The sequence below is a fragment of the Numida meleagris genome, chromosome 2 (assembly GCF_002078875.1).
Source record: "Numida meleagris isolate 19003 breed g44 Domestic line chromosome 2, NumMel1.0, whole genome shotgun sequence".
In the NCBI taxonomy this organism is placed as follows: Eukaryota; Metazoa; Chordata; class Aves; order Galliformes; family Numididae; genus Numida; species Numida meleagris.
In genome coordinates, this window is record NC_034410.1 from 37,958,783 (window position 1) to 38,102,961 (window position 144,179).

The 144,179-nt window shown below is 39.5% G+C and overlaps 1 long non-coding RNA gene across 3 annotated transcripts; it reads left to right on the top strand.

The window, feature by feature from the left end:
* On the top strand, positions 18,983-79,279 carry LOC110395065. 3 transcript variants are annotated; one of them, XR_002436135.1, is made up of 6 exons: positions 18,983-19,170; positions 22,768-22,929; positions 32,120-32,195; positions 73,107-73,304; positions 74,263-74,404; positions 74,612-79,279. It is a non-coding gene; the product is annotated as an uncharacterized LOC110395065 (long non-coding RNA). The 3 variants fall into 3 exon arrangements; XR_002436136.1 differs by lacking the exons at positions 73,107-73,304; positions 74,263-74,404; positions 74,612-79,279 and adding an exon at positions 34,162-36,332 and having other exon boundaries at positions 19,005-19,170; XR_002436134.1 differs by lacking the exons at positions 73,107-73,304; positions 74,263-74,404; positions 74,612-79,279 and adding an exon at positions 38,476-42,665 and having other exon boundaries at positions 19,006-19,170.

The following is a 144,179-nucleotide window of genomic DNA, read 5'->3' on the forward strand; positions in this document are numbered from 1 at the left end:
AAGCAGTTTGAATATATGATAACTTCAACTTATTAGTGGCTTCAGTTGAACCTAAGACTTTTTAAAAACACTTTATATCTTGCAGTAATGAAACTGGACCTAAGACCTCCTGTGCAAAAGAAACGGAAATGAACCCATCCTCTGTATTACATTCACATTTCAAAGTCAGTGCAGGACTGCTGTTCGGTTACTAGGACACAGACTTACCAAACTTCAATTTATTTCCTTCAGAACTGATACTGTAGCATCTGAAACCATGATTCTATCATAAAATGTGTCCAGTTGGCTTCTGCGTCCATTCAAGGTGCAGTGATCACTACTGGATCTCTCACCTAATTCTTGCTTGCACATACAAGTGAGCTCTTTCTTTCTCTCTTACCGTGAAATGTTGCTGCTGCTGTTTCATTTGTAGTTTTCCTTGAAGCTGTTGTGAAATGATGTAAATGAAAGATAGAGTTGGTTGGAAAACTGTGAACAAACTATTTGCAAACATTTGCCCAAAATATATATGGCTTTTCCTAAGTGATGATACTGGTGGGTGTGCTCAGGAGGTGAAATCTCAAGGAAGGAAGAAAAAGAAGTTAGGGCACAGGTGTTTTTTTTATTTTTTATTTTTATTTTTCCTGTGGATGAGAATTTCATCCTAGAACATGTCAAAAGTAATTTATTTATGGTAAATTAAATAATAAAACGTTCTCTCTGATGAAAACTTGGATGAAAAAGTCTTTTATAGAGCATCATTCTAATGCTCTGCTGGAAGTGGGGTGGAGCCTTTTTGATGGCCTGGTATGGCTGCCTAATATGTTTACAACTAACACAGTTCTATTGCTTCCCACATGTGATGTCTTACATCATGACAAAACTTAACACTATTTTTTTCTTCTTATGCATATCTAAATAGCAAATTTTTTTAATAGCTGCAGTAAGAAACATGAGTGCACCAGTAAACTTCCCTACAGTTATGAGCTGGCTTTACAGCAAACACAGCTGACTGATGCCTCGAGGCTCCCCGATGCTCAAAAATGGAAAGATAAAGAAGTGTTTAAAGAGGGCAGTATGTGCATTCTGGGCTGCTGGAGGTACTACATGTTACATTAGTGTAATCAAAATGTTTGCCTGGGACACGGGTATCTTAGAAACTACCTTAGTGGGACAAATGTGAAAAGAAATTTCATTCCCATTGGGTAGAGAATGCATTACAGAGGTGATCCTGCTGCCTTCTAGCAGCAATCCTGGATGCCAGCTCTGCACATCACAGATATTGCACTCAAGTGTGATCAACTGAACAGATTCACATTTATGTACAACATGCGTGGAAGAGGTTTGGATGGTGTTGCAGTGGAATTGTCAGGTCACAGCCTGAACCACTGGTGGAGAACCAGGCCATTGTCTGTCATGGGTAAGGGATAAGCCAGTTTTCCTTTTCTACCTGCTGTTGCTCTGTAGGGTTTGTATCCCTCTAGAGGGCACTGTCATCACCTTTTGCCGTACAGGTGTTCACTATAAGGGTTGAGTTTTGCAGGCTGAGTTGCCATCTTAGGTAGAATGATGCTTACCTCTGTGTGAGATGAATGATCTCTGTTAAGTGCTGCTGCTGGGCTGCACTTGTCACCTTCAGCTGCTTGGCAAAGTGGATGCAGTGTTCATCTATATAGCTAACATTGCTTGGTTTTATTTATTTTCTACAGAGCAATAGGAATTTCTTTTAGAATTATTGGAGGCCACACTTATCCAGGACACTGCTTCAAGCTACGATGTATGACTTTTGTCTGTGTACTTTTTTTTAATTCACAAGACAAGAGTTACTTTTCTGTTGCAAAAATGTGTCATAAGGCAGCTTTGTAAAACCAGGTGTTATAATACTTACAAAGAAGGAATAAAGCTTGCTTTGATGTCATTCTAATCGATCATGCGATGTGTGTTGGACTATTCCATATGTGCATCAGATGTTTTCTGAGAATATGGAAAGAATTTTGTTCTGTATTTGTATCTAGCTAATGTATATCTTAGGAATATTTTTATTGAATTTAAATCTGGGTGTATAAGATACCAGTCTGAGTTTTCCATGTATGAAATATTCATACATAGAAAAACTGCCTCCTGGGCAGGGAAAGTAAGTAGTAATATGTATCTACAAATCATATAAATAAAATGAGTTTGAAGGGCTCTTAATGCACACTTCCTCTCTTCTCATTCCATTTCAGCTTCCAAACTTCTGGCTTTACAATAACAGGGGATGGAATTATTGTTACCGGGATGTGAGATGAATGCTAACAATCATTTTCCTCCTGAGATACTTAGTAACACACACAGACTGCAATAAGTAGCTTTGTAAATTTAAAATGAGTTTATTGATTTCATGGACTATTGCATAAATACAATACAGTCAAACATTCTTGCACCACGCAGGCTCACCTCCGCTTCTTAAATTTTTTCATAATCTTATTTTCCATGCTGTCCACAAACTCATTTGTCTTTGTTATTGTGAGCTAGAAATCTTACACTAGCAGCTAGTTTGACCCTGTATGCTGAACTCTGCGATTTTCTGTGGGAATATGTTTTGGAACAGATTCAGGAGCACCTTAAGATCGGCTGATCAAAAGGTGAAGCCACAGGCTAATTGGAAAGCCAGAAGACTTCAAATTTATTTTTTTCTTTTGTAGTGGGCTTGTTTATTTGTTTTTATTTTTAAATATGTGCATCTGAGGCTTTGGGTTTATGTACAAAAACTGAAAAAGGGTTAGGACTGCAGCTTGGATAACCATAGAGATAAGGGTGGTATGACTGTGCAGGGACAGATTCACCTACACACTCTAAGACTTATTCATTTTCCCTTAGACCTCAGTCAGTTTTGCGGAGAAAGCTTGGGGAAAAAACTTGACAAGACTAGAAAGTCAGTGCAAAAAAGCTTTCTGTGGGATATAAATTTTGCAGAGAGGAGGAGCATTTGCTGAAAGCATGCTCTGTTCTGCCCTGGCTCAGGTACTCTGCTGGGTTAGCTGCACACTACTGCACATGGAAAGAAGCTGCCAAGCTGGGATATGGGGTTACTTAGTCTTCTCAGTGCTGAGTACCATTGGCAGCTGTGGTTTCTCCTGAGGCCATGTACATCTCTACTCTCATAGAATCACAAAGATGGGAAGGGATGTCTGGGTGTTATCTAGTGCAACCTCACCCTGGTAAAGCAGATTCTCTCTGTAGCTGTGATGACAAACCAACACCTTCTGGATTAAGTGCAGGTGCCTGTGCAGGTGGTGGATTTCAGGAACAGTAATGTCTATAGTACGCCCAATCCTCCTGCTTTTCTAATTGAAAATTGCTCACAGGAGCAACCTCATTTATGTTCACATCTCAGGCTTACAACACTGGGAAAGTTGTATAAGGGAGAGGTTTGGGGCAGTTATCTTAAGACCCACAAGCTGGTCTCCTGAAGGCCTGATTTTTGCAGCACAGGGGCCAAAAGTTTTTTGGACTTTCGAAGTTAAGACTGCCTTTTCCAGTAAGACATTCTGCAGTGACATAGTCATTACAGGATAGAAGATGTGAATCCAGCGCTGAAATATGCTAAACCAAAGTGAGTGCTCTTGTTGAAGTAGAGGCCAAGCTGTAATGTCAGAAGGCTGGGATTTTATCAGACCCAGTAATTTGGTGTGAAGATGTCCCATATTAACTCCTCATGGTTGAATGCCTTGCCATTTATCTGAAAGCCCACGTATTGTGTACCATTTGGGCTCTATGTGGAAGCAAGAAAGAAGGAAGAGAATGGTGGAAAGTGTATTGAGAGGTTAGTTATCTACCCTGCCATTTTCATTTTTGGTATGAAATGGTGATTTGTAGTAGTATATTTTAATTTCCTTTTTTCTTTTGTGAAAAATAGACTTCTACATGTGTGGAAAAAACTCAAGATGTTTTGTTTGGACAGGCACAGCTGGGCTGAAACAAAATCCAGCTACCTGCAATGCCATCCTTGGTTTGCAAGGTTCATGGGAAGATGTGCTGTTGTCCGTTTGGGCAGAACATAAACAGGCTTAATTAGTACAGAATTGGCAAGAGACAATATTTCTTCTCAATGTGAGTTCTGTTTATGAGCAACTACCTGAGGGCTTCTTAAAAACTGTTTATTCATAAGAAAGCTTGGAGAGAATACAAGTGAACTTCCTGGAAACCTGAAGTTTGCTATGAGATTATTACTAAAGCTTTATTTCCTGGGCAGCTATTTCTCTTCTGTGGTAAGTAGGTGAGCAATGCTGCTCAGTGCAAAAAATACAGAGTGAAAACTGCTCTGTGTCCTGAGCTTTGGCTTTACTGACTCTTATGGGTGAGGTGGCAGAGTTCAGCTCTTGTCTTCCATCCCTGCTCTTCCTGTGAGTTGAAGGAATAAAGGATGGTGAAAATCCAACTTGTCAGAAAGTTCATTGGGCTGTAAATTAACTCTTTCACCCCAGGAAGGATCTAGACATTACTACTGAGAGCTCAGGATGTCAGTACAATAAATAAAGTGTTAGGAAGCCCATTGCATATGACACTGAGCAGTAAAGATGCATTCCCATGCTCTTAAAGGAATAATCAGAGTACTCAGATCTAGTCCAGACCTTGATGGCATTGGCCACTTCACCTCCACAGGAGGTTTAAGAATTGGAGCGTGTTCAGGAAATGATCCAAAGATTGGAGCAAAGAGGTCAAATTCTAACTTCAGTTTCAGTTGAGCTCAGTGGTCCTTTGTAGTCCAGGCATGTCTGTGTCTATTGTGAGCTTAAAGCTGTTTCCTTTCTAAAGAAAAGAAGGGTGGCTGTGATAATGGAGAAGAGGAAGACATCTATCCTCTCCCTATTATCATGAGACCAAAGGGATAACTGAAACTGGCAGAAGAGATTCAAAGTTAAGATACTCAAAAGCATTTTTTAGATTATTCCATTCAAATTACCAAGAAGCCACAAGGAGAGGGGACCAGACCACAAACAAGCACTAAAATGCTGTATCAAACAAATGAAGAGAGGTGATTTTTTCCCTCAGCAATACAGCATAACAGGTCTGTTCAAAAGGAAACATCCTGCACAACAAGTTGGTGTCATTCTTCATAAATAATTTGAAGATGGCTCTGCATTGGCTGCCAAGCTTGGGTAGCCACAATAGCTGTTACACTATTCTGCACGTTTTTAAGTTATATTCTAAAACTGGTTCTACCCTGCTCTCAAAAGCTTTTTTAGTGACCTGTAACTTGCCACCTGTAATTTGTATTTATACTATTACAGTCTCTGGTGCCTGTACTTTCAGTATTGCTCTGTCTTGTACTCTCAGGGGTCTCTGCCACCAGTCTCTGTTCTTTCTCACTGGCCTTTAAAATATAACTTCTGGGTAGCGTGGCTGTTGTTATGTTTGCTCAGCTTAGTCCCTCTACAAAAATAGTAGTTTGTCAGAGGATACAATTACTGCCAAGACTAAGAAAGGTTAAGAGAAGTCATACATGTATAAAGATTAAGGCTATTTAGAAATTTCATTAATAACCATAACTCTGTCAAGTAATGTGGTTGGACAAAACTAATTTCACTGGTTAAGCCAAAATCTACCAGAGGGTGGAATATGGCCTAATATTAGAATGGGAAGATTATCCCCTGATGGAAGCAACAAATACTAGCCCTTGGGAAGGCTCAGTCACACTTTCTGGATGTAATGGCTCAGGCTCCTGCTGTGTTCTGGGTAGCATCTGTGGGGCAGCTCATCTGGGGCCCTGCCAGATCACCTGTTGCTTGGAGGTGGGAGAGCAAGCAGGATAGAGACTGAGGAGGACACCTGGCTTCAAAAAAGGGAGAGCTACAAGGAAGCTTGACTTGTGTGTTAAGGAACTGTATGGGACATAAAGGCTTAGCAGTGGTCCCCAGTCTTGTAGAATGAATTACATAAAACCATCTGTCTGGATGGTGCTAGACAAAAACAGATCAAAGAAAAGGCAAAACATTCTAAAAATGATTGCAGACAGTCATTGGAACAGTTTGTGAAATGGTAGGTCCTCTGTCTTTGCACAGAGTTTCGAGGTTTTTTTGAAAAGATACTTTGATTCACTCATCCATTAATTGTGGGTCTTGATTTATCTAGTTGAGACCAAAGAATCCCCGTGGCTTCTCAGCAAAGCTAGAACAGATGGAATATCTATCTTTTCTGAGTTTCTTTTCGGTTTTCCTCACCTGGAAGCAGGTTCTGCTGACCTGTGGTGCTGGCCAGGCACAAAAGTCTTGGGAAGAGGAAAGCCTCAGACTGAACTTTCCTTCATGCTCTTGCAGGATTGGACCCTCTTCTTTTGCTCTTTCATTTGCTCATCCACAAAGAGAGAGCTTTAAGCCTACAGCTAATCCTGTTCATAGGGAACAGCTCAACACATTTATTACAGAAGTTACTACTGAAAGAAAGCCCACTGTAAATATTGCTTGGGAGACAGGGAGGAAGGTTTGGCTTGAGTAAAGGATTTACCCTTCTACTCTCCATCCAGACCAAAGGGCAGTTGCATGGGCTACGTGATATTGCAGTGATAGTTTTATTAGGCAAATGTGTTTGCTGCTGACTTCCGCTGTTCAGTGTCTGCTTTCATGCTGCACTGCAGGAGGGAGAAGGCAGCCTGCAGCACCTGGCAAAAATGAGATAGAGGGAAGTGGTGTCATCAAGGATCTGTGAAAGAAAACTAGATGTAGAAAAGAAACAGCATGTGAACATGGGAATATATAGATTGTACCTAGAACAAATGTTTTGCTTCCTTCTGTTTAGTGCTGGTGGATAGTTCTGTCAGACCACGTGGTGGCAATATTTAGACTCTATGTACAGAAGTTAGTCATTTAAGGGAAGCATAGTGTGTTCAGTATGCAGAGGAGATAGAAACAAAATGACTTCAGTTACTGTCCCAGTTACTACTTCATGTTCCTTACCATATTTCACACAAGGCTATCACTTCCTTCTGATGAAAACTGTAGTATTTCCAAGGGTGTAAGCGGTATCCTTTCTGGCCTTCTTTCTCACAAGTAAATGGTATCATATACAGTGTCTTCCCCTCCAAGAAAACTAGACACTTTAGGTGAAAATATCATAGTGTTTGTTCCTCTGGAGCAATGATGTTTGATAGCAGAGTCAAAATTTTCTGACAGAGTTAAAACCTCTGTGGCTTAAAAAAAACTGCTTTTTTTTTTTTTTAATGTGATAGCAGAATGATTAAAAAGATGTATATTTTTGCTAATGATGTCAAATAGATAGCCTCCTGTTAGGAGCAGGACAAGAAATCAAGTTCTGCTTTTTCTTAAATTAGATTTAAGAGTGCAGATCAAAACCTAAAATTCTCTTCAGTGTTAACCTTTGATTTTGGTGCATTAATTTCCATTGCTTAATTTTGTTTACGCAGAAAAATTGAGGATACAGTAGGTTTAAGTCCTATTTACATTTGCTTTCCAGCCTACATTGCATTAACCCAAGTGGAGGGAGTGTGCCAATAGCTGTAAGCACCCTGGCAGCTTTATTTCCATCTTGAAACCTGTTAATGTTTGCCTGTGCTGACATACCTAAGGGAAGAGCTTAGTGTTGCTTAATGAAGGCCAAAAGTTGTATTGGCTATTCAGGCTTCAAACAGTGTTTCATGCAGTGGAGAATAAAATAAATATTCTTCTGAGCTAAACAATGGAGAAGTTATTGTGTATGGTAACAGAGCTGAACCATGCTATAAAAAAGCAGTATATAAACAGAGGCTCGTATATCCTTCTTTATGTGCTTGCTCTTTGTTCCCTTAGTGAGAAACTTGCAACAGATCAAGGGTTTTGGATGAGCATGAAAGATCAGCTCTCAGCTGGCCGGCTCCTTCAGGCATCCCCACGTATTCCACATCCTATGAGAACTTAGCTCAGTTACTGAGTTGAAAAAATAGCCTGTTTTCTTTTCAAGCTATAGGGCTGTGTCTGAGATCTAGTGAGCTAGCCGTGTTTCATTGGAAATGTGCTGCCTAATTGCGATCATCCTTGTGGGGTGGATAATTGTTTTTTGTCTCCTTTGAGTTTCTATAAATTGCCTGCTGTTTTAGAGAAACATTGTATGTAATGAAGTAATAAAAGGTTTTGGTATTTATATAGAATAAGCTACTTTTTGAGGAATGCTGTTTTAAAACTGGAGGAATTGGAGCCATGGGACGTAAATGCAGTTCAGCATAATGGGGAAAGTATGTGCAAGTGAGGAGTTACTCTGGATCCCTCATGTCCCATAGAAGATGACCAGAACAGCATTTCTTCAGCGGCCGTTACAATGACAAGAACTAATATGCTGGATTTCCACTAGAATTTATTATATGGATTTACAAAAGAACAATTCTTGCCCTCTCTATGCAATTTAAGTCAGATTTTTACACTACCATGGTTTTACTGGCTCGCTACTGAACTAGCAGAGCAAGAATTTAATAACAGAGGCTTTCAGACTGAACTCTAAAGGTGCAATGAAAACTGAATTAAGCCTTGCAATAAGGACATTCATTAGCTAGGGTGTAAGGGCATCCAGCAGGTAATATTAACTTAATTTGCTCTAATAGGAGACTCTCTCTCAAGGTCCCTGTTATCTGGATAGCTACAGAGGACCTTGGGTGCATATTCCCAGTCTGGACTGTGCTGTGCTCTGGGAACGTGTTCTGGTTGTTCCACCAGAGGCACTGGTGCTGGAAGGGTGACCCTTGATCAAGGAGGACTCCTCTGGGTGGTAGACGGGTATACAAACGCTACCATGTCAGAGCTCTTGCTTTTAGCACAGGGAGCATCTTCATTTATCACTCCTACAGCATGAGCTGGAGTGTGGGCACAGAATAGATGCATGTGACCCATGTCAGCTCCAGTTAGGGAGTTGCTGCTCAAAGCACCCAGCAGTGGGGAGATCAAGTGGCTCCATCCAGGGAGAGATGAGGGAAGTGAAACTTATCACATTACTGTGACAGGCCCAGCTGTGCTTGTCACCTGCAAGCTCTTTCGTCTGGAAGCTTCTGACAGCGGCTGATTAAAGTGACTAAAAATGACTTCTTCAGAAGCAAGAAATTGTTATGCACCAGAGATACCTGATGTGCACAGGTGACAAGATGCGGATGTGAAGAGGAGCCAGATTACCTACGCACCCTTTGTGGGTTGGCCTGATGGAACATCTCCACAGATCCTCCTCCTTAAATCCCTGAGAGCAGCCCTGCGGAGAAGAACTTGGGGGTCCTGGTGGATGAGAAGCTGGACATGATCCAGGAGTCCAGAGCTTGCAGCCCAGAAGGCCAATTATATATCCTGGGCTGTATTTAAAAACGGGGTTGCCAGTAGGGAGAGGGAGGTGACTGTCCCCCTCTACTCAGCTCTTGTGAGGCCCCATCTGGAGTACCGTGTCCAGGCCTGGGGCCCCCAGCACAAGAAAGGTGTGGAGCTCTTGGAATGGGTCCAGAGGAGGGCCACTAAGATGATCAGAGGGCTGGAGCACCTCTCCTATGAAGAAAGGTTGAGGGAACTGGGCTTGTTTAGCTTGGAGAAGAGAAGGCTCTGGGGAGACCTCACTGTGGCCATCCAGTACTCCAAGGGAGTGTATAAACAGGAGGGGATATGACAGTTTACATGGGTGGATAGTGATAGGACAAGGGGGAATGGTTTTAAACTGAGACAGGGGATGTTTAGGTTTCATATTAGGAGGAAGTTTTTCACTGAGAGGGTGGTGATGCACTGGAACAGGTTGCCCAGAGAAGCTGTGGGTGCCCCATCCCTGGAGGCATTCAAGGCCAGGCTGGATGTGGCTCTGGGCAACCTGGCCTAGTGGTTGGTAACCCTGCACACAGCAGAGGGGTTGAAACTAGATGATCTTTGAGGTCCTTTTTGATGCAGGCCATTCTATGACTCTATGATCCTTCCTCTTTAATCCCAGCCTTTGCTGTATGCCTTGGTAATGCCCCCTCAGCTGAGTCACTGCAGTCTACTTGCCTGTTCTTCCCTCCTGCTGCATCTTGGCCAGCCTCTTCCAATTGATGACTCTCCCTCTCCTAGTCCCTGTATTCATTTTATCCTTTTGTCACCTTTATGTCATCTTTATCTTCTGTACTGTTGAGTCTGACCCTTCACAGTGCACTGTTGCATGGCTCCTAGCATACAGAAGTTCCCCATCAAACATCCCAGACTTTCTTGCATGTCTCCAGAAGTGTACCTCAGGTGTCTTATTTCTACTATTGTTTTATTTCCTGTTTGCAAGTAGATAAACTGCAGTGCTCAGTCTTCATAAAAGAACAGTACAGCCAGTTCTTTAACTCCCTGTATTGCTGCAGTCCTGTTCCACACTGATTTCCAGCTCAGTTCTGGTCCTGGGAGGCAGTGACTGAGCAGGGCAGCCTGCTCTAATTCATGTAGATAGACTTGCATGCACTATCTCTGGTACAGGAAGAATACAAAAGGGAGCTTCTAGCATACTGTTTTTATTACTGGTCCCAAGTCCTGCTGGATCTGTTGGTCAGGGGATTTGACAAGTGTCTTTTGCATTGTTACAATAAGAAGTAACTCCACATTTGTGTTGCAGAGCTGTAGGGTATCCCCTTGGATCCTACTTAGCAGGGGTATTCAGTTTCAATTTCCAACCCTCTTGTCAGTTTGTCACATTGGTTATAAGGAATCCAAAGTAATTTGTGTTTGAAGAGCACCCTGCATTTATTTACATTAAAAAAATTGCTAAAGTGAAAAATGCCTTAGACAGATCTGCAGCAACACTCAGATTCAGGCAGGTGGTCCACAAGGACACATGGCAGGACTGCCAGTTCCTTGATTCCCTCAGAGATGCCGAGCTTCCCAAAGGCTTTCTTTGCTGCTGAAGGAAGTGAGCTCTGGAGAAGTCAGTAGATCTGTAATTTACATTTAGGAAGAGAGAAAAATGGAATTAGGAAGTCAAGAGTTGTTCATGGAGTATTTTATTTTTCAACTTGCTGCTTGCCTGTAATCAAAACCATGGTGATATTGACGTGTTGTTCCAGGTTAGTCCCAGGCTGTTTCCATTGATCAAGGTAAAGATGCTAACATCTGTTGGAAAGCTGAACTCTTCAAGAAAGGAACAGTGTTATGTTTAGCTCCCATTACAGCTGGATTCTGAATTCCTGACCAGGATCCTAGTTAATATGTCTGACAACACGATGCAACTGCAAGCAACCACACCCTCTGAGCAAGGAACAGCCACGTTGCTGATGCAGCTGCCAATATCAGAGTTGTAACTGGTGGTTAGTGCAATCCTATATTTAGCTGAATCTCCATGACCAGTGCCAAGGAAAGGACTTCTGAGCAACTGTCCATGCTCTGCTTAGCGTGGCTGAGCAGGTCCCAAGCCCTTGCTGCTGTTCAAATGTGCATGCACCTTCTGTAACCTGCATATTTATTGATCTTCTGAAAAGGAAATGCTTCATTTAATCTGATATCTCATTAGTTAGGCAGCTCAGATCTCTCAGTACCAATTCCTTCCTCCATCAATGTTAATTTAAATTTCCACTTTTCCCTTTTGGTAACAGGCAACAACCAAGACTGGTTTCCCTCATATTCCTTTTCCTGCTGACACGGAGGCTGCACTTTGACTACCACAATTAAGTGCACTTTATGTGTTTTCAGTTCTCTTCTTCAGTTATGGAGACTGAAATTTTGTAGAATATGAGGTGAAAACTGATGTGCTATTTCAATAATAATTTAAGATTGAGATGGAAACCAGTTCAAAATCTTACCTCAGATTGTTTGTCTACTCTGGTTAGGTATAGAAAACAAAAATAATGACAAGCAGATGTGAGATGAAGGAACTCCAGGTTTCTACTCCTGTAGAAAGAGAGAAGGAGTTACTGAACTGAACAAAATGTGTGAATAACATGATCAAAAGCGTGGGGAATTTTTGATTTCTGAGTTTTTGGGGAGTTGAAGCCATATTTTTACTTTTTCATCACTAGTAGGTAACAAGTGGAGTTTGAAATGAATAATTAATCTTCTTATCAGTATTCTCTAGCTCTGTTTGCCACAGCTTTCAAACAATCCATAATGTTAATTGCTAGGAAGCTTCCTCTCACTAGAGGGAATATTGCTTTCACATTGGAGTTCTGCTGTCTATTTTTGTTGCTCCCTTTTTCTGTCTGGAGGAGAAGTGATAGTGATAAAATATCTGATGCAACTTTTGATGAGATCATTAAACCTTTTGTCATTACCATGAGTATTTAAAACCTGATTATGTTCTCTGTGAAAACAAGGGAGCATTCTGGAATTTGACTTGTTTTTTTAGAAGCTGGAAGCTGTGATGGGAACTTGTCATTGGTAGTAAAAATGTATTGAATTTAACATGCATTCTGAATAGAGCAGTGTCTGCAGATTACAGCAAATGCAAAGGTAACTGTATAATTCAGAACAGTAATATGTAATAACTGTCCTACCTTTCACATAGAATAATCACAATATCTGGAAATAACACATTTTAGAGACTAGGCAAACTTAACTTTGAATATAAAACAGCAGAAACTCTCCCTGTTCTAAAGTTGTTGGACTTGTATCAGCCAGGGACTTCAAAGAGCTTGGATCTTCTTTTATGGAGTTCCTCAGGGAACCCTTAGAGGTTAAAGTGAAACAGGTTTACAGGAATGTGTGCTGAAAAAAAAAAAAAAAGCAGAACATAAGGTGAGATCAAGATTCCATCCTTGAAGTGCTGTAGAAATTAGGTATGAATTACACTCCTCAGATACTCATTCCTTTGTATGTTCTCTAGATATAAAATGAAGATGCAACTTTTATTCATGATTGCTTATTTCTCTTTGCCTCCTCTAACTTTGAGAATTGTTAGATATTATATATAATATGCTATAATTTGCTATTATTATAAAAGTTACAAAGTCTGCTAAGGTCATATAAACGTACTAGCAATATTTCCATCTTACAGAAATAGTAGAAGGAAATCATGCATATTTGTAAATCAAAATATACTTCCTGTAGTACCAGAAAGATTCTACACTTTCCCCTAATGATAAGATATAGTCTGGCTCAAATGATGCTTGCATTTCGTTAAACATTGCTTCATAACTTCAAATTTCTTAGCTTGAATGAAGAGCTAACCTATATATTTTTTTTTTCTTCAGGGAAGAAGTGCAATAATAGCTAAGTCAACAGTTGTAGTAAAACTTCAGTGATGTACTTCAATTACTTTGTTGGCGAAGTCAGGAACGTTGCTGTCCATAAAAGAGCATAGATTACTTTTTCATATAATGGCCAAACCAGATAGCAATTCTCAGTCTTCATTTCAGTGCAGTACAGATACCAGAAAGAAATATTCTGCTACAAAACAGCTCATTAAAAAAAAAAAAAAAAAGTGCTTATGCAGTGCTTTTGGTATATACTCTTTCAATAACTTATCATACAGATTTTCTCAACATGACCATAGGAATGAATTAAATCTAGAAAACTAACAAATCGGCTGCCCTTATTAGCTACTTGTTAATTTAGTTACTTAAAACTAAAGGGGAAAAGTTCTCTAATGAAATATGCCATGTTGATAATTGAAGACTCTTTCTGTAGTTCCTCATCTTTTCACAGAAAAGGTGAACTTTGGAGATCATAATACTTTTTTTATGTCATGTCCGTTTCATATTGTACCCTACAAACTGCCTGTCCTTTTCAAACTGAGGCTCTACGATCATTAGTACCAGCTCTGGGGTCTGGGATGCAGCAGGATACATTTGACTCAATTGTGGGCACGTAACTGGGTTTCTTTTGAAGTAGCCAGTTTACATGACAGTTGATATTATCTTTCTGGTTTTTCATCTGCCTCATTGTGGCTGCTGGAACTATTCTCAGCCATAAAACATCCTGAAAAAAAGCCCTTGGCCAGTGGAAATCTTTGAATGCCTTTGAGCTGGGAGGATGTGGCCCACAAATCACTGCTTTGTCTTGTTGTAGCTGGTGTACTTCTAATTTTGCATGGGGAGTTCTGAAACCCAATTTACAGTTTGGTGAATCATGTTGCATCCCTGCCAGCAGATCCATTGATCAGCTGGGAAATGTTTGTTTTCAGGTAGTCCTCAGCCTCTCTTCTGCTACTGTCAGTGAAGCACATTGGTTGGTCTCTGTAATTTATCTGATGCCCATAAACCACTAAATCAAATTTACTCTGTGATGATGTTTATATCAATGCTTTTCAGTTTATTGAGAAAGTACTGAGAATTATGGAGATATACAACATTACCTTCTCCTGCTTGTGTCAGGAGAGTCTTCCTGTTATCTACTATAAGTTTTTGAAGCTTTCATTTGAAGAATGCAGTGCAAGGGGCTGAGTTAAATCCCAGCAGTCGTATGATCCTCTGTCTGCCTTTAAGCTAGCCGACTGCTGTTTTGTTACAGAACAACCCCTTAGTAATTTGAAACAACTGTATGAGCTATCAGATGTTATGACACAGAGAGAACTGAATATTTTCCAGTTTTATGAAAACCAAAAGTTAAGAATAACTTTTAATTTGTCAACTATTATTTACATACAGTCACATGTTATGCCAGTTAATGTGCATTTGCAAACAGTTCCACAAGTCAGATTCGTATTTGGTTTATTTGTCAAAATACGGTAACATTTTATATTCTCTGCTTAAACACTATTATTTTGCCTGCACAAAATCCAGAAGTCAGTCTTAGACTGACATCTACATCTGTCATCTACAGAAAAGAGCAAAAGGTATTTTTTTCCCCTTGAAGAAACTCACAAGGTATCTGCTGAAAAACGTGGAAAGATGGATGAAGAGATGAGTGATTCTTTTGTTGGCAAAATTTTGGAAAATACATGGCACTAATCTCTTACATGTGCCAGGGATAGATAGAGCTGAAAAATCAAAAGACAGATTAAAATACATTACTAGATATAAACATGCATTCATAAATACAGAATTAATCTAATGATTTCAGAGTTAGCTGTGACTTAAAGGCTATCCCAAAGTATATAAAAGCTAGGTACGGGATAAGAGACAATGTATGTCTACAAGGAAATAGAGGTAGAATTCAAAGAGATCTTCTATGAAATGCACGGTGGTTGTAGTCCTAGGAAATAATTTTCCAAAATCCAGGCAAGAGGTTGATCTTTAATATGACCTGATGAATGTAAGTGAAGAGGACTGAAATTTTTTTTAATTCTCATTTCAAATGCAGGTTTAGAAACAAGCATTATTTGTATTTAACTGTTCTTTGTTGAAGCTTTCATGTAAATGAATGCAGTTTGTATACAGGGACACGGAAAATCATATTAAGAACTTGAATGTAGTTGTCAAAATTTAGTTGTCTTTAGTGTTTATAGTGATTGTTTTATATTTATTGTATTGATTAATAGTTTGCTTATATTATTTATTTAAAAGAGAAAAATAACTTTTTTGCAATGCTTAAGGGATATAAATTCTGTTTGTTTAAAATGATAGTACCTATCTACCTATGCTCATCAATTAGATGCGTGGGATCAACTGAAGTTGGTGAAAAACACGGGGAGTGCCGCTTCCAAAACAAAGTTGGAATACAGTATTTGATACCAAATTCATAGAATGAAAGACTTTGCAGGTAGGTAAGTGGAATCACAGACATGGATTGCAGGGCCCAGTCTATGAATAATACCATTTGTTTGATGGATGAAGGGACTAATCAAGTAGGGAGCGCTCCTGTAGGAAAGTATCCACAGTGTAGGTGGATATTACAGATGACAAATGAGTATTTTGGAAGAAATAGGGGTAAATACTTGGTGTCAGCTAAAGGAAAAGGATGGTACTTGTTATGTGGGGACTGAGCTTGGAAGGTATTACCCCCATGGTGGACCAGAACCTATATACTAAGAATAGTAATGGTAAAGGTGACAGCAACAGATTCATTAGTGGAAAAGCTTAGTAGTTTTCACTCATTCATCAGATGGTTTATTCCCTCTCTAGAAGTTGCAGAACTAGAAAAGACTAAAGTAAATATCTCAGCAGTTATGGAGCACCTAGAAAATGAAACATTGGATAATGCATAGTAGTTATATGTATCCTTGCTTGTTGTATGATTCAATGTTGGGGATGTATCCCTAAACATAAAGGTCGAAGATAGCAAGGATTAAGGTATAAACGTAATCCTCAAAATAAAAGGAGGGTCTGATATAGGCTGGTTTGTTTTGCAATAGGGATCAGTATATTAGTTTAAGGACCAATATATTAGTTTAGCAAAAGGAATCATTGAGTGCTATTTCCAAAACTTTCCATTTCATCTCTGCGTGGTGTGTGAACAGCCTTGTTTTCTCTTAGTTCTGCTTCAGAAGAAGCACTGGAGTTGTAATAGACTACTTATCTTTGCATTTCACCAGGTGCAAGGATGTTGTCCTTGGATTTTCACATATATTGTTTTGGAAATTGCTCATTATGGCCTAACAAGCAATGGAAATTTGCCAAACTGGGGTAAAACAGCTAAAAGTCAGACAAAAGTCTCAGTGATGAAGCTGATGGTGGAAAAATGGGGATAAAGTAAGTGGGCATATGACCACCTGAGATGCTACTGCACAGACCCAGAGGGACATTAGCATATATTAATGAGTTATTGGAAGGGAATGAATTTGTATGCAAAATGTACTGCATATATATGTTTTTTCTGTTTAAATGTAGAACCTGAACTCTGTAAGCGCGTGCTTCCTTGTCATTGCCTGATACGTATTGTGAGAAATAAAGGAATGCCACTTTCTAACACCACATTGGTGTTAGAGAGTTTTCTCCCCACCTTTTAGATGACAGTATGGAACTTCCTGTGTTCAAGTTTTAGGTTATTGCTCCTTGTCCTATTGCTATGCACCACTGAGAAGAACCTGGTCTCATCCATTTGCCTCCCACCTTATATCCCTTTAGATATTTATAAACGTTAATCAGATTCCCCTCCCCAGGCTGAACAGACCCAGGTTACTCAGCCTTTCCTAGTATGGGAGATGCTCCAGGCCCTTTATCATCTTTGTAATCTCAGCCCTCTGCTGGACTCCTAGGAGATGTCTCTCTTTTTTGAACTTTGAGATTTGCTGCTTTGTTGCTCCATGCTCCTGACTGGGAATCCTTTTGAGAGAGCTGTGTTTAATTATTTGCTGTAGAGGCAGCTATAAAAAGCTTTTTTCCTTCTTCCCTGAAAACCCTCTCCTGTCTGACAGTGGAAGATATGTGTGTGCTGAGTCAGTTTTTCTGTATGCTCAAGGATTAGGTGGCTGATGTGGAGGATGGTTTACAGCTGGCTCCCAGTAACTCTTGCATGGCAGAGAGTGGTGATGTTTGCAGGGGAGCTGCAGCTGGCTCTGAACGAGGTGCCCAGTCATCTTTTCCTGTCAATATTGCATTATTCCTTATTTCATTGAACTGAACTACCTTCTCCCTGCCCTCACCTGCACCTAATGAATGCCTCCCTCACTCCAGAGGCAATGCCAAATGCAAAGCAGTAATTTCTGAGCTGACTTTGCCAATGCAGATCTGACAGTTTTTCTGCTGGATTTCTGCACCTTGCTCATAAAACATTTGAGCCTGCCTCCTTGGCTGGGAACCACTGCTACAAATGACTCATTTTTATTTGCTATTATGAAAAGAATCTGAAAGAGCATTCTTAATGAAAGACAGTATGAATATAACCCAGCTGATGTGTATGGACGGACAGTTGATAGCAGTCTGACTGCTTTTCAGCTGAGCCTCTCCTCCCAGCTGTGTTAAGTGGTACCTCTTCTGGCCCTGAGGATGGCTTAAGCCTCCAGAGCTCTAGGGTTAGGGAAACTTAGGGGACATCACTGGGAACAATTTTGTATGGGCATTTCTCATGACCCCTCAGCTGGGGATGTTTATTTGAAGACTGCATGGCAGTGCCTTGCTAAATGAGCAAGGAGACTGCTCCAGGAGTGCCATATTTGGTTGGCCATGGTAACTGAAGGCATAAGCCATCTTCAAGGCTCTCCTCACCAACCCTGGCCAGACAGAATGCATGTCTCCTAATGTTGAGTACAGGTCTCCTGATAAGGCAGAATTAACGGATGGGTTATGGCTAAATCCTGGGAAGCGTTCCCAGCAGGAAAAGTATTGTGGTTATCCTAATGCTTTTATGGCTCTTGCAGTATACACAGTAATGCTCAAATCCATCTTAACACCAGGCAAAAGGCACTCAATGGCAACTTGGAGCAATTTGTTTTTTTTGTATTCTCCCCTTTGCATTCACTGGCACACAGTAACAAAAGGCAGCTGATGGCTACCTTGCATTTCTAATCAGGTAGCTGATGACTGCATCACACAGCAGTGATTGAGTGCACTGTAGACTGCTCACTCTAACTGGCTTCATGATTAGATACTCCATTTTATTCAGGAGCCTTTTTTTTTATTTATTATTTTGTCTGTGTACAATCTAACTTAGTGATCGCTTAAGTTATATGAAACTCTAAAATGTACTTGAGTATTAACATATCCATTCTCAGAAATACCTTCGAGGGATGCTTCTTCAGATAAATTTCCCACACAGCTGTCTCTGCAATTTGTGGCTCTCTAAAGTCTATTAAGAGAATTTATTTTCCTGTTCCACAAATTCAGGAACTCAATGTTAGTCCCTCTCAGGACATGAGAAATGAGGGATGTGGAATAGGATTCTGATCTAGTAAATAGATTCAGATGTCTGAGCTGATATTTGGCCACTTGTATATCTCTAAATCCAGATCTCTTAAAAAAAATCCAGCTTGCTTGCCACTTGGACTCCACAAAGCTTTTCTCCCTGATGAGTTTCTGAACTTTACCTAAAACTTGTTTCCACAACCATATGCAGAGTGTTTTCCCGGTCTTGAAGGCCAGAGAGCTTGATATCCAGCCCAGAACTGGTTGGCAAATAGAGGTTTGTCTGGAGGTTCTTCTGGGGACATGAGCCGTTGGGTCACCTGCAGGGGTGACCAACTACTTCCATGTGGCTGTTAGGCGGTGTATGAGAACTGTTTGATCATGGCCTGAATCAGTGATTGAGAACCTTGTGAAGGGTGTAGCCCGCCAGCCCTGGAAACATAGGTGGAAGCAATTCATCTATGAGACTGGAAGGGATAGACCCTAGCTCCACCCATCTCTGACCTCAGTTAAGGGCTGCTAGCTGGAAGGGAAGCATCACTACTTGGAGGTTGCCTCCTTTGGAGTGTTTGGTGAGCCCTGATCCTGGGAAATGGGTAAGTGATTCCTTCTTTATTACTGGATTGTGATTGCTGTCTTTATTAGGTGTAAAGCAACTATATCTGCTGCTGCCTATCCTTATGGAGGGCTATGTTCCCCACACCAACCTCTCCCCGTTTGTCTCTTAAGACACTGCAGGGGGAGGACGTGGACAGTCAGACAGGGCAAGATACTGTTTCGTGCCTATGCCTTCCCCTTTGCGGGAAGTTGATTTGTGCACAAAACAGTAGAGCCTTCTGACCTGGATAGGAAGAGCAAGATGCTCCACTGAGGTGCCTCTTACCAGCAGGCCTCTCTGCGAGGGGCGCTGGTCTGAGGCTGCTCATGTATTTTTTATGATGGGATAAAAAAGAAAAAAGTTTTTGCTGCTATGATTGAACTCGACTCATTTATATGGTCTTTCAGAAGACTTTCTGTACTCATTTAAAAACCAGGCTGTGTTTTTCATGAGCAGCATTTACCGTTTCTCCCCTCCCACTCTATTTCAGAAAATACCTGTTTTAACCTGCATTGCTGCCAGGCAAATACCACTAATTGCTACAGGTTACAATGTTTCAAAAATAAATCAATACAAAAAGAAACAGTAGCTGAAATGAAAATAGAGGAGCCTTGACAACAAGTCTATTCTCAGCTAAAACCTTCTGGAAAAAGTAATTACTTCTTCTGTAGGAATGTTTTTTGTTACTCTTTGCTTTTATTTTTTCCTTGCTCACAGTAGCAAGAAAGGAGGGGATTACTGAGGCAGGATGAGCAGACAGCACTTCCACCTTGCTCAGCTCTGGAGTCCTCCAGATGTGGGTGGGATTGAAATGGTGTGGGTTCATGATGAGCATCTCCACCATGAGAGCAGCAGGAGAGCTGGTGTTGGTATTAATGAGAATGGCATGGGTTTGATTTAAAAAAAAAAAAAAAAAAAAAAAAAAAAGGGGGGGGGGGGGGTTGTTGTTGAGAAGAAGAGGGGAAAAACAATTTTACTTTTTGCTATCAGAGAACCTCTCTTCCCTGATCTTTGTTCTCTCCTGGTAGGACAGTTACTGAATGGCAACGTTTGTCTGCCTATCAATCAGTATTTATTTCTGCATGAAACACAATGAAGAAATATTCTGGATCCAGTTTTTTCTTCAAACACTCTACTTAATTCACTATAGCTTTTAACAACTTACAAGTTCCTTGATTTATAAAATTGTAGCTTGAATGTCTTTGGAAGTATATCAAGCAAGCTCTGAGAATAAAAGTACTCTAGAATGCTAGCTCGTATTTTAATTTGGACAGAAATTCTTATTTACACCAAATCTAATTTGGAAAAGACAACTAAAACAGAATATATATAGTCTTACAGTCATCTATCTACAAGATAGAGAATCTGATCAAAATACACTAATGTACTACAAAGCAGGGTGAAAAAAGCAATCTCAGTCCTTACATTTTAACAGCATTCATAACAAAAGTCCAGGAAAAATGTTTCTGTATCGCATGACTTGTGGTTCACTGCTTAAGCATTTGCATCTGAGATACTTGGCTGAGGCTGCTGCTGGCACCAACACAATAGATGTAACTGAATATTAGAAACAGGCTAGGTCTCAGCAACAGCCTGCAGTACTGTGGTAGAGAGTGACCCACCCAGGTAACCAGATCTCATGTTTTACTAGTGAAGGAGATGGACAAAATATTACCATTTCTCCTCCTTGAATGCAATTTCACTTGTAGTACCTAGAAGTGAGCAAAGTCTGCTGAGCTTCCACTGCTCTGGCAAGCCCCAGTAGCACTTGAGGCCTACCTGCAGCAGGCACAGCTAGGCTCTCCTCTGGTAGCACTGACCCTCATCTGCAGGAAACCTGTGCCTGAACATTGGCCAGGAGGTTCTTCATTTCAACAGAGATGAAAACCTTTCAACATAGAAAGTGCCACTGCTGTGTTTGTACCCTTATCAGGTTAAGGAAAAAACGTATGGACCTTCATTCTCTAGTCTTAGGAGTTAGACCAACCTTGTGAAATCTGTTTATATTCACTAAGAACCATATAAAGAAGATCCAATAATTTATTAAACACAAAACTGAGCTGAACAAATAAATATCCAGTGAACCCGAACTCCTTCTGTTTACAAGTTGTCTACATACAGATTACAAACCTGACACCCTCTCTACCTGAAATTAATTTCCAAGTAATTTGTATGAATAACATATATATATTTTTACTGTGTTCACACACATATATATGCCTGGCTTGTTGTTACTATAATGTATTTGAGAGTATCACATAAATACTCAGAAGTTCTGACTGGCTCTGTGCATCAGGCTACAGCTTCATGTCTGGAGGAAAATTCAGCTTTTGTGGAGATCTATGAGAATGCTAAATTAAAGACCTTTCAGAAAGAGAAAGTGAACATTGCTGTCAGTATTTAGTTAGAGATTTTATTGAATGTTTGGTTACATAGCGCAGTCTTATTTTAAATGAATTTAAAAAAGAAAAACTCCCAATGAACATTTTCCTGGTTCCTCTAGTATAGACCTTGTGTACTGTCTGCTGGCAATGGGAGCAAAATGTAAATCTCTTTGAAGTTTTTCATTACTGTGAATCTTGAGCATCATGAGTTGTATCCCCTCATAGCTAAGGAATCGAATTACGGTAATGCTTTAGAAAACAAGGAATTTTGGAATGCCTTTTTGACCTTTGATGGCACGTGGATGGTGTCTTCATGTTTTTCTCTGGGGTCTTGAGGACTAGAATTCTGTGATGAGTGCTGAGATTTCCATGTAATTGGATAATTCCACAAGTGCAGTTTAAAGACAGTAGATAGTCTCACACTGGAAATAAAATTACAAGAGCTGGCAATGTCAGTATGATGCAGGTGTTCAGGTTCTTGGGCAATCAGCTTGGCAGGAATATGTAGATAGGGCTTGATGTTCAGAGATGCCAGACACCTGCTGCTCCTGCTGATTTCTACATGGACTATTGGTGTTCCCTAAAATCTATCCCCCAGTGTTTTTCCTACGCTAAGGGAGGTGGGAGGAATGGAAATATAGGGGAAATTAAAATATTAGCAGTTTCATCTGAATATATAATGTTGTTTGATTGGTGGAAGAGAAAGAAGAACAAGTAAAACTGTGGTCTGAAATATGCCCATTTCCCCATGCTCATTATTAGAATTGATACAAAATGCTCTGCTAAAGCAGTGTAAAAAATGCTTTTTTTTTTTTTTTTTTTTTTTTTTTTTTTTTCAAGCGCAGAAGAAAAGAAAGGCTGAAATATGATGCAATACCCTGGTTGTGTTCAGGAGATCACAGCCACCCTGTGACTGTGTTTTGATTCTGTGTAGAGCTGAGGAAAACCTGGAATTTGTCTTTTAACTACTGCAGTGAACAAAGTCTAAAGCAAATAATCCAATGAAAAAGAAAATCAACTGCAGAGGAAAATAAAAGGAAGTTTCTAAAATAGGAAGATGAGACAAAATCCTTTTTAGGTTTATGCAAAATCTATAAAAGATGGATACCTAAAACTACGGTCAAATGTTGCTTTGATAAATCAGCCATGGGTGATCTGTGCATTCCATCTGTAAAGCTTTGTAAATAATGAAGCCTTCAATGTGTTTTTAGAAGTCTCTAAGGATGCTGCAGACCTATCAGCTGTCAAAACAGCATTCTCCAGCTTGTGCACAGCTTAAACAAACACACTTCCACCTGCCAAATTCAATTGCACAGAGGAACCACCAGCTGACCAGTATGAAAAGAAAGGAGGAAGCAGATGTGGAAAAACAGGTAAGTATGTCTGCTAGATACAGATTCACATGGTGTGGAAATGGGTAATGTAGCTTAAAAGAAGGCTTAAAAAAAATGACCTCTGCTAGGTAGAATCCTCTCCACTTCAGTGCATTTATTTGAACTGATGTTGTCTCCTGGTAGCATAGGAATTAAGAGGTTTAAATGCTGGATTTGTAGTGAGGGTCTGATTTGGCAAGGCTTGGCCTGGAAAAATTTCACACAGGATCCTTTTGTTTGCATTGTGTGATTATACCTGAATTTTTACTTGAGTGATACTAAAACACAAAGAGTACTTGTTTTTTGTGGAGAAGCTGGCTGCTCATGGTTTGGATGGGCATACACACTGCTGGGTGAAACACTGGCTGGATGGCCAGGCCCAAAGAGTTGTGGTCAATGGAGTTAAATCCGGTTGGTGGCCAGCCACGGGTGGTGTCCCCCAGGGCTCAGTACTGGAGTTGCTCCTATTCAACATCCTTATCAATGATCTTGATGAGGGGATTGAGTGCACCCTCAGTAAGTTTGCGGATGATGCTGATCTGTGAGACGGTAGAAAGGCACTACAGAGGGACTTGGATAGACTGGATTGATGGGCCAAGGTAAACTGTGTCAGTTTCAATAGGACCAAGTGTTGGGTCCTGCATTTTGGTCACAGCAACCTCAGGCAACCCTACAGGCTTGGGGGGGGAAAGTGGCTGGAAGGCTGCCTGACAGAAAGGGATCTTGGTGTACTGATGGACAGTTGGCTGAATATGAGCCAGCAGTGTGCCCAGGTGGCCAAGAAGGCCGATGGCATCCTGGCTTGTATCAGGAATGGTGTGGTGAGCAGAACTAGGGAAGTAATTCTGCCCCTGTACTTGGCACTGGTGAGGCCCCACCTCGAGTACTGTATCGAGGTGCCCAAAACTGAACACAGAAGGGACACTGAGGTACTGGAGCAGGTCCAAAGAAGGGCAACAAGGCTTGTGAAGGGCTTGGACAATATGCCCTATGAGGAACAACTAAAGGAACTGGGTCTGTCTAGTCTGGGGAAGAGAAGGCTGAGGGGAGACCTCATTGCTCTCTTCAAATACCTGGAAGGTGATTGCAGTGAGAGCGGGGCTGGTCTCTTCTCACTGGTGACAGGTGACAGGACGAGGGGAAATGGCCTCAAGTTGCACCGGGGGGGTTTAGGTTGGATATCAGGAAAAACTTCTTTACAGAAAGGGTTGTTAAGCACTGGAACAGGCTCCCCAGGGAGGTGGTTGGGTCACCATCCCTGAATGTGTTTAAAAACCGTTTGGATGTGGTGCTCAGGGACATGATTGAGCATTGAGTTGTTAGAGTTAGGGTAGTATGGTTAGGTTGTGGTTGAATTTGATGATCTTGAAGGTCTTTTCCAACTTGAGCAATTCTATGATTCTGTGATTCAAAAGTATTCTTGCATGACTCACCTTTTCCAAGGCTGCTGCTAGATCAATCTGATTTTGGCAGGGATCTTGAGAACTACTGATCATGTGTGTCTGGTTTGAGGTATTCATGCTTTCTTGGACCTACTGAAGATGAAAATTGTCAACATAGGCTGCTTGCAGAGCAGGGATTGCTTGGTCTTTGAAGTCAGGGATTGGAGCTGAAGGGCCCAGAGGGCTGCTAGTTGTAACACTTGAGTGTGCTGAGCTGTATTACCTTTGAGTTGACCAATTATGGTTTAAAGCTACTCAATTTTTCTGTCTACTAAATCTTCTCTTTCATAAGAATCAACCTGGATTCCTATCCCTAAATAAGTATGCTGTGCTCTGTCCCAGAGAAACCAGGTACAAATGCTTGATGGGGGCAGACGTGAGGCAAGAGATCTTAGCTTGAAAAAGACCTGTGTAAGCTAATATTCCATAGAAGGTAAAGTAGTGCAGAAAAGTAGCAGTGTAGTTGGTAAGGGTGTGTTAAAAGCCAGTGAAAAAGAGATCAAATACGAACAGAAGACCAGATGCTGCACTTACTTGTGCCTTGATAAAGTACAATTAATCATTCATACTTTACATAGCAGTGACATAAAAAGGCTTATTGTATTCTTACAATCTTAGTCCTGAACTGGTTGTACTCTAGAGCTGGAAATTTTCACTCAGGTGACAGTAATTCAGGGAAAAGAAACAAGTTTTTACCACTTAGTTTATATTACTGCAGAACCTTGGCATTAGAATTCTGTTGTGCAAGGTGTGAGGAAGGCTCAGAAAATGAGACCAGATCTGTTGGAATTATCTGACCTTCAGAGAAGAGGAAATGAGGAAAGTGGGGACCTGAAGAGGCAGACCGGCACAATCAATGTCAGTGGCCAACAGTAGTGAAATCCACGGTCTGCAGAGATCCAGTCCAGAATACTTTCTTTAGGACCACACAATACATGTAAAGGAGGACTTGGTGCATCGCTCATATATTGTTAATCCAAATGAATTCACTCTAGAAAGGCAGAAATACTACAATACTGCTTTTTATATTTATTTTTAAATACAACTCAGGAAATGCCCCACTGAATCTGTAATTGTGGTGTTTTGTATATTTTTTTAAGATTCTGTTGTTGATTGGTGGCATACCAAAATATTTAAAACAATGTGTTAAAGACTTATTTAATTTTGTATAAGAATATATATTTCAGGATAATTCTGCTGGCTACCAAGCAATAGGCTTAGAAATGTCTTGTAAGCTACATATTCATTAGATGTTCATTTGTCTGACAATTTATCAAGTTCCTTTCAGTAGTACTTCCTTCACACGGCAGGTGAGCCTTCCAAACTGCTGAAATGTAGCTCAGTCTATGTATCTGCCAGCCTACAGCAAGCCTGAAGCAACTCCCTTGCCTCCTGGCTTTACTGATACTCAGTAGTAGCAACTTTGAAATAAAATCTTTGGATACTCAGGCTACAAGTAAATAATGGAAATGTACAGGCCCAGTAAAGGGAGAGGAAAAGTTATTTTTGTTATGTTCTGTTGAACATTATTTTAATATAGAGGACAGCATTATTCTGGAGTGTGTTGGCTGGGTTTGGGCAATTTGTATTTCATTCCACCTCTAAATATAATGAGTATAAATATGAATGAGCTGTTGCAGGCACCTAGCAGGCTATTAGTTTTGGGGATGTTAAAATAACTGAGCTTTTCAAGTTGCATTAAAACCACGTGTTGCTTATAATGTTTGAATAATTTGAATGAGCTGCCTTATGTGACATTCTGATCCATGATTTTTGGGGTGCCAAGTTGATTATAGTTGATTAATACAGTATAGGATGAAGTGCACGGCCTTGAACAGTAACCTTTACTTTCTGTATGTAAAACAATACTGTAATTCTGTTGTTTTTAAAAGCCGATTACAAGGTCCTTTGTTCTTTACTGTTGCCAGGAGTTTTTGGAGCATAAAATTGTGGAGGATGTTATTGTCTGATAACAGGACATATGAAAGGCAAACTTATTTCTAAACCTCCTCAGAGCATGGTAGAGATATATGAGCAAATACCTGTGGACTCTAATCACTTCTTGAAGTTCATCTCATCTATAGAATTTCATTGATATCTTGCCGTGTAAATATGCTGTCAAAACTAGAATGCATCTGACTGTACCTGGAAAATTGTACATAATAACAGTTTTGGGGTGGGGGTAGGTAGCATGCACTGTTTGAAAGCACTCACTGAACAGCACAGGCTCAAACATTTCCTGAAGGATGAGCATCTAATAGAAACTGTCCTCCCTTTCTTATCTGCTGAGCCTGTTTTCAGGGTACATTTAAGCAGCTTTGTCTGTGGGTTAGCACTGCCATCCTTTCAATGATATATGCGAGCTTAAAATAGCTGCTCCTAAGGTGCTTCTGAAATGAAATTTCTGAAAAGAAAATGAAAAGCTAAATACACTCTGTGAGACTCCAGAGAACAAGGCTTAAATAAGCAGCAGGAATGTGAAGATTTTCTTCTGTCCATTTATTGTATTAAAATTCTCAAAAAATACTTATTTTTAGAGGTCAACTGTGTGAAAATTATAGCATGTTTTTCCCTTCAGTCTTTGTCTGAGTCAGGAAGCTGAGTAACACTTTTTTTACTTCTTACGTTGATGAGTGAATGGTTAATACACCTGTGTGATTTTTCATCCTCTCAGAACTCCAGCAACACAAAAAAGTGAGCTACTAATCATTTGGATAAAGTGGATTCATAAACTTGAGTTATTCACTGTACATCTTCATTCACAAACTTTGTCTGCTACTAATCATAATTATTCCTCCTACAGTTTTAAATTGTGAGTGGCTGTTATTAAATTTATTTTCCTTTACAGGTTACATGGTAAAGATGCTGATACAAAATGAGATTGAACATGAATAAATGTAGACTTGTGAAAAGGAAAACTGCCACAGTCGATGAGGACTTGGAGAGAGAATTTGTGTTAGAAAGCTTTTAGTATTCTAATGGTTTCCAGTACCTTCCAGAACATACCTAATGAGTCATTGAAAAAAGGCAAAGTATAGAGCAATCCATACATGCAATTCTTTTTATGTACCTCATTTGCATTTGTAAAAAGTCTACAAAGCTGAAAATCATAATCTTCTGTAGCTGCAGTAACCTACCGTGATGAGGGCTGCCAGTAGAAGAACTGGTGTTAAGGGATTAATCATGTCTTGATGTTATATCACACCTACAGTATGCCAAGTCAAGAGTGGAGAAATCCAGATTCCATGGGCACTGAATCTCATTAACGCTACTGAGATGAGTCTTGTCTTCAAGAAAAGAAAATATGGCTGCTGCTACACTGATAGCTTTTGTTTGTTATTCCTGGACACTTTCTGTTCTCACCTTTTGGGGCCCATCATGTTTAATATCTTTATTGATGAACTGGATGAGGGAATTGAGTGCACCCTCAGTAAGTTTGCAGGTATCACCAAGCTGGGAAGAAGTGTAGGTCTGCCTGAACATAAGAAGGCCCTACATCCCCCAACAGGGGGATTTAGGCTGGATCAATGGACTGAGGCCAATTGTATGAGCTTCAACAAGACCAAGTGCCAGACCCTGGACTTCGGTCACAAAAACCCCGTGCATTGCTGCAGGCTTGGGGCTGAGTGGCTGGAAGGCTGTGCAAAGGAAAAGGACCTGTATGTGTTGGCTGATGCTCGGTTGAACATGAGACAGCAGTGTGCCCAGGTAGCCAAGAAGAACAGTGGCATCATGGCTTGTGTGCCAGCAGGAGCAGGAAGGTAATGATCCTCCTGTACTCCGCTCTGGTGAGGCTGTACCTCAACTATTGTGTACTATTTTGGGCCCCTCACTACAAGAAAGACATTGAGGCCCTGGAGTGTGTTCAGAGAAGGACAACGAAGCTGTGAGGGATCTGGAGCACAAGTATTAAGAGGAGAGGCTGAGGAAACTGGGATTGTTCAGTCTGGAGAAGAGGAGGCTCAGGGGACAGATTATTGCCCTCTACAACTCCCTAAAAGGAGGCTGTAGTGAGATGGTCATTGACTTCGTCTCCCAGCAATAGGATGAGAGAGGGAATGGCTTCAAGTTGTGCCAGGGAGTTTGGGGGTGGATATTAGGAAAAACTTATCAGAAAGAGTGGTCAAGCACTGGAATGGGTTGCCCAGGGAGGTGGTGGAGTCACTGTCCCTGGAGATGTTCAGGAATTGTGTAGATGTGGTACAAAGGGACATAGTTTAGTGGGCAACATTGGTGGTAGGTGAATGGTTGGACTAGGTGATCTTAGAGGTCTTTCCAACCTTAATGATTCTATGACTTTTCTCCATATTTCAATGAAGGTTTCTGAAGTAGTTTTTAATGCTCATTTATTCAACCTCATACGTACTGAAAATTATGGCTATGTAACACTGATAAGTTCAGCTCAATAAGTTAGAGACAAACAATTTTATAAGTCTGCTTCTACTGATGCATATAAATTGCTTTAAATTTCATGGTTTGTCTTGCATGTTTAAGATCTAGATTAACTGAGTAGTATTGAGAATAAAAAAAATCTAAGAACATGGAGGTTATGTTAACGTGGAAGTAGAAAAACTTGCACTTAACCACTGCTTCCAAAAGGGCTTTTCTCTGAAGTGTGCACTTGTGCTGGACACGCGAAGCAGTATTTTACCTAGATAGAATGACAGCCTACCCTGAAAGGTTGGAGAACAGAAACTACACACCAAATGGCTGGAGAGAGTAGCAGGAAGAAGAAAGTATAGAGACAGCAGATTAGCTGTTAGCAAAATGGGTGAGCTGGCATCATCCTTCTGGTAAATTGATGCTCTGAGGTGCAGACACTGTAGGAGGGACTGCCTAACGTCAAACTGATGTGAAAGAGAAATATGCATATGGTTTAATCAAGATGTGTTCTCTCAGTTTTACTTCTGTAATACGGTGGAGGTACAGACCTTCTGGAAGGCCAAAATAGGCTGCAGTTTGCCTTTGAAAGAAGATATTGCCATTTCCCACCTGTGATCAGTCCATAATAGCAAATCAAGTCAAGTGATCAATAAAGAATTAATGTAGAATGTGGGATGTGAAGATGACTATATCCTGATGAATGATGATCATGCATATAGGGTGGGACATAAACCTCACTGGGAACAGGTTAACACGCTGCTCAGATATCCTCTTGGGGCTTTTGTCCTTTGGACATAGGGAGGTAAAATGCCTGATGTTCCAAGGTGTACAGCCATCACAGTCCACTCCACCACCAAAGGTGTGCCAGAACTCTTGCAAGTCCGATATAAAAGACACACTCCAAACTCTTAATTGCTTTCTTCTTTCCCTGTTTTTTGTGTGCAAACCTGTGAGTCAAGTTCTGTAATTTCATCTGGGTCTTAAACCTCCATTTCACACTACACTTGATCTTAAATAAAAGGCAGAGAAGTGATGTGGAGCTGTTGAAGGGTCCGGAGGAGGGCCATGTAGATGATCAGAGGGCTGGAGCACCTCTCCTTGAAGAAAGGCTGAGGGAGTTGGGCTTGTTTAGCTTGGAGAAGAGAAAGCTTTGGGGAGACTTCACTGCAGCTTTCCAGTACTTGAAGGGAGCTTATAAAGAGGAGGGAGATCAACATTTTACATGGTCTGGTAGTAATAGAACAAGGGGGAATGTCTTTAAACTAAAAGAGGTGAAATTTAGGTTAGATGTTAGGAAGAAATCTTTACTTAGAAGGTGATGAGGCAGTGGCACTGCTGCCTAGAGAAGCTGTGGATGCCCAACCCCTGGAGGCACTCAGGGCCAGGCTTGATGGGTTCCTGAGAAGCCTGATCTGGTGGGTAGCAACAGTGCCCATAGCAGGGAGCTGGAACTAGATGGTCTTTAAGATCCCTTTCAACCTAAGCCATCCTATGGTTCTCTGATTATTTATTTATTTTTTCATAGTTGGGATCTAAAACTGATGTTATGTTGAATTTTTCTGGAAGTAACAAGTTCTTTTTAATATGAATTTTAAATACGTTAATTACATCTCAGTTTATAATAACCTTATTTTCTGTAATTTAGATGATGTTTTTATGTTACAAATTTTATAGGATTGTCAAATTATTAGCATGTAAAAACTTATAAATGGATTATGATTTTCTTAATAAATGATGAAGATCTTTCTGAGATGCATTATACACACACATATATACAGCATACTGTATTATGTGTTATAAAACAAAAAAAATTGTAGTCAGACAAGACTTGTACTTTCAGTCATGAGCAAGGAGAGCTAGTCAATTGCTATGCTATAAAACCACTATGAGGGATTACAAAAAGCTTTTGTTTAGCTATTAGGAATGGATAATTTCTGTTTAAGGCTAAATTTATTGGATAACTGTTCTGTCCTACTTGCAAACTATTCTAACATGTTATCAGTGATGACAGGGAAAAACCTGTCTAATTGGCAGTGTGACTTAGCTGCTGCGTTACCTCTAAGCGGTTATCTACAGTTCTTAACATTCAAGTCTTTGGGAGAGTAAATGACTTAATAATATTACTGACTAACAGCAAAAATGCATCAGAAAATGTCCAATGTAAAAATCAATTGTTTGCAATTCAGGTAATTGTCTGAATCGTTATTGTCCCTATCATTTCTCCTTCTTCTGGAAAAGGATGCTTTTAAGTCCATAGCTAAATATATATTAATGAAGCATGAGTGAAGTTCTCACAGTTTGACACTGTTCAGTTTTGAGAAAATGTATGTTAAGTTGCTTTAGCTCAAGCAAAACAGTGTATTGTATTTACTATTGGTGAAATGCTGCAATACAGAAGGTAATAGAAATAGTTTTATTCCCACTTGTTTCTTTTTCTGAAAAATGTTTCTGTGTTTTAGATTCTGTCTCTCATCTTGCCCTTATAAATAGATTTCAGAGCACATTTGGTATGAGTTTCTCTTTTCCGTAAATAACTAAGAGAAGTGTCAGAATAGGTTCAAGTTTTGGTGAATGCTTATAAATTATTACTCAGTTCCTGATAGTGAGCTGCTTTTATCTAATTACTCATTTTATTGACTCAGATGTTTTTAAAATAAAAGCAATCATGGTAAAAGGTGCAGATACTTTATAGTACGTAGGTTGCTCTGAAAGCAATGCCTCCTATTTATTTCCATGGGAACGACAACAGATACACAAAGCACAATAACACTATTTGATAGAGCAAATTCTCAGTTACAGAACACTGCTTCTCGGCATAGTCACTACCATTAGCCAATTTGCATGGATGAGCAGATCAAAATGCCCTTCGTTTTGTGGAGTGACAGCTGTGCATGTTCGCCCAGAATGTGGCTTGTCTTTCCCATTGCTGCCACTACTGAAACGCACCACCCACTGCCTCACTGAGGTAGTATCCACTGGTTGGTCTCCAGAAATGTTCAGCAAATGTAAGTGAATGTCAATGGGTGCTGTTTCTTTCTGCATGGAGGAATTTAGTTATACACCTTTGCTTCAGATACACTTCCATGTCAGACTGCCCCTCTGCTGCTATCTGTTGTATGGTGACAAAATGTAATGGATTATTGCTGGGAGGGTTCAACCTCTACTGCCATACCACCAGCATCTTCCTCTGATGTCGTGAGCCAGCATAGTAAAATAGGAGGCATTTTTTGGGGGGGAGCAGCTCTCATGTAAGAAAGATAAATCAGATTCTCCACATAGAAAAAAACTTTGTTGTGGTCTCTGAATTGGCAGCAATCCCCAGGGACTTTCTCAGCTGACTCTGTGCTGACATCTTTCTGTCACAGGTAGGTGGAAATGATACATCCAGAAAGACAGTGCCACCCCAGCCCTGCACAAGAAGCCCACATTGTGAGCATAGAGGTGAGTGTTCACTTGCAGTCACCACTAACATAGGGCACTTGGGCTGATTATGTAACTCAATATCCATATGAGGATGTGAGCTGAGACTGCCATTTTGTGGGTATGAAGGAAAACTTCTTAGCACTGCTACCCTGTTTTGTGTGCCTAAACTGCCATGAAAAGTTAATGGGACTGGATGAAGGAAGCATGGCAGCGGTGCAGGTTTTGGCTCTGTTTTAAGCACATCAAGTCCACAAGATGTAGAAAACACAAGTGTGTGGAGCCTGCAGCAGCAGGGCTGTGCCTGTCATTGATGCCTGGATGCTTGCTCTTGACTGTGGCTGAGAGCAGCAGCTGAGCAAGAAAGCCTGGATCTGTTCCCGCCTTACAGATTTTCATTGAGATGGGACCATACAAGAAAGGGGAAAAAATTGCCATCACTTTTTTTTTCCATCAGTTTTATTTTCTTCAAATACAAGCTTGCTGGAGGAGATTCTTCATGTAGTTTTGTGCAGTTTGAGGTGGGAGTGGACTGTTTGCTCATCTGTTGCAAACTCCATAAAGCTGTCTTTCTGATGCAAGAATGAAATGCAAACCTTGCTGATTAAAGCAGTGCTTGTAGATGGCCTGACCACCAGTGGGGATGCAGTGTGGGTAGGTGAATGTAAAGGCAGAAGTCCATTATCTCAATGTCACTTGGCAAAAAGTCCTTTTAGTAGCTTGAAACAACACCTATAAAGTGCATAAAAACCCAGAAGTTTATATCTCCCTAGTTCAGAGGGTATCTCAGAAAAGAAATGAAGTTCTTCCTGCATAGGAGAAGTTGTTTGCCTTTCTCTATTGAGGGATGAAAAGAGCTAATCTGTAAACTGTCCTATAAATATTGCCTTGCAAAATGAGCATCATTTGAAAAATCTTGTATTTTTGTCAAAGAAACTCATTTTCTATGAGGGGATTATATTACTCTGCGGCTTGGAACACTAGGCTTGAGGGTTACAGTACTTTCCTGCTGGAAGATTTCCTTAGCCTGCATACCTCTGAGCGTTATATACTTTTACAATGTTATTCCCAAAATGCATATTTGTCTTTCTTCTTAAATCTACTCCTTCAAGGTCATTTTTGATCTACAGACCTCTTGGTTTCAAACTAAAAGACTTAGACTTTAGATATTTAGAAAAAGTTTTTTACAATAGAGCGGTGAGGTAGTGGAACAGGTTGACCAGGGAAGTGTGGATGCCCCATCCTTGGAGACATTCAAGGTCAGGTTGGATGGGGCTCTGAGCAACCTGGTCTAGCTTCAGGTGTCCCTGTTCATTGCAGGGGGGAGTTGTACTAAATGACCTTTAAGGGTCCCTTCCATCTCAAATGATTCTGTGATAATATACATCAACCAGAAGGAATTAGAAATTTAGCTTTTCTAAAACTAATGTCCACGTTCTGTCCAGAGTTTTTTTTCCATTAGCTTGGTTACTGACAAAAGAAAGCAGTGCTGTGTCTGCCTGTTAGCATCTTTAGTTATTGCTCTGTCAGGGTGTGAATTCTTTCATTGTATATTTTATCCTAACTCATGCCTGATAATTTGGGTATGTGTTCAGCAATATTCATTTCAGCTTAGCCAGAGTTTACTTAATAATTGTGAGACTAAAACTGGAGTCCCCAAGCTCCAGACTGTGATGAGATTTTTATGATGGACTGTTGCACATGAATGCTTGATTTTGGACGTGTGAGTTTCAGATGATTTAATTAGGTTTGATTTTTTGATCTTCTTAAAATAACTGTCATGAGATTGAGCTTTTGTAGGTAACAGGGTGTCAACGGTTTACGGGCGTTTGGTCCGGTTCCATGACGAATGGAGAGGGAATTGTGTTTTCTAAACAGGTATCTCTTTGGGTACTTCTGAAACTTGCAAGGAGGTGTGGAAAACTCATGTTCCAATAGGTGCATTTGTTCTCCTGATTTTGTGATTCTCTTTCCTATTGGATTTCAGATCTCAGACTGTCCAGTTCCAAAATGCAATCTCAAATGCAGAAATAAGGAAAAAGCCATGGAATCAGTCACCACTAAGAAAGGAAAAAGAAAACTGTAGTCCAGTGATTCAGACCAGACTTTCATGATTGTCAAAGTCATCTGAAGGAGCACTTACGATATTTGGTGGATTTGATCATAAGTAGAAATGATAAAATATGAGGTAGTTCTGATGTACCCCTGTTACTGTAAACTCACAGCACAAGGATCTCTGGATACCATCAGTCCACAGCATCTCCAGAAGATCCCAGTAATATGTTAACATGATGGGATTGCAGAGGTCCTGGGACTTTATGAGCTTCATGGCATATGCATTAACCATGATGGAAGCCATCATTAAGAGTTATTCTGCAGCTGTAACAAACTCTTAGAATGGCCATTGAGAGTCTTTAGTAATCATACACAAATGCTCTTGTATTCATGACTTTGTCCCATTACTCCTTATGAAAATGTTTGAAACTGCCTCACAAGTTAACACCATGATTTAATGAAGCATGATTTAATGCTACTTGCCAAGAAAATGGCCTACAAACAGGTGCAATGAAAAATATAAAATGAGAGATAAAATAGCCATACAAAACTCAAAGAAATACTCACTTATACTCACTGAAATATTCATTTTGACAACACTTTTCAGAATGTTTTCAAATCAAAATGAACTATAAGTTATCACTAGACCTCTGAAACATTTTGTGCCATATGTCAACCTCTCCAAAAAAAATGTCTGTTGACTTTCTACATGCTAGCAATTCCATAATTTTTTAATAATTTTGCTTTTTTAAGACCCAAAATAAGATCTTCCAGCTGAGGTTTTCCACCAGTTTTTTTCTAGGAGAAGTTTCAAACTATAGTAAAGAAAACATCAACAAACAAGCAGAGCACTCGCAGTGGAATCTGTACAGGGACTGTAAGCATGCTAAAATTATCTAATGCAGGAGCTGATACCTGCCACAGAGCACTAAATGCCCCTGTCTGGGAAAAAAGATCAGTTTAGTACCCTGTTGCATTCCTGCTTCACTATAGTATAATTAAGCAAAAAAGCCATTACAGCCCTAATCAGATACTTGCAGCAAAGCCAGACATGGTCCTGCTTAGGGGAAATCCTGTTAGGAATACTTCTTGAATAAAGAGTGACACAAAAGAGATTTGGAAGAAGTTATTTGTATGGAAAAGAACAAGGTTCATAGGTCAATAGAATCCACACCCCCAAAAATATATATTTTGATCTGTCTCTACTGAAGGGCCCACACCCTGAGCTGATTGCAGCAAGGATGTGCTAGGTACCAGCCATCAGCTGTCAGTGTCACAGCTACACAGGTTTGGGAAACGTCTTGCACAGTAAAAGGCCTGGCTTCGATGCACTGCTGCAGTACAAATGGTATATGCTAATCTTCATTCTTCTAGCAAGGCAATTTTTTCCAAAGGCTTTTCATGACTGGCCATGAGTGTGAGTAAGCCTTTGCACCTCTGTGATTCTGAACACATTTGAGCAACAGCAGTAGCACAGGCAAGATGCAGTTGTGCTGGTGTTACCTTTGGGCTGGACCCCCCCTGCACTCTCAGCTGTGAACACAGTCCTTCCTTTCTGTGTGTAGCTTTCCTGTGAGGTACGGCATTGGTAATGTCATGACAAACCCTCAAGCAGCTGAGCCTTCCATGCTCCAGCATCAGCAAAGCAGGATGTTCAGAGAACACAACTGTTTCCTCCTGCTCACGGAGAAAATGGGCAAGCCCACACTCCAAAATACTTCACAGCCAATGGGTTGGTACATTTGCACAATGTACTTACCTGTTTTGTCCACTCAAATTTTCACTTCTCTGAGCTTAAGAAAGAAAACAGTATGAATTCTGGAGTGTTAGCCAAAGAGCTACAGCTTGGCAAATACATGACAGGAAATGTAACCTTGTACTAGTGTTTCTCACCTTGGCAAACCACAGTACCCTCTCCACTCATGCCATTGCCCAGCAGTATCCTCTGATATCTCTTTACGTTCTTATACACTTATTAGGATTCAGACAGATTAATTCAAGGATGTATTTTGTCATCTTCACTTTCAGCTATAAGCAGTTAAAATAATAATAATAACAACAACAATAACAACAATAAAGGTTACCATCCCATGCTCCACATTCCTTTCTAGCAGTCACCTGTAGATTCATAAAAACTCAACTGTTTGCCTCCCTCTCTCAGATCAAGTATATTTGCTAAGTTTCAGATGAAACAACACCACACAACAGGATTAGGAAGCGAAGATAAATGCCTGATATTGATCCATTTATCGGCCATTTAAGAACTGCGAGGGAACCCAGCAGAAATTTGATAAAATGCCTCTCTTACTAACAGGCTCATGGGCAGAAACCAACAAGTTAGTAAGCACTCCTTTGGGTGAAGAGCCTTCTGCATTTAGAGGAGGTACCTCAAATGCTGGCAGTTTTGCTCCTATTTCCAACAGTGAATAAAAATAAAATGTTCCTAGGGGAAGAGGGTTACCACAGGCCAAAGCCAAATTTATCAGCACAGAAAAGAGTGGGCACAGAGCTGTGCTTTCTGTCTCAGAGGAGTCCAGCTTCTTTAGCAAGCTGAACACCTGCAAGGGGCACGTTCACGTTTGCTAGGGCAACCAGGGTGCAGGAGCAAGAGAACAAGGAGAGGATACTGCAGGTTTCAAAGGACAGCTCTGCAGTGTTGGCTGTGTTCAGGAAGAAAATAGAGTAAGCAATGGGGTGAGAATCAGTCCTCAGTGTAGAAGAGCCATGGCAAGTGTAGGACAGCCGGGGGATCAGAACCAGCCAGCATAGGTTCATGAAAGGCAGGTCCTACCTGACCAATCTCATCTCCTTCTATGACTAGGTGACCCACCTAGTGGATGAGGGAAAGGCTGTTGACATAGTCTGCCTGGACTTCAGCAAAGCCTTTGATGTTGTCTTGTGCGCTATTCTCCTCAGAGAAGCTAGCAGCCTATGGATTGGATCAGTACACTCTTTGCTGGTAAAGAACTGGTTAGACAGCCAGACCCAGAGAGTAGTGGTAAATTGACTTAAATCCAGCTGGAGAAGAGCCATGAGTGGTGTTCCCCAGTGGCTGCTATCAGGGCCAGCCTCAGGTAATATTTTTATTGATGATTTGGTTGAGGGAATTGAGAGCACCCTCAGTAAGTTTGCAGATGACACCAAGTCATGGGGAGGTGTTCATTTGCCTGAAGGTAGGAAGGCCCTACAGAGGGATGTGGATAGACTGGATTAATGGGATGAGGCCAATGGGACAAAGTTCGACAAGACCAAGTGCTGGGTCCTGCACTTCGGTCACAACAACCCCATGCAATGCTATAGGCTTGGGACAAAATGTGTGGAAGACTGTATGGAAGAAAAGGATCTGGGAGTACTGGTCAACTCTTGGCTCAACATGAGCCACCAGCATGCCTAGGTGGCCAGGAAGGCCAATAGCTGCCTGGCTTGTATCAAAAAAGTGCAGCTAGCAGGACCAGGGAAGTGATCGTTACCCTGTACTCAGCTCTGGTGAGGCTGCATCTCGAGTATTGTGTTCAGTTTTGGGCCCCTCACTACAAGACAGACATTGAAGCCCTGGAGTGTGTTCAGAGAAGGGCAATGAAGCTGATAAGGGGGCTGGAGCACAAGTCTTAAGAGGAGAGGCTGAGGGAACTGGGATTGTTCAATCTAGAGAAAAGGAGGCTCAGAGGAGACCTTATTGCCCCTACAACTCCCTAAAAGGAGGTTGTGGTGAGGTGGGGTTGGTATCTTCTCCCAGGTATCAGTGATAGGGTGAGAGGGAATGGCCTCAAGTTGCGCCAGGGGAGGTTCAGGGAGGGTATTAGGAAAAACCTCTGTCATGGTTTTATGATTTTTGGTTATTGGTATTCCACATCATAACCTCATGTAGTGCACTGGGAGTTAAAGAGTTAATGCTCCAGTTGTGTGGATCGTGGATAGCTGCAGGTACGTGTACCAGAACAGAAGAAGAACTACATCTTCCAGAGGACTGTTCGCTGTTCTGTTGCTGTTTTTCCGTTGACAACCTCTTCTCCAAAGGAGTGGTCAGGCACTGGAAGGGGCTGCCCAGGAATGGCATGGACTCACTTTTCCTGGAGGTCTTCAAGAAACATGTAGATATGGTACATGAGGACGTAGTTTAATGAGCAATATTTGTGCATAGACAGTTGGACAAGATGATCTAAGAGAACTTTTTCAACCTTAATGGTTCTATAATTCCATGATTCTACAATCACATAGGGCCACTTCTCTCTCCCCATCCCACCAGATGAGTCACAGCCACTCCACCGAGGCAGCAGTGAGAAGAACACTTGCCTCCAGAGCCAGATGCAGGAGTGTGAACATCTCACCTGCTTTAAAAAAGAAATGAAGAGAGGAGGGTGCAAATCCATCAGGATTTAAGGATCATGCTGCAGGATGACACACTGCTGGCATCCAGGAGCTTGACAATTTCGGCAGCATCGCAATTGGACTTTACCATAGAATGATAAAGAGAAGGTAAAGCAGTCCCAGCAAAAAGCTTTCTCTCCTCTATAGAGGAGGATTTATGGTTGGGGGTCAACAGCTGGTAGCAATCTTTAAATATTTGTCAGCTACCCCTGTTGTCTCCTGGATTTGCAGTTGCAGCTGTTGTAACCAGCAGTGCCACCTGCCTCAGAGGTCCTGCCAGGAGCCTACCTGTTTTGTTGCCTTTTTGCCTGTAGCTTCTTTTCTCCCTGATTTTTCCTACCCATTCCTCTGGCACAGGCTCATGGCTCTTCTTCCTCTCCATGATAAGAGCAGCTTTGGCACCATCCAATCCTCAGGTAGGGACAGATTGGCTGCAGCCACTTGTCCTCCACAGCCTCTCATTTTAGTTCTGAAACCAAGCTGTTGCTTCACCCGTTGTGGTGGTTTTCCCTATGGCTCTCCTCCAGTGCATAACAAATTGAATTTGGAAGGTTTTTGAATTTGCTTTCTTTCTATCCAAGCGGTTCATGCCACTGAATTCATTATCCCATACAAAAAGATCACTGCCCCACATCCATTATAGGTTTCTGTAATCCCTTCCCTAGAGGCACTGAGCAGTTTCACAGCAGGATAAAGAAACAAAGGAATCTGGTCTCACCTGGCTGTAACGAAGGTTTCAGATAAGGTATTACCTTACAATTTCCAGGTGGAGGAAAGCATGCAGGGCCCTGAATGGGATAGCCAGGATATCCATTAAATGCCAACATTAAATCTTTCATTCAGAAGTCAAGTTAGCTGTAGGCAACAGAGATTTAATGGCCCCTGTGGCATAAGAATAATCACATTGATCCACAGAGCTGTGCAGGCATGAGTTTAATGGTTCTGAAAACCAAGTGTGACATGGCTCAGAACAAAATTATTTGTGCATCAAAGAAGTAGACGCATCCAGGGCAGCATAGCAGTGCGTGATTGGAGCTTTTGCTCTGACCTGCCCACATCTGCTGAAAGGTCACCAAAATAATCTGAGCTGCAAAACATCCGTCCCTTTGTCATGGTTTTATGATTTTCAGTTATTGGTATTCCACATCATAACATCATGTACTGTATGTACCTGGTTCTCAGAAGAGAAGGACTACTACATTCCCCAGGGTACTTTGCTCCTCTGTTACCATTTCCGGCCAGAGGGAAAAGATAAAAACTTGCAGTATAAAAACTTGCAGATCACGAGACCTCGTCCTGCTATTGTTAAAAAACAGCTGCTGCTGTAAGCACTCTGTGACGACTGATCCTCACGCCTGAGAGGAGGGGGCTGCTCTGCATGCAGCGACCTCCATGAACCTTAGGGTAGAAGTGCCATAGCAGCATGTCCTCTGCTGGGGAAGCATGGGTTGTGTATTCATAATCAGTGCAGGGACATGACCTGCCCAGTCTGGTACAGCTCCAGCTGCAAGTTTCCATTGCATTTACAATGTTCTCCCATGACTTTTAAAAAATGTCACATTGTTTTGTGGTGTGAAAATTCAGGCATTCAAACATGACAGCTTTACAAGACATTTCACAGCTTTCCTGTGCCGTGTCACTTCCATGGTTTAAGGCTAACTATTATACTGAAATCCTAGTTAACAAGGATATTGCTTAAAAAAGGTATTTCCTTTAGAATGAATGTTGCAATTATGGTCTTATATTAAATTTATTTACTTGGAATCACAGAATATCTTCAGTTGGAAGGGATCCACAAGGATCATTGTGTCCGACTCATGGTTCCACCCAGGACTACTCAAAACTCAGAGCCTGTGTCTGAGAGCTTTGCTCAATGCTCTTTAACCTCTGGCAGCCTGGGGCTGTGACCACTGCCCTTGGGAGCACGTTCCAGGGCCTGACCACCTTCTGGTTTGCTTATTAATTTTAAGACTCTCATCTAATCTACTCCATCGTAAATACTTTACTGAGCACCAAGAATAAATTATAAAGATTGTATTGTAAAGAAATATAATCCAATCTGTATTTTGGATGGGGCCTTTGAGCAACCTAGTCTAAGTGGGAGGTATCCCTGCATATAGCAGGGGAGTTGGAATGAGATGATCTTAAAGGTGCCTTCAAACCCAAACCATTCTATGTTTCTATGATGGAAATTCAACGTAACCATATTTAAGGGAAAGAATGTTGGCTACAGTAGGAATTAAACTGTCCTTACAGATGTCATAATTTCAACAGATTTTATTTCTAAAAATGTGGCTTTCAATTTGTATTCTAAATTAAATTTCAGCTGAGAAAATATCCCTAAACTTTTATTGTTATAATGAAAATTGCAATTTTTAAAGAGTTCAGTTTTTGAAAAAAGTTAGGTGATAGTTATAACTATGAAGTGTACAACAATTGTGAAATGTGAATGCAAATTTTGGACGATATTTATTTCAGAAAACAAAAATTTTATTTTGTTTTTACAAAGCTTCATTTTAAATTGCCTGACCTGGATACATACCAGCCAAATTTTTTATTAGAATCTAATATTTTAATTTAATCTAAATGTTTTATTTTCTGTTGTCAAAAAATAAGCTTGTTTTGGTAAAAGACTGCTTTTTGACATATGTCCTATTCATTTCTTTCTTAATTATCAGTGTATATAATGCTATAGTTTAAATACAAGTTACTTTTTCAAAGTTTTCAACTTGAAATGACTTTTCGCTTACATTTAAATGTAATGCACAGTGGAAAAAAACAAGCCAAAACATTTCAGTCTTTTTCAATTAAAGTGAAATAATTAAGAACTTTTCATAATGATCACTTTTATCAGCTAGACCAGATTTTTTTTGGTCCAATTCTTCTTTTTCTCCATTTTGAGCTAGCAAGAATGCTGATTCTCAAAAGAACAACCTGTCTTGATCAGCTCGAGTTGTTCTTCTGATCTTTTAAAATCCCCTAATGCTGAAGACCCCTAAGTAGTGCAGTAATATTTTTTAATATCTCACTGTAACCAGACATAATGATTTTCAATAATGTTGGGTGGGTTTTTTTTGGCTCTTTGAAGATTCCTTCTTGTTATGTACTTCAAAATATACAAGTGATAGGAGTTTCCACTTGCCAACAAATGAGTTTGCTGGTAAAAGCAATTGTCATTCTCCACAGATGTGCAAATGCCACTGTGCATTGAGAAAAAAAATTCTCTTTTTTAGGGCTCTGTTATCAGTACAGATCTCCACTGCCATAGATTCAACTGGAGCATCAATTTTTGGACACAGTGTAACTTCACAACTTCAGTTAAAAGTCTGGAAAACCCAATAAGCTTGATTCTGATAATATATGAATTCTTTACAAAAGATGTGTCTATATATCTACAAAAATAAGATGTATTTTTGGAATTTTTTAAGCTCGTCTCTTTATTGGTAAATTCTCTCCATTAATTTAGTGAACCTCAATTGTCTCTGCTTTCATTTGCCTTGCTGAAGTCACACCTGATGCTTACCTGCTTGACCTGCTGTAGAGAGCGGGCCTTAGCAGGGGTTTGGACTCAATGACATCTGGAGGTCCCTTCTAGCCCCTACAATTCTGTGATTCTGTGATCTTCCACTGTGGAATTTAACTGGATTGTGGCTTCTATATTTGGTGGCAAAAGGACAAGGGTTAAGCAGCCAACTGTTACAGCAAATTTTACCTGTAATAAAAGCATGGAGTCATTACTTCCTCTCATTCTTTCTCTCTGATTTTTTTTTAAATCATCAGTAATCTCAAACAGTGTTTCAAGTCCTTAATTGACCTGTAACCTCCAGGCTCAGGAACCACAATTGCTGTCATCTTCTCATCATACCAATCACCTTATTATGAAAGGAACAGATAATGATGAAACCTTAATTTCTTCTCTTTATGTATTTCCTTTATATTTGTTTCCTACAATGGCCTTCCAAGTCTCCCAGGACAAGAGGAAGTTTTATCTCTTGGTCAACCCTTGAAAATGGTATCCTTACAAGTAAGGCAGGTGTTTAAAAAATAAATAAATAAATAAAAAGCTTTTTTTCCCTCTTCTTCTTTACCATGCAGGTAATATCTGTAAAACAGCATTATTTTATTTGATCACTGTGAAAAGATGTTTTGAATCCAGTTCCCAAATGTACCTGAGTTACGGGCAGAATGAAAACACAAAACCAGACGGTACATTTTTATTATGTATTGTGTCAAGGAATAAGCCAGAGTTATTAATGGTATTTGTTCTGGTCATAGAATTAAATCCTATTTTAATCTAAGTGGGGAGAAGGAAAATTAATACTGTTTGTTCTGAAATATGGTACTGTTCTCAACGTAGCTGAGAACAGACTGAAGTTTTCTCCTTCTGAAAAATAGTTTTCTTACTACATATTACCAATATGAATTCAATTTGCAGAGTAGCTGTAGTCCCAGAACAGTACAATCTCAAAAATAATAGCTTTCTGCTTTCCCCTTGCCAATCTCCACTCCAGCTCGTGCTGGTGCATCACAATATGTGGTGCAGAGATGCCTCCTCCCTGAACCAGCACAAAGTGCTTTGTCTATAAATCACGAAGGAATAGGCTGTGCTATCTAATCTCCTCTTTGACCTGGGTATTGCTCTAAGCACAAGAGACCATAATTTACAGTCTCTCAAGCAAGTGTGAAAGAGGTGTGTGTGTCACCTCCAGGCTTAACCAACTTAAGCTCACTTGGATGAGTCCGTTGCGCAGACCTTCTCCATCGCTGTCCATTCCAAGACAAAGGTGATTACATGAGAGGGTCAGACACCAAGCCAGCCAGGGACCTTAGCTCAACTCCTACAACATAAACTCCTGCATCTTAAATGAATGAATGGTATTGTTTCTGCCTAATTGCTTTAATCACTGGTGCAAGTTTGGGGTGAGATATGTGACCAGCATCCTGGAAACCTCACTCACTTCTGAGGTGTGGTACACCACTTTGAATTAGTGGGCTGAGTTAGAGAAGGAGCCTCTCCTAACACATTTATCTACAGTGAAATCTGAATGTCACACAACTGAGGCAGCAGTCTTCTCCCTCTGCTCATGGACTTTCTTCTTCTTTTCCTGCACTGCCTGTCAAAATTACATTCAAAATTACAAACTAGTGCCAGGAAAACCTCTCCTAACATGGCTACTTTTTTCTTCAGGTCCTAGTACCCCTTTATGATTTCTGGGCCTTATTTACTCCTGTGCATTTCACATGTCAGTCAGTTTTGTTGGTCTTCTCTTCATTCTTCCTAATATATTTTCCTTCTCAGCTGCAGCTTCAATACCTTCTTTCTGAGTTGTTTGTTTTCCACTCCTTTTCAGTTTACCTCTTCCATATACACTTCATTCAGTTTTCTGTCCTCAAATACATCTTCACCTTATGCATTTATGGTATTACTTATGACATACTCAATTTGCTTACTTTACTGTCCATATTCTGTGCTCGGTTACAGTGATGTAAACCTGGAAGGACTGCTTTGTTTCTTACCCATAGGTATGCAGCTCAGAGACGGCTAACTTAGCACTGAAAGCCTCTTTGTCATTCTGTAGTAAAAATGTTTGTGTTGCTCATTGTCTAGCATGATTTTTATTTAAGTGACCTAAGAGATCAGTTAGGAGACCAACTATTTTCTTCTGTAATGTACCATTGCTGTCAGACCCACATGATGACCAAACATCTGCAGAGAGGGACCTGGGGGTCCTGGTGGATGACAGGTTGGCTGTGAGCCAGCAGTGTGCCCCAGTGGCCAAGAAGGCCAATGGCATCCTGGGGTGCGTTAAAAGGAGCATGGCCAGCAGGTTGAGGGAGGTGATCCTCCCCTTCTACTCTGCCCTGGTCAGGCCTCACCTGGAGTACTGTGTCCAGTTCTGGGCTCCCCGGTACAAAAAAGACAGGGATCTCCTAGAGAGAGTCCAGCGAAGGGATACAAAGATGATAAAGAGCCTGGAGCACCTCTCTTATAAGGAAAAGTTGAGCGACCTGGGTCTGTTCAGCCTTGAGAAAAGAAAACTCAGAGGGGATCTTATTAATGTTTATAAATATCTAAGGAGCAGGAGGCAAAGGGATGAGGCCAGATTCTTTTCAGTAGTGCATGGTGATAGGACAAGGGGAAACGGCCACAAACTGAAGCACAGGAAGTTCTACACAAATGCGCGCAAGAACTTCTTCACAGTGAGGGTGACAGAGCACTGGAACAGGCTGCCCAGTGGGGCTGTGGAGTCTCCTTCTCTGGAGATGTTTAAGACCCATCTAGACGCCTACTTGTGCAACCTGGTTTAGGGAGCCTGCTTTGGCAGGGGGTTTGGACTTGATGATCTCTAGAGGTCCCTCCCAGCCCCTACAATTTTGTGATTCTGTGTGATTCTGTGATCTATTTCCCTGACTCGGTGGTCTGACCAGGCTTGCCCCGAACCTGTGGATTTAAAGCATCCTTCAGTTGTGTTACTGTTACCATGTTCAGTGGTATAGGTTAGGTTAAACAAATTATGACTAAATTATTAATGTTGTTGGCCAAATCCAGCCCTAGTGGCACACCTAGTTTAAGCCAAGACTGAATTGAGTCCAATATCAATAACACCTTCACAGATGTCTTTTAATGAAATACCTTAACAAATGTATTCCTTTTCTTTCCTCGACAGCATAAGAAAAGTAATTATGCTTAGAAGCTAAATCAGTTGGCTGGCTAACATGTTGACAAGTTCAATGTTAATTATGCAGCTTAAGTATATCCAAAATGGAAAAGGGTTGTAAACTACATAAGTAAGTCTGAAAGTAATACCTCCTATTTATTTTCATGGAAACTACAACAGATACAAAGAGCACAAAAACACTTTTTGACAGAGAAAATTTTCAGCTACAAACTGCTGTTTTTCAACATAGTCACCACCATTAGCTATGCATTTTTCCCAGTGATGAACAAGAGCCCGTGTGCCATGCCAGCGAAGGTGGGATACAGCGATTGTCACCACTGCTGAAACACACCACCTACCACCTCATTGTGCTCACATCTACTGTTTGGTCTCTGTAAACATTCAGCAAGTGTTGATGAATATCAATGGGTGCCATTTTTCCTGCATGGAGGAATTCAGTTCCATACCTTTGCTTCATACGCTTTTCCATGTCAGATACCATTTTGTCAGACTGCTGCTATTCTGCCTCATGGCAACAAAATTTAATAGAATATTGGTGGGAAGGTTCAGCCTCTACTGTCATATCACCAACATCTGCCTTTGAACTCATGGGGCACCATAATAAAGTAGGAGGCATTATTTTTGGAGCAGCCATGGTATAAATTGAATCCTAATATTGACACTTTTAGTAAAGCTTCTATCTTCAGTCCTCGGTGCTCCCAATCCTGAAGTCCTAACAGTGTGCTTGTCCATCTCTCCTGTCTTTCACCATCTACAATTTGGTCAGCAGTGCTTGGCAGAGCAAATAGCTGTTTAGTGTTCTGTTGGGGACATTTAGTCTACTACATGGAGCAGTCTGCAGTGAATAACTTCCACTCGACCCATGTGCCACAGGTAGCAAAGCATTTCTTAGTCCTGGCACTTGTTGGGCATTGTGCACTGCTTGCACTTTTTGAAAGCTCTTTCAGAGTTACACCACTGAGAGAGTTTGAAACCTTCTCCTAATTTACAGTCTGATGTAGTCAGGCTTGTTTTATGTCCTTTAGTTCTTGGGCCAATATAGCCTTGCTGTTTCATTAGATGCATAATTGCTGATGTTTATTCATGCCTTATTCATCAAGATCTTGTATCTCTGCCCAGTCTTCCTTTTGCTGGTGTGTATGCCAAGTTCTTTCAGAGACTTCTTCTTATGGTCCTGCTAGCTTTTCACTGCACTTCTTACAGCTCAAGCTTATCTTTGCTGTAAAATCTTCTATTGCTATGTGAGGGATAAAGTAAAAAGTAATACAACTGCCAACAGCTATTCATATGCGTAGCCTTATGTGAGTAGTGTTTAGGACTATATTCATTGTCCTTATCTACTTTGCAAAGTAAAGAATGGTTTGAGAACAGGCTCTAACAAGGTTGAGCTATATTTCTGCTGGTTATTTCTAGATGTTAGGTCTACTGTTGCTTGGATTCTGAACAAGTGTGATGTGCACAGGCTTGGGATGTTTGCATTTGCATTGAATATTCGATCTTGCTGAGCTCATCCAAAACACACAGTAATTCTAATCACTAGGTGTTACTGGGACATCCTCAAATGTGGTCTAGAGGGTAGAATCATGCTTAAAATTATGTGCTAGATAAGTCTGGATTTGAAAACAAGCTTATGTTCAGGTTCAATGGGGCATGCACAGGCTCTAGAGGACTACTTGCAGTCAATGTTACTGCCTTTTGGTACTGCTTGGTACTCTTGCTGGTGAGTAAAGGCAGCAAAGCTTTCAAAAGTCCTTGAGGACTTGTGTGATGGAAAGCCAGGGTGAAGATTCAAAGCTGTTTCTCCCAGTGACTTGTAATGCACTGCCACATCCTGCTGTTTTGCAATCAGTTACACTAAAGACAGTAGAAATTAGTCTCTGCAGAGAACCATGCTGTGCATACTAGCTGCTCAAAGTCCTTTAATAGCATTTCAGGAGTGTTACTAACTCTCTGCAGTGGGATGACTTTCATCTCTTGCGCACTGAAATGTGGAGAAGGAGTTCAATCTGGAGAGTCTGGAGGCTGAGAAAGCAGCTGGGCTGAGCCCAAGTTCCAGAGGCCTGCCAGGCAGCTGTCCTCCAAGGTGCCTGCTGCAGTTCTCGTCACTGTGTACTTGCCCTTCCCTGCCCTACTGCTCTTCCTTGATCCCCCACAGACCCAGGTGAGGGTGACGCTGAGGCGGAAGAATGTCTGTCCATCTACTGCCGGTGCTGGGATTTAAAAGTTGTCTGAAAGCAATAGGGTAAATTTTTAGTAGAGTGCATTCAGAGAGTTTTAATGAACACTAAGGTCATAGGTGGGAATTGTGGGGCTCTCAGACTCCTGAGTCACAGCAGTCTCTTAGTTCATCTCTAAAGGCTTTTAAAATGTGAGGGTTGAAAAAAACAACTGGGTAGGACGTAATGATGGGTTTTTACAGATGCTTCATGTCTCTGAGGACTGCAGTAATGGTTAGGGAGGAGAAAACAGGCGAAAAATAATGAGGAGCATTAAGAAGAATTTGTTGTGTTTTCTTTTTTTTCCTTCAGAAGTCCTGTAAAATCTATTTCACAGAGCACAAATATTAATTCATCACATTTGCTTACTATACCATTGCTACCTGACCTGCTTGTCTTTGCTGATATATGTACTACAGATACAGATTTATTTCTGCAGATAAGTATTTTTGTATTTTGATAGTAAATTTTATTTAATGAGCGACTCCCCAGGACCTAGATCTTATGATCTGATTAATTTAAATGCTTGTATGAGACTCCACTTTTGCTGTCTGGCAAAACAGATAACATAAATTTGACTCTGGAGCCAAATAAATTGAAGAATTGCACTAAATTTTCCTAAAGAGGGAAGATGGATTGTGAAACAGTGAATAATGCATACTTAGGGTATAAGATGTAAAAGAAATGAAATACTTATGAACACAGAAAGCTTGTAGCCAACAGCAGAGTCCCACGTCTGAGAATTACACACTACATATACTGCCTCAGATATACCTCTGCCCCTTTGGCAGAAACTTTAAATCAATGTGTGTGTATGACCATATGTCCTTTTGCCAGAAGATTAACAGAGAAATATAACAAATGGAAAGTAGCTATTGGTGCTAAGTTACAGTCAGCAAGCAGTAGGTTTTAGCATCTAAGATGAAACATCCCAAGTCTGACACATTGGACCTGCAGGAAGTTTTAGAAAATTTGGCTACTGTATGTCAAATGTTGTTCTGAACAGGAGAGCTGCTGACGTTGTTGTGTTCTTAAGGCACAAATGGCTCTACAAGAACATCAAAGCAAATTGCTCAGTAGCATCTATGTTTGAACAAGCACTTCTGGTGAAAATTCTGTAATAAAGGGGTTTATTGATAGCAATGGAGATTGGGAAGGAAGGCAAATCTAAGGGATCTCAACTTTCTTGTTTGTTTTATGACTTTTTTTTTCATTCTGTGTTAGTTATGTAGGATATTCTTTTGAGTAGTCTTTTTCCTAGATCCTGTTTGTTACTGGAGAGTGTTCTTGGCTGCTGTCTGCATTTTTAGCTTCAATGTAATGGTAATAGAAACATTAGAACTCCGCTTTGCAGGCCAGGAGAGCTCTCTGAAGGTCTCAACTTCAACACTACAGACATATTAAAAGTTAAGTTTTAGCAAAACTTGTTTCTAGATAAATTAGTAAACCAAGCACTGCAAATTCTATGCCTTGCAAATGATATGAAACTGTTTCTAAAAGAACATTGTTGATATTGATCAGGAGGATGATAGTGCAGAAGAGCAAGAACATTTCTTCCTTTTCTTTCCTTTGCAATCAATGGCAAAATTCTCTGACCTTCAATGAGACAAGAACTAGCTCAAATATTGAAACAGTAGCGATACGAACATAACAAATGCATAAAAAAAATATAAATCCCGGTAGATTTTTTGATTCAGTTTCATGTCACTCCAGACATATTCCAGAGAAACAACTTTACTTTTTCTGCTTTAAGCCGAGGTAGTGCATCATTGGAGAAAAGCTAAACGAGAATAATTCTTAACAGTTCATTTTTATGGTAGAAACCCAAAACAAAGGCAGATGCTCTTCAGCAAATTTTCTACTTAAAAATAGATGGAGAGTAATGCAAAAATGTTTTTTTCTTTTCCTTAATTTCTAATCATTTTCCTCATTATTCTTGGGCTACTTTCTAATAGATGTGTGGTTGCATCAGGACTACCATCATTTTTGGCTGGAAACAGTGAAATACTTCAGTTCTGCAACATCTGTGTGCAGCAGGGATTTGAAAAGAGAGCCAAGGTCCTGAAGTCTGGTTGCTTTCTTTAGCAAGAACTGTAACACCCTTGAGCCCTTTCTTGGACATCCAAGTGAAGAGCCTCTGTAGAACATTTAATGAGAGCAGCCAAAACTGAGTGCATTGGACTGCGTTCATAACTCTTTCATACTGAGAGGTGGCTCCTTAGCAAGTAGGATGTGCAAAGGCTTATATCTGTGTCTGGGTCTGTTATTCAGACGCATTTCACTGACACTAGATGTGAGCTTACAATTCATCTTTGAATTAAGTGGCTTAATCAGATATGAGATGAAAGATGAGTACAAGCTGGAAGCAGAAATGGACTGTGAGCCAGTCCAAATGCAACATTTTCTTCTTTCAAAATGTGGATTGAAAAGGAAGTTAGGATAGCATATCTAATAAGTCTAGTTTTAAAAAGCCAGAAAACCAATTTATAAACAAATTTATAGTAGGTGTCTTTCAGTTTGCATCATACTTCTTGGTTTTCTCAGCATTAATACAACATCAGAAATACTTTACAGTGTCTCTTTCTGGTGCATGCTTATTGCATGAGTTGGATATAGTCTTGTGCCTGCTGTAAGGAAACAAATGACATGATCTTTAGTGCTTAGGTTAAAAGTCACTAAAGAAAACACAAAAACAGCTTTTTAATGTCATGAGCATGAGAGACAAGAGAAGGATCTACACTGTCCTGTAAAGGGTGATTCCATTCCTTTAGTTTGTGGATATGCTGGGTCAAACTTGTATCTTCTGATAACCACAAATGTCTCTTGTTTATCTGTAGGTCTACCTCTCCTCCCTAGTACCTGTAGGAGAAGTCTAGAGGGTGTCTGAAAGGAATTGTGGCTTCCTTGTATTTTATGATTTTTGTTATCTGTATTCCACATCATAACATCATGTAAAGCACTGGGAGTTAAAGAGTTAATGCTCTAGTTCTGCAGACTGTTGATTTTCCAGGTACCTGGTTCTCAGAAGAGAAGAACTACATACCCCAGAGGACTTTGTGTTCAGAGGGAAAGATAAAACTGCTCGCAAGTCACAAGACTGTCTCTTTTTCTGCTGGTCATCCTGGCATTGCGTGTTCCTCCGCCCTTTCACCTACAGTTTAGAGTAAGGCCTTCAGTTTCGGACACTCTCTCTCTCTCATTTTATTTTATTTATTAGCCTCAGCTCCAATTATATCGTATTATACTGTGTTATCTTGCATTCCGATATCGTATTTAGCAAATGAACTTTCCTCCCCAGTTCGTTGCTGCTGTTCTGTTTTTAGGCCCATCTCCCATCTCCCTACCTTTTCCCTTTTTCCCCTTTCCCCTTTTCCTGGGGCATGGGTTTGTGAGTCCCCTGCCCCATTAGTCACAGAACTGGGCCAAACTGGCCTGCAAACCATCAACACTCCCCTCCTTTTTTGGGTCGGTGGGCCTGTGGGCCTGCTGTCCCCCTATCATGGACACAGATAGATCTAGAGATAATGCCATGACACCTTGGAAAAGAGTGTGGAAGCTCAGGAAGATGCTTTCTGGTTGATGCTGACAAACTAAACAAGGGAAATAGTGTGGGAGGATGAAGATTTTAAAGAGGTTATACTTGGAAATCAGGAATGTAAAGACAAGGAGCAGGGTAAATATAGTGAGAAGACAGTTTGCACTGGAGTTCAAGGCTTTGTTCCCCTGCTGCTTTGCTGTTCTGGCTTGTCCCTGTGCTCTGGGCCATCTCACCTTCTGCCATCAGCAAAGGTTTGATCTGTAGTGTTGAAATAAAGGACCACAAATCCTTAGTTACCTGTCCTGTTTTGAGGATGATATTTGAGCATTTTTACATGGGAAGGGAAAGAAGCTGCTGAGCCTGATCCATGGGGGAGAGAGTGCTCTGTGAGATAGTTTGAGAGTTGTTGCTTTTGGCAACCAATATTAGACATGGCCAGTAATTACTTCAGTTGCTATAGAGGAGTGCAATTTGCTTTTAATTACTGTATTAGCAAATGTATCAGTAGGGAATCCAAAAGAAAAAAAAAGTAACTGAATTTCTTTCAGTCCTGTTCTTTTTGACTCTAGGAAGGCAAAAATATTTGGACAAAAAGAAATTACTCTATAATGAGCTCCAAACAGACAGGGATTGAGAGACTGTGGGGAAAATAGTTACTCTAGGTAACAGAGAGCTGCCTTCTAGAATGCTCCTACGAAGTGGAAATAATAGCCTCTTTCCATTGTAATTTTAAAATTGTACCTCAGTGCTGTTCCTCTGATGTTTTGTGATAGATGCCAAGACTGGAGACTGTTCTGCTCCAAGTGTGAGTCAGATAATAAAGCTGTAGCAGCACTGCACCTTTTCCTTTGTTTCCTCTGAGAGATACTGTAATGCTGCATTATCAAGATTCACCCTTGCAGCACAACATTTTATTTTTAAATCATCCTTCAAAATAATTTGTTAATCCTGAAGGGGTACATCTTATCATCATAGGCAAGCCTCCTCAAGAATCTGAAAAGTAAAATGTTGCGCACATTTTCTTACCTTGAATCTCAAACAAAGAAATTCAGTGGATTTCCTGACCTCTTAATCTTCTCACTGGGAAACTGTTCTGAACATTAATGAACATTAAATTGCTATTGCCCTGTTGGTGTGTAGCACTTCAGTCAGCATTCCTTCCAGAATCAATAGCGGCAGGCAATTGGCAGGCAATCTACTGTGGTTTCTCCAGTGTTTACTCTTAAAGATAATACCTCCAATGCTTGAAAAATGAAATAGTTCATTTCAAAGGTGGCAGAGCTGGAAAAGCTCTTGGAGAAGCTTTTACAGCATGTGAAATGCACAAAGCCATGTGAGTGTATTTCAGCTTCCCCGCTGCCCAGCTGGGCACCGAGCCATGGTGTGAGCATGGCTCTGGATGGCAGCCGGTGTCCCCGTGGCTTCCCCAGTGAGCGGAGCACAGAGGGCTGTGTAAGTACAGCTGTCAATAGAAATCACTGAAGGAGGAAACGAGGTGGCTGAAGTGAAGGCAGGCGGCAAATGATGATAAAATCCGAAGACCTTGTTTTAAAGTGAAATCCTTCATGCAGCTTGCTGTACTGCAGTAAACAAGATGGCCTGGCTGTTCATGCACCTCTAGCCTCTGCTTAAAGGAGAGCATTAAACCAGATAAAAAAAAGGCTTTTCCAAACAGATTTGCTGTGTGACTGACTTAAGATTTCATACACCTGTATAACTCTGGTGTTTCCTAATTTCTCAATACTTGGTTTGGAAGGCACAGCAGTTTCCACTCAACATCATTTTGGTGTATTTGTAGAACACATTTTCTATCAGTAGCATATTTGCTAGACTAGCAGTTCCAGCTGAAACCTCTACTACATCCCCCAAGGAATATCTTTTTTTTTTCTTTCCCCTATCTGACAAGTTTCAGCCAAAATGCTTTGGCTGATTCTGAGTTCAGGGGAAGATGTGTCATTCTATAATGTTAAAATTTGTGACAAGAAGATCTAACGCTTCACAGAATTTGGAATTGGAAACTAATGAGAACAGCATGGGTAGAGGGAACTGGGAGGCAGTGGCAGGGGTCCAGTGCTGGGGTAAGAGGCCCAAAAGGTTTGGTGCACTAGCGTGTATCACATAAGTCTATCTTTTCTTTTATAATTTTTTTCGCTACAGATGCCTCTGTCTTTCTATGTTGTTTATCTCCTTGCTCAAGTGATGCAGATAAAGAGAGGAAGCGTGTGGGCAAAAGAAAAACTATGGAGGCCAAGAACCTGTGTGGCACTGGGGAGGCCCAGAAAGTTGTGACCTTTATCTCTGTGCTTTCATTCTCCTGCTGGAAGGAAGATGCTGCCATTTTTCCTCATAGAAGTGTTGTGAAGATGCTTGTATTCGGAATTTGCAGAGCTCTAGGAATAAATGACAAAATTTCTTATTCAATTTGGGCGTGTAGTTTAAACAAGGCCTGCAAGCTGTGCACTGGATGCTGTGAGTAGAAAGAGGTCTTTGCTGAGCAAGGCCAGCGAAAGACATAGGAAAAGAGCATGTAGTTAAAAACCACATCCTAATGCACAAACAAAATGACCTGCTTTAAGACTTCTTATGCATCAGTTGTTCTTGCAAGTCTTAGTTTTGCAGTGCTTGATTTTGCACGTAAATATTTTAAAATTTCTTTCTCATGGACTAGATGGCTAGTAGACAGACACTGCTGAGCACCTTCTCCCTTACCTTGCAGAGATAAGGCCGTCACAATATGTGTGTTCCTGCTAAGAGAGCTGGGAAGGCAGCACAGGAGATGAATCCATTAAAAAAATACATCAACAAAACCCAAGAAAGTAAGAAGGAAAGTAAAGGCAGACAACCACTAATTGGGTACTAATTGCAGTCTATATTTCAGTTCTGCTCAATATTCAAGATGACAGAGTGGTGTCTTTTCCTTGATGTCTGTTCCTTCCAAATATCCCTGTGGGATATTTGTCATTGCTGCAGGGGCAAGGCAACATCCTACAGACTGTGAAGATACAGCAAGCATAAAGATGGGAAAGATTTAGCCTTCTGACTGAAATGGATAGCAGCTCTCAGCTGCAAGTGCCTGTGCAGATAAGGTTGCAAGCTGTGTTTGTGTGTAAATAGGTGGCTCAAACTGGTCATGTACACTTGTGTCTTATCTCCAAGATAGCCCCTTCCCTCCTGTTTACTAGGGACAGTGGCAATGGCAGCTCTCCAGAGTGTATCTCCAGCCAGCAGTGTCTCAGATTTCCCTGCCGCACTTAGCAGTCATAAAGCCACTTGTAAGAGGACACAGGAACTGGACTTCCATCTACGTGCCTTCCTGGGGCTACCCCATGTTCATGGGCACTGTTAGCCAGTGAGTCTTCTGCTAGGTCAGGTTGCCCAGAGCCTCATCCACCCTGACCTTGAATGTCCCCAGGGATGCCCCATCTGCCACCTCTCTGGGCAACCTGTTCCAGTGCCTCACCACCATTATTGTAAAAAACTTTTCTAAATCTCTGAAGTCTAAATCTCCCCTTGTTTAGTTTGAGACCATTTCTCCCTATCCTGTCGCATTAGACTCTGCTAAAGAGTCTGTCACCTTCTTCCTTACTGCCCCGCTTTAGATACTGACAGGCCACACTCAGCTCTTCCCAGAGCCTTCTCTTCTCCAGGCTGAACAGCCCCAGCTCTCTCAGCCTGTCCTCGTAGGGGAGGTGTTTCATCTTTGGGATCATTCTTGTGGCCCTCCTCTGGACACGCTCCATTAGGTCCATGTCTCTCCTGTACTGAGGACTCCACATCTGGATGCACTACTCCAGGTGAGATCTCACCAGCGCAGAGTAGAGGGGCAGGATCACCTCCCTTGACCTGCTGGCTATGCTTCTTTTGATGCAGCTCTGGATATGGCTGCCTTTCTGGGCTGTGAGGGCACACTGCTGACTCGTGTTCAGTTTACCATCCCCTAATATCCCCAAGTCCTTTCCAGCAGGGCCGTGCTCAATCCTTACATCCCCCAGCTTATATTGATAGTGGGGGATGCCTTTGGATGAAGCCAACTGTGTCTGCCACTTTCTCTCTGTTATTTGCCACACTGAAGTTTTGCTAGGAGTTATTAAAGAAATTACTTATTTAAAGCCAATATCTTGAAGTTTGGCCTTTAACTTTTTTATTTAGGTACCTCTTTAAATACCCTGATACATTTAACTGGAGCACATCTATACTGTACTTATCACAGTGGGGTGTAGTTTCTTTACAAAAAAACTGCTCTTGTTGCACAGACGAATTGTAATGGAGAATTAAATAACTGTAGACAATGGTTAGAGAGAAAACCCCTTCTCACTTACTGCTAGCAGAACAGAAATCATGTTGTGTTTCAGTAGCAGAAAATTTCAAAGATCTTTTGGAGCTTCACCTTGCAGCTGATTAGAACGGTGAAAAACTAAGTAACGTGCTGACTTAAAGGCCTCAGGATCACATTCTCAAAAAATCCATAATTGCAAATATTGATTGCTCATGGATAAGTATCTGGGAGAGAAATGAAAAATAATTTCCCTAAAACATTGCTGTGAGAAAGGAACAGTGAGAGGAGTCTCAAGATCTGGTACCTAAGAGTCTTTTTATCTGCTTGGGTATACCCATTACCGTTAAGTTGCCGTTCAGGTGATGATAAGTTTGTATTTTGATTATGCTGTTTCTTACATATGATAGGAAATTTTCCTCTAGGTATATCTGTAGTTTCCAGATCAAGACAAAAAAATTCTGGTGTTCTGGATAATTACACCACTTAGGAAGATGTAATGAAAAAAATGATAAACCAGTGAATAGTAAGAAACGTACTTAAGTGTTCTAGCTAATGTTAACAGGCTGAAAACAAATTTAACACTTAACATTTGAAAGAGAGAACGTTTGACATACCCGCCTCAGAAAGTTATTTAAGAGGAAAAAGAGGACCATTAAGTGGGAAAAATGTCACCTAAAAGACTCTCATCTCTCTCAGAGGTCTGCTGGTATTCACGACTGTTCAGGACAAGGGGAAATGGTTTTAAACCAAAGGGAGGGAAATTTGATTAGATGTCAGGGGGAAGTTTTTTACTGAGGGAGTGGTGAGGTGCTGGAACAGGTTGCCCAGAGAGGCTGTGGATGCTCTGTCCCTGGAGGTGTTCAAGGCCAGGTTGGATGGGGCCCTGAGCAGTCTGATCTGGCGGGTGCCAGCCGTGCCGACAGCAGGGGGATTGGAACTGGATGATCTTTGAGGTCCCTTCCAACCCAAGCCGTGCTATGGTTCTATGATGCTGTTGATTTCCCATCTTCTCATGTACACAAATGTATAAGGACTTCTGGATATCCCATATAAGAGACAATGTTGGCCAGAACCACTTCTTCCCCTGGAAATTTGTATACATATAACATTGGTTTACTATTATGCTCTTCTTGTAGCACTTATTAAACAGCAGGAATTTATTCTGTTCCTGAGGGCAATCTGTTAAATGGAATCATTCATTATGGGGTTTCACTGTGAACAATGCACCATGTTCAGGGCTTATTGTCAGTTTTGAATGAACATAAACTAAATCCAGTTTTGTGAAAGTCCGCTTACGTAGTGTAGACATATGATCTGTACAAGGCCCTTTGTCTTTAAAAAAATGAGATTAATCTTCAGTTTGAAAGCATCAAAAGTAATCATATACCCAGATGGACCTACTTGCTCTGCTGGATGATTTAATCTTTTTTTTTTTAATAGATCCATTTTATTTGTCCCTTTTATTGGTATGGTGAACAGAACTCCTTCTTGATGAGACAGTTATTCCCCTTGTGGTTTTGAGTGAATTCTTTAAAATTAACTTGCTTAGTACAGTAGCATTCCAACATTGTTTTATATTCAAGTCTGCCACTCTTATTTCAGATTGTGCTATTCATGCCTGTAGTTGCATTCTCAATTGACACAGTGCCTTTCCTAGCTTAAGAATACAAAAAGATCAATGTTTTTTAGCAGAAGTTTCTTTGTGGATTGAATGTCTCAGGCGCTGATCTAAGGTGTCACTCATTAATTCTGAATTCATGCTGCTGGTTAAGCATTTAAAGCTCCTCTGTACTGTATAGACTGCTGAGTATTTTAGAGGCACAAGAGGCAGGGGGTTTCTAATCAAAGTTTGTTTACTTCCCTAATTTTTGGTGGCAATGCTGATATAAATCTTGTGTTGCCATTTGATGGGATATTTTTATACATGCAAGAAGACACAAAGCATTAATTTCAATATTAAAATAAAAAATGCCATAGCCTTTCTGTCTGATTCAAATGATTTCATTTGATCAAGAAAACTTGATGCTGTCCAGGCCTATAATGACCATGTAATTACAATGAATAGAAGACAATTCCAAAAAATAGCTGGTTACTGTAGTTTCTTCACTAATCACTTGGAAAACTGATAACACATGTTTAAGTATTGTCCTCATTGCGAATTAATGGCATCATTAGGTTTTACTGGGAAAGCCCTATGCTAATTTTGTGTCTTATGCTCTGTGAGCTTAGGTATGGCTATGATTTTGAAAGTGATCTCTACATTTGTGTGTCTTAATTTTCATTGTTCAACTTTAGATGCGTGGGTTTTGGGTCTGAAAGGTGCAAAGTATCCAACATGCAGGAGTCATTGGACAGTGCCTCTGTAAATTAACCTCTTAATTTTGTGCGTGGCAAATTTTCTTTGTGTGATTAATTTTACCACCAAAAATGCAGTTTTAATTGACTTAAATCTGTTGATGTCCTTGGCCACTTAGTTTTTAGCAGAGCAGACAGAGGTTTGCACAGTTGCTTGGGCTGTGAGGGTCTGCTCTTCTGTCCAAGGAAATATGAACCTCAAATTCCAGGGCCAATGGCTTGGCCACCTGAGTAGTGATAGCAGAGGGAGGAGCAGAGCCATGAAGAAAGTGCTGATGAATGCTGGCACCATCAGGTTCAGTTCTGTCCTGCCTGTGGGACTCAGACTAGAAAACCTGGAAAAAACAGACAACACTCCCCAAGACACAGAATGGAAAAATGCTGTATTTTGTCTTGTTTTACATGTTTTACGTCAGTTCTTAGTGCTGCTTTTATCTGACAGATTGTGGCAATCGCTTATATAAAGCCCATTAAGTAGCTGTTATGTATTTTTAGAATCATTTAAAACATTTCCTTCATACAAGGAAAAATCTCTCTTTTCTTAGGCTTTCATTTTGCACTCTAAATGTGTAACAGAAGTTAAATAGGAAATGTGAGTCATTTTGTAAACAAGTAAATCGCAGGCAGTTCCATTTGCCTTTTTCTGCATAGTATTCACATCAAGTTTGCATTGTGTGCTGTATCAATTCACTAACAGTTTATACTAACAAACCATCATTCTAGCAATAATTAAAGAAAAGCAGAAAATAAATTTTGTGCTTTTGTGCTTTTAAACTAACTTCTGTTTTCTGATTTATTTCTCTGCCTTAATCTCACATAAATGCTGTTGTGGGATTTTTTGTTCTACCATGTGAAATGCTTTTTGAAACTCAAGCTCATTAAAAAAAATAATAGGTAGTGATAGCTGCCTTTCATTCTGTATTTTATAAGCCATTTTAAAATGAATGCAATATTTGAATTGCAAACTCAGCTCTCGCCTTCATCCATGGAACAATGACAGTGGCAGACACAGAACAATGATAATATTTCATCAAAGTGCTTTAACTCGAGCCCTTTCGGCTTATCTCCCAGATAACAAGGTAGGACAGTCCCTGTTATTAATTAGACAATATTTACAAAACTGAATGAAGATAAAAGGCTTTGGAGAACTGTACAGTGCTATGTATTATTAGAACTATGCAAAATGTTCTCTTTGCTGTATGCATTTGGTAACATTAGAAATCTCTGGTTCCTCCAAAACACAAACAGAAACATCTGGAGCAAGCCTACAAGTTCCTCTTGCTCACAAAGAATCAACATAATGAACAATTGTTACTGCCTGCAAAAAGATTTTAAATTTATCTTAGTCCTAAGAATGGAAACGTGAAGAGATGTTCACCAGTATGTCAGGAAAGGCATTTCTCCTGATCATTGCCTAACTTCTGTAGGAATTAGAACAGAATACAGAACTTATGAGGTGATAAACATCTTGGTCCTTTTCTCCTAATTAAGAACAATAAATAATAGAAAGTAATTTCTAACAACCTTCCAATGTCAAGAAGTTGGTAAGAACGTCAACATGTTTCTCTTAGAAAAACGAACCCCCAAATAAAAAACACCCCAATTAATTTTCACATTAAGTAATTTTTAACACTTTTGACCACATTTATTATGAAAATGCCTAACACAAGACATAACTTAGGTTGACTTAGGTCTGAAAAGCTGACTCCTGTCACAAAGCATCCTTGTCTATCCAGTGGGAGATGAGTAATGTGTTTAAAGTGGGTGGTTCTATCATGACCTGTGATGTTCTTTGATGCTCAAACCTGTATGACTGCAGGCTGTAGGCTATGGAAAAGAGTTTGGTAGACCTGGCTACTGGGCTACTGCAGTGGTATAACTTGCGCTCACACTACAACTCTCTGTTCAAGAACATTTGCCTCAGACATTTGTTTTCTTTCTGCATGCACAGATTTTGCATAGAAGGCATTGCATGCAGCAAGTATGCCAGCAGAAATATCTCTGATGCCAAAGCAAGATGTTGCTTATCTTGCCTGATGCTGGGTGGGGAAACTAAGGGGCAGCAGATTAATTTGTCTCATTCACAACTGCACTGCAGTATACTTCAAAATACAAAGTAAAGGACAAATTCTGAAGATTACTGAGCACGCTTGGTGCCCACTGAAGTCAGTGGGAACTGCAGCTGCTTTGAACCCTCTTAGAGCTGACCTGAATGAAGTACAAATGTCAAGCATATCAGCTGAAAGTCTTGAGGCCCTAACAGCATTACACACAAGTCTAATTGTGTTTATCAGCAGAGTGATGCTACATCTCTTTTGCTGTTGATTTAGGAAATCCAACTTTTCATTGACTCAACAACAGCTTCGAATGCCCCAAGCACTTAAATAAATCTAATCACAGGAAATCCTTCCTCTCCATCATTTCACTTTCATTAATCCTCCTTAAAGTACCATCTCATCAGCAGAGTCTGAGGCAAGTGTATCTTGCCTCTTGCCGGTAGCAGGGAGCAAATTACACACAGGGGAATGAGACATCCTTTCCATACTGCTTCTTTCGTGTGTACTTTATCTTCCTCACTGCAAGACGCTAACACTGATGAGCCCTCTGGGTCCTAAGGATTCGAACACAATGGCAGAATATGAAGATTAAGCCCAGAAAAAAAAATTGGATTTCACTTCCTTCAGCACTGAAAAGAACTGATTTTTCCACTAAAGAAAATTTTCCATTAGAGTGTTTTCCATTAAAGATTGCTTCCTGTGGAAAACTGGGTTTCTTATTAAAAGAACATTTTCACAGCAGGAATTTATTCTTTCAGGAAAACAATATGCTTTTCATTAAAAGCCCCAAGCACTGAGGTTTGAATACTGGGTAAAAACTCAAGGTTTAACTTCTTCTATCTTTTAGTGCAAAAATAACAGCTTTAACAGGAATTCTCTCCTCTGTTATTTTCCACACAAACATATCAGGGACCTAAAGGCATCCACAGGCTATGACTACCCTGAACAGTCTCAGCTGAGATCCTGGCCCACAGACCAGGACTTCATTTAAGCTCAGACCTGGCACCTGGCCTTGGCTTGAGCTCCATCAGAAGCTCATTTCTCCATCAGAAGCTCATTTCTGTCTGCTGCTCCTCTTGCTTATTGAGTGGTTTTCCCAGGTCACCTCCAAAGCAGTGCTGTTTCTGGCTTTGGTTCCAGCCCTTTTTCTGGCTATGCATCTAGGCTGGACCTTAGGCCTGCACTGGAACCCTGTTTCCTGCTTCTAACTGGAGTCTTTCATCACCTTGCCTCATCCAGAGAAGTCAACAGGACCTGCTGGCATCCTGGTACTGTTTAAGTCACGTAGTTTTATTATAAGAGATATCCCAGAGGATAAAGCGAGTGTTTCATGAACAGGAGTCTGCTTACTAATACACAGTTTATTCAGTAGCTGCAAAGAGGAAACCTGCTCCCTCCTCCACCAGCCTCTAATAATCACCTTTTGATAAGAGCTGCAACATATACAAACCTGTTTACCTCTATATTTGAGCACAATATATATTTGAACAATGCGTCTATACACGTATATTTAGCTGTCACAGTTTACAGTGCTAGCTTTTACATGCATATTAAATTGAAGCTGCAAAAAGTACTGTAGACTTAAGGATGCAAGATTAAAAAGTTGTCCTTCAAGGACTGTATGTAATAACAACTGCTTAGAATTCTAAGTTGTCACATTTTCTGCTTTATTATGTTTCTTGCTGTCCTTCCAGTGTTTTCAAATTCTCTTTAATCAATACATCCCTAGATCTTCTGTACAACCCGTTACTCCATCTAGGCAATACATTGGGGTTTCTGATGGTGATTAAATTCTGCATCCACTCAGGTGGTGATTTGTGCCAGCTTCATAAGCAGACAGAATTGTTAGAATTCTACCTATCACATTCACGACAGAAATCATTTCCATGGGTAAAAAAAGTTGTGCAATATGATGCAAAATTTATGAGAATAAAAATAGTAATGTCAGTAAGGTATTGCAATAGGCAGCAAGACACTGAGATAAAAAAGGAGAGGAAAAAAAATGAGTTATACGTAGTAGGCAAGATGAAGACTCCTGGTTGCTGAGTAATTAATCTATAATTAATAATTAAAGCAGGCTAAAGGACTGACACTATGGGATCACTCTAGTAAACAGTAAGTAATTTATTTTGCATTATTTATTGTTCTTGGAGGAGCAGGTCAATGACCTTTTCTGACAATATCTGGGCAAACTGCAACACTACACAGTCTGCTCTTTAAATTAAAAGAAATGTCTGTTTTAGCAATTTCCTCTGGCAGGAAAGCAAGCATATCTTCTTGTTCCATTCTTCTTATTGAAAGGGCACTATCAAGCTTAGAATCCCCATTTAAATTTTTAGCCTGGTTTCCTAAGGAAATGAAACATACGATAACACTGAATTTCTCTCTGCCTGTCAGATTCTCCTAAATAACTTTTATGACTGTTAAAAAATCTGTTTGGCCAAGTGCAGCTAGACTTGAAAGTGGATGGAAAAGTGTCAGCTAGATTTATGTTCTTAATCTTTGCCATAATCAGAATCTATGTAGAAGAGAGATGTGATTAGTGCTCACACTGAGGGAAAGCAGCAAAACTGGCAGCCAGTGAGCACCATCAGGCCCATAAGCACACATGTGGATTTCATCTCGTCTTCTGTGGGGTACTTCTCCAGCAAAGTGGATGAAACTGGAGTAATTCAGATAGGGAAGTGGAGAGAATGACGAAGGTGAGAAATCTGCAGGAAACCTCTCTTGATTTAATTCTCCTGGTCAGTGCTGCTGCTTGTGAAAATATTTGCTGATTCAGGGTATAAAATTAGGCTAAGGTGGCACATACACATCAGTGTGCACTTTCACTATTCAATTTGACAGATATATTCTATTCACCAATAATTTAAAAATGGAAGTGCAAATAAATAGGAGGATAAAATGTCATAGTACATAAATTTCAGTCCTAATTTTTGTTACCAAGAATGTCCAAAATCTACAGGTATATTTGAAGCAGCTGGGGATATGTTGCAAGTTCTCTGAATTAGTACAGTTGGAGATTAGCTTTTCCAATCTGATGAAAGTTATTGCTGTGTTAATTTCCACTGCAAGTGTTGATAAGTTCTACTTTGACTGTTGGACCTGGATGAATCATTTTGGTCTTCTATCCTGACCTGCCCTATAAATAAGGAAACTATCTTGAAATAATTCTTTTAGGAAGAAATGGGAAGAAATGTCAGTTATTGAACTAAGCATCACAACAATATACCACCACCCTTGATAAGATGTGATGACAAGTTACTTTTTCTGCTCTTTAACAAAAGCAAATGAACAACACAAAAAAATCCCGTCATTCTAATTTTGTATACATGAATCTTCTGTTTCTGGTCAGTAGATCATATGGTGCTTTTATCTATTACAGTTAGCAGTCTTTTGAATTGTTCTATTTGATTAGAGTTGGTATTTTCTGCAAGCATCTCCCAGAAATCCTTGTCTGAGATATCTGACTCAACATATGTTATTTGCTTGTGCCCCTGTGGCTGCGGTACATGTGGATTGCAGCTATTCAGTATCAGTGCTCTTTTCCCTGGTGAATATAATTTTTTTCCCCTTTGATATCATTTTATATTGTGTCTTTTCCTAGGCTATGAGTAGGCTTATATAAAGTGTCCAGACTAAGGAATAAATCCCTCTGGGGCCCTGTGAAAGACTGGTTGATTATTTCTCATTTACAATTACAAGACTAATTATCCAGTGGTCAATCCATCTAATGTTGCCATTCTATCTTCGGGGTGTTCTAATTTGATACTGCACTGTCTTGGTGCACCAAATCAACTATGCGGAAGTATTAATTATTACAACAGTGCTACTGCTTTCACCAGCCAACCTGGTAATCTGTGAAATTAGACTAAAGACATCCATTATCTAGAATGGTATTCCTTATGTTTTCCTCCATTTTTGCCTTAATAATCCAATCCCGTACGAACTTCTGTGGTACTTCTCACATGGTATGTAAAACTCTGAAATGCTGGACAGGAAAATAACAGAAATCCAAGTAAAATTCTTATTGTAATAAATATACTTTTATTAAATGTGTAATAACATGTTATATGCGTGTGTGTGTACATATGTATGTTTTAAGATCTAGTATCTAACTGCTAGTAATATTCCCTTTGAACATTCTCTGTTGTCTGTATGCTACTTATGGTAAACCAGAAGTTGAGTAACATGTTTTGAGGCATCCCCAATCCACTCAACCTTGTGGCATCTCTTAACCTTTGGCTGTGAAGAGCTAGTGGATAGAGAGGTGTGACAAGTGCGTAATATGCTCATGTTAAGCTAGTTAGTGAAATCTTTACTTCTGAAACTGTAAGTTTCTGAACAAAGCAGCTTTCTACCCTGTTTCCACATTCACAGTTATGTCTCTCCTCACCTGCATGAAGTGCACTGCATCAAGTAGCACTTAATCTAGTACTACTACCCAACTGCTATTTCTTATTTATTAAAGATATTTGAAGGAGGTTTTTAGATATGGCTCAGGGACCACAGGTAGTTGGAAAAGGTTTCTTTGTGTTTGGCTAGCTGAGTAATGAACAAATAATTGATGGTGAAATTCATGGTGCAAATCACTGAATTTATTTCAATACTACAGTTGTGCTGGGAAAACAAAAATCATGAATTTCAATGTGATATTTATTCTGGTGATTTAAGAACTAAGGCAGGAATGGTGCTTATGCTCTGAGGCAGAGTTTCATGAACAAAGTGATACTTAATGGCCTCTCCTGCCCTTCATAACCTTTTTGTACTCTTTACCCCATGTATGATTTAAATTGCCCCAATTAAACTCAAACATCATAATTTTTAAGTCAATTTTAGCGCACACACACACAAAAAGTTGCCTGAAATAGCTGGGCCTCACTGTAGCAGAGGATTTAGACACGCACAGTGATATTTAGCTAAAGGGCATTAAAGGACACAGACTTTTTTTCTCTTTTTTAAAAAAAAATTCCCTAAGAGATGAGATACCAAGCCTTTGAGAAGCACTGAATGAGAAAAGACAAGATGAAAAAATTAAATACAGCAGAATACTTCCAAATAGATAGCAAAAGATTACAGATGTTAATAAGCAGCATTTAAAATAATTTGACATATAAATGCTGTTATTGTGCATATTTTCTTACTGTGACTGTTTCCATTGTTATCTTTCCAGTGAATTTATCTATGTTTTCAAATATCATTAAGATTTTCATGGTAAATTAGCATCTGATTACGTTTATTCTGTTCAGGGGAGTAGAGGTTTAATTGCTAATAGACACAGCCTACATACTGAAAGAGTATTGGTTGTGTACTCCTTTTTTGCATAGGTAATATAAATAGCCAGAGTCATGTTAGCTATGAGGATCTGTAGAATGCTTTAGTTTTTGATAATAATGAGAAGCAAGAGTTATTATTTTAATTTTGATGCACTGATAGTGTTTTGTTAAGTATGGTCAGAGCTATTCATTCATAATCTACTAACATGCCTAAAACGTTGAAGTGTCTTTAATATAAATAGCAACTCATCTCCTAGCAAAGCAGAATTAAAGAACCCCCTGTAATTTGGTCATGGAAATATCTGAAATTTTTTGTTACAGAGTAGAAAAAGTAGGATACTGCTGGTATTTCGCTGTCCTGATCTTCCTAGATCTAAGATGTATCTTCTTTCTCAGCTGCATAAGATCTGAAAATGCTTTCCCTTTAAATCAGCACAACAAGGCTGGACTCCACTCTCTTGGAAGCTGAGAGGTTGCACCATACAAGGAGATTGTTTTAATTATTTTCTGCATTCCCATTGAATGTCCATATATCTTGAGCAGTAAATAGGATGCCAATAGGAAGAAAAATATTTCCCTGCAGTTTGCTGCATTAAAGTTCACTTTATCTTCTGGCACACTTAGATTAAATGTACCTTTTACTTATGAAAGGGACAGAAGAGCTCTTTATTTCAAAAGGTTTTAATGGCAACAAGGTTGATCAATTTGTTGTGAAGGCTGAGCCCTTCTCAGGATAATGTCCCTGCTTGGATATATGCATTCTATCCCGTCTCTTATGCCATGATGGCTAAAAATCTTCGCAGAGGAATTTGTTACATTGGACTAAAAACAGAGGCAGAAAAGGGACCAAACCAATCTTTAGATAATTAATTGAATTAAGTGGGCTATGTTTTCAAAGGCTATTCATTCTTCTTGTAAATGCTGCCTTGTTCTGCATGTTTGATACTTGAATCTCCCATCTTTCCTTTCCTGCACTACAAATGCTTACACGTGCATACACAGATGCTTTTAGTAAAATGGGCATATGACTTGCATGCTGAAATTTGTATGAGTACACAGATAGTGGTATGTCAAGCAATATGCAATTAAAGATTGTATTTATGAGTCTGTGGATTAGCTTTGATGAAATGCCCTTATGCATATGCAAAATCGAGTTCTTTAAATAGATTTTGTCATGCCCAACTCAAATAAGAATGAAAAGATGAAAAAAAAGACTTTCATAGCAAACATTTTGAAAGGTTTTCATAGGTTCAAGTAAGTTGAGCAGACCTCATTATTTCATACTGACTGTAGGGCCACAATTGGTGGCCCTTTAATCTGCAAATTGGATTTGTAGACTTCATTGTGACTTGTTAGTTTTCCCTGAGTAGCTGTTTTAAGTAGAAAGTCAGCCCTTCAATATGGGGAAAATTAGAGTGGCCTGTTTAAAATTCAGTACTATAGTCAGATGGAAGGAATGAGTTACTTTCAACAAGGTCGAGAGACTCATACATGTACTGCTCTCTCTACAAAGAAGATTTATTGCTGTTAAAAGTGGTGGCATCTACACTTTCTGTCAGTTAGATGCCTCCCTAATATAATAGATGTGATTGGAACTTTCTTGTTATTTCTTTCTGTGTGAGTTTGCTATCATTCATTTTCTCATGATGATTGGATTGGCAGTCATATCACCTTGGGAGCATGGAACCTCTGCTCAGTTGATTATTGTCAGAGTACTCTCATACAGGTTAAGCCAGCATCAGAAGACATGAAATAGAAGAATAGATAATTTCACTCTTTTGAGGTTCAACAAGAGCAAGTGTAGAGTCTTGCACCTCTGAAGGAATAACCTCATACATCAGTACAGGTTAGGGGATGATCTGCTGGAGAGCTCTGCAGAGATGGGTCCTTCCAAGTGTCTTGGTGGATAACACTCTGGCCATGAGCCAGCAGTGTGCGCTTGTGACCAAGGAGGCCAATGGCATCCTGGGGTGCATTAAAAAGAACGCAGCCAGCAGGTTGAGGGAGGCGATTCTCCCACTCTACTCTGCCCTTGTGAGGTCACACCTGTAGTACTGTGTCCAGTTCTGGGCTCCTCTGTTCAAAAAAGACAGGGAACTTCTGGAGAGATTCCAGTGGAAGATGACAAAGGTGATTAAGGGCCTGGAGTATCTCCTGTATGAGGAAAGGCTGAGAGACATGGGACTCTTAGTGTGGAGAAGACAAATCCGAGAGGGGACCTCATCACTGTTTATAAATATCTGAAGTATGAGAGTTGTGTCAGTGGGGGTGGAATCTTTTTGGTGGTGAGCAACAGCAGAGCAAGGGGCAACAGGCAGAATCTGGAACACAGAAAGTTCTTGTGTTAGTATGAAAAGAACTTCTTCATTTTTTCACACAGAGGGTGGTGACGCACTGGAACAGGTTGCCCAGGGAGGTTGTGGATGCCCTGTCCCTGGAGGCATTCAAGGCCAGACTGGACGTGGCTCTGGGCAGCCTGGTCTAGTGGTTGGTGACCCTGCACTTGGCAGGGGGGTTGAGACTCGATGATCTTTGAGGTCCTTTTCAACCCAAGCCATTCTATGATTCTATGATTGACAGTGACTGAGCACGGGAACAGGCTGCCCAGAGAGGTTGTGGAGTCTCCTTGAGACATTCATGACCTGTCTGGACACCTAACTGTGTGACCTGCTGTAGGGAACCTGCTTTAGCAGGGGGTTGAACTGAATGATCTCTAGAAGTCCCTTTCAACCCCTGAAATTCTGTGGTTCTGTGATTCTTTGTTTTCCAGTTTGTGTAAAATTAATAAGTTTTTTGAAACTGGTTCTGTACATACTAGCATATGTTGACTCAAGTGCTCTTCCAGAGCAATTGAATAAATATTGTCCTGTAAAGCAAGGCAGTGGATTGTCCTAAATAAATCTTCAGGTGGCAAAGTCAGATGTGGAAGAAACTGCCTATAGAAAATTTCTGTAGCGGATTACTTGAGGACACCACTGTTCATGGATAAAATAAGATGAGAAAAAAAACTCTGTCTAGAGTAGTATTAATAAGCAGATTTCAGTGTTTCTCCAATACTTCTACATTTGAATTATTAATTTTTTTGTTTATTTTTGTGTTGGTTTTTTTTTTGTGTGTGTGACTATTATAAACATATATATAATGGGTTCTTTACGGCTTAGAAGCATCCAGGAGCTTTGTGAAAACAAATCACGTTGATGGCTTAATTCATCTTATGACATGGGAAATTTTGTACCATGTGAACAGGGAATCATTTGACCACAAGGAAGATGTAACATTAGTATATATGTCCAGTCCTAGCCTTCAGATTCTTCCTAAGAAATGACTGGAATCATCTTTAAAGTATTAAATGGTGATAATGTTGGAGAATCAGTGCTGTTGAATCACTGGTGTCATCAATATGCGTGTTAAATACATTTTCAATGATGACTCCTGTAAACTTTTATCCCCCTGTCAAACATAATCTCTTTCACATATTTTGAAAATATATTTCTGCCTGAAAGGTTATACATTAACTGGATACTCAAGATTTTTTTTCTGTGCCTATGGATGTTATTGATGCACTCAAAAGATTATGACAATGAATTAGTTCTCTTTGTATTTGGGCTTATTGGAAAGTAAATTGTCTTTGTCAGATGCAGGAATTACAAGTGCACATTTAAAGCTACTTCTGCCATTATTTCCTACTGGGAAGTACAAGATTTATAGTGAGTAAGTAGGAAGATATAAATTAGCCCAAAGCACTATCTCTTCTAGAAAGGAAAGAGATTTCAGCAAAACACTGTTTACTCTTTCACTCAAATTGTGCGGTAAGAATTCACCCCTAACTAGAGAGCTTGAACAGACCCCAGGAAGATGTTGAGGGTGACCCCAAATAGCCTGGGTGTATCAGGGTAGCAGCATTGTACAGAGAACAAACAGGCTGCTACTACTGGTGCATTTCTGATCCCATCTGTCCTACCCCCACCTCAGTCATTGTACTGTTCTGCCTCACTAGCTGTGTGGGTGGGATACAAGCTCCCTGTGAACCTTTCTGGGATCACTGGGTTTCTCAGTTCCGTCCCTGCAAAGCAGTTTGAAGTACTGGGAATGGCTTCCTAGGAAGCTCTTCCCTTGCTGGTGTTTTGCTCCCACCCTGTGCTGTATGAAGGGAAACCTCAGGCTATAACTTCTTAAGACACCTTGATCACACTCTTGTTCTCAGACCAGCTAGCATAGAATAGCACTCTTTGTCTTCCAATTAGGATATCTACAGTCTCCCCACTGGAAACTGTCTCCCCACTTTGGTGGTGTTTCCTACTCCATGCCCAGTAATTGCTTGAAAGAACATGTCTTGGCAATGGCCAAAATCTTGCTCCAAATTGTTCTCCAGGTATAGACTGTTGGAGTAAGGGGTACAGAATAATTCATTGGCACTGTTCAGTTTACCAAGAAGCACGTAAGTTTGGAGATACCCCTGCAACATTTCCAGATCCTGGCAAAGTTTACACTGTCAAATAGAGCAGCAGTGAGGCATGTGCTTTTTGACTAAGAATTATGCAGATTAGTGGCTTTTCACTGTTCTCCATTTCTGTATTCATAGACTGCCTAAATGACTGTTTGAAGTGGAATCTGACTGGCTTATCATTCAAATATGACTCATAACTCAAGTAACGCAGATTTGTGGACATAAATCATAAAGACTTAGAAAACAAAACAAAAACAAAAATACCTGTCAGCTGGTGGGGAAGTAGAGAGGGCAGAATATGCAAATTTAAACACAAATTCAGGAATTCTAAAGCTATAACAGTCGGTAATGTTTTTGTATCATTATTGCAGACTGTTTCTCTAGGATGGAGTGTTGTCCTTGATCAAAACTTCACAACAAATTACAGTGGAGTTTGAGTGTTTTGATCAGAAATGCTTACAGCAATGAAAACTGACATTGAACATATTGTTCTTTCCTTTTCTTTCAATCTCTGTTTAGAGATGAAAAGTTTCCAAACACTGGTGATCTATAATACCTATAGTTAAAACGATTTCATACTCTGAAATTCTGAAATCTTGTAGAAAAGAAAACTGTCTTCCCCTCACACTCTCTCCCCCCCTCCACTGGGATTATTATTAAATGTGCACATTTGAACTCCTACATTAAGAGACACAAAGCTCTAACCTTGAGCTGGAAGAGATAAGTATAGCCAGCAACAAATACAAGTGAGTCCAGCTGATCCTCTACTGACATCGCTACTCAGTAGGACAGAATGTGAAAGGTGCTGCTTGACTCTGAGTGGATACATCTTGTCTAACGTTCATTACCCAGTAGCTGTCATGCCTAAGCTAACCTTTGAGGTTCTGTGTATAGTCAAACATATATCAAACACTTTCAGAGGATAACTGTTTTTACATGTCTTAGACTCCTACTTAGCATGAGATTAATTGCCCTTTAGAAGCTTCTAATGCATGCTGTTGGAGCAAAGTCTGGACAATTTGTGTAGGTTAGACGCTTAACTTTTATTTGGCTAAATTTGAGATGATTCCATTTCTAGTGTTTTCCTGCAAGTTTTCCCTTTTCTAGCCTTCCTGAAAGGACGGATAGTCTCCTGAGAGATAATCTGTATTATAGATATCCCATATCAATCATGATTGTTGTGGGTGGGTGGGTGAAATAACGTATTATAGTGAAGTTCCTTGTTCCTGAGGCTAAGTATCACTGTCAGACTTTGTTCATAAGACTTGACACTTTTCAATTCATCTACTGCTCCATATGGGAATTCTCACAAATGTGATTAGAGTTCCATTTTTTTTATGCCTATTATAATCCTATCTTATATCATTAGCATCACTGTATTTCCAATATTGGGACTGTAATGCTATTCAGTAAATATTCCCTGGTGTTCAAGTACAGTAGGAGATTTGCTTAGAAATAAAGGATGAGGGGGATATAAATAACCCAGATCAGAGAACAGTATAAAACCTTGTCTTCAAAGATAGTTCAAAGAATATGAAAGTGCTCAGGGAATAGGAGGATGATTAAACCATTAGTGCCACTGAGAAAATGAGCCATTTCCTATGCTGACGCTATGAATCGACCTTAGCCTCCAGTGGGTCTTAAATGTATAATGACAATCCAAACTTTCAACATCATTAAAATACCATGGGAGTAGAAGAGTTAACTGTTATTATGTATATAAAATCTAAGCAATGTATTATCAAGGCTAAGAAAACCAAATGGAAGAAGTTGAGCAATGCAAAATTGAAATTCCAACACTGAAAACAATCTAGACACTAATCCTGTTGACTATCCTTACTATCTCTCTTTGATTTTCCACTCTTCCTGAGAATTATTTAATGTATTTCTATGAAACCAATTGTCTGTCGTAAATCATGCAAGCTGATCAAAAGGAGAAATGTAATATCAGTGTTTGCCATGTTACCTCTTCAATTTCCAGACTTCACTCCACACAATGTGGAATTCAACTTCATAGAAGTTTACATTTTTATAAATTCAAGCAGAGTAAGCTGGTAATTGATAAAGACAGAAAGAAAGATAAGTGCAACATTTCATTCGTTTTGGTCTAGGAAAAAGGGCTAAGACTTTGGAAATTCTATAAAAACTCCCACTCTGTAAGTCACAGGCAAGCCTCTGCATGAAGAGATTTTTTTCCCTCATGTTCATTCATTGTGACCAGTCTCTTTCTGGAGAAGGATTTTCCTTTTACTGAAACAGAAATTGCTGACCAGGGTCAGAAGCAGAACACTTCACTGGCTCACAACAATTCCTGTGGTTCAGGACGCATTATAACCTCCAGTATACCACACAAGCTAGACATATTGGCAGGGTAAATTGTATCTCACACAGAGATCATCCATAAAGCCTGTGTTATGCAATACTTTCTTTTTTAATAGAAGATCAGAGATTTCCCCTCCTCCCCCCAGCCTCAACAAGAAGGTATTACATATGCTGTACAGGACAGACATTGCAAGTAAGCTCTACCAGTGTGTAGTCATGTGGTAGAGCTGTTGTCACGTGATTTTGTATGCATCAGGCATGGAAATACAGGTAAGACTAGCCAAACTTTTGTGGCAAAACAGCGTTACTGCTGTCTTTGTAGAGGATAACTCCTGTATGGACTATTGTAATATCTATTATATTTAGCATTTATATGTATGTGTATTAGGAGACATGAAATAAAAGAGAACAGGAGGAAGACTTTAGGTAAGTGGAGAAAGAGCATTTTTTTCTGGTATTTTTGATTGTTTTCCTATTACAGGCAGTTATTTTCACTTGTGAATATCCATTAGAAACCAGCTCTCAAGAGCTTTTGTGTATGTGTGTGTGTGTGTTCCACTAAATGGAGAAAGGCATCCTTTGAACTTTGCAAAATACACCAGGTCTGACCCCTTTATTTCCCAGTACAATAGTGGTTACAGACAAGTTGCCCCTTTGTAGCCCAGTCAACACTGCAAAAGAAAAGGCCAAAAAGAAGACACGGATAAGCTCCCTCTGCAGCACTCCTGAGCCCTGAAAGTCAATGAAAGAGCACAAAGAGAGAAGGAGAGAGACTTACACTATTTGCTCTGGCGATCCCTGGTGCACTGTACATTTATAAGTACTACCTGGTAGCCTGGAGTTTTGACGTGCCAGACAGGAAAATAGCCATGCTCAGCTTGCAAACCTCCAGATAGATAGGAAAATAATTCCTCTTCAGAGCCAGACAGGGGTGACAGGATATCTGTTACTGAAAACTAAAGTTGAGATAGTTTCAAATGGTAAATTTCCTTTTACCTGACTAAATTCTAATTGCTGTCATGTGTCATCCAGTGAGTGTTGGACAGAAACAGTTACACAATTGGCCCATCAACAAGATGAAAATATTTTCCCTTTGTTTATTATTATGTAAAGCAAATATTATTAGAGTTAATGGACTCAAACTCATTTAAAGACTGTTCCATGCGTGGTAGAAATTACTGCTCTCCTGACACAGTAATATTTTTTTTTCTGAAATTACAAGTGAGATAATTGTTACCCTGCTGGTGGGAAGGCTGTCTGAGCATTCTGAATTTTGCTTTTCTATGCTGAGGTCTAAAGACTTTTAAACACTAACCTTAATGATTTTTTGTTTCTGTCACAGAAACAGAATTTGCTCTATTGGTAGTGAGGAGTTGGCTTTAAGGCCACCTCTTGCTGCAACGTTTTTCTTCTGAGGCTCAGCTTCCACTTCCGTATGGTTTCTAGACCTAAGAGTTACTAATGAAAGAAAGCAATGTGCAGAACAATGCTGTCAGCTATGCAAAACCCCCAATGCTTCCACAGACGTTTAATTGAACAGGTGAGCTACTCACTTAAATTAAGGACTGAGTTAAATAAGAGTGTAATTGTTTCAAGCAATGAAACCGAAGCCAAAAGCACTGGGGAAGGGTTGAATTGCTCCATTCATCATCACAGGAGAGGTTGCTTCTAAAATTTAATAATGTTAATTTCTGTGCTGAATAATTCCAGTACTGATGGCTTAAGAGATGATGTAGTATGTGTAATTCCACAGATCAGAACTGCTTCCTATACTCATAAAAGTTGCAGTTCTCAGTTTCATACCAAAATTATTTCTCTCTTTCTCTGAAAAATTCTGTAATATGATGTAAAATTTTGGATTGCTCCAGAAACATTAAAATATAGGAGAAATATAAAATAATTGAAATAAATATTGAATTAAGTAACACAAGGGATAGTGTAGTGACTGTATTTTTATTAAATTCAATAACAGTCTTCACCTAAAAATTTATCTGAAGGGGCCTTTGAATTTTCACCACCAGAAAACCCAAAGTTGCCACTGAGAAACCCAGAGCCTTGGTTGTGATAGACGCAGAAAGTAGTTTAGATTTTCCTTGTTGACATTTGCTGTAATTATGTTTCTGGATGAAACAAGTATCAAAACATAAGATCTTTCAGCTTGGTAGGAGAACTGTAGGGCTACATTTGACACCAACCTTCTTCTGAACCTCCCTGGGGATATAGATGTGATGAACAAAATCCTGAAAAATTCACGTGGATATTACACTTGATGTAGGAAAACTGGGAAACCCTTGTGTCTTGCAATCATAGAAAGTAGGTTTCATTTTTATTTTTATTTTTCTAAATTTTAGTTCAGCATTAGTTTTCCACTTCTATTTTAGCCAGGCTTAAGGTCTGCAGAGAGTGTTAAAAGGACAGCATTGTGTCCTACATCCTGCTAAAACATTTGGCAATGCAGCTCCTCAACATTTGCTCTTGTCTATGTGCCTGCTCTCCAGGTTCTTGGGTCCAGCTTAGCACAGGATGCTGCTGCACGGGGAGAAGTGCTTGCCCCACCTCACTTCAGGATGCTTATCTGGATGATGGTGAGGGGAAGGCCGCTGACTGGGATGAACCACTCTCCTGTCCATTGATTTGGAGGTATCTGAAGTAGGCATTTTAAATTAAACCTTCTGAGGGAATCCTTCTCCATACTTCCATTCCCTGTAGAATAGCTTTTGACATTTATCCTGGTATTTCCAAAGATAAAGGGGAGCAGTTGTTGTGAGATTGCAGTGGATTTTATTTTACCTTTTCTGTCCTTGGGAACTGTATTTTAAAAGGAAAACATGCTTTGTCTGCCTTCAGTGTTTTGCAGCCTCTGGAATGGTGCATGGTGGAAGAGGATTGAGGCCATGTAGCCCATTCTTCTGCACTGAGATGAAAACAGCCACACTAATCTTTTTTGATGATTCCCAGTGAAGGAGATCCTACAAGCACCTTGGCAAGTGATTCCAGTGTATTCTTACCACTGTTATTTGCTTGTTTTTCCTCATATCCAAATATTTTTCGCGGAAATTTAAATGCCCTACTTTTGCCCTGCCTTGCCCTACCCTGCCCTGCCCATCATGGGGAACAAATTATGTCCATCCTCTGAAGGCTGAACATCTTCTCTCTGAATTCTTTGTAATATAGTCCATGAGCTTCTTGGTGTGCATTGCCCACAATTGAAAATACATCAGTTGTGACCTTATTGGTGTAGAGGGCAGCTCAGAATGTATTTTGGTTTATACACTGCAGTGTGGTATCTGCATTTGCACAACAGCATAGTCTCTTTTGCTTTGATTCTGCCTGACTTCCTAGCACTGCTCCTGGGGGGGCAGCCCCGTACTGCCCTCTCTGTGCTTATATACCTTCTTTCATGACAGTTATGACAGAAGCAAACATTAGTTTGAACCAGGACTTGCCTGTTGGTTTGTGTAGGTGGTTTGTTGCAGATGACAGGGGAGGCAGAATTTACAATCTGGATGAAAAGCAGTTTTCAAATGGAGTCTGAGGCCCAGCTGCCTGTTAGCACGTGGTCTACCCATTACAAGTCTGGACTGAGGAGAAGCAGTTGCTTCCTCCCTATCTTCGTATCTGCTCCTGCTTCTTGCTTCAGTCCATGGTTCTTACTGAGACTTCATCCTATGTGCTGTCACCAGAGAAGCTCCATGAAGCAGGCAAACTCAGCTTTCCCAAAGTGCTGCTGCCAGGAAAAGGAGACCTGTCCCAGTAGTGTGAAACTGCACTGGGAACTGCTGAAGTAGCGGCCTGTTGTTGGAAGGAGCTCTTTGGCACAAATCCTTCTTTCTTCCCCAGGATTCCTGTCACACTTTCAGTGCTGGTTCTGGTTCCATTCCAGGGAGGAACTTCAGAACAGGCTGAACCGGTGCTACAGAATGGTTTGGAAGAAATTCTCTTGAGGAAAGGAGGCTAGTGTTTCCATCTTCCAGGGAATGGGAGGAGACAACATAGGGATGTTCATCCAGAAGTCCTGGGGCACAAGAGAGGAATATTTATTTTTCCCAACAGATGTTGTGAGAGTGAGTATTTTCCTGTGTATACTGAGAACTCAATATTGCCCTCAGGAGCTACTAAATCCATGTGTGCTCCCAGAACAGAAATGAGAGAGAAAAGACAGAGAACTGCCTTTTCTTTGTAGTTAGATTTTAGCCATTTGGAGCAATTCTTTTTTCCTGCTATGGGTTTTAGTTCTTTGGGAGGATTCATATGTTAGCTGAAGGAGCTTTGCTAAAGCTGCTGAGGATATGAGGAAATCTGGGCAAACTTACTGTAGGACTACACGCTGACAATTAGGAAATGTCCATATAGCTATCAACAGGGTTTTTCAGGCCTATCTCATTCATTGCTGTTCTGCAAATGAGCAAGTGGAAACAGATGTGATAAAGAGATATTTGTGTATTGTATGTTGGCATATGGAGAACTAAACCTAGGAAGTTCTGCCAAAATTATTCTGAAGAAGTGTTTTATTCACCTTGTTGAGAGTGCTTATTTTTCCATCTTGCTTCATGTGAATTCTAAGATGATAATTTTAAGATATCAATCTTAAAATTTCTCTTTTTGGAATGAGGGAGCATAGAAATAAGTGGGGAAAAAAAAAGAAAAGAAAAAATAACTTAATAATGATTAAAAGATATATGAGGGTGACTGATTTTCTTTTTTTTTTCAAATTTTCCTGTATCTTTTTTGTACTCGTACCAAACTTGGCCTCAGATAAATGAAAGCAAATCTCAGACTTATGAGATGTTATGCAAAATGTGATGAAAAGATTATCCTAACCTTGTGACTTGCTGAAGGTCAGGTTTTCTCTTCATATAAGTTTTCCTTCTTAGCCAAATTCAGGACAATTGTGGATAGGATTCTCAGTTGGTGGAATTAAGCATATAAACTTATCACATACAAATCAATGGAGACTTAGATAACTTCTTAGGAGATGCAGCAATAGTATCTACCTCTTTCAGGGTTTCTTCCCCTCAATTCTTTGGAAATCCGCTCAAGGATGTAACTATTTGAAGGTGAATGGATCTGGTGGTGAACTCAGTGGGATCACTGCCATTCCAGGGCTATGGGCTGACCCTACCCATCTATTGCTTTCTCTTCACTGGGACTACAGGGCATTCAGCCCCATGGCCAAATATGTGCAGTGTCCTTCCTTGCAGCACCTGCAGGCAAACTAAGACTACTGCCTCATCCAAGCACTCTCTTTCTGAGTCTCAGCTGGGAAATGTTGGCCATACAGTGGGCAATGAGTAAGTGCTCTTTATTGTCCATGGTTCAGAACTGTTTCCCTCTTTTACCCCCATATTTTGCTGGTCAGCACTAGGGGATAGAGGTTTATAGCCCTGAAGAAAGTGTAGCGAGGTAAGCACTGATCATTGCCACATAGCAGATGTTCCCCGGCTGACAACAAAATTATTCTGAGTTTGATGGGAAAGGTAAGGCTTATCTGACTGATCTTTTGACCTAACTTTACAGTACAATGTTTATCAAACACCTTACTCTTATGTAGTGTATGTCCTGCAAGAATAATTTTATTTAGGACATATTTTCCACCAAATCATGTATATTCAAGCACAAAAGGAGAGAATTAGGAGTCTGTTTTTAAAAATCTGGCAGTTTTCTGAAATCGCACAGATACTGCTTTTCATAGCAAAAGCTGGAAAATATTTGAGGTATGTATTTGGGTTTGGCACGGTGATCTTAAACATCAGTTGCTCAGAATATTTTATTTGTGGAAAATCAGTGGGGAAGAAAGAGACCCCTCTCTCTAGACATTTGAAACTGACAGGAAATAAATCAATCAGCACGTGGATTGTTGTGGCTTTCTCTTAAAAATAACACATTTTCCCTGTGCCGGAGACAATAGTTTAGTGTGTTAAATTATGTGCTGCAATCTGGAAGGCAAAACTTTCCATAAAACTGTCAGTAGATCATAAGCCTGCTCACTGTAATAGCACATTTTTCTGCTTCTACAATATTCTTCTGGTACAACACGCACTACACACTGCCCGTAAGTGTTATCTGTGAATGATGCTTTGGTTGTGCATCCCCATATTACACTGTCCTTGAGAAACTTGTAGTCATTGCACCTCTGACAGTGTGGAAGGTGGCTGTCACTAAAAGCAGTGTAATTAATTGAAGGCAGATGAGCCTTGATGTGAAGATCTTTTATTCCACTTTCCCATTTGTGAGCACAATGGTAGCATGCATCATAAGTAAAAACAGTCATTTTCAGGGCATTGCTAGAGAGATATTTCTGAGGATAAACACAGGATTAATTTTCCATGAGAAAAATGGAGGACCAAATAAAATGTGTTAAGGGATGAAATATGTCCACCATTTCCCTAGCAAAATCAGTTATTCTGCAACCTGCATGTATACACTTGAAATAGATAAATAAGACACTTGTAAGAGAGAATGTCATCAGTATATTTTTTTTTTGTAAGACTTCACTGTTATAAAAAATACTGCAGATACAGAATACGGTGAGTGCTTTTCACCTTAAACTTTAAACTGGGAGTGAGTGCTGAAGTCAGATTTTCACCTTAGCAATCCTCACTTAAATATCTTAAGTCTTATTCAAGGAAAGTCAAATATTACATCTAAAGTGAAATAAGCTCTAAACAGACTTTTGGCTTTGAAGTTTTTAGAGATCTGTAATAATAAAATGTACACTTTCAGCCTTCTGAGCCTATTGACTCAGGATGAGAGAGAATTCTTATCATTGGTTTAAAAATAACAGGCTGTTAGTTTGGTACTGCAGATCTTTTCAGCTTAAGCTACTGAATCACAAAGTGATGGAGAGGTTGAAAAGATGAGGATTTTATGGATGTTCTCATTCTCAAAAATATTACAATTAATAAAAAGTATTTAGAAGTTGGGAGAAAAAAATCTCTGAATTATATAGGCTATTTCTAGAGAAAAATCTATCAGTTACAATAAAATTGCTGTCTGAAGTGAACATTCCAAAAGCAGAAGGCTATTATTTCATATAAATGTGAAGCTTAAAATAATGTTTAGAAAGCTGCATTTTTTTTTCTGCCTGCTCATAAATTAGAGTTCAGTTCCACTCCACTGAAGGACTAGCTGTGCTTTCAGAAGAAAAGCTTGGAGACTAAAATAATAATGAAGAAAGAGTTGAAATATCTTGTTTAAAATTTAAGTAAATACCTGTAAGTATATCCAGAAGAGCAAAATTTTGCATAAATGTTCTGATTCTTTTGCAATCTATTTAATTTAAATATAACATGATGCAGTTAAGAAAAATGCAATTCAGTCTCTCAGGTAAATGTTATTACTTACCTCCTATGGAAAGAACTTTTTGATAGGATGTGATCATTAAACCACACTGGAAACAGAGACCTTAGCAACATCATAGAATCATTCAAGTTTGAAGGGACCTTTAAAGGTCATTAATACAACCTTCCTGCAATGAACAGGGATACCTACAGCTAGATCAGGTTGCTCAGAACCCCGTCCAGCCTGACCTTGATTGTCTCCAGGGATGGGGCATCCATCACCTCTGTGGGGCAACATGTTCCAGGGCTTCACTACCTTCATCATAAAACACTTTTTTTCTCTATCCAATCTAAATCTCCCCACTTTTAGCTTGAAACAATTTTCCCTTGTCCTATCACAACAGACCCTGCTAAAGAGTCTGTCCCTTTCTGACCTCCAACAGCTCCATGTCTCTCCTGTACTGAAGACTCCACATCTGGATGCAGTACTGCAGGTGAGGGCTCAGCAGCACAGAGTAGAATGGCAGGATCACCTCCCTTGTCCTGCTGGCCACACTTCTTTTGGTGCAGCCCAGAATATGGTTGGCTTTCAGGGCTGAGGACACATTACTGGCTTATGTCCAGCTTGCTACCCACCAGTACCCCCAAGTCCTTTTTGGCAGGTCTGTGCTCAATTCGTACATCCCCCAGTTTGTACTGGTAGCAGGGGTTGCCATGACCCACGTGCAAGACCTTACACTTGGCTTTGTTGAACCTCATGAGGTTCTCCTGGATGCACTGCTCGAGCCTGTCTAGGTCCCTCTGGATAGCCTCTTATCTCTTGGGCATGTCAACTGTACCCCACAGGTTGGTGTTATCTGCAAACTTGCTGAAGGTGCACCTGTCCCCAGTGTCAATGTCACTGATGAAGATATTAGAGTATCAGTCACAGCACTGATCCCTGAGGGACAACACTCTTCATTGATCTCCATCCAGACATGGAGCCACTGACTACCACTCTCTGATTTCGATCCTGCAGCCAGTTCTTTGTCCATCAAATAGTTCACTCATGATCTTTTCTGGCTCACAAATAAGGCTAACAGGTTGGTAGCTCACTGGGTAATCCTTTCTACCCTTCTTAAAAATGGGTGCAACATTGCCTTTTTTCCAGTCGCCAGGGACCTCACCTGACCACCGTAACATTTTAAAAGTCAGTGAGAGTAAAAATTACGTGTTATTAACAACTCCACCCTCACAATTTAGGTATTCTTCTGCCTGCAACTGTAGCTAGGAGCCATGATTTAGAATTTTTTGAAGGTCAAACAATCTCCTGATTCTTAGAGCTGATCCTGCCACTTCAGCCTCCTTGCTTGTTTGAAGTGTATGGAGGTAAAACTTGCTCAGTAGCTACCCACATTGTTAAGTGTTCTGTGAAGAAAAATGGAGATTGCAGTTCTTGTCTCTGGATATCTTATGAGCTTCCTAAATTTAGATTTAAACTTTTAAAATGTGCCATTTTTGAGATGTCCATGTAGGATGTCTTGAAGGAAGCAGTTTTACAGAGATACATCTCTGAAAACTCATGTTGCCTTGAAGTATTAGAAGGTGCTAGTAATACTAGTACATTTTGAAAATATAGGTTTAATATTCTGTCAGAGATTTATTTGTTGTTGGGAATACATTTAGAGTATTTGTACAGCAAAGAATTATGTTACAGATGCACTCTGGATGACACAAACAACCCTTGGTTTAGTTTTTCAAAGTCTTTTAGAAAAATGTAGTTTTTTATAAAAATGGAGTTTTATTGCCTAAGAACAGCTTTTAGTTGCACATCTGTTGACTAAAACATATCTAGTTCTACTATAAAAATGTTGCTATTTTATGTCACTCATGACTTGTTGGCAATAACAAAAAATTTCTTGATCTTTCTAAAGGAACTGTCTTGTCTTGTTTCTTTCTAAGTTCTGTGTAAGGCCCTAACTTCATATCTGCCATGCCCTTCTGTGCTGTAGTTTCTTCCGATTTCAATAACATTAGGTGTACGGTTAATATGTTTAATAGGATCTTCCTTCAAAAGATAACGAGTCTTACAATTTTGTGTCTTTGAAGTATCATGTCCAATTGCTTTTGTGCCTTATTTATTTTTAACATACAATTTTCAAAATGCTAGCAAAATTATAACTGAAAAATAAAATGGTGCTTCTTCAGAGCTCTCCTTGGTTGGTTGATTAGGAATGTAATAATTGTATAAATTTCAGTGATTCCTTGAGAAAGCAGCTGTACTTTGGCTCGTGCACTAATGGCACAGTGGTGCACAGCTTGTTTCAGTGATTGTCTATAGCAGTATTTACATTGTGCCAGTGATTTGATGTGGTCTTCCAATGCATATCTATGAGGCATAGAACTTTAACTGAGCCATTAAATGCTCCTATAACTTCCTTTATGTATCAGAATGTCTTAGCCTAATTCTCCTAAGGAAGGACAGACAAGGGCAATGCACTTACTGGCTTGCCAATTTTCCTTTATGTTTGCACTCTCTTTCCCCAAGGATATAGTTAGGTATAAATGCCATTTTTAACAACTGAGTATAAAAATTTGGAGATATCCCCTTACAAAGGTCCACTCGTGAGTTTTGCAGCAGATAATTGAAATTTGCATTTTTATAGGTTTTTTTGTTTCTTATCCCTAATAAGCTAAAACTGGTCAGCACTTGATGTAGAAAAAGTCTCACACACTGAGATTTGATGTAGTGTGTAATGACCTTGCAAACAGAATCACATCTTTTTGTAGGCTAGGTAACAAGTGGGTTTGGGCTTATTCATTTATAAGTGCACAGGTTACAATGAAAGCAAATATGCAAAGTTTCCACCTTGGTGGCCTTGAGGATAATGGAGATGAGTAGCATGTGGATGTGGAGAAACATCCTTGCTTGTTAATGTTACTGAAGGCATCTGTGCTTTTTAACACGTTACGTCACTTCTGGAAGAGGAAATTATGATCTTATTGATGTCAGTTAGGTATTGATGTCAGAGAGGTTATTTGATGATATCATTGGGTCATGGTTCCTGAGCTCTGTGACAGACATTAATTGGGTTGTTTGATGGAACTCTGCGTAGCTGGAAAACGTGTTTCACTGAAATCAAACTATAATGGTTGGACTAGATGATCTTAGAGGTCTTTTCCAACCTTAACGATTCTATGATTCTATAAGCCAAATACTAAGTGCAGGAATCATGACAAATGTGTTTTATGTGTATTTTGCTTCTGCACTGCATTAATAATCAGTGTAACGCTGATTGGTAGCCAGCTAGTATCATCAGAAAAGAGAACCAAGTACAAGTATTTAGCTGCCACAACCCACATACAGCATGACAGCAGAAGCAGCATAGTGGAAAGCTTTTTAAGTCATAGTATGCACAACTGGGCGGCTGCAGGAGGTCCAGGAGGAACTATGACTGATTTGTTTGGGTTTTGTTTTCACCCCAGAAAGTAATACTATTTCTACCTGTGTAACAGTAGAAAAAGCCTATCATTCTCAACTTGTATTTGGATCTAAGAGAAACTTCTGTGATAATTTCAGGCCTCTGGCTGCTTTGATTGCAATGGCATGTCTTGTAGGTAATGCATCTAAAACATGAGTTGTTAAGCTGAAGCAACCTCAGTCCTTGATAATGAACACGGTATTGTTAAACAATGACTTATTACTAGTGTGACCTTACATCCTTCCATCTCTTCAATCAGATTTAGTAATTTTCATGTAATTTTTTTTTCTTGTAATTTCGGTGTAATTTTCTTGGCTAACCTTGAGGACACTGTTCATGTGATTCACATACAAGTGGGATCACATTTTGCAGTTACCTGGAAGTATCTGCTTTTGAAATCACTGCATTTCTTCAGTGAAAAGTGGACACTGGATTGTACTCCAGATTGTGTCAGAACACAAGGCGGGACAGGATACACGAGCCACTTCACAGACAGAGGCTTTTGATGGCAATGGAACTGTGATTGCAGTTTCAGGTCCATAATTATGAGAAAAATAAACATTCCAAATTTTCAAAAAGTATACAAAATTCTCACAAGGCTGATATTTTTAAATAAAACAAATAATTCTGAAAAATGTGTATAGTTAGGACTTTATAAAATACAGCTTTCACTTGGGTTTTTGAGCTTGAATACTCAGATATGGCATAGGTGCATGTGATCTGTTTCAAACAAAGGAGACTGACATTCTTTGTCAGTGACATATATTCATTAATTATGGAGAGAAGGAAAGGAGAAAGAGCTACTCAAATGAGGAAAAGTGGCAGAATGTGCTGATGTCCAGTAGCAAGGTGGATACCAGCTGTTTTCACAATTCCTATGTTACAGTGCGTCTGTGCATGTTTCAGTGTACAGATGGTGGCACTGGGGGAATTGCTTGCAGGAGCTCAGGGCAGTGCAGATTTTCTCCATGGAAACGTTGTCCATCTTTTAAAATTAAGCATGAAACGCCTGGCAAGATAATGTAACAGGGAGTTTTCTTACTTATCCCATGGAAAGGGTTATCAGAACATAAAAATCTGCTTGTGACGTGATTCCCCAAAATTTAGTGAGAGGTAAGGTAGGGCCTGTACCTCAACTTCATAGCAATACTTTATTCAGTTTACACTTCAAGGCAGGCTGTAAATGGAAAAACCTGACAAACACGATCACTCCAGACATGTCACTACCACTTCCCAAAAGATGCTATTCCTACAGCTGCACCACTGTGTTCTGGGGTGGCTAGAAGCCAGAGGAGGCAGCTTGAATTCTGTAGCAATAAAGGCACACAATGGAAAAATAACATGGACTAGGGAGAAAGAAACAATCTGTGAACCTCTGAAGGTCTTGGCTTCTCCGTGCCAAGTTGTAAGGAAGAACAGGCAGGTAAACTGAAAAGGGAGAGAACCTTAAAGAGGAGAAACTATCCAGCCCACCCATTCCACTGGGTATTGAACTGACCTCAGAAGCTAGCTGGGAGGCTAAAGCACATAAGGAAATTATTTTCTCTTCAAAACCTTTTTAATGCATTTGTTATTCTTTCTTTTGAGTACGTATTTAATCACAGCAGACTTAGATATTACTTTATCCTTAATTATTTTCCTAGTTGTAAAGCCAGGTCTTCTCAACCTGATGTAAGATAACCTTCCCTCTTTATGGGAGCAGCAGTCCTTAATTCAGGCTGTTGAAATGCTTTGTCTTTGATCAGTACTATAATCCACTTTCAGAGTGAGAAGAAGAATTTTTGCTCAATAGTGCAAGCTGGCCCTAGAGCTGCTTACACAAAGTCTGGGGAGGAAAAAGTATATTTTGGAGGCCAGTGTTAGTAGGCATGCAGGCAATACTGGGGAACAGCCGTGATCTCCAAGGGAGTTCTCACTGCAGTGCCAGGAATATCTGATGTTTCCGAGGGTTGGTAGAACTATAACAATTTAGTTGTGGGGTGCTCTGCCCAAAAATTCTTGTAATATATTAAACAAGTCTCTCAATCTCACTTACTTTTTCTATAAACATGTTGTTCTATTGCTAGGTTACTGAAAGGATTTCTTTACCTTGAGCAGTTGTGGTACATTATGGCTATTAAACTGAAAAGAAACTGAGCCCTTGGGAAGGTAACTAGTAAGTATGAAATAAGTCAACATGCAAAAATGGCTTGATTTTTATTTTTCATTTTTGCTGGGGAGTAAATTCAGAGCAGTCCAGTATTTTTTTACTATAGCTTTTGATTGTTGTGAGCCTGCAACAGAGACTCTGGGTAAACTAACTTCCCCATCAGTATCCCTAACAGGCTGTTAATTGGAGCACTCTGCATGTCTTCCCTGAATGTTATTTATGTGAAGAATACTTTCCTTATGATGGAACTCTATGTGTGCATGGGAAAATGTTACTTACACTTTGTCCTTGTTAGTCGGATTTTAAATGATACAAATATTTCACCTCTGGTTTTCTGTTCCAGAAAATAACTTGGGAGATTAATAAAAAATATCAGAGTTTTGTGTTGGGGCAAAATTTTGCCAGCTGCTGGTAAATAACTTTCAAAACTAATATGAGTCTGTCTATCCCACCTCCCAGAAAAAACCCAACTGAAGTTAAGGATGGTTTTTTTTACAGTATTATTTCTGCTATCATGACTAAAGCATGGTTCTCTCATTGGATGACTTAGTTTTCTGCCCTTTTTCTAGCTACAGAAATGAGTAATCCTCTACGCTGCCAAACAGCAGCAATTCTTTTTTCTGATTTTTTTTTGTTCAGATTAATTTTAGTGAAATTGAAAGGTTATGATGAGAGCAACAGCAATAAAAAGCTTAGGAAAATAATTCTAGCTCCAATTAATTAGCCTTAAGCAGTAAAAAGGCTTCAGTTTCACACCTGAAAGAGAACACCTGGGTCAGCTGCAGCATGTAACACTTATGTTCCAATCTACAATTCCTGCTGGAGGGTGCAGATTAGTTTAAGAACAGATAAAACAAAATCTGGCTTCTTTAAATCATGTAATTTTGGTGGAGTCATTGAGGCAAGCCTCTTGACTGCAATTGCTTTCTGTACAAATTTGGTGAATTGAGTCTGAGCCTAAATTTAAGCACTGGATGCTGAATTTCAGAGTGGTGAGAACTCCACAGGCAGGTTGCCTGAGCTCTGTGCAGTCATTTCTGCTGAGAGCAGCCTTGAGAGCACTTGGACTAGCTGCTGAGTAAGCAGGTCAATAATTAAGCTCCAGTTCTCTATGTTGTTTATGTTCACGCTCAAAATTAAAGACAGGCTAATTCTTTTGAACTTTGTTACAATAGGCTTAACCTGTCAGGCCAGAAAGGGAGCAGTGATTCCTGCTCCTGCTCCAGGAAGATGAATTTTTATGATTCGGCAGAGCTGAATCTTGGCAATGAACTTTAGGCTGATAAATGATGATTTATCTGATTCTGAATTAGTCTAATTACCAAATTCAGAGGAAGTCTTATGTTGTAATTACATGGAAAGCTGCGTGTTATGAGATATAAGACAGACTTCTTTAGTTGTAAGCCCTTATACAGTTTAGACAAGCTGAGTTTTCAGCAAGTTGTGAATGCAGATGTCATCATCCACATACCATGTGAATGACACATGGTAAGAGTTTCATATTGTTAGTATATATCCCCTTAGCAGCACATTAACATTCCTTGCCAAGCACAGCTCATGTACGTGTTCCAGCTTCTGAGTCTGTGGTTACACTTTAAAAATTACATATTTTTTGCATTTGTTTGCACTCTTTCGTTTTTTCTTGTCCATGAATATTCAAAGAATGAATCTACTGGCAGAAATGTACATGGAAACAGCAAATTGTAAACTTCTATTAGAAGATACTACTGTGATTTCAGAACCTGACTGCAGAAGTTACCTCTATTTGGGCTTAGAGGAGGGGGCAAGAATATTAAGAAATAGTCAAAAATTCAGTTTTTATTTTTTTTCACAATCATCCTTCAGGAAAAAAATCTGCTGCTTTCTGCAACACTGTATTGGGAAAAAGAAATTGAACGTGCCTGTCCATCAAAAATGTCTATTTCCAACAAACCCTTGCTGTTATAAATCTACCAATATCTGAGACTTATAATCACTGTGACAAATTTAATGCAGATATAGGAATAATGTGGAAGCAAATGCAATGCAGCAATAATATGACATCTCCAAGGCTGGTTTCCAAGGCTGGTTTCCAAGGCTGCTTCTTTGATGTGTTGTTGGGAAGAGCAATAGAAGTCTTAGTGTGCAGCAGGCAGGGAACTGATGAGAAGCAAACTCTTTTGCACTGCCATGATCTGGATGCAGAGTCAGGAATTGTTTTGCTCTCAGTGGGTCGTAGTCTGCAATATCCTGATAAAATAAGATGCTTTTATTTTATTTTATTTTGCTTAGGCTCTTTCCTACCCTTCTCAATCCCATCTTTTCATTTTCAAAGCCCATTTCCATGGGCTTGTACCAACGTGTTTGTACCAGACAAAATTAATTTTGCTTGATTTTTTTGTCTTTACTATTTTGACTCTCTTGTCGCTTCTCACTTTTCATTCTTCATGAAGCTGAATGTTATTGCTTAGTATCCTCTTCTTCTTACCAATCTGATTTCATAACTGTCCATCAGCAATAAACATTGTCATCTTTAAGCTTTTGAATGATCAAAACCATTCAATTTCTCTGCTGCATCTGCTTTCCTTTGCTACCCATCCTTTCATCATTTCCATCATTCTTGCAAGATGCAGCTGCCTTTTCAGCCCTTACCGTGTTTTTCATGCAACTCTGTTTTAAACTTTTTAGGCCATCTTTCTATTCATTTCGTAATTCCCACACCTCAGATTTTGTTATTAACCTTGACTATGAGACTTTGTCAAAAATGCTGTCTGAAGTGAAAACAACATCGTCATGTGAAAGGGAAATCTTCTGATACCTGTTAAAGCATATCATCTTTTTAATTTGAAGGTTGTTGTGTTCTGTTGAAGCACGTAGTCTTTTTTAATCTTAAAAGTCATTGTGTTCACTATCTGTAACCATCGGCTTTTTGGAGACAACTACAGCAGACAGAGGAAAAGTTGTTTGAAACTACAAACCTCAGAACTATGAGTGTCAAGTCCTTCTCCAGTCCCAAGAAATCAAGCATCTTTCTTGCCATTTTTTGAAATGAGAGCCATAGTATCAGTGGTCTTATCTCTTAAAGTTCTCTTGTTCCCTGCCATCAGGAACTAGTCCACCACATTTTATCCTGCTTACTGTCTTTGTGGATATCTGCAGAGGGTTTCCCTGGGACTGGGTAATCTCAGTTGTGCAGGGAATCAGCAGCTCTTATTCATCTGAGGTGAATTTTGAAGGGACATCCAAACCAATATTTGAGTCTCAGGTATGTCAAACTGAATATCACCATATCTTTCATGGTCTTCATGAAAGATCTTGGTCAATTCAGAGAAGAAAGTTTAGACCTTTAGTACTGCCACATGTTCTATGTTATTGCAGCCCATTTGCCCATGCTGCTGAGAGGCAAAGAGAGAGACTGAATGATTTTGTCCTTTGGCACTTACTCCAGACTGGCTAATTTATATGTTAGCCTTTAAGGCTGCAAAATACTATTTATTTTTCGTGTTTGCTTTTCATATGTAACTGTAACCTAGACAGCCTTGTCCAACTCTGCTTTATTTTGCGGTGCTGCCTGTCCAGGTATGTGTGAGCAGGTGTGAACTTCCAAACTGCTCTGCTCGAAGTTTCAGTATGCCTCTTAGCTGAAAGCAGTGCAGTAAAACCCAGAGTTCATAACAACCTCACTATATCGAAACACTAAAGTTTTATACTTGACTAATATATTTCTACTTGGACCTTAGAACTCTCATAAAGTATTTGCTCATGTCACCAATTTGCCCATTCTCCTCACGCAAAGGATCCTAGTTATTACTTTGTCTGACACTTTTGGGCAATGAATTTCATGGTAATTATTGTTCTCACACTTTGCTTTCTTCCCTCATATAACGTTGCCTGACACTTTCTATAATTAACCAGAAAAGCTGAAATATTATCCACGATCCACTGTTTTCTGCTAGAGCCAACCTTACTCTTCTTTCCATGTCTGACTGGTTAAGTTGCTTGGACTTACGTGGATGTTGTGACCTACACTTCTGTATTTCAAATTAATTAAACAAGTAGCCACATTTTTTATGGAAGATGATGAGGGATGAGAACCACTGCTACATTATTTATTTCCTGAGCACTGTAAAATCATATTTGAGGGTAAATACCTTGACCATCTGAGAATGAAGTTAACCCAAACCATTGCAGGCTGCCTTATGAGGACTGCAGGTCGAGGAAGGCGATCCTCTTCCTCTACTCTGCCCTGGTGAGGCCACAATTGGAATACTGTGTTCAGTTCTGAGCTCCTCAGTTCAAAAGACAGAGATCTCCTAGCAAAAGTCCAGTGGAGGGCAGCAAAGATGATGAAGGGCCTGAAGCATCTCTTGTACCAGGAAAGGCTAAGAGACCCGGAACTGTTCAGCCTAAGGAAGAGAAGACTGTGAGGGGATCTGATCAATATTTATAAATATTTAAAGTGTGGGAGGCAATTGGACGAAGCCAGGCTCTTGTCAGGGGTGTGTAATGTTAGGACAAGGAGCAGTGGCCAAAAACCTGAACTTAGGAAGTTCCACAGAAATACGTGGAAGAACTTCTTTACAGTAAGGATGACAGAGTACTGGAACGGGTTGCCCAGAGAAATTGAGGATCTCCTTCTATGGAGATGTTCAAGACCATTCTGGACATTTACCTGTGTGACTTGTAGTAGGGAACCTGCTCTAGCAGGGGGATTGGACTTGATGATCTCTTGAGGTCCCTTCCAACTCCTGCAGTTCTGTGATTCTGTAATATTAGAAGGCCATAATTTGGGGAACTCATTGCTATGAACATCCAAAGAGACTTTTTTTTAGTATTTACCTGAACGTGAAGTTAAAATAAAAATAAATATGAAAGCCTGGAAAACATCCTTATTTAGACAGAGAAGAAAACTAATTTAGAGCCTTGTTATGAATGATGTGCCTTTTCAGGAAACCATTTAAGCACATGCTTCACTCAGTATTGTGATGACATGCAGCTACCAGGAACGATGGGCTTGTGCATAAAATAAAAATATTTTCCAAATTTTATATAAATGAGCCAGATGTTACCAGATGTTGCCAACAAAAGTAGCTAATGCTGGCTACAGATTATAGTTAATAGGGATGGGTAGCCAAGGCTGGTACAATATGTACTTTTTTTCTTCATTTAGTCATCAGTGGCTGATGAACCTTGGCAAATCACCCAGCTTACAAAGCTCCTGAGATACTGATCATAAGAAGTCAAATGATACATCTAGGATGATCCAGTCTCTTCAGATTCAAAGAGAAGAGACCTTTGATTAAACATATCATGAACTTTATATTCATCAAGAAACAGGAAATTTGCTTTCTTAGTTATATGGCAAGGAAATAATACAAATGTAGCTTCTATACTGGGTGCATAATGCCTAGATTTTAAAATAATCAAGAAGGATGCTTTTTATTCAAAAGCAGATATTTTAATATAGATTTTTATCAAATTAATAGTATCTTCATTTGTGGATATATTCACTGTAAATAGCTTAATCATTTTTCTGATGCCAGAGTGCCTCTTATCTGATGACTTTTTATGAGCACATTAAAAAGAAGGTGGTATATTTGATAATTCTGTATGGCTTCCCTACGGAGGGGAGAAAAGTAAGGGCTGAGGGATTAGAAGTCTGATTAGTGCATAATGAGAAACTTTACTTTCAGAAATAAAATTAGAGTGATTATGAAATGACTTATTCACACATCAATGCAATGACTTTACTAAGGTTGCCATAGAGCTAGAGATCATAAATACATGGAACCACCATAAATTCTGACACTCTATTGGGTTTCAGGGTCTGAAACAAGCTTGTAGAGACTTTGTATCCTGAGCTCTGAGCAGTGGCTGAACCTGCTTCCTGACAAATGGATGTGGGAAGGGACACATTCAGTAACAGCAGTGTAAGCATCGCTGTTACCTTGAACGGGATTGTGTCCCAAGGCACTCCTGTTAGGCTAAATACACTTGCAAGGGGTGTAATTCTTTATTTTGCACTTGTTTTACTTCACTGTTGTTAAATTTTTATTTCTTTTGCTTCCTCTAGTCTGTCTCTGATTCTTCCCTACATTTCAATGTCTTTAACAATGTATGGACCAATGTTATCTCTTTGTTGGGCTGCAAATGACCCATTGATAAAACCACCGATATGGACACTTGACTTAGAAACTGCAACCAGAAAGTCATCTGGCCAAGGCTATGGGATGCCACCATGATAAGAATATTGAGACAACGCATTCTACACTAATGTTGACCCTGTCCCCTGGTCTGAATGGGGACTTCTCTTTTTTCCCTTTTTCCAAGAGGCACAGTTGCATCAAGATCAATGCATAAACCCAAGTCTCACTCACTTCACTCTTCATAAACAAAGACAGCAGGAATGATCAGCACTGCTGTCTACAGGAGGGTATGAACATGAGAAAATGAATTGCTAATCCTGTGTCCAGACAAATGACCTGTCTCTCTGCATAAAGTTCTTCTTTATCTTCTCTAAGATGGGTACAGAGTTTTTCCTTTTTCTTTTTTTTTTCTTTTACTAATATTTCATTGGTTAAAGCATTTAGGCATGTTCAGGATGAATACAGTAAAGTCTAATTCGAATTTTGTTATTTGGGTATTTTTTAACATCTCTTTAAATGGGACTGTATTTGATACAGCAGACTATTCAATTTTGTTTGGCATAGTATACATTTTCTGCATCCGTGTATTATTATGAACTTATTATGGCTCTGTAACTTTGAATTAGGACTTGGATTTACCATGGTCTTCATTAGGCAAACAAAGAGGGAATTTATGATCTTTTCATGCTGAGATTTCAGTTCATGCAACCCAACCCAGAAATACTTAGAAGAATCCTTTTGGAGAAGAGCAAAAACCTTTGTGTACATACACAATGCGCCATTAGAAAGGTAAAACACTAAGAGATAGTCAGCGTGTTTCAGGAGATTCTATCTTAGAAATAACTGAGAAACCAAATTGGTTTTAAGACATATGCATGCACAACAAGCTGCAGAAGACCACTGCAAATATGATTTTCCAGCTTTTGGGTGAGAAATACTAATATGAATAAAATTCTCTGCTGTTATTCAGACCTTAAATCCTCAGACCATTTTAATCTTCATGGCTATTATTTCCTGTTTCCAGCTCATCCCCTAGAAACAAAAGACTGAAGCAGGAGGTAGTGAATTATCTGACAGGATTCAGAACTGTATTTTTAAGGTGAAAGAAATGATAGTCTTGGGATATTCCGTGAAGGTCTGCTCCTTTCTGCACAGTTGTACTGTTCATAGTCCCCATGGAACCAGGAGCAATGTGGGGCTGGGAAACTCTCTCTCAGGCTGGTCTGCATCGTCAACATCGTGCTCCTAAAAAAGCAGGCTGGAGAGATCTTGGCCTTGCTTTCTTTTCCCCCTGAAATACCCAAGATCAGATAGATGATCAGCTTGGGCTATCTTTCCTTCACCCATTTCAGATACACATATGTTGTCTTCGAGCACAGACCCCCTTGTATTGTCACCTGAAATCTGGGAATAAAACTCTCTTAACTGCAATGTGGTGTTATGTCATGGTTTTATGATTTTTGCTTATTGGTATTCCACATCATAACATCATGTAGTGTATGTACCTGGTTCTCAGAAGAGAAGAAGTACTACATTCTCCAGAGGACTTTGCTGCCCTGTTACCATTTTCCAGTCAGAGGGAAAGATAAAAACTCGCATATCACGAGACCTGCCCTCTTCTTGTCCCATCTCTCGTCCCGGCAGCATCTTGCTCCCCAGCCATCTCACTGTTGGTATTAGAGAAAGGCCTACTTTAATTTTGGACACTCTCTCTCATTTGATTGGACTTATTTTCTTAATTTGTAATTATATTGTATTATATTATTTTGCATTCCAATATCTTATTTAGTAAATTAATTTGTTTCTCCTCAGATCATTGCTGCTATTTTGTTTTTAGGCCCATCTCCCTACCCTTTTTCCCTTTTCCCTTTCCCAGGGCGTGGGTCCGTGGGTCCCCCGCTCCATTTGTCACGGAACTGGGCTGAACCAGCCCGTAAACTGCTGACATGTTAGAAAGTCGACATTTCTTTATCCCTCATGATACATACTGGGTGATTCAATAAATCAAATGCTCACTCTCTGAGTTCAGGTTCTACATTTAAAAAGTTAAGACGTACATATGCAGTACATTAACATATATATTCATTCTTTTCCAAGAACTCATTAATATATGCTAATGTCCCTGTGGGTATGCATGGTTGTATCTAGGGTGGTTGTATGACCACATGCTTCCTCCCCTTTATTTCTCCTTCAGCTTCATCACAGTGACTTTTGGCCAACCTTTAGCTATTTTTCCACAGTATGACAAATTTCCATTGCTTGTTATGCCATAATGAACAATTTTCTGTCTTGGTGCACTGTAACTCAAAACAATTTATGTAGAACTCAAGAGAAAGCCCTTGTACCTGGTGGATGCAAAGATAAAAGTGGTCTTATTGTGGCTTCAGTGCTTCTGTGAAGCAGGATCATTGAGAAAAACAAGGCTGTTCACACATCAAGCAAAGCTGAAATGGAAAGTTTTAGAATTAGCACTCATTGATTCCTTTTACTAAATTAATATATTGGTCCTTAAGCTGGTGTATTGATTTATATTGCTAAGCCAGTCTATATCAGCATGCATTCAGTGTTTCTGCAGCTCACAGTCTGTCCCTGGATGGCTTTTGGGACAGCCTGCTTATCCTCTACATGGCACTTACAGCACAGCTACTCCCTCCTTCTGGGACAGGACTTACAGGTTTTGAGAGAGAGCTGACAAGACTTAACTAACTTCTGACCTAAGAAATAGGAGAACCAGGACAATTCATTCTGTTTTAACATATAATATTGTAATTATTTATTTATAATTTTGTAATTTGCAGTACCACCTCTACTTAAACAGCGGTACAATGCAAGAATTTTCCCTTCTAAAGACAGAGATTTGCCACAACTGCAATATAGAGTAACACTCAGATAAATATGTGATGAAATTTAGGTCTTATAAAATAGTTACAACCACAAAGAAACTGTAACTAATTTTCATAAAACAATATGCCTAGATACACAAAACTAATGCTTCAATGTATTACAGCATTCTCATGTGTTTTTATGTCTGTGTACAAAAGGAAGGTGCAACATGCCTCAAGCACTTCCCTGCAACCTTTTTTGCTTCTCTTTACAGTGTTAGAAAGCTGGTCTTTTTGGTGGTAGACCCCAAGCATTTGAGTTACATTCTGAATGTGCTTTACATAAAATCACCCCAAGTGTTCCTCTCTTCAGCTTCACCATCTCTGTAAGGAAACTATGATTTGCTGGGTCTGCCTGTGGCAGACCCCTTATATCACCTTAATTAGGGCTTGCATGCCTTCGTTCTGCTTAGTTGATGGAGGATGTCAGTTTGCAGAGAGCCATCTCTACTGTGAAGTGCTGCCCTGCCCTCTGGATGCTGCTGCTGAGCTGGGTAGGGAAGCTGCTGTATTTTTGTTATGTTTTCTTTTTCTTGTATTGCCTTTTGCAGGCAAGGTAGAGCTTGATAAGCAAATATAGAGAAACTAACAAGAGTTATCAAAGTTTTGGGGATTTCTTGGTCTTTTTTTTTTTTTTTTTTTTTTTTTTTTTTTTTGCCCCTTTCTCTCCAGTATCTTTCCATTTTCTTCAGTTAGAAGGGAGAGGAGAAAACAGGTGTTTTATTTTTGCTTAAAGTTTTTCCTGAAGACTGGCTGGCAAGACTGATCAGTCCTTAAGGCTGGACTGACTTGTCTGTATCTTTATTTGCCTTTGTTCTGTATGGAGGCTAAGATTTATGGTCAACCTCTTTATCTCCAGCTGTTTATTGGAATGAAAAAAAAAAATACTTGTAATTACAGTGTGTATTGCAGAAAAATGAAAGCGCTTCTTGTATTAATGCACACAGATCTTGTAAAAGTGGAGTGTGCTGATTCAAGCCCTAGATGTAGTGGTGGCTGAACCGTGGGCACAAGCTGAGGCACAAACCTGTGAGCCCTGTGGAACTAGCTCTGGTTACAGGAGGTTGTTCTGGAGGCCATTCAGTTAAACCCACTGCCACAGCGGGCTCCTCTAGGAAACTTCCCACTCACTGGCTTTGGGCCTACACTTGGCTCATCCCCTTCCCTCCTGTCTGAGGTACAGGCCTGGAAATGGAGTTCCCTCCTCTTCCCTAGCTGGAGAGGGCAGGAGGAGCAATAGCTGCGCTGGCCTCCTGAGTCCATCTCTTGGCTGGAAGATGAAGTGGGGAGGTGTATGTGAGGGCAGGTGGCACCGTGTGGCACTGGTGCAGGCAGCCCCTTCCATGCTGTCAGTGGGGTTGTGCCGGTGACAGGGTGAAAATAAAATACTGCCTCTTATTGTGATGTTGGTGTTAGTTTTGTTGGTTTTTTTTCCCCCTAGGGATATCTAGATTCACTTTTCAGCATCTGATACATGTTTATATGCTCAATGAGTTCTTTTAAAAACAAAGGAAATTTATTCTGAAGGAAACAGGATCATACTATGGCACAGATCTGCCTAATTAACGAGATTGTGAAGTAAATGGGAGTAAATTAGCTAAGACAATTAATTTACCCAGCATCAAAATGCACATTGCAATGCTGCAGAGTGAATGCATAATTTTCATCTCTGATTACTCGAAAGAACTTAAGGGATCTGATATTCAGATTCATTTCCCCTGATCCCTGAAAAGCATATGGAAGCTTCTGCTGATTTAAAATTTTAGTGCATGATGAGTGGAATTTACAGTATTTTTCCAGAGCTTTTGCTCTAAGAGTCTACAGTGTAATCGGTGTGAAGCAGTGCATCCATAACATTAGTTCCTCCTCTCCAAGGCTAAGACTTGAGAATACAGTGATGCATGAGAAAAGGAACAGGGCAACAGAGTTCTTTATGATCTTCTCTAGGAGATGGATTATTTTGGTGTAGAACATAGAGAAGGCTTGAAAGTCAAATGAAGGACTGTTTGAACTACGTCAGAGCAGGTGGTGCAGGAGCAAGAATTTGGATCTAATGGTTGATTTGAGCCCAGGCTCAGCTGCACCCTCCATACTTCAGCTGAGGCAGGATAGTGAAAATTTTGCACTCATCTGCATAACACAGAAAGGACATGTGATTATTGTGGTTAGGCTGTAAATTTAGAGTGTTTTACAGATTTAAAACACCGCTCTTTTGGCCTCATGTACCAGCTCTGTGCTACTAGAGGAGGCTCTTTTTGTTATAAGTGTAAGTTATGACATCACTGTAGAGTTTGTTGGTGGTATTTACTCAATTCTCCATCCAGGACTTAAAAATACCCTCCTGGAAGATTAACAAAGTACACTTTAAAAAGGTACACCATCGATTGCAGACCAACTTGTTCCCTATCCTATCTCACCTTATTTTTCATTCACAATTTAATAATGGAAATTTTCGCAACAGTTTCTCTCCTTATAATTCTCTGTGCTTAGAAGACACATCTTAAGGCCAACTCCAACCATCATAATGAGCAAACTTAAATCTGAAGTGGGTGTAAAAGGCTCATAAATATCCACCAGTAGTAAGTGTTTGAACAGTTTGGCTGGCTCTGGAGAAACATCTTCAAATTGATGGCTTGGCAGTTTTGTTTATTTGTGCATGAGCAAATAACTCAAGGTGCCAGCTGTTGTAATGATGGCTGGTGAGAGTAAAGCAAAACCCTATCCGTCAGTGGATTAAATGTTTGTTTTTGCAGTGAATGATGAAATAAGTGCATTGAGCTTGAGGACCTCTGTTACCATCTCCCCTAAATGCAGGTCTTTGCAGCTCATACTATAAATTATGTTAGGAAGAGCTTCTATATTGGTAGACGAATTATTTTCTGAGTGTGAATTTTGTTGATACGCGTTAAATGCTTTTGTAATTGGGGACATCATCTTTGGGCATGCCCTACTTACTATTTAAATGAGATGCTTCCGAGGAAGGAAATTAAGAAATGCCTGGTTTTCCTCATTTGAATATCTCTGCAGGAGATCTGAACACTGGAGTTACCACTCACACATTAATGAGAGGCTAGGACTTTAATTATACCAGACTAATGTGAAGTGATTGTGTATAGGTACTACAGGCAAGGAAAAAATGTTTGCTATGAATAAGCACTTATTCTTTTGCACTTCTAAACCGCTTTTTCACTTAGGCAGAGAAAGTATATCAACATAATGCATTGTTTAAAAATATTGAAAATATTAATTTTAGTTGCTTTAAAGTAAGTATCTACTTTTATCTTCTGAAATTAGCATTTTATTTACATTATAAAAAAGAAGTGAAAAAATATGCCACAGTATTTTCCTTCATATTACATTTTTGTAGTGTCTGATAATGTCTTAAGAAATCTCTTCTGGACATGATCCTTGCTATTCTTTATCAGTGCTTCATAGAATTTCAGATTAAGGGTTCCTAGAGATCTGTCACTAAGGCTTTGGCTTCGCCACTGAAAATTACACTTCTCACATTCTTCTCTATAACCTATCTATTTTATAGTAGGGGAAAAAAACAATAAAACTCACAGAGAAGATAACTGGGAGATTTTGTCTTCAGGTGAAATGTATATAAATATATTTTAGGTTTACACCATTAAACACAGTTTTTTTTCTTCTTCCCTTAAGAAGATGAAGAGAAAAGCGAGGAGGTAGACTCAATGACCTTTGTGGGTCTTTTCCAACTAGGAATATTCTATGATTATATACTGACTGTCATTATTTAATTGAATTGATGTTCTAATTCTTAAAGTATAAAAGATTTCATAAAGTTAATTTCAAGTATAGTTATTGAGTAAGCTTTAGCACTGGATGAACAAATTCAAGTGGAAAAGAGAAATTACTTCACCCAACTGCACAAGTGTATTCTTGAACTTAATGCAAGGCTTGACCTTCTTTCTTTATGCTATTCTCATTTTGCCATCTGTGCTCTGGCACAGAACAGAAGCAGAGGAACCATGATAGCTCTGGGAAATCCTGTTGAATATTTGATGTACATGTTTTAGGATGTGGATGTATGCATGTACACATGTTAATTCTGTATGCATTCTCCTGAATGAGAAAAAACTTCACTTTATCAAAATGAGTTGAAAACTTCCACAGAAAACTGTCAGCTGATGGGCAAACCGTGTAGGTTCAGACTTGTACTTGTGGTGTGATGGTTTGAAAAGTTGTCACCTCTGGTTTGTGTTTTATTGTGCCTTTCCTGGAGATTTCTGCAACTATCATCAAACTAGTCAGAGGGAACTTGTGATTTTTATTTGCAATTTTGGTGAACGTAAAAGGGGGAAATTCAGGCACTGAGCACTCCTCATCCTGCAGTGACCTGCAGCACAGGTGAGGTGGGAGCCAGCATGATGACAGTGGGATGCAGCATCTTGGTGCTGAGAAAGTCCTTCAGAGATCTTTGCTTGATGAGGCTGGAGCCTGGTTCCCCAAAGTGACCCACCACAACCTTGCTCCAGTCTTGGGTGAAGATGAGAAAATGCCTCAAAACGGGGTGCTGGAAATGAAACTTCTATGATCCTTTATTTTCGATTTTACTTTCTTTTCAATATCCCATATCAGATGGGAATTTGAGATCTACTAGGATACAATTACCAATCTTTTGCCCACCCATTTTTGGCTGGGAAAACAGTTAGACCTGGGATAAAAGGGTGGAAAAATAATTCATGTCCAGGAGGCAAAGAGTATGCAGTAGCCTTGCCAGGTAAAGCCTGCTTGAGAATGTGGAATGATTCCTAGGGAATTCATTTAGATTCGCCTAAGTCATCACTGTAGGTGAAGAAAGATATTGAAAGAAACAAAAATATCAATTTCTTATTGAATATTTCAGATAGAGCATCTCACACTCAAAGCTTCCTGAAAGGATCTTTTCACACAACCAGCTGAAGCCAAAATTGGTCTCAGCTTTAATAATCTGAAAGAGATAAAACTGGACAGTTACTTTTGGGTTTTAATCTTTTTGATGGCATGCCTGGGAGGAGGAAGATTTGTATCACATCAGAGCTTGTCAAGTATTTTTCAAGAGGTTTGAGAGGAAGGAAAAGGTAAGACACAAACCCTACTGAGAGTGTCCATCATTTCATTAGTGCTTTGATGACATCTGATTATTTAACTTATAAAGATATTCAAGTGGTTATAAGTAGTTCAGTAAGACATTTTGCACCATATCTGCGTAAACTGTTTAGTGGTGAAGAGTCAGCACAGCTTTTAGGAGCCATGAGCCTGTCCTCCTGCATCTGTTGGTGGTTCTATCTCAGTCATGCAAAGACATGTGTTGCTGAAATGAAGCACAGATTTCCCTTGCTTGTGCTAATAAACTTAGAAACAGAATGACAGGTGGTTTGGGGGAAGACTGGGTTATTTTACAGTGAGGCATAACTGAGCTGCTTCACTGGGTCAGAGAACTTCAGAAAACAGTTTTGGCAATTGATATTAATGTCAACTTCGCTGTCTCTTCCAAAAGTTCATTCTTCTTCTTCTCATTAGGTATTTATTAGAAGGCTCTGTCTAAATTCGGAGAACTGATTAATTGCTGGTTTCCTTCCAAATATACTTTTCTGATTCTGGTGTCTGTAGATAATGAAATGTCTGCTACTTCTATTAGTGGTGATTCCATTTATAATGCTCCTAGGGATCCAAATCAGACAACACAATGACTTGTCTGTCAGTCTTTCTTTCTGTCTTTTATTGGGAACATTTCCTTTGTGGTTTCATAATGTAGCTTGGGCCCATGCATTTCACCAGCAACACTGCTGTAATATGTGTGACTGAGTCACAAATCACTCTCAATGCATCTTTAAATTGCATTGTATCAGTGTATAAGCAGATACTTCCATTGCAGATGTATCATCGCCTGCTTTTTCTTGATTGTGCCTGAGCAACTGTTCTTGTACTAGAGTGGTCAACACCAAGAATAAAAACTTGCAAGGTTTTCACATGGTGAATTACTGAAATTCACCTGGTAATTTCTAGGGGGGAAAATGAAGAAGAACAAAAGAAACCACATTGCTATCCTTAGTCTTTACGGTGAAGAAGGAAAATCACAAACCTGGGAGAGGAAGACAGTAGGAAAGCAGTGCTGACACAGCGTCTCTCCAACCAAAAATGCCTCAGAAAAACTATAAATGTGCCAGTGAAACCCTTCTCCTAAATAGATCTGTACTTGAATACATCTGTTCTGGGATAAAGTTCCATTGGATGTCTAACAGGATGGTGGTGAAAACCCCTATTTAACTTAAATCTTTGTTTTAATTAAATAATAATAATAAAAAAGAATCCCCCATAATTTAAACAAATGTGGATTTTAGACATGTGAGTCTAAAATCATCTCAGTGATACACTCCAAGCACCCTCCCTGGTAAGTCAGCAAACCTGTACTGCAGTACTTGTAGATTCTGTGCATAGTTTAGACCATCCAAGAGCATGTCATGCATGCCAAAACTTTTGGACTTACTGTACAGAACACCTTATTTTACTGTCATCTTCTGTTGTGAGAATAGAAACAATGATACTTCCTTCCTTAATGGTTATTGTTCAGTAGCTATGAGGGTTCTTTGCTTGCCCATGGGCTTCAGTCATATAGTTAGGAAGAAGAAAACCCCTTTAGCTGAGGAACACCAATATCATATGTCAAACCACAGTTAGAAAGGAGTTTTGAACCACCAGTGGGCTGAATAGTTGTTTTCACAACCCTTTCTGATAACTACAGTTAAGGAATAGGTCAGTAAAGCCAGAAGATTGTGACTATTTATTTACTTCTTCCCCTCAAACGTGTGGAGATTAAAAAAAAAAAAAAAACAAAACAAAACAACAACAACAAAAAACCTGGTGTCATTTAGAAAGGACAACAGTAGAAGCTACGTGCAAATTAGTCATATAAAGCAAAAGTTTAAATCTGTCAGAGAGATACCAGTAAGTAAGCCATAATCAAAGTGATAAATCCTAAGGTGGGGGGTGAAATGGAGAGAAAAAGATCACTCAGTGCTCTTATTAGGCAGCAGTTTCTGAAAAGAATTCGCTACAGCTGTAGTTCAGCAAAGCACTTGTATATCCTTTTCATCTTCAATGACAAATCCACTGCTTATGTATGTACCTATGGGCTCTTGCATGCTTAACTGCTCTGCTAAATCAAAGCTTATATTATGAGGTCTTTCAAAACGATGTTTGTAGACTGACACACTATTTATCTGGATGGGAGAACACGAAGCAGTATTTATCAGCCTTTTGTAAAGCATAAATAGCTTCTAGAAGCAATCTTTGTTTTAAGAGTCTTTTGTGTGTATGTATATAAAACATTAATCTGAAGGCTTTTTTTGCTCTTGCACCCTTCTTTGTGTTTGGAGTCAACAGTTGCCCCAGCATTTGGCACATCTGTCTGCAACTTAGGGGAGAACTGCAGAGCAGAACTTTTGCTACCTCATGAGGAAGCACAGGAAGAATTGGCACTTTCTCTACTTGCTATTCATCAGCAAAGTAAACACGGTTCAGAGGATACAGCATTTGCGTACCATGGTGTTGTGGTTTTTTTTTCTCTCGTTTGGAAGCTCAGAGCTTAACAAAGCTGATTTTATATTCTCAGCATCACACAGAGGCCTTGCAACTCTATTCAAAACAACCTGTGCAAACATTATTGAGAGATGATATTGAATCTGAAGTGCACGAGGGAAATGCCCTCTGCTACTTATTCTTATGTGGATCCATTCTGCTAAAACGGTATTACATGGTGATATCAAACACTGCTTTTTTTTTCTTTCTTTTCCCCCCAAGCGCTGCAGTGTCTTCCTCCCCTGTATTTACTGATAAAATATTCAGGTTTACATTAGCTTAAAAACTAATTTTAGAATCTCTTTAGGATCATCTTCTGCTCAAATGCAGATTGCAGCATTCTGTAATATCAGGATTCTTTTAGATCTAGCAGCTGCCTTGGATAACATTGGCCATACGGCGTTGTTTATGTTTGTGCTCCCTACCAAGAGCAGATGGAGTCTCCTTCCAGCAGCTTTGCTGCTTCTTTGCGTGGGAGGCCCAGAGAGAAACTGTTGGTAACTATTCATCTGCCCCCAGTCCTCTTCAGTCTTCCCACTGCTCATCTATGAGTGCCAGTGTGGCTGTGGGTGAAATGCAGCTCTAGTGGAGACTTGCCACTGGAGTCAGCGTAGTGAGGACTTCTGTGCTGTGCAGTACCTTCAGCCTGCTGCTGCTGTTCCCAGGCTGTCTCTGTGCCACCAACATTTGCAGGGAAGAGGTTGATGGCTGAATCCAGATGTGGTTTGGAGTAAGTGCCTTTGCAAAGCAAGCTTGGGTATTGTTACATCGGTGCCTTGGCAAAGTGAGAGGAAATCTGCTGCAGTAGCCTGTGCTGTGCTCCCCGTTACCTCGTTAAGCACTTCCCATCTTCCTGGGTAGGTTTTGGGACTGCAGGGAGCTCAGGGCTGCCATGGCAACCCTGCTAGGAAGGCAGAACTATCTATTTCAGATGATTGGGGTTGAATGAAATAAGCAGAACAACTTTCTGGGAGGTTGCTGTAGGAATCCCCTGGGGAAAGTTTTGCTGTGGGAGTTGTTTTCCCGTTTAAGAGAATGTTATATTCAAGACTGTGCCTGGATGCACAGGTGATTTTTCCATATCCAGGAGTGCTTTATTTCTATTTAACACCAGTGAGGCAAGGATAACCCTTTCTTGGCACCGAAGTATTTGAAGGCAAAGATAGGCGCAGCACAAAACACATGCAGTGGTCAAATACCATTACTCTACTTTCCAAAAAAAGTAAATTATTCCTTGAGCTGATCCCTAGTTCGAATGTAGCTTGTGTATGGGATACTGCTTAGAGTGGCACATTGTAGTAAGGGAAAACAAAGAGGATTTATTTTTATTTTTCTTCTCCAATACTTTAAATCCATTTCAAACTGAAAGTCAAAACTTATCAGGAAACAATATTCATTATTGTATTTCTTTTTCTGCCAATTAAAGTCTTCTCTCAAAGCAGCAGGATAACACATTCCTACTGTGACTCTCCATGTTTTGTGTTTCATGCTTTTTTATCGTGTTTGGCATCCACGAAGGAAAGCAGCTCCTTGGAATCCAGCAGTGGCTGTTCACATGAGAATCATGTCCTTCTCTGTCCATGATTATTTATTGATTAAGATACAATGCGTTGAATTGCAAACTACTATCATTTGTTTATAGCATTTAAATATAGCAATAAATCTGTAACACAATGTTTGAATTGTATCTGCCTGTCCTCACCTAACATTTACAAATTTTAAAGCTGTTGTTTTTTGGTTATGGTAGACTATATATCTTTACAGTGCAAAACTTTTGTAACTAAAAGTAAACAGAACATTTAGACTGCATTCCAATTTTAATTTCTTTTTTTTTTTTTTGCTTTTTATCCTTTTCAGGAAACATTTTCAGTGACAGTTTGAAAGCAGGCAAGGGAAGCTTTCCTAATGTTCTCATAATCTATTCATGTCCCAACTAAAGGACTTTTTCCATATTGTTATCCAGGATTTATGTGAACCTCAATGACTTTCATTCTTACTATGCTTCTGATGTTTTAATTCAGATGCCTCTAGTGAATTAAATCTCTTTAAGATTCACTTGGAGCCCATTAGAAATAAAATATAAGTTACCATATAATGGATTCGAATATTTTAAAGCTTAAATGACATATATCCATTGGGCATACTTTAGTGCTAACAATCTTGTTTGTTTGTTTATTTTCCTCCTAGGGATCAGGAAATATGAGCTGAATGATTTAAAGGACCAGGAATAGTGGAATAGGCTTGGTGTGTGTAAACGTTTTTATGACTACTTGTGGTTTAGGAATTTATTGCAACTGCTTTCAACAACTTGATTTAAAAGTGCATGGAAGAGAATGTTGCTGAAACATTAACTAATGGTTTAATGGAGCACAAGTGCATCATTTTATCGTAATGACCTTTATTAACAAATGGATGATAAACATGTTTATATGGTGTTTGCCCTGGAGCATTAACAGTAAAGAAAATGATAAACGCGTGCAATGAATACAGCTCTTTTCAGAGGTTAAAAGAGACTGCTTACATAACATTCAAACTCTATTGAAAATTATTACTATTATTTTTTAAGCAAAATGTAGTTTTACTTCGATGCTAACATTCACCTACCTCAGATTTCACCCTGCTCTATCAACCTTAGAATGCAAGTGAAGAGCCTATGGCAGGCCGTTCTGCACCGGGTTTGGCGGCGCCACTCCTACAGTTTGGAGATGTTCTAGGAAATGTTTGTGTCATTTTCCTAACAGATCCAAGCTCCTTGGTGAGGGCCCATCCCCAGAATGACAGGTGCAGACTTGATAGAACTTTGGGCAGACTAGATCTTCCTGTGTTCTGGTTCAGGACACAGTGATAATGACACATTGACTAAAATCAGCCTGCTATACTTTAATTAAAAAACAAACAAACAAAAATACCAACAACATTTTGCTAAATTACAATTGTATTAATCCAGTGGTACAAATCTGGACTTGTAATACCATTAGCTAAATGTACTTGCCAATGTGGAAGTTTTCTTACTTTTATCTGCATTCCTTAATGTATGCAAAGAAGTCTTATTCTGTCTCACCTTGAAACTAAAAACGTCTATCTGTATCTTTCTTTTTGTTCAAATTATGTTTAAATAAGAAAACTTCAATTTTTTTTTTAAGTGTATGAGTAATAATACGATATAATGAAAATGAAATATCAGGTAATCATATAAATATTTCAAATATTCATAATATTTCTTCTTTTACTAAAGAAGGAAAAATGTTTGTTTTAAATTTTGCTGGGAGTAATAGAACAAAGGCAAATGATGGAAGAATTGTGATGTTCCCTGCAGAACAAAATCAGTTATAGAGACCCCGTGGGAGAATAATTTCACTGAAAGGCACTGTGTTGAAACAGAGATGCAGTACAAGAGAAAAATAATCATGATATTTCAGGACAGCCAGGTGCAGGAATAAAAATAACTTTATTTATACTTTTCTCTTTGAATATCTTTTTCATTGTGAAGATATCTGAATAATCTAAATCATGGGAAGACTGCTCAGTTCTACACTTTCCAAGGGATTTTTTTTCCACAATGCCTTTTCTAGACCCCTCTTGACAAAAAATAATTGTTTATGAGACTTCTAAACTCATCTGCACAGCTTTGCTGCCTTGAGCTTAAATAATAAATTTAACACTTCTTTCTTTCTTGAAAGTGTGCAAAAGAATTCAGAATTAATTGCTCCCCAGTTTTAATTATCTAAATTTGAATGAATATGTAATCAAGTGAGAAAATGTCTCTCCTTTTAAGTCCTTCCTCTTGAGGTCGGCCTGTACTGTAAAGAAAATTCACAATATTCTTAACAAAACTTAGGTAGGCAAGTTTCCACAGTAGAAAAAATCTGAAACAAAGCCTGCATAACAGCCTTTTTTTATTAATACCCTATCAGAAGTGTCCAAATAGTGGAAAAACAGATCTATTCTTCCACTTGGTGCTCATCCTTCCAGGCTTCAGGCATCTGTCTGCTGTATATACCACTCTGAGACCAATGAAGCGATTATGAGATACTAGAAATTGTCTGCTGATGATATTCTCCAACAAGGGCAGCAGATTTTAGGACTGAATTGCTTAGGGCTGCTGTTGGTGTATAACTACCATTGCTACTCTTGAATAAGTTCTGAACTGGTCATGTAATCTCTGTTGTCCTAGGTACTGTAAAAATGTACTTATGCAAAGGCCTTTTCCAGAAGTAAAAACCAGATACAACATGGGTTTCTGAGGTATTGAGGCTGAATTTCTGAAACTGAAAGGGACAAATCCCTAAGAAGCTTTCTTGATGATGTTTCAAAGCTACATTTAGCAACCATGCAAGAAAACTTTCAATTATTTAAATCCAGTTGAAGTAGTAAAAAAATGTCTTATTTTAACCAGTGTTTAGTATAAAGATATTGAGGCAGTTCTTATGTACAGTCTTGCGGAAGAAAAGCAGTCAATAAGGAGGTAAATGGGGTAGGTTTAGGAAAGTCTATGATCAACCACAGAGAAAAGAAAACCTGAAAAGCAAGATATCTCTAGCATTTTCATGATGGAAAACAAGTGTTACTCCCAGATATTGCAAAATACATTTTATTTATGTGTGCAAATTAAGGATGTTAGGTTATTGCAATCAGAGACAAGGATTTGAAAAAGTTTAGGTGCCAGATAGCCCTTTTTTTATGTTTGGCTTGAACAAGTCTTTCTCACAACTCTCTTCTTGCTACCTATTCATGACAAAGAAGCAGTATAGATTTCCAGATGGTTAAACTCCTTATGAACATCCATCTTTTCCAGAGGTGAACATAATTATCACCTCCCTTGACCTGCTGATCATGTTCTTTTTAATACACCCCAGGATACTCTCAACCTTCTTGGCCACAAGCAGTTTAAAGACATTGTAGCTTGTCCTTCTGCTATGCTCCCTGATAAAGAGTCTCTCTCCAGTGTTCCTTTTAAGCACTGGAATGCTGCTATAAGGACTTCCCAGAGCCTTCTCTTCCATAGGCGAAATAAGCCCAACTTTCTCAGCCTGTCTTTGTAGGAGAGGTGCTCCAGGTCTTTGTAGTTCCTTGTGGCCCTCCTCTGGACCCACTCCAACAGGTCCCTTATGCTGGGGCCCCAGAGCTGAATGCAGTATTGCTGGTGGGTCTCATGAGCATGAAGTAGAGGGAGGAGAGTCACCTCCCTCAATCTACTGGCCACACTTTTTTTGATGCAGTCCAAGTTATAGTTGGTTTTCTGGCTGTAAGCACACATTGCCAGCCCATGTTGAGTTTTTTCAAGTGCCAACACCCTGAAGTCCTTCTCCTTGGGACTGCTCAATTAATTACAGCTGACACTCACCTAAACTTTTCCTCCCTAGTAGTTTTGAGATCAAGAAAATGAGCCATACTCTGCCTATGTTAATCCTATATAAAACTGGAGGAGCTCTGCTCAGATCCATTGCAGGTTAAAAGCACTGTAGCTGATAGGATGTATCCCATGGCTCCCTTTTGTAATAATATTCTAAGCTGATCATGTAAATTTGCAGCTTTATGTGCTACAAGTAGGCATTTGTATGCAATGATCCTGTACTGACTTGACTTTTCTGGACAGAAAAAATAAAGATTTATTTATCCAGAAATACCTGGCAGAGAATGGTAAAAGTTTATATTGTCAAAGTTTGAAGAATTCATCATTGTTTTAGCTGGTTAAAGCTATTGGAAAAATCTCTTCAGTTGTTTTTGTTGTGGTTTTTTTTTTTTTTTTTTTTTAAGATCTGAGTGCTTTTTTGTTAGAGACTGTATAGGTAAATAAATAATATTTCAGCTCATTAGTATTGAAAGAGTGGGAATCATTTATTTATTGCCTACAGCTATTGTGCCAGTTCTGAGGAAAATAAGTAGAAGAGGAGAAATTTTAGTGAATATTCTGTGTTCTGGTTGTGACACAGTCCATCACAGTGTGTCACTGATATATTCTGAAGAAGATGTGTGTAGTGGTTGTCATAAAATATCACATTAGAAACAGGTCTTAGTGAGATAAAATCATATGCTCTGTATACGTGTGTGGGTTTACAATGTGTGTATGTATAAATAAAATTTTCCTTGGTCTTTGAGAATTTTAGCTTAATTGAGTAGAAATAGTTACAGTGAAGAAGGGTTTTTAGTCTCGGAATTCAAACTGATTCAGTGAGTTTTCTCATCTCTCTTCTGGATCACTAACCACATCTGCAGATGCAAATACAACTGTGGTAGGCTCTCATGGGGACACCTCCATCTTGAATCCTGCTTCTGAAGAGGATGAGCATGTAGGAGAGGAAGTAAATGGCCCCGAAGGAAAACAATACTTTTCTCCTTTTTTTCTTTTTTCTTTCTCCACATTGTCTTCCTCAGTTTACCTCATTTGGTTTGGTGTCGGTCAGCACACACCGTATTTGCCAACACTAGATTTCTGAAATGGATTAGCTAGCGCTTCATGAAGCCTCTTACATTTGGTTTGTCTGGATTAAGATTTCCCTTGCCCTTGCTAGTATCCTACTGTCTGCCAGCTCTTCTAGGACAACTTTGGAAATCCCTTCTTTGTCCTACAGATTTTCACAGAAACCAGACTGACAGATTAGCTTTCAACTTTCCTTTTTTTTCCTGAACCTCACATAAGCAGCACAGAGAGGATAAAAAGACATTTAATTTTCTTTTGAAGGGAAACTCTATTGTTGGACTTGTTTATTCAGGTCTGGCTTCATGTATAAAGACAGCTGATTTTTTTGTTTGATTTTTAGTTAGTTTCACTGTTAAGGAAATGACGTGGCGGGTTTTCCATAAAACCCTTCAAAGACTTTGTTTTAAATAAGCCATTATACTGCATCAGAAATACTGAAGTCTGAAGTGGTTCTTCCTGCCCTCTCCCATGTTCCAGTCTCCATTTGCTTGCTTGCCCTTCCCTTGTTACTGTTCTTTTCAGTTTATTCATTATTTATATTAATCATTTTGGAAATGCTAAGCAGAGGTAAACTGAAATTCAGACACTTCCATTCGTGGTTCTTAGGGCTGTTCTCAGTGCAGACAGACTGATGTTTAACAAGGAAAATTTACCTTTCCCTCTTACTAAGGAAAGATTTATTTTAGCAGCACAACATCATGCCCAGGAGAAAATCCCCTAGCTCAAAGGCATTTTAAAGAGCTGAATGTATGTGAAAGTGCATTCCTATTAACTGATTCCCTCTTGATACTAATGAACTAAGTGAAGCTTTATCCTGGCAGACAGTGCTTGACTGCCTGCTGCTCTTTGGAAATTGTTGCTCTGTCCTATGTTCTACAGCTGCCTTCAGGCTGTCTGCAAAAGTTCACATACAGTAATTGTTTGGGTCATATATTAGCTGTTTCTTTACAAAAGAGGATAAATAATCTGAGAAATTCCATGGCATGGCTGCTGACTTTAATAATCTATTAAGGATTTCAGGTAGTCTGTGCTTTACCTTAATGTTTCTGTACTAATAATAGGAAAAAGTCAATACTGTCATGAATTTGCAATGGAAATTGGCATGAATAATGTGTTGGCAAGGCAGAAGTCAGGACTGCTGGCAGAGAAAAATAACACCTAATTTTTGGAGGCAGTGTGCCTGAGTGACTAAAATGGTGCTCTGGGGTTAGGAAGGTTGGCTCTGGTCCTGTGAATATGCCCTTCAGTACCAACTATCCAAACCTCTGAAGGTGATGTCAGAAGCATCTTTCATTAGGCACTAAAAACCCTGGAGCTATTAAACATGCAGATCTTTTACCTCTCTGACTTAGAGTTTGTTTTGTGTATAGAATGTGGTTTATTACAGCTTCACATTTTTGTTAAAACATTCTAAGGAACAATGGATTAAGAACATTCTAGCATACGATTACTAGGTTTTTTCCAGGTCTGTTTTTGATTTTCACAGCAAGTGTCTTTTCATACTGCCTTCACTGGTTAGTAGAAGGACCTAGGGACATCAGAAGTTGACATGAGAATTAGATACCTCATGCTGATGATATAATCATGTTGATATTTTTAAGTAGGACTGGCCACACATTTACAACTGGAAACTGTCTATCCTGAGGAAAACAGCCAATGTGCTGGAAGCTTCCAAGCAGACTTCTCCTGCTAGCATTTAGCTTAATGATATTTTTACTGGGAACATATGATAGATAAACACCTGTTGCAAATGTGCTGGGAGATCAGGGTGCCTTGCTTGGGCTTTTCAGAGCTTGAGCTTTTGCCAACATCAACTATAATGAGCAAACGAAGTGTTGTTATGTAGTTGTATTGGGATTTTTTAGGCCAACTGAGATCAGCAGTGTATCATCTAAATTCCTGCTTAACAGGTTAATTTATGATTAAGAGAATGTACAAGGGAATCCACCTCTGCTATGTAAATATTAATTATTACTTGTGTTTTTACACTGGCTAGATTCTGCTCTCTCCTACTTCAGATATCTTCCTCCACTGTCTCATAACCTCCTCTTTGCTTCTCAGTGTTCACTTTTTGAGATCAGTGCAATATTCTTAACATTCTTAAAATTTCTGTGATTGTGAACTATTTTAATACTAGCTTACTGAAAATAGAAATTTAAATTATATAAAACATAGGTGGTGTGATCATTAAGGAGTGATACCTTAATGCATAAAAGTAAGCTTGATTTTAATATTTGAGATCAATAGGATATATTCTATGTTCTTGTAATGGAAGTTTTATCAACTAAAAATATTTTTCCCTTTTTTTCCTGGAAAGATTAACACTGAAGCTTCCCTCCATCTTTCCTTTTGTTCTAAGAAAGACTTGAACCAACCTGAACTTCATGAGAATGACTTGCTCCATGAAGATGATCTAGGTAGTAGATCTGTTTTGTCCACAAATGCAGGGACATATTTTCAGAATTACTCTACTGAGTTTCTTTAAGAAACTAGCCTCGGTTATTGGGCTGCCCAAAGATTAGCTGTAGCAGTGTAGGTAAATATATAACTCCAGAGTTTTCACATCAGACTGTAAAATGCTTTTTAAATGCAAAATTTATTCTGAAATCAACAGAAGCATCATCAGTCATCATGATAAATTCTAGACAACATGCTTTGAGAAGTTAATCTCTCTTATTAAAATGATAAATGTAGAAGAATATGGAACTTGTCATAGTGGGGTAGACTCACTTCTGCATTTGATTCAGTGTCCTGCATCAAAGCACGTCATTGGATACTACAAATCTGCTGTGCCTGAGCTCACCATGACAAACAAGTTTACTGAATGCCTTCAAGTGTGAAGGTGTCCCAAACGTGTTTGGAGCCCTCTGTGTCTTTGAAAGGACCAAAGAGTTCATTATACCGACTGCTTCCAGGCATTCATCCCGCTGAAATTCACCAATGATGTTCCTGTGAGTTATCTCCATATCTTAATGTAACCCCTACCCTTTGAGTGAGTCTTACCCACACAATGTATATGTATCGTGTCTGACAGGGACACATCTGGGATATATGTTGTCACCCGTGTTTTGGAATGGACGCTTCAGAAACATGGACCTTTTCCGGCATCTAATCTCTGTGTCACATAAGGCTGACATAGGGGGCAGCCTCAAACTTGTTAGAGAGTCCAGTGAGAGAATAGTTCCTACTGTGGGTCTTTTGGGTAACTGTGGCAAATTAAAAGCTCTCAGAGGTAAATATTAATGTCACCGACAGCATTGTCCTCTCCTAGAGTTAATTACGGCTCTGTCAGCATATGACAGTTGTACTCAGCCATGAACGCTGTCTAAAATGAAATATTACTCCCACAAGTTTATAATAATTCCTTATACAACTATAGACTGCTGTTTCCAAGCTTTTCTTTTTTCCTTTCTCTTTTTCACTGCTCAGCACTTCCATTTCATCGTAGCTGTGCAGAGGTGGGCTTGTGGCTGCTGGTGGTTCACATCAGAGCTGCTAAAATCCAGCATTGCTTCTTGCTACTCCAAGGTTGTGGCCCAGAGTTGGCATTCTTAAATGGTTCTCTTGGCACCTGCACTGCAAAAAACACTAGAGGCCAAGCAGAATCTGTTATAACAGGAACAGAAAACATAACTCCTCTCTCCCTGCCACCTTTATCTGAATGACTTTGCAATTAAAAACTGAACTTTGAGTTGAGATTGAACTTGTTTCTATTTCATGATTTCTTACTACTTTAGAAAGCATCAGATATTATTTAAAGGCAATGTGTGCTTAGGTCTGAGAAATGCAAAGTGTGATCCACAAACCCTTCTCAGGTTTTGAACAACAAAAACTTACCCTGGGAAGATGAGAGCTTCTGCTTCTTGCCACCTCTTCTGCTTGTCCTTTGCACCAGAAGCAAGTCTTACAATCAAATGAAACTATGTTTGTGAGATACGACGTGGATATTAATTTAGGGATGTGGGGGGAAAGTGGTTGCTTTTTATTGTTGTTTTTGTTGTGGTGTTGTTTTTGTCTTGTTTTTAATTTGTTAGTTCCCCTCAAAACTTTTGAAATGCATCAGTTTATGGGAATTGGAAAATTTAGGGCTATGATTGCTTTTTTTTTTTCTGCTGAGACTTTTTACCTTTCAATAATTTTATTTCCAGTAGTTAATTCTCCATTATTACTCAAGCCAATATGAAACAGCTAAACTCTCATATTATGTATGGAAATGAAAGCAATCCTGAAATATCTGCCGTAGACTTTTTAATCCTTATTAAAACTGAAGGAGGAAAGAGAATATGCACTCCATAGTCTTGACTTATTCCCCATTAAGTGAGAATTTTTCCATTTCAGAATGCCCCTGCTTAATTTTAAATCAGCCTTTCAGCCTTCATGGTGAGTGACAGGGCAAGAAGGAGTGTCTGTCAGTTTCTTGGGAGAATGTAATGTTGTTCTGAGCTTTGAAAGGGAATTTTCATTGTCAATATTGACCATGTGGCTGATCACAACACTAGTCAGGCCTGTCATCAGGAAGGAAATAATATATTTAGATGTGACAGGAGGAGAGAGAAAAAAATTACTTCACAGATAAATTTTACTTATTCTAGCTCTCCATGTCTACATGTATTCTAACTAGTTCTTGGCTAAAGTAAAAGAAAACTGAGAGAAACTCAAAGGAAGAGAAGTGATTCAAGATGCTCTTAAAGTTATTTCACTGAGTAAATGTGAGATGAGCCTGTGAGAAGGAGCTTGCAGGCCTGGGGAAAAGGAATGCAAAGCTCATTCCCAAACTATCCTCTTTTACATGCTGTGAAATTTCATCAGTTACTTTCAGGAGACCCAAGAGAACCTTTGATAAGTGTGACTCTCATGTTAAGGAGTTTGGGATCGGCAAAACATCCAAGGGCTTATCAGAGCTTATCAGAATTAGCTGACACACTTTGATCTGCCATTTGAGTCAGGAATCATTTCAAAACAGGTGTCCATGTGAGGTTTTCCATTGTATTATGATTCTGGTCAGCTTCAGTCTTTCACTGCAATTTTAATTTGATCTAAAAATACTTTTATCTGATGCGTGCTTTAAAACACTTAGTTGTAGGTGAGCTGGCACTGTCTTCCCTAATTGCAAGATTCAGTTATTTGTAACTTCAAAGGTCAAGAGGTACATCTCTGATAAAACAATTCGCCAATATATTTGAGAGCTTTTAACACAAATAGGTTTTCTGTAGAAGAAATAAAAGATGAAGGTATTTTCTGTACAAAGGAAACTTTTTCCTCTGAATCCTGAAGATTTTCTGGCCCTCTGTTGCCCTTTTCTTTTTCTTGTTGGAGAAAAGATAGCTACTGCTCCTACAACCAAAAGAGTATGGATATAGCAAATGTGAAGAGTCTATATTGGCTTCAGTAGAAGCTGAATCAACCTCTATCTGGCTTCAAAAATAGCTGAAACTTAAGTATGTTGAAGGGATGGCATAAGTGGATGGCCAGAATGTCAGAAGATCCTCTTAATTTGATGAGCTGTACAACTATCACAAAGGAGGCTGTAGCAAGGTGGGGATATGTCTCTTCTCCCAAAAAAAAGAAATAGAGAAAGAGGAGATGGCCTCAAGATGTACCAGAAAAAGTTTAGGCTAGCTATTAAGAAAAATTTCTTCACTGGATGGTTGTGAAACCTTGGAACACTGCCCTGAGAAGTAGTTGAGTCAACATCCCTGAAGTGTTTAAAAGAAATTCTGGTTCAAAGCGAGAATGGTCAGGCACTAGAGCAGGCTGCCCAGGGATGTACGGAAGTCACCATTCCTGGAGATGCTGAAGAAATGTGTAGATGTGGTATTTAGAAACATGGCTTAGTGGACAATATTGGTGGTAGGTGGCCAGTTGGACTAGTTGGATCTTAGAGGTCTTTTCCAACCTTAAAGATTCTATGATTTTATGTGTAGATGTAGCGCTTAGGGACATGGTTTACTGCCTCTTTGGATCCTGAGCTCAACCTACCACCTTGTCAGCATTAAGAGTATTCAGGACTAGGATTTAAATCAGATAACTAAATTAGAAATTACTAATAATTAGACTGTTAGGAAATCAAATGCATTTGTGTTTCATTTATCATTGATTTCAATCACGGACTACTTGTACTCTTATTTTACTACGCCACAGAATGTCCAAATGTTCCTGAGTATTTTAGAAAATTAGCAACAAAACCTGCTCTGAAGTTCTTAACTTTAATTTCATTGGCAAATCCATCATAAGAGGCTATTAAGGAAATTAAGCAGTGATACAGTGAGAAATAAATTTGTATGAGGCACTAGATAAATTCTGATGTGCAAAGTTATTTGAATGAATGGCTGTTTTTCAACCTGGATGAAAGTCTGTAGCTGCTATTCAAAGCCTCAAAATAATTATTAGAGCTGTGGAGTGTGGGTGAGCAATAATTAAAAATGTTAATTAGATTTAATTTGAAAAAACTAAATTTCATTAAAACATTTTGTTGGATTTTGCCTATCCAGGACACTATCAGTCCAGACTTTTATGTGTTATGCCTCCAAGACATGTTGAAAGGTGTATTTTCCAACAGATGAAGTTGCTGTTCCCTTTCGGGGGAAACAATGACACTTCAGGGATGAAATCTGAAAGAACTTAATTTTACACTTAAGGAATATAATGCCAGTTGCTCTGTGATTGAGCCTTTTATAGAGCACTTTCAACTAGTGGTATTTTTAGACCAAATTGAAACTGCAAAAAGAGGGAGAAAATTTGGATGAGGCCTAATTCTGAAGTGTTATTAATGATCTGAAAAATTGGCCTGAAAGGGAGGCTAAAATGTAGCACAAGTGAAGCCATAGTGTCTTAGTTTCAGCTGGGATGGAACTGTTTTCTTCAGAATGTCTGGTATGATGCCATGTTTTGGATCTAGGAGAAAAACAATGTTGATAACACACTAATGTTTATAGTTGCTGCTAAGCAGTGTTGTACAGAGCCACGGCCATTCTCAGCAAAGGGCCCAAGGAGCTGGGAGGGAACAGAATATACTGTATATTATATATTAATTATTAAATTATATATAATTATACATAAATTTATATAATAATTATATATAATAAAGATATATATAATTAATTCTATATATATAATATTATATATATAAAATATATTTATACACGGAGTCATAAATATTATCCTTTTATCTCAATCCATGAGTTCTACTTTGTTTTTTGTATTCTCTCCCTCATCCCACTGGGAAGGAGGGGAGTGAGTGAACGATTATGTGGTGCTGAGCCACCTGCTAGGTCAAAACACAACATTCTAGTAGCGGCATATGGCCTTGTAGAAATCTCAAACATTTCATGAAATCCAAGTTACTCACTTCCAAAGTACCTTCCTGCTCAGTAATACTCAGTTCAGGCCACATGGGAGCTGAATGTAGGATGCAATGATGTTAATCCACCAGAAAGTATGCTCTACTGTTTTTCATAATATTAAGGGCACACTTACCTGTTCACAGAGTGGAAAAGTTAAATTTTATTTCTTACACTGCCAACTTGGAAGTTTTTTTCATGAATATTAATGCATCATCTTTGCAGAGTTGATTTTTGTATTAAATGTGTAGTGCGCTATTGCAGGTCATGTGTTTGTCTGGTTGAAATGGCATTGTTGAGGACTTTGTAGGCAGGAGGATCAGTTCTTTCCAGGTCTGAAATTCTTATTTAATCTATACTGATGGAAAACATAGCTTTGAGAATCAGGACTTTGGACATCTTCATATGTTTTTCTTTACTGTTTTTAAATGTAACAATAAGATTTTAAATAGCATTTGTCTGGCATTTTTTTTCAGCCTAGTCTTCTGTTGTTTTATATAGTATAGTTCATCCAAATGCATCCTTTAATTAAAACAATTCTTATTTCAAAAACAAACAAACAAACAAAAACCTGCCAGTTGAAACCACAACAGGGGTATAATTCCTCTCTCATAACTTTAGTTGCCTAACCAGGTTACTTTGCTCCCTCTGTAGTAAAATGCCAGTGATAGAGCCTTTCAGAAGGAAAATCATCCACTCTATCTGAGGTACCCACCTTGGGACAGAATGACTTGCTTTTGACAGGAAAAAGAATGATTGGTTAAAATCTATTGTTTAAAACTGGGAAAGATAAATCCTACCCCAACTGTTCACAGACCGCGAGGAGTCATTTATGTCTTAAGCTATAATCAGCATCAACAGTCAACCATGACAGACAGTCTGTGACTGCAAGATAAAATAAAGTGAGGCAAAATGTGACCATGAGGTAAGAATGAAGAGACATATGAGCGAATTACAAACAAAGTTTTCTGCATCTAATTTTTTTAAAGGAAATATTGATTTCTGATGACTAATGTAATTAGTGGGGTGGGGAAAGGGGGGAAACTGGGTTTTTCTGCACTGATTTCTACTGTAGATTTAGGCTGGCTAGGGTTCGTCTTTTTTGGCATCCAAAAGCTAAATTACTCAAGAATAAAGAATCATGGGTAAAATGAAAATGTACTGAAGTAACATCCTTGCAGGCAGTGATGGCAATCAGATACCAACATGAGACCTCGCTTTGCCACCTGCTCTGATGGAGAACATGCTTACCCTGCTGACAGAAAAATCCGAATTATGACTGTGACAAGGCCTTTGACCACATCAATAGGTTGGGTTGCAATTGCTGTTCATTTTCCTTTCAGTAAGATAGCTTCTCACCAGCTTCTTGGCAGACAATCAAAACACTGTGTAAATGATGCTTCAAGGGACAGATCTGAGGCACCCAGGAGATTATGGGAGGAAAAAAAATAAAACCAACCAACTCATTTGTTCATCAATGGGGAAGGGAGAAACCCTCCTCTGCTGATCTGTATACATATCACAATTCTTTATATAGAGAAATTCTATTCCTATCTTTCATACTTCTTGTCCTTCATAAGACAAGTGTTTATGGGATAAGATTTCTACCAATTAGTTTCAGCCCTCAAGCTACTTGTTGTTGGGTTGTTGTTTTTAAGTTTGAGCCAAACAGTGCAAAATATTTTGTTGCCTAGATATTTTTTTTCCCTCTGAGAAGGAGCCAGACATAGCAGTTGGGGCCCTGCCCTGAAGGTCACTTAACATGAATTCTCCTCAGCAGTAAATTCTGATGGCTAACAGTAATGGTTTAGACTGACCAACAGTTACACAGTGTTTCCTCTGAGCTGCAAGCAATTTAGAATCCAGAAATACATGTAAGTTGTTTCAGTTATTTTTCCAGAAAAATTATTTGTAAACGCTTCCTTTCACTTGTTGCAGCTTGTCTTTTCACATAGCTGCAGAGATCTGGTTGCAAAACAGGAAAAAAAAAGCAAACAAAAGCAAAATGAGCAAGGAAAAGGGAATATTCTTGAGAAGGAAGTTTATCATTTGTACAGTTTTCAACAAAACTTGGACAAAATTTAAAACAGGGAAGCATTAGTCATTTCCATGTTCAACTTCATCACTTCTCTAGTTCTTCATGGCTAAGAGTCGTGGTTTAACCTGGCTTGTGGCTCAGCACCCCACAGTTGTTTATTCACTCTCTCCTTCCCAGTGGGATAGAGGAGAGAGTAAAAAACAACAATAAGTAGAACTTGTGGATTGAGATAAAACTATTTACTATGATAGAGAAAAGGAAAAGGATAATAGTTATGAGCATATATATAGGAATGTATATTACAAGTGATGAACAAGCAATTGCTCACCACGCCCTGACTGATGCCCCTCTAGGATATAAGTTATCTTCATGTGTGAAAAACAGGTGATTTCAGATTCAAATCCATGTACAGGCAATACTGAATGAGGAGGGAGCCTTCAGTTTTGATCTTCGTCTAGTTTTAATTAAAAGCACAGATTACGTACATCTAATGCTTGAGAGAATTGTCCTATATTCTTGTGGCCGGATTTGTAAAGGAAAGCAGCTCTTCATGATCTTCTCAGAGGAACAGTGTATTTCTTGGGAAAAGTCACTGTCTTCAATCTGCAACTGTAAATAGTCAATATGGAGCTCTGTAATTTGTAACTAAGTGATGTCTGACAAAACCAATGAGTCTGTTGCACTATACTGACAAAAAATCAGAGCTGCTGTTGTTAAGCCATGAATGGAAAACATCTCCAGAAAGCCCACTTAATCTTAAAGCAGATGATAACCTGTGTGCTTTCTCAAAGGTGAAATAAGTAACCATTTGCAGGTATATACACTTCTAAATAAGGAATGTATATATGTTTACATGTCAGGATTTGGTGACATTGATGTATCTTAATTGCTTGCTTTAGATTTTGACATTTAAATGGCTAGGTTTAAGGCATTTTATATATGTGTGTGCATGTATGTTTATAAATTAACACAACCACTGGAAGTAAAATGTCAGCACAAATATTCTCTCCTTGCTCTTTTTGAGTCATAGTACACAGTGCAATCATGATTCCATGGCGCAGTCAAGCATCGTGTAAGAAATCCCCAAGCTGCCTTCAAGCAGTCGGCTGTGTCAATATGGCAAAGTACAACGTCATGAAACAAAGCTACTGCAGGTCCCTGAAGCAGTGTATTCACATTACTTATTCTGCAGCCATCTCCTTCCAGCTTGAAGGAGCTCCGCTAGCACATGCATAGGGATCTTGGCATCATGCTTCATTGCTCACGGTAGTTATCCTTTTGTAGTTTGGGCAAGGCGAGGTGAGCCACACAGATCATAAGATGTTGCATATGTTCTTGGGTGACTAGTACAGCTAAAGGCATGGTCTGAATTACTGGGATAATAATTCACTACAAAATTCTATTCCAGAGCGTGTCGATTCATTAGTTACTGAGAATAGTAATAAAACTGGTTGCTGCACGAACGTATTACTGGGCCAGCTAAATATTAAAACATCATTAAACTTCTATTTATGGCTTCTGCTGGAATCTGCCTAGAGATAAGCTTTATCCTGAAGACATTCATCCCCCAAAAATCCGTTTTAAAATACAACGCAATCTGAGCATGTGATTTTTTTACACACTTTGCGTGTCTAAAAGGAGGTAGTTTTCACTGAATGCTGCTTGTGCTGCTGAAACAAGATGCAATCAGCACTGTCAAATCTGTGAAGAGACACATGGACCAAAAAAATGAAGATGCCAAAATTTCAGTCATATATTCAAATATTTATTTACTGCCCCTATTTGATTCAAACAACATTGAAATTGATTTTTTTTTAACATTTTATTTTAATAACGTAGGTATCTCTTTCATTCTTCAAGTGAAACTGGACAAGGGCTTCAGGAAACTGAAACCTTGCATTTTGAAAGGATGCTGTGTAAGAAAGGACATCTGAATTATTTCCACACCTTCATATTGTAGCTCAAAATTTACATTGCTGCTTTTTGTGCATCAGCATTGCAGCTATAAAGGAAGGCAAACATACAGTACACTTGGCACCTCCCACAAGAAATAATTCCTAAAAAATAAAAGTGTTCTGCAGTATGATCTTAATCAGCTTTTTTGAAGACAGAAAATTATTTATTCAGACCTCTTCTTCACTCAGCTGCTATGTGGTGTAGCAACAGCATCACAATGGAGAGTAGCCAGCTGATGCTGTGGGTTAATTTGGGTTGGGTGCTGAGGACTACGTTTGTAATTTGCGTGTGGGTGTAGTGCCTTTTTTTAAATATTTTGCCCACCTTTTGCACCAACAAGCTGTGTTTGCAGCTGGAGTCTGACAAGCAGGTGTTGTTCATATGTAGATATACAGTTAAATTGTACCTACAAATCCCCTGGGAAAAATCTTCTGACAAAAGTGCCTCGAGGAAATCACAGGCTGTGATGTAAGGTCTGTCAGGGGAAGAAGTTCAGTTGCAGGCTGACTGGAAAGGGCTGGATAGTGTCTTCCATATGAAGTCACATGTCATTCCACTTTCATTTTAGGATTCATCTCACATAAAACAATTTATCAGTAACTTCAGCATTAGAAAGACCTGAAAGCCCCCTTGATATGCGCCTTTCAGCAAAAGTTGATGACATATTCATATCTGTCCCGTGAAACTGAACTGAACTGGCCAAGCTCATTCTGCTTCTTCCCAGAGGAGGCAAATAAGGGAAGCAAACACAAGAAATACTTCATTTTTATGTTATACTCATGCATCTTCAGATCAATGGAGAGCATTTAGCTGACAAATTTAGTTAGCTCTGGCAATGGTATCTAGACTTTAAGGCATTTACTGTTCCCAGAGGAGGGCTCAGGGACTCACTGGAAGCTGTTTCAGAAAAGGATATTTTCTATGGTCTCAAGAGCTCCAAATAATCCCTAAAATTTCAAGAAGTTAATTTTGTTTCTATTGCAGAGGCCAGCAGATTCAAGTCATGTCAGGCAACGGGGAAGGGAAATTTCCAACCGGGAAGCCACAGTGAGCACAAGAACGTACAGGAGGATAAAGAAACTGGAGAGAGAGGAAGGATAGAGAAAGGGCAGAGTTCATTTTCTGCTTTCCCTCCCTTTAATGTCTGGAGTCCTTCAGTGCGGCCTCAGATGCCATCAGGGAACCACTCTAACACTTGACTGAGGGAGGCAAAGGATGACCCAGGGAGACATTTCATATAATAGCAACTGTAATGGGCACAAAACTTGAAAGGGAGTGATGCCACTTGTACTGTGTATTGCTTAGGCTGAAGGACTGGAGGCTTCACTGTTTCACTAGGTAGTGACCCAGGGAGTGACACAGTATTAGCCTCTGAGCCTTTCTTTCATGCTTTCCCAGGTGAGTTCTGCTCATTCTGCTCACAGCAGTTTGCTGTGCTTCTGTGTCACTGAGTCACTTGGTGCATTGCTCACCACAGCTACAGGGGAACTGTGCTGCTCTGTGCATCGGATTTAAGCTGTACAAGTGACAATAATGAGAGGTTTCCTCTTGAGAGGAAGCAAGGTTAAGTGTCTGAGTCATGGACTTTCAAAGGGAAGATTTCTCCATAGCAGTACGCTACAGGTGACAATACTGCATTGTTTTCTCTAGGGCTGACATCAACTTGAGCATCGTGTCTCTTTGCAAAAGGTCAGGCTGACCTGAAAAATACCAGCTAATGCACCTCTCAGTTAATTTGTGCATCAAGTTCATTACTTAATTCTGCTGGAGCCGTAACATATATAGAAAGACTTTGATTTACAAGAGGTGTGGTGAGAAAAGACAATGACAACATCTATTCCTGTCACTAAGTTGTGGCAAGAAAATATCTGGTTTTTGCTCTCTTCAGATATGCTAAAAACAGCAGGGAGGTCACTGGCTTGAATGAGAGTGCGTAACTTCCCTTGGATTGTGGGACTACAGAGCAATACTGAAAAGATGCAGCCTCACTTCAGAAAGGATTTTGGAGAAGTAGAAAGCATTCAAAGAGCTACAAGAATGCTTGTCCTCCTGACAAGTTACATACCAGGAAATTAGTCTCCAACTTTTTAATTTATCCAAATAAAGATATAAGTAGTTGATAACAAAGTACAGACTGCTGCTTTATTCAGCAAAAGGAAGCATAAGTTTTATAAGCTAAAACTGAACACATTCAATGAGAAATGAGGTGATTTTTTATTTGTTGGAATGAGGAAATAGCTGTGCATGAGCACAGCTTCCTATGGACTTACTCATAAAAGTTGACTAGCATCATTGTCTGCATCCTACCAGTCAGGCTGATGCTGATGCAGTTGGCTTTGCCTTGGAGCAGGAGAAAGCACAAAACGGCATTGTTCCACATTTATTTTCTATTGTTTCTTCCTTTTCTCCTTTTCTTCTATTATTCCTTTATTGAGAGAAGCATAGCCTTGTACCTTTGCAAAGCAAATCCCTATGCAAAGCAAGTCCCATTCAATGTAGGAGTTTTTCAATGTGTGTTCTGGCTCTCACGAGTCTACTCTGATGTAGCTGATCACCTTCTGAAATTGCCTCAGGTGTTCGTTCAAATATTTCACTGTAGCATCGTGGCTGTAGGGCAGGAACACTGCTTTTCTGAGTGGATTGGTCGAAAGCTTGCAGAACCATCCCTTTGAACTGAACTCAGATGTACTGCTCTAGCTTGTTCTGTTGACCCTCTCACTTTGATCCTCTGTTTTATACTTAGTGCAGCTACTGAAGTGATTAAAAACTTCAGCCTGAGAAATGGTTTGCATGGTAATAGTATCCTTCATTCAGAATATAAAGGTTCACGCTCTTGTATCTGACTTCTGAGGGGGAAAAAGAGAGTTAAAAGGAAAAAAATGAAAAGTATAATTTGAAAATGCAGTACTGCTAACTAAGTCCATAGGGATATCAGTGCTGTTGGCTAGAATTCCATGGGATTTGAAAGCAGTTGAAAAACAAGTAGTGTGTGTTGGTAAGAGGCCACTGTGGAATACAAGCAGACAGTGATACATCATTTTAAGGAATGAAAAATATTTAAGAATTGGAAGTTACTGTCATCTAATGTTTGTCATCCTCTTTCCGATGTGTGGTATGCATCAGTTGGTGTTAGCAGTGGGCATCTTGTTTCCACTGTTCGCTAGTGCTTTCATACACATGAAAGTCACTTTGTTATTTCCATCATTAGAAATATAATGGTTGTTGTTTATTTTTGTTTGTTTGTTTTAAAGGAACAGAGATCTAGCAAGTAGCAGATTTCAATTTTAGTAAACTTAAGATAGAACCATGTTTATATAGCTTTGATTCCTTTTCCACAAGCAGCTCTACAGAAACTAACAGAATCTGTATGCAGACAGCTTAGCTTGATTTGATGGCATTCTGATTTGGATTTTCACTAATTATCTGTACAGCTAGCCATCAAAATATTTAACAATGGATTCCAAAGATAAATGTTCAAGTTATTCTCTTGTGCTCCTGTTGTAGAAACTATTACAATTTCCTCTTATTCTCCACCATATTTCCTGCTCACAGTTTTGTCATGAACCTCGTCTCCTTATTTTTAATTTTTTTTTCACCTGCTTTCTGCTGTAACAAGCTGACTTTCTATTTCAATGTCAAATTTCTGATCTATTGCCTATGAATTTTTACTTTTTTTTTCACCACCATTTCCATTGGTAATATTATTTTGATTTCTGTAGGGGTTGACAGTAAGGTACAATCTGGAAAATGAACCAAGACTTTCCAAAAATTCTATCTATCCAGTCAACAATTCTTAATTCTTTGTTAAAAAATGACATTAAATACTTAAAGTATCCAAAGGGCTTGTTTGTCTGTCTTGTTGCCTTTGGATGCTGATGAAACCAGGGGAGACAGACAGATTAGGTGTCAATTGGCTACATCGCTAATAACCATCACCAGCATCTCTCTACAGATATGTACACGCTATTTTTACTCAGATGGAGTAATGCATATGAAACTGTATAGTATGCTGCTCATAATGGAATCTTTTTGTTCTTTCTTGCTTGAAATTGAAGGGGAGCATACATAGCCTCATGAGTTTCCACTGCATCTTGTTTCAGATGCAGAGATTAACAGAAATCCTAAATGATAAGAATTCATGTAAAATATGCAAGGTGAGGGGTAAAGTTTACAATAACCAGGTCAGTTCTCCAAATGTGTCTAGATCTAGGAATAGATCAGCCAGCAGCTGAAGCTGCTGCCTGGAAGGCAGTGATCATAATTCTTAACCAACAATAAATTTGTATAGAATAGTAAAATTAGTTTAAAGCAACAAAAGAAGGTTAGGATATCTGTCTCATCTTTGCTTGAGATTGTTAAAGGATATTTCACAAACCTGTTTCATTCAAAATTTAATAAAATGATGTATAATGTTCTTGGCAACTGCCAGCTCCCTTTGAGGACAAAACTGGATACCATGTGCATGTAAGCAATAGGAATGTTTGATCCAGAATTATAGTTCAGTAAACTTAGGAGCACTTCACATATATAATAATGGTAGGCTATTAATCTGGCTATCTTAATGAGTTAAGCTATTTTTCTCTAAGCTAGATGAGATGTATGCAGAAGCAGAAGAGACTGCTTTCAGAAACGTGTAATTTTTGAAGATAAAAGTTGAGGAAGATACTTTTTTTTGCTAATGTATTTTGCCAATATGTATATTTGAACTTCTGAAATATTTTTAAAAATCCATATGCGCATTTGCTGGAAATTTTTCTAGAAATAAGGATACAGATTCTTTCTTGGCACTCGCTGCTTATCTGTATTTTGTATTGTTAAAGGAGATGAATTACTCAAGTTCAGTAGCAGTATTGGAAAAGCAGCTGATGACATAAAACCTTGCAGGCTTAACTTTGGGACTTGAGGCTCCTCTTAGAAATCTGTACCCGAGTACTGAATGAAAACACGTTCACAACCTTAACCTTACATGCTAGATGATTCATTAAAAGGGTAAAAAACTTAGTCATCGCCTGTATTTTTGTTATCAGAACATGACTTTTGACCTTAGTCCTCTAGTCTCAAACCCATTGTGTTTGAGATGGAATGTGAAATGTTCATCTAAAGAATGTAATGAACACGCTTTTGCTTTGTACCAGAGGAGCAAATTCACTTGGTACCACTTCCTGTTGTCCAATTTGTCTTGATTTTAGAAATTTCAATGAAATGGAATAACTTCTGGGTGTAAAGACACAGGTACGGAACCTAGGTTTTTCCTGCAGTACAGTCCGGTGATCACGACGACTCTGATCCAGTTATCCAGGATATCTATAGGCCTAAAGGAAGATGACAATTTTTTAAACTTATGTTTATCTTGAGGATAAACTCATCTACTGTTGTGTGAATCTTCTGTGAAGGTGTTACTATGTGTCCAATTTCAAGTAAAATGATGTCAATTTCCACTATATTTGTTATTACACTGATTCTTTTCTGAGTTTCAAGAGAAAGGGTAAAAAGAAAACATGAAAATCCTCAAATATACAGGGAAGGAAAACGTTAGTAGTTAATCTCTAGCTCTATTCATCCACCTTCATGTGAACAGACGACTGATGAGGGTTGGAAGTATAGTTTCAGACAGGCAATATTTTAGGCTGATGGAAGCAGTTCTGCAACTCGATGTTCTGGGAACTAATGAGATTTTGGAAGTTTTGAGTGGGAGAAGGACCGATTTGCCCCCATCTTTCCCTACCAGCAGTACATCTTGACACTACCTTTATGATATTTTTTCCTTATGTAGCTTAGGCAAAGTAAATGCTTTTTTTTTTTTTCATCCTTCCTCTGCAGTAAGGCCTACCTCTTTGCCCACAGAGCAGCAAGACTCATTGTATCCATCTCCTTTTTCCGACTTGGGCTTCCAAACAATTTTACAAACTTTGAAAGGATGTAGTAAAATTAAGATATGTATCAAGCTGAAAAAAATTAAAATTACTTGGATAATAAGAGTTCAGATTTGGATTTTCAAAATGTAGAGGAGTAATCAAATACAGGCTGGAAGGTTATCTTTGAGGGAAATTTTCAGCTTTTGTACCTGGAAGGAATCCTCCCTGCTGAAGCCCACACCTCCATCACCCGTAACCTGGTGCCATGTTCTCCTTTTATATGTCTGTGGTGTTTTTGTAATGACTAGCTATGACAGCAGAATCGAACTATGCCCAGAACAATGTCCTATCTCTTCCTCATGTCTCCAGCATTTGCTAATCTTGAAACTCACAGTAACATCCATGACTTATTTGCCGTAATACTTACCTGACTGTGAAGTCTGTTTTGCTACAGAGCTATGTCAAGAGCAGCATGAGTACGTGGGGTCTATTCTTGTTCTTGGATACCATGTGCAGATTATCTACAAAGACCAAGTGAGCGAGGAAGATGCTGATCTCGGCTTGTGTTCCTGGAAACTTGTACCGCCAGGTGGGGGTGCTGTCCCTAGGAAAGGCTGCTCCTTTTCAGCAATGCCTTTTCCCTTTCACTAGAGTTTTAAGTTGATAAAATCTCAGACGTGCTCATTCCAAGCTTCACTTGCCCTAGAAATTTAATTTCATAAGATAACTCTATTGTAGAGCTAGTGGAAGTGTAAGCCAGTAATGTATCTCTGTCATCTATAGAGATGTTTGGGTCACTCAGATATGTCTGTTAACTGATAAGGTCTAATTAAAGGAGCTCTAGTGGTAGGGCCCGTGCTTAGGAAATAGAATGTCTCAGGGAAAGTAAGTTAGATGGGAAAATAACTAAATAGGCAATGTCAGATGGCGTACTAATATAATAATCCTTTAAGAAATTTTTGTATGATTTTCAGGAAACTCTACCAAGAAAAAAATAGAGCGTAAAAAGGGTATAAACAAAGGAGCTTAATACTCCAGTAACTCAGAAGTTGTGATGGGGCTGTTCATATGGTGAGCCCATGATAAGAACCAGAAAAACTCCCCAGCCAGCAGTACAGGAAAGTGAAAACTTCATTAAAGGGGACTCCAGAGACAGTGAATCTCTGAGATAGTTTGAGTACAAATCTGTAGGATGATTTTTTTTTTTTTTGGAAAAAAATGTAGAAAGCACAGATCGATCCCTAAGCACAGCACTTGCTCCACAGGTTCGAGGAAGGTGTGGTCTGGCATTAGCTCTTATGTGTCTCCCAGTGACACGCTGTGTTCTTCTGGTCCAAGATACTTGTGGGGAAAACATTGCTTCCTGCAGTACCAGTCTTGATAATTGATAAAAAAAATGACTACTATGTTATTTTCTTGTACTTGTATGTGTTATTTGAGCAATCTCCTATCTTGCCATTAGGATAAAATTACTTATTATCCTGGCAAGCAGAAGGCTTCTGTCAGGACTGTATTAAAGTGCTGCTCCACTCTGAGGCATTCCTGCATCACGTACATCTCCCTACTACTCCAGGAGTAAAACCAGATCACATTAGCAAATCCAGTCACCACTGTCACCCTCATCACCTCTATCTCCATAGTCCCACATGGAGCAAAGTGTTTAATAAGTGCTGCGCCTCTGAGACAATAGTCCTGTTTTCTCCTTTGTGACTCCTTACATGCTGAGAACTAAGCATGGGCTTTAGTGCGTTACTTAGCCTCCAGTCAGAAATCAAGAACACGAAGTAAATAGTTCTGCCTCATCTGGGAAGTAACTCTCCTAGTTCATTCTCTCAGTTTTGTAGGAAACTGAAGCTGGTTGCCCTAAACCAAGAGGGAGACACCTACTGAATTTATTGTCCTATTGAGCACACTTCTACAACAGTTTTCATATTAAGTTTGTCCCATTGTGACCTCCTTGAAAGAATGATTGCATCTTAGAGCAAATAAGGTTTGCAAAACAGTCCTCGAAGGCCATTTCATGTTATACTTTTATTTCCATCCTGATAATGGCTAGTCATCCTTATAAAGTTGTGATTTCTGTCTTTGATAAACAAAGTTCCTTAAAAGCCTTTAAACACTTTAATAACTTCTCTGACAGAAACTCCTATTTATGACACTAATCAAAACCCGTCAGGATCCCTGCAGACCAAATACCTAGGCTACTATCTCTATGGCCATCCTAGCAAGTCTGTTTATTCACAGCCAGGGTCTCCAAGGCGTCTTATAAACATATTCTTTATGAAGTTCTTTTCACTTTGTTGTATTTTGTTAAAGCTCATAGAAGACCTACCAATAAAGAAGTTGTTCCAGCTCACCTCTCGCATAAACATACTGATGCTTTAATTACTCTGCCAGATTTTGAACATTCCATTATTTATTTACTTCTGATTAGATGACAGGTTTTTTTTTAATTAAATTGTCTCTCCTTACAGTCTCCATTATACCAATTTTCCCATTGATGATGACAGTATAAATTTGCATGAGAAGAGGGTAGAATAATGAGTCTGCTGTACACTGGAAAACAGTAAGATTTTTCAGTCAGATTTTTCCTACATAAGAAAATCATCACACATTAGATATTGGATGTCCTTAGCTACTGTTTAAAATTAAAGCACCTCACCCAAGGGCATGCTGGATTCTTGAAGACATACAAATTATTTTCATTTTAAAGGTACCTTTCCATTGGCAACAACAAAATATAACTAATGCCAACATAATCCCAAAATCCAAATTGTTCAACCTCTAGTGACGCTTTCACAGCATTTTGACTGTTGAATTTTCTCCTTAAGATGTGGCTAGCAAGTTACTTCCTTTTCTCCATATAATCAGATGGTGTAATCAGAACTTGCATGACATATTTTTCTTTCTTTTGGTGTTTTATCATATTGCTCTGTTTTTTTCATCTAGAAACTACTACTCGCCCTTCTCTGTAAATGTATCTATCCATTCATTAGCCTGTCAGCATGTCTATAAATATTAGATTGTTTTGAGGAGGCAGTGCCTAATTTGTCAAATGAAAATATTTTTTTCTTGCTTTCTAGCACATAAACTATGATGAGTGCAATTGTGTTCTGAGATGCATTAAAGCCAGAAGTTACAGCCTTCTGGGTGGGTGCTTTGAAAGAGTGTTATACAAATTACCCAGCTGAAGAGAAGTGAAGCCACAGTGAAAATCCTGATACTATCTTCAGAAATATATAGACAGGGAAAAAAAAACAAAAAACTTTATGAAGCAGTTCAAGCCCATCCCCTTAAGGACTTTTTTCAGTCACCGGTACATATGAGCTCAGTCGATGCACAAAAGTACCCTGAATGATATTTCACTCCTTACATTTCATTGAAAATCTATTTTCTTTTTTCCCTTCATTGAAACCCCTCAGACTATCTGGTTACAGAATGTCTCAAAATATCCTCTGGCAGCCAAATGAAAGGTAGTAAAATGATTTTGTTTCTTTTACCTCTTTTCCAAAGAGCAAGTACTCTGAAATGCATCAGGCTGTGTAATAGTAATGTGTTGTACATACCTTGAAACAGAAGAGGTGTAAAATGATGTTGGCAATGAGAGTTATTACTAAGAGTGCCTGTCCTTTGTCAGATAGTTTTGGAAGAGGAGAGAGGCACTGCAGGGAATGATATTCACACCCACAACCACATGTCCATTTGTGCTCACACATGCGTTTTCAAAACACGACAGTATGCGCTGACAGCTTGTGAAGGATCAGCATCAAAAATTTCCTTTGAGTCATTTCTTAGCCTCCAGCAGTGGCTGGAAAAAGTGTTTGTGATCAAACTGAAATGTAAAACTGAGGTACTATAAATAGTAGCAAGTTCTTACTGGAAGAAGGAGAATATCCTTCCCCAATACTACACAGAATTCCTCCCGAAGAGGATGAAATTGGTGTAATAAACACATTCCTTCTGGTATCTTTTTTTGGTATTAAAAATGTAGATGTTTGATTACTGCAGTAAGTTTTGCTTGAGCTTAAGTACTGAAGATACCACAGGAAGAAAAGTTTATTTTCATTATTAGAGCATAAATCAATGTATAATTGATTGATTTTAATTCTGCTCTGATCTGTAGTGAGTCACATTGGGCTGCAGCCTTTGTTGACTTTAGTGGAAATACGATCTTGAGTCACAGGTACCAATGTTTTGTTGTCTGCCAGTTGATTTATTCCCTATTTTAGAGGCAAAATTCCCAACCTTCCTTGCCTCGTTATTTTTCTCGTTTGTAGGTTTCTCGTACCGTGCCTCAATCTTAGTATCAGTTTTTCCAGCTCATCCTTGTCCCAGTCCCTTCAAGATTGACTCTTGCAACATGAAAATAGAAATGAGGACCTTCTGATGATATCTGTGTGCAGTGCCTGAAAGGCTGCTTGAAGGCGTTTGATGTGACACTAGAGGTCCTGGGAGTGCCTTTTCTAAGTCATCTGTCCTATAGCAACCACAATCTTAACTTTTCTTCTTTTGAAGAAGAGTTCGAAGTCAATTAGACCACACTGTCTCCTGCTGATATTTGAAACTTCAATTCCTAAGCAGGGAATTCAGCTGTCTAATCACAGGTATCTGGCACTAGATACTTTGGGGCAACTGCATGTTGTTGTAGAGGCAGCTGGATGGCTGCTGGCATTCCTATGTGTGTCTATGATGGTACTAGACACCTGAGTCTATCAATAATGTCCAGAGCTTTTTATGGTTATGATATTTTACTCCTAAGATTTTCAGGGCTTAAAAGAGAAATATGCATATTAATGTTTTTTCAATCCACAGTTCACTTTTTCTTTACAAAGTTTGGACAGTGAATTATTTTCTAGATTATCAAGTTTTGCACTGACCTATTTCTTATTATTCCACACTGCTTTCTTATTGTAAGCACCCAAAATGGAAGAATTGAGAGTTCTGAAATTCACTGTATTCTATTCTTCCAAGAAAATGCCATGCACTGTGATGGCTTTATTATTGAGGAATTAGGGTTTTATAAAGCTCTTTTAGTGAGTAAGCCAGTTTTTTTTACTGTAAAAGGGTTATCAAGTACCTGCATAGTTCTATTGTGAAGATTTGCCTCGAGAAGATGGAGATGTGTTTTCCTCCCTGCCAGTCTCTGTGGCAATGATTCGAGGCAAGTAAGGATGTATCTCTGGAAGAAACAATTAGAATTACTAGCTATCATTCTTCAGAGTAATTTCTAATTTTGTATTATCAAAATTGCTCTTGCCCCTATTTATGAGTGCAAGGTCAGATGTGCACAGGAAAAATGAAATAGTTCTACATATGACCAACAGAGAAATGACCATTTTCAAGTGCAGATACATGCATTAATGGACTGGGTAGTAGGTGACTTGCTTGTTATTCGGCCTCTAAGATGCAGCTTGTGGCAAGCTATTAATAAAGGAGAGTAACAGATTGGTTTTTGTTGGGACAACAGGCTAGACTGTTTTACTGCTGCCTTGTTTACTATTAGAAGGGTAATGACTGATATCAGATGCCAGAAATGTCTTATTGTGAGTTTTATTTGCATCCATTTTCTCTTTAAATGAAAGGAAACAAAACCGTGGCTGTAGTAACGGTTGCAAATAGAAAAATATTGGGAACAGAAAAGAGAGCTATGTGCTACTCCTATCACACTCTTCTTGTTGTAGTGCTTTCCAAATATGTGATTTCAATTACTTTTTTCACATAATAAGCAGGCTCAGGAGATAAGCTTTTTTTTTTTTTTCTGATTCTGTAAAGATAAATTATTGGGTTAGTAGGAGATTGGGTTGCTCAGTGGTACTGGGAGGAGTCTAAATGGTGAGAAGTGGCTGTAGCTTCTACAGGCACATCCAAGCCAGCTTTCTGCCAATAACTTTGGGTAGCAGTGACAGAGTATTTGCAGAATCAAGGGTCTCACTGTGCATCCTGGGCATCTCATTGGACTTTTAAGGCAGGATTGTTTTAGTTTAAAGCATGACTGACTGTGTTTCTCAGAATCCTAGAATCACAGAATATCCCAAGTTGGAATGGACCCATCAGGACCATCAAGTTCAATTTCTGGCTCTACACAGGACCACCCAAAAATCAGACCATATGTCTGAGAGCATTGTTCAGACACTTTTTGAACTCAGGGCCCAACCATGAAGAACTTTTACCTGATAGCCCACCCGAACCTTCCCAGGAGTTGCAGTTACAACTTGAAAGTATAAACGTAAGTGATTGCATAAGTTAAAATGCAAAAAGAACTCTAGAAAACAAGCACTCTAACATTTTGGAAGCTAGTGAATGAAGCACCTATGGTGGGAATACAGGCTTAGGCTGCTGGGTTGCTTCAAGGTGGGAAGTATTCCCGAAGAAGGGCAGGGCAGAGTGAGAAAGAGATATGAGTTATGGTGATTGCCCTTTAGTGACCCTTTGAGGAAATTAGAAACAATATTTCTTGTAGTGATAACAATAAACTTTAGAATACAAAGCATTATCTTATTCCTGAAGATTTCCAGACAAGGTCTGTCTTTCTGTTCTACTTACAAACTGTTCAAACACATTCCTCTTGTGCGTGGACAATCAGGGCTGCTCTTAGATAGCCAATAAGCTACTTCAGCTAAAACCACATTTCTAAACATGCATCTGAAAATAATACCACAGACATTTTATTCAAGATTTGCAGCTTTGAAGAGAGACACATTAGTGATGTCCTTGCAATGGATGTGTTCACTTTGATACTGTTTGCAGCTGATTGTGATAAAATATACAATCTGATTTCCTGAGACAGTGTAACACCCTTAGAATATGATCAGACTAGGCTGTTCCTTGTTTTCCAGCTAGAGCTCAGGGCCTCAGTTTTAACACACAACATTTCAAGTAATCTACTTGAGAAACTCTGTCCTGCACACCTGAGCCATTTTATGTGATTTCTATTTTAAATGAGAAGAAGTAAACAGAAAGGTTTTCCCTGTAAGCTTTTCCTGGGATTGAATAATTGGTATTTCTGGGTTGGGAGGTTTACAGAGTGTTGAATGTTCATTATTTTCTCAATGATAAACACATTTAAAGAAAATATGTTGGCTTTTGCAATTTTCTTGTTACTACTCTAACAGTACAGTTTGAGTATCTGTAGCTATTCTAAAGGATGATTCCTAAAATGTATATGGTATAAATCTAAACTAATAGAGATGCATGATTGACATGCATATGATGTTTTAGTAAGAACTCAAGAGGCAGGCTGTTTATAAAGGAAACAGAATTCTGTTATCTTTCATAAATATCCTGCTGGGAATTCACACAGAACATGTGCATATGCAGCAGCACAATGGCAGTGCACATAGTGACGTGATTTTAGGAGATACAATTCTGTTTACTGTCTATAACATTTTTGATTGTTGGTTATTCTTGTCTGTGTGTGCCAAGAAAAAGTTCAGAAAATTGTCAGGAGTTAGTTCAAGATGATAGGTCTTAATGAGTATGACTATGATTCCTCTAGAGAGAAGAACACCACCTTTTTCTTTCCTTGCAGTTATTCTTTTTTTCTATAGCATTGAAAACAAATGATAATTTGTTTTGTATGAAAGCCAACTATTGATAGCAGAGCTCTCACTGATACAGAGACAAAAATGAACTTTTATTTAAGGCCCCGAATTCAATATACTTGGGCTCAATTCTAGTTCTGTCATGGATTTCCATTTTGCTTTTGACAAGTGCCTTAGTTTCCCTGAAGAAATTCCTCATCTGTGAAACTGATTAATGACATTAATTTCTTTAGCTAATCTATTTAGAGAATAAACTATTCAGAACATGGGCTATCTTCCTGTGTGAATACACAGAACCTAGAAGAGTGGGATTGGACCTACGTGAGGAGGAATGCTTGACTGCAGGCAGCATGTGATGAGAAGGCCCTACTCCAAAACCCTGCTGTGCCTTAGACTTCTGCCAGTAAGCATGGACAACAAGGTCTCCTGATCTTGAACACATGTGAGAAAGCCTGCTGAGTTAGTTAACTGTGCCCCTTTATGTAAAGTATATACTGGATTCATTAGGCACCAATAGCTGTGCATGAAAAACAGTTTAATTTCCTCATTCCTGCTGCCACTTAACTTTTTTTTCTTTGCACTGACAGCATTTCAGCCTTAATTAAATGTCCCTATGTTTCTACATACACAGTTTCAACAGCATGAAGCAATGTTTCTTTTTGGCAAAATATACGTCTGGGCTGTTGGTATTCCCTCTGTAGTCCTAGAGATCGCTTCCCGGGAGTGTATTCCTAAATATCTGCTTTAAACATCATTCTCTGACTTTCTCATTTGAGGAAGCACATGCTGGCTAGGACTGGCTAGACAAGCCCACTGTGCAGAACTGATTTTCTTGTTTCATAGGGTACTGATGACATCTGTGCTTTTGCTGTGAGATTTTTGCCTGTTGATACGCTTTCAGATCAGCAGTAAGCTGGTCTACATGAGAGCATCACCTCTGTTCTTCTCCATGTATTAACTTCGAGGCTGGAAAAATTCCATGTGGTTTCCTGAGAATATTAGACTGTAATTCAACTGTTTTTTGAAAGTGGGGAGGAACAACAAACAAACAAAAACTAAACCAAAACAACAACAACAAAAAAAAACAACAAAGAAACCCACCCTGCAAATACAGGGTACGCAGATGGTTGATTTAGGATTTTGCAGAAATTGTTTGTTCAGATTTCCCATTATCTATTACTACAGTGAAATTACTGCAAAGTAAATGTTCTCATGGAAACAGAGAAAAAAAGCATTTCAGGAATAGTGACAAAAAGGTAAAATGACCTTGGAGACCTGTGGAGTGATGTCACCAGTATTTTCCTTAACATGCAGTGAAAATGAATGTTTTCATCCTCTTCAAGCATACATCATAAGACTTTACTTTTCATAGCTTCATACTTGTCAAGGCATAGTGAGTAAAAGTCTGAGGCTGTAAAATGTTATAAATATCTCATCATGTGTCCATCCATCCATCCTTATTTAAGATCTACCTTACTTCTAGTAATCTTTTCTCTCATTTTTTTTATATATATTTTTTCTGCAGGTACATTTGTTTGTATTCTTTCATGTGTTACTTGCCTATGAAGGTCATGTTTTTAGGCTTTTTAATGTAAGCGATTCCCCCTCCCACATATTAAAAAACAATTCATTAAATGCAAGGTAATATTATTTTCAATATAACATTTTTAATGGGGAAAAATCACAGCCTGTCATTTTATAGTTAAAAACTATGTTTAGTTACTCTAACTTCTCAGGGCCTGAGTGTTCTTCTCTAGTACTGAAAAAATATCTAAAATATGTTGCATTAAGAAACCAAGTACCTAACCACAATCCAATACTGTGTATTGAGTACTAAATCCTTTAGTAGGACTAACTGAGACTGCATGCATAATATGGCTTGTCTCCTCTTTTGAAAACTTCTCTGGACCTTGAATAGCAGCTGTTTGTCATCCCTGGTAAAAACAACTTGATCCACCATCAGTGAAGAATGGTTTTGGAAATACTGTTTTAAATTTCCCAAGATAAATCTCTGCACCTGAGCATTGCCTTGAGCATGAGAAATATTGAGGCTTTAACCCATTCTTAGAACTTGTTTTCGCTCTTTTTTATATATGGATTAGAATGAATTAACATGGCTTTCTTAAGCTCTTTTGTTTTTCTGCATCTCTTCAGATGCTTTTTATCTTCAGAAAAAGAATCTGGTGCTAAGTTTTTTCTTCCATGACAACAGTGTGCAAAAGTATGGCAGAGGAAATCTCTGCCCCTAACCCACTGTGCTCTAAAATAAAAAATATATTTGAGTTTCTATAGTATTTTGCACTTCTAGTCCATGGAGAAAGGGTTCAGTGGCACTTAGGGTGTTCATTCTGTCCTACAGACCATTCCCACAACCCTTCCAGTTTTCAGTGACTGATTCTCCAAGTACATAGTTCCTTAACGAATCTGTTGCTGAATAAGAGTCTGGCTGAAAAGCAATGGTTAGTGTGGAATTTATGTCTTTTTGGCACATTCTGGTTTCATTATAGTTGTGTAGCTGCACTGCTGACGTTCAGACATACTGATGCAGGATGAGATGTTCTAAGATACGCAAGTGATAAGGATCTGGGATGGGAATGATAGATATTCCTCACTTTTTCTCAATCCATCCAAGGGCACTGGAAATGGTTATAAAAGACTTTTCTGACCCCAGGAATAGTTCTGGCCCACTGCAGTATGGACATCCAGCCTCTTGACAGCTCCTGCAAAGTCTGAAAGCTCCACCAAGGGCAGAAATCCAGTAGTAGTTGTGTGTGGTTGCAGGGGTTACATTAATTAGGTAGGAGACAGGTGGATTGAATGAGGGGTTAGATCAAGCACCAACTGCCTAATTTACAGGTGAACGTTTTTTCTCTTGTAATCCACATCTGCAGGACAGCAAGGATGAAACAAGAGGGAGTTCAGGGAAGAGAGCCCCTAGCCCAAGAGACTGTGAGATGTTCTTTGAGTTTGTGGGTGTTTGTTTGTTTTCCTCCTTTGTACTGGAGGAACAATTTGTCAGGTTCTTTTTGAATTAGAAGACTGGACCCTGCCTGGCCCTTTGGGTTCCTGTGCATCAAATACTAATGCACAAAAGTGAGAGCTGGATTTGGTCTGGATGACCAGAAGCACATCCTCATAGCAGACATATATGTCCTCAGAATAATGTTGGTCAATGCCACATAATGTTTGCCTTTAACTTAGTAAAGAGAAAAGGCTCCATCTTGCATCGTTGGAACAGATACAGAATTCTCAGTGGAGTCCCAAAAGAGGCACATATGTAGCTGTAAAAATGCTTTCACTGTGTTGGTGTCTTCCCATCAAAACCCATGCTCTCACATCATTCTTTACACCTAATTAGGAGCTTGTTAGCACTCTATATGAGACATGCTAAAACTGTTCCTGTTATTCCTTGTTAAATATGAATTTTCAGACTGACTGTGAAAGGGACATTTCAGTACATGTCTAGAGCTTCAGGAAAAAGCTGGATTTCCAAAGGGGGAAAGATCAGAGGAAAGAAACACAAAAAAATAGATCTTGAGGGAACTTGAAGAGTAGGAGAAAAGAACGCTGTAAAATAGAAGCTGTTTTCCTTGTGAGATTTTTTTTTCCAGTGAGAATTTCACCGTGCTTCAAAACATACTCGAAGCAGTACATGGTCAAATCTTAAGTCATATCCTGTCAAACTTATGACACATTTGAGAGTCAGAGTTTCGTACTACACTGTCTGTGAAGCGCAGCCTTGCAGCTGCACTGCAGTCATGCACTGAAGGGACAAAAGACAGAAAAAAATTTTTGTCTGCTTTCTCTCATTTTCTTCCTTCCTCAGATAATACCTTTTGATAGTGACACAGTTTCATGCTTTGGACATTTAGCATCATCATCTTTGCTTACAAAATCCAAATGTTTGCCACTGGGATAGCCTAAGGACCCTCTTTAATATCAAATCTTGCCAAAAAAAGAGGTGAGTGTCTGAGTGGATAAGAAAAGTGAATCAGTTCATGTATTAGTCACACAGGACTAGCTCAGCACTGAAAACCCTTGAAGTGTAGATAAGAAGGAAGTGTAAGAAGATTCAAGCTTTAAGACAAACAGAGCCAGGTCCAGCAACCCCAGTCCTATCAGCAGATGCACAAGAAGATGGTAATATTTTTAAAAGCTTGGATACTTAGCAGATATTCCCTGAGTCACTGCAAAGAAAAAGGGATCATCCTCAGGAAAAATAAAAGTTTGTACCCCTAGGCATGCTTCAAGGAAAGATTTAGTTCTTCCCATTTAAAACACTGAAGGCTGAAAAGGTGTCATGGTTTTCAATAGGTATTCCATGTCATACAATCATAGAATCCTTAGAGTTGGAACGGACCCCTAAAGGTCATCTAGTCCAACCCCCCTGCAATGAACAGGGACACCTACGGTTAGAGTATCAGTCACAGCACTGACTGACCACTGGAACGCAGCATTCATCACACATCTCCATCCAGACATGAAGCCATTGACCAACACACTCTGAGTTCGATCCACCAGCCAGTTCTTTGTTCACCAAGCAGTTCACCCATCAAATCCACATCTTTCCAGTTTGAAGACAAGGATGTTCTAGGAGACTCTGCCAAAGGCCTTGCTGAAGTCTGTGCTGCATTGTATTCCCAACGTGTGTCAGGGAAGTTGAAGTCCCCCATGAGAATAAAGGCTGGCAATTGCACAATTTCTGCCAGCTGCTCACAGAATGCCTCACCTGTCTCTTCATCCTGGACAGGTGGTCTATAACAGACCCCCACCAGGTTGTCCACCTTGTTGGCCCTCCTCCTGATCCTTACCCGTAGACGCTCAACCCTATCATTTCCAGCCCCAAGCTCAACAACATCAAAGCATTCTCTAACACGGAGAGCCATGCCACCACTCCTCCTTCCCTGCCTGTCCCTTCTGAAGAGCTTACAGCCATCCATTGCAGCACTCCAGTCACAGGAGCGATCCCACCATGTACCCGTAATGGCAGCTATGTCATAGTTTGCGAGCTGCACAATGGCTTCCAGTTCTTCCTGTCTGTTGCCCATGCTGCGTGCATTGTTGTAGATGCACTTCAGCTGAGCCCGTTGCCTCACCCCCAATCCTGTCATCATTACCCTAGGCTCACCTCTAGTGGGCTGTTTTTTTTCCCCTTCCTAATTCATATCTAGTTTAAAGCCCTCTCAACGAGCCCTGACAGCTCCTGGGCCAGGATCCACTCCCCCTTTGATACAGGCCAGACGCATCTGCAGCCATCAGGCCAGGTGCCGAGAAAACTGCCCCATGGTCAAAAAACCCAAAATTCTTGTGTTTGCACCAGCCTCTCAGGCATGCATTTATGAGATGGTTTTTCTGCTCCTTTCAGTATCCTTCCCTGCACTGAAGGGACAAAGGGAAATACCACCTGTACGACCACTCCATCCGCTAACCACCCCAGTCCCCTGAAGTCGTTTTTGATAATCCTCAGGCTTCTCTCAGAGACTTCATTGCTGCCAGTCTGAACTATCAATAAAGGATAATAATCAGAGGAGTGAATCAGACAAGATAGTTTCCTAGAAATATCCCTGATCCCAGTCCCAGGGAGGCAGCACACCTCCCTGTGGGCAGGGTCAGGCTGGCACACAGAGCCCTCTGTTCCTCTCAGCAGGGAGTTGCCTATGACAGTCACCCTTCTGTCCTTCTTGGCAGAGGCAGTCTTGAGGTGCAGAGTTGACCACCTCACCCCAGTCAACCTCAAAAGTGGACCTCCCACCACCTCCTCGCTTACCTCTCCCACAAGTTCCAGAACCTCAATCTATTAGGTAGCGGCACCTGGGGAACTGATGTAGGTCTGGTGTTGACTATGACACTGAGATGGGACATGTTTCCACTCCTCTTCTTCCCTTAAATCACCTCCCTATGCTCGACGCTGGCAGGGAAGGGGGTCCACCACCATTTTTGGGGTATCACTCTGATGTCTTTCTTGCAAGTTCAACAGAGAGTTACTCCACCAATCTATCTCCTGCTTGCAGTCTCTGATACTCCTTAATCTTTCCACCTCCTCCTTGAACTTCACCACCATACTGAGCAGATCCTCCACCTGCTCACACCTCATGCAGGTGGAATCCCTGCCATCCTTCACTGGCAGCGGCAGGCTCAGGCACTCACTGCAGCCAGAGATTTGAGCTGCCACGTTTTCAGGCAGGCACTTGCCTGACTTGCCACATTCTTTCTTGCCAGCTTTCTGCCTAATGGAAACCATGGCTAGATTCGTTGTCTGAGAGGCAGCCGATTGGTGAGTCGGTCTCCAGAGTGGACAGACATACTGTGTCCTCCTTGTCCTCCCTTCTCGCCCACCCTGTGAGAGCGGCCCATGCAAACTCCCGGCCCTCCTGAAGGACCACGCCTGTTCGCCCGTCCTGATTGCGCTGCTCCTGGCTCGCTTCGCTCCCTAGCGGCAGGTTTTATACACACACGGAGTCATCCCGCCACTCCTGGCACCGCCGCCACGGCGTCAGAATGCCGCCGAAACGCCTCCTCCTCTGTCCCTTCTGAACAGCTCGCAGCTGTCAGTAGCCACGCTACACTCATGGTAGTCATCCCACCGGGTTTCACTGATGGCACCTACATCATGGTTTTCTAGTAGCAAGGTGGCTTCCAGCTCCTCCTGTTTGTTTCCCAAACTGCATACAATGGTATAGAGGCACTTCAGTTTGGTAGCTGGTTTTGTCACCTTCTTAGAAGATAACTCCTCCGTTGCTTTTAAGTATTTCCCTTGACCTTGCCTGCTGCCTTCTTCTATTGCCCGAGCAGTCCCTGCCTCATCATCATAGAATTTCATATGTGCTGCAGTGTTGCCAGCACCTCTCAAGGCAGCAGGTCCTTCAAGGCCCCTGCTAGCACCCTGTCCCTCTAATCTAGCTATGCCATCCCACACCTTATCACAGGAAGTCTTACCACCCTTCTTGTCCCCCCCCTTCTAGTTTAAAGCCCTCCCAATGAGTCCTGCTAGATTTTCCCCAAGGATCTTCCTCCCTCTTTGAGAAGGGTGAACCCCAACCAGTGTCCACAAACTTGGTGCCATATAGGCCATTTGGTTGGCAAAAAAGCCCAAAGTTCTGGCAGCAGCACCAACCACGAAGCCAGATATTTAAAGATGAGATCCTTCCATTTGTTTCCATGTCCTTACCTAATACAGGAGGCAGAGAAGAAAAGATAATCTATGCTCTCAATTCCTTCAGCCATCGTCCCGAGGCCTTGAAGTCCCTTTTGATGGCCCACGATGCTCATGTAGCTGCTTCATCACTTCCCACATGGAGAAGCAGTAAGGGGCAGTGGTCCATCAGCAGTACCACGCTAATTAGTCTCCTGGTGACATCCTTCACCCAAGCCCCCAGGAGATAGCAGACTTCTCTATGAAGAGGGTCTGCTCAGTATGTCTGGCATTTGTTTCCTGTAGGGAAGAAGCACGTACAACTGATACTTGTCTCTTCTTCTTCAGTGATGTAGCCTTGATGTTTAGGGAAAGCTTTTCTTGATTCGATTTTGTTGGTTTTTCTAATCTGAGTGGGCTGTTATCACACACAGATGGACTTTCCATGTTCAGGGCCTCAAACTTGTAGAGAGGCATGTGAGGGTGGAGCAGGCAAGGAGCGATTTTGTTTGCATCCCTGAGCATGGACTTGCCTCCATCTGCTCCTTTCTTTTGTGTTCTTGCCTTCGGCCTGACAGGGATACAGACTGCCTTGTATCTTGTGTATTTTCCTTTGAAATAATCTGTATCTGCACAGGTGAATTGTAGTTCCTCTGCTCCTTGTTTTGGCCTCCATGACACTTTTTAATCTATGTAACCTCACTGCAAGGCTGAGCAGGTGGTCCACCTGCTCACATCTCACACAGCTGTTCTCAGTACTGCCCAGCCACGCCAGTGAAAGGCTTGTGCATTCTGTGAGCTGGATGTCATAACATCATGCAGTTGACTGTCAGAGCCAGGACAGCTTCTGGGAAGCTGCAGTTTCTAGTGTTGCTGGGTGGGAACTACAGTTCCCAGCAGTTGGTTGTTCCTGAGGTGACATAACCAGAGCCTTTCTTCCAGCCGTAATACCTTTCCACAACATGGTTTGAAAGACTCTCTCTCCCATTTGTTTGTTTTATTACCCTTAATTCATTTTATATTGTAAAATCTCACATTCTTTTACCATTTATAGTAAATTAGTTTATCTCAATCGAGTTCCTCCTTCTCACTTCTCCACTGGCTTCCTGTGGGGGGAGAGGCGTGAGGAGGCCTTATACCCTGCCGCTGAGACAAAAGACCTTCAACCCGTGACAACAGGTCAGGAGGTAGACGGAGGCAGAAGAGGTATAAATCACTTGGACCCAGTAGCTAAAATGATAACCCCGCTTGCCAACTGGGAAAAAAACCCGGATGGATTCTTAAGTGCTTTTTGTTGCATACCAGTCTCTTCCAGGAAAGACTGAAGTCAGCTTCTTCCCTGCAGAGCATCTGATGTGGAGCTGAAGCACAAAAATGGCAGCATCTGATGCAGAGCATCCTGCCAGCTCAGAAAACTTTCTGTACAGAAAATAAGATTTTGTAGCAGGTTCATCATCAGCAGTGCATGAAGAAGCCACGCTGCCCTTACTGTCACACAGAGCTGACGTTCTGCATATGCTCTATTATGCAAGAGTTTTTACAGCTTTTGAGAAGTTGTAAAGGACAGAGCTGTGACAGAATTTTAATTAGAACATTCAAATTTATTTAAATTCTTGACATTCTGAGTTTTTATCAGTTTAAAAGGTTACATCATTCTTACAGATAAGCTTGTCACTGAAGATTTCTGAAGTCTCCAAGAAAGCAGTTGACTTATTTCTTGTTTTCTCTGTACTACTGTCTATTAAAATCTGTTGAATATTAAATCCATTAATAATAACAAGCAAGCACATTTAGGTCTTTCATAATAAAATTTTGAGAATAGCTTTGACTGCATGTGTAATTGATTTCTCAAAGCCACAATGAAGGGAATGTAAGGGGCAATTTATCACCTTGGATATCTACCAGAATTCTATAGGTGCTAATATAATCTCCAATACACCTTCCTGGTTTTCAGTTTTGTCAGAAATGCTTTTGTTTAACCCCAGGTGCATGGTCTTTCTATACTGATATTTAGCTTCACTTAACCTTGGCATGGGTGACTTGTGAAATATAGGAGAACAAAGCTTTTACTTTTTAAGAAACAAATATTCAACAGAGTGGTTTCTCACCAGTATTAGAAACTTTCTTTTGAGTCAGCTGAGTTTCTAGGACCTCAGAGTCTTTTGTCTGAGATGTAAGGGAAGGGATATGTTAGGGATTGCCTTGCCTCCACTGACAGACAGAGATGCTTCTTGTAAGGGATCAATTTATGTCTAGCAATTAAAAATACTTCAGAAGAATTCTGGGTGAGGAGGGCTTCTGGAGTGCTTCAGACTGTATGAAGTCACTTTCAGTGTCTAGGATGGTCTGTGCAATAGTCCTATTTGTGTCTTCTAATTTGCTACTTTAAAATCCATTAAGAGTTTTCCACAATTTAGAACCAAGCACGGTTGAAGAAATGATGTCAACAGGTGTATGCTTCTTTGGGGTAGATAAAATTTTTAAGTATCTAAGGTGGACGCTTTTACTGCTTTTTATCTCAGTGGTTTCAAACATAAAATACTATTAAAGAACAAAAGAAGGGTTCCATTTATAAGCATTGAGAGCTTCAGAAATGAAGGGCTTACATTCATCACTTCCTGACATATTATGCTCTTTGCAATTGATTAAGTTCTTGAAGTTAGGCTTTACAAATATCAGAACTTGCTTTATGATGGGAAAAAGTATTTTTGTTGATAAGCAGACAATTGACTATTCAGAGAGGAGGAAAGGATTGGTTCTAATTAGAATCAAGATTAAACGGTATTTGGCCTCAGAGATTGTGTTCCGAGGATTAGATCTTTTTTATTTGCTACTATCAGGAAGAGTCTGATTTTACAAAAATGACTCATGGAAGTTTGCTGTTCAACATCAAAATTCAGGAGTAATTTAGTGATCTGCCAGAAGGAATGTTAACTAGAAATTATATACCTTGTTAATTTATGGCTCAGTTTATCTCACCTAACTTATCTCTTAATTCTGTTACCTTAACTGAGAGACTGAATCTTCAGGGAAAACCATGGAGCATTTGCAGATGGGAGGATTTGTATAGTTGTGACATCTGTGCAAATGAAATTGCAGTGCAGAACACAACCTTTCTTTTACTCTTATTTCTAATGTTGATCTGTTTAATCTAAATACAACTAATGACTGTTACTGACATCAGGTTATCCTAATCTGTGTAATGACATAAATGTATCTGCTAAGATCTTCCAGTCAGCCTTACAGTCTGGATTATGGAGCATTAAAAAGGTAACCCCAGTTCAGGTGTTCATAACTTCTCCAAAATTTTCCAAACACCTTATTACGTTTCACATGTCTGAAGCCATATTAGGGTGTAAGTTGTACCTTGACTATATCCTATTACGTGTGTGTTTATATTGATTTAAACTATTTCTAGTGTTATTTTATACTACATATTTTTACATTTCATTCTAGGTAATATGCTAAGGACTGCTGTGTGAGTTATGGCTTAGATTATCCAACTGACTTTTACCTGACTAAAGACAGACAAGATCTATTCTATCTTTATGGGCTAAATAAAGTTTTCTGCCATCACAACTTTTTGTGTGTCCTGGCATGCTCCATCCTCTCTAATTGTATTCTGTAGTGTGTTCACAACATAGCAGGTCAAGGAGGATGCTGTACTATCAATAAGGTGTCAGTACAAGATTAACACAGCAGTTTAAGGTGTACCCTACATTCCCTTCCTGCACACAGCTTCTACACCAGAGCTTTTATTTCACCATATTTCTGTTGAGAACTTCTTTCCTTGCCTGCTTCAGAGCTGAAAATGAAATCTTTATTCCTCTCTCTTCCCCAGGTATCTTTTGAGTTCTCTCTTTCTTATTAAGTTCTCATCTAGTAACTGCTGAACTTGTTGTTCCTATTGAGAGGATGATTTGCCATCAGGTAACATTTCTGTACAACCAAGAGGTGATGTTCTAACTAGCTTTGTGCTAAGCAAAAACATTTTTCACGCTCTTCTGTGGGGCTCAAGATCTACAGGAAGGCAAAACACAGTGGAGAATATAACCAGTCCCACATTCAAAGTGCAGAGTGCAATTTTTTGTGAACATCCACATGTGAAAGACCATGTTAGATCAAGTTCATAAGCTCAAGAAGATCTCCAAAGTGTCACAAATTTTCTTTGGAAAATGACATCATTGTTGTGCTCTGAACTTAACTTTCTTTCATCTTTTCATAATGTGATATGTCTTGAATAGGAAGCGAGGAAGCAAAAATTTAAAAAAAGGAAAGATAATTGTGTGGTAGTATATACTGATAATCACTTGTTTCTCTTAGTGCTTGCTGATGGTACATTTTATTTTAGACATTTGAATTGTTCCTTCTAGATTTCTCCTAATTATGGGTTATTTGCAGTCTACACTATGTGGCCTTGTTTTAGACTTTTCTTAGTAGTACTTCCACCAAAATACGTAGTTCAAATTGAGGAAAAATGGCCTTAAATAACATAATGTCATTAGAAGTCTCTTGCCTGCATTCATTACTGCTGGTATTTTTCAGGTTTGTCACATTGTTCTGTAGTGCTCTCTTTGTGCATCTGATCTTTAAAACATTCATTAAATTTAATGAGTTTAAAATGTAAAAGAAAAATAATCTTGTGAAGCAC